General features: G+C 43.0%; 2 protein-coding genes across 5 annotated transcripts; one reads left to right on the top strand and one right to left on the bottom strand.

The window, feature by feature from the left end:
• The first annotated feature begins 62,196 nt into the window (after positions 1–62,196).
• Positions 62,197–67,784, top strand: LOC147426993 (uncharacterized). 2 transcript variants are annotated; one of them, XM_086498456.1, is made up of 3 exons: positions 62,197–62,552; positions 63,410–66,937; positions 67,072–67,784. In XM_086498456.1, exons 2-3 carry the CDS (start codon positions 63,431–63,433, stop codon positions 67,606–67,608), a joined length of 4,044 nt encoding a protein of 1,347 aa, XP_086354582.1. In that variant the 5' UTR covers positions 62,197–62,552; positions 63,410–63,430; the 3' UTR covers positions 67,609–67,784. The 2 variants fall into 2 exon arrangements, with proteins under 2 accessions (XP_086354582.1, XP_086354583.1); XM_086498457.1 differs by lacking the exon at positions 62,197–62,552 and adding an exon at positions 62,581–62,943.
• Positions 67,785–68,866: 1,082 nt separating this feature from the next.
• On the bottom strand, positions 68,867–128,904 carry SDG2 (SET domain protein 2). 3 transcript variants are annotated; one of them, XM_086498750.1, is made up of 21 exons: positions 128,583–128,888; positions 126,053–128,487; positions 125,890–125,952; positions 123,887–125,089; positions 123,460–123,740; positions 122,700–123,326; positions 122,456–122,607; positions 121,601–122,384; positions 121,315–121,521; positions 121,048–121,119; positions 114,924–115,034; positions 114,750–114,850; positions 114,557–114,656; positions 114,378–114,473; positions 113,929–114,096; positions 113,727–113,843; positions 113,590–113,643; positions 113,268–113,515; positions 113,089–113,197; positions 112,713–113,012; positions 68,867–69,286 (listed from the first exon to the last, which is right to left on the bottom strand). In XM_086498750.1, exons 2-21 carry the CDS (start codon positions 128,301–128,303, stop codon positions 69,110–69,112), a joined length of 7,221 nt encoding a protein of 2,406 aa, XP_086354876.1. In that variant the 5' UTR covers positions 128,304–128,487; positions 128,583–128,888; the 3' UTR covers positions 68,867–69,109. The 3 variants fall into 3 exon arrangements, 2 of the variants coding, with proteins under 2 accessions (XP_086354876.1, XP_086354877.1); XM_086498751.1 differs by having other exon boundaries at positions 128,618–128,888; XR_015186248.1 differs by lacking the exons at positions 68,867–69,286; positions 112,713–113,012; positions 113,089–113,197; ... (2 more) ...; positions 113,727–113,843; positions 113,929–114,096 and having other exon boundaries at positions 114,437–114,473; positions 114,750–114,837; positions 128,583–128,904.
• Positions 128,905–139,385: the final 10,481 nt, after the last annotated feature.

Genomic DNA, 139,385 nt, shown 5'->3' with positions numbered 1-139,385 from the left:
TGCTAACATCCATGCCATGCTTGCTAACCCCCTTAAACTTACAACTGGTATTAGAGCCCTAAGTGTTCTTATTACCTTGAAATCACCAGTAGATACTTAATTGTCACATTAGTCCTTGTGTTTACATTCTCTCTCTTCAATAACCACTTAAGTATTGCTCAGTTACTCTGAGTTGTGGGTTATTCTTTGTGCCACTACCCTTGCTCAAGTTAGTTGACAATTAATTATGTTTGATTTGTGTAATTAGCATTTCAATAGGCTTATTATTTGAGCATGTCCTAATATCTTTGATTAATATGCAAGTGTATTGTGTTTTGCATGTTGCATTTTGGTTAGTCCCTTTCTTAATTCCCTCATTAGCTCTTGCATAAACTCATGTGTGAATGCACTTAGCAAAGACTTGTTCCAACTATCGGCAACACAATAGCAAAGCAGCTAGAAGCATATGTAGTCATGCAGATTAGGCAAGCAGTGAAGAGCACACGAATCGTACACTTATTGCGGCCACCAAGTCACCAAAAATTACATCTTACTTATCAATACTTGCCACAACTTCAACACTACTATCATCTTCAACATCTATATGCATCAAGCATAGGTCCTACAACCTGTGGCTTGGAACCTGTCATCCATTTGATCAGGATCTTTAGCATCATTAGAAGCTACGATCATATAAATCATCATAAAACTTTCCACCTCCTTAAAAATCTTGAACTTAATATGCCTATTCACCCAAGCTTGTCTATGCTTCTATAGAACTTTAGCAACTTAAGGACTCTGTAATCTATCTTTCTCTTGCTCAAGCAATTCCTCTTGCCTATGCTTGATGGGTTTCTCAAGAATTGACTTGTGTTGGACTACTACAATCCACAAAGTTAGAATTACCTACTCCTTTGGGACATCCCAATCATCTCTATTTTCTAAGACTATTTTCATGAGAATCCACAATAAGACCTTGTCTGAACTTTTCACTTGCCTATCCGTCTTGCAAATGATAGGGAATAGATTTCCTATGATGTGGTCGTCAGCTATGCTACCACTAGATTAAGGAAGTGTGATCAGAGACCAACTTTCAAACATCTCTAGTCAAGATATTAGAATATAAGAACTTGGCTACACTTTCTACTTTTTTATCTTTTAGGGAAACTTCTTCTACCCATTTTGTGGCCACCCCTAGGGGTTTCACCTCTAAATATGTAATCATGTGAGTTCATAAGGAGTTTTTTTTAATAATTTTTTTTTTAGAGAGTTACAAAATTATGTGTACAAGAGGGGCTAAAAAAAGTAATTTTAAAAAAAAAGATATAGGTTTCTGAAAGAGAAGACGTTTTTTACTTCATGACAAAGTGTGTTTCTGGCAAGTTGAAGAAAGCTCACAACCTATGTCCATCCTGCATGAGTTCAAGCTATATCAAAGCTTATTGTTACATGCTTAAAACAACACACAAAAGACCTTGACAAGGAGACAAAGGAATCCATCATCAAGGATGTATTGAATGGTATGTGATGCATGGGTTCAACATTGAGAAATGGGATGATGCAGTGCTGGTGGGCTTGAGGGACACTCTTACCACCATCAAGAAACCCCAAAACAAGAAGGAATTTTTTTTGAAAAGGGAATCTATCTTGATGGCCATGAGAGTCCTCAACCAAACCTTTATACTGCTTTGAAATTTTTTGGGATGCATTGAGAAATTTTTTATGTAGCTAGACTGAAATTGAGAAAATATTCCTTACCATTGGATTTATGGGAGTGACAAACTTGCACAAACGATGCAATCACTTATGAGATCAAGAAATTGATGATCTCCTTCTAGAGAGACAATACACGTGTGTCACCAAATTACAAGGATGTATACCCTTTTCCATAGCACTACAACTATCACTTGGGTAGCTAGCCTTTTGGATGATTTCTTACTTGCTTGTATGGTATGTAACCCTTTTCTGGCTTCTTTATATGGTAGCTACCCCTGGGGTCGAACTTGTAATTGGTCCTGGTCTAAAGTGAGGCAGCTAGCTTTTTGGCTAGTTTCTTCCGTGCTTGTTATGTAACCAATCCCTTGGTAGCTTCCTTATATGGTAGCTACCTATTCAGTGTCTACCTCAATTTAAATTACAATCACTTGCTAGCTTTCTTGTATGGTAGCTTCCTCTATGGATCAACTTGTAAGCGAGTGTAATTTGAAGTGATGTAGCCAATAGATAGGTAGCTACCTCACTAAGAAATAAAATCACTTACAAGTGGACCCCTAGGAGGTGGCTACCATATAATGAATCCCTAAATAATCAACAACCCTTGAATGCCAATACTACTAGGTAGCTACTAGATAGGTAACTGCCGGATAGGTACCTACAGATAGGTCTCCCGTGTAAGTAGCTACTGGATAGGTAACTAATAGAAATATAGCAACCAGAAAGGTAGCTACCACATAGGTTAGTACCAGATCTATAACATAGATAGGTCTCCCATGTAGGTAGTTATCAGATAGGCTCATAAAAAAAGGGTAGCTACTAGATGGGTAGTTACCACTTTACTTGCATTGAGTCGGGTGACACATGGTGTTAGGTACCAAACATCGATACTTTCTCTAATCCTTCACCTAGCCACCTCATAGGGAAGCAACTTGAAGAAGAGCTTTAAGTCAGCCTAGTTTGAAGAAGGGTAGCTATCTATCAAGTAGTTGCTCATGATTTGTATGAGGTGCATGCAAACTCCTAGCTTTGTGTACTTAAGTGATGTTATTTTGAAGTGTGGTGGGTACCAAAAGTATTATACATACATGTAGATGAAGGTTAATTCAAGTGCATGACAGAAATTGGGTGTGTCATTTTTATTTTTTGGTTATGTTGTGCTCAGATGGATGGGTTATATGGGAATCTATTGTGTGTCCGAGGCTTGAAGGTGCCAACTATCACAAATTTATATGTTTAATGGGAGATTACTCTAATTGTGGAATCTAGTAGCATGAGTGGTTTGGTCTCAAGATTCATCACTTTTCCACTCTATGTCATTATATTAAGAAGATCTGGGTGTCAAAGATACCAACATGCATGAGGGACAAATCAACGATGGAATGTGTCATGATAGTCAAGCTATTTAAGGACATTGAGGTTGGGCACACAAATGCAGGTAAAAAGAAGAAGAGGAAAGTCTTTTCTTTGAAGAATATAAACAACAAAGAGGATTGTGGTTTTCTTTAGAGTCACTTGAAGAAATATATCCACCATATTTTTTTGTACAGATGGCAGGCTAAGCAATTTAAAGAGAGCCTTTGAATTTTTTAGAAACTATGGTATTATTGCTAGTGGACTTTGTAGAAAATTACATGTTCAAAGAGTAGAATGAGATTCAAAAAATTCATTGGTACTCTAACCAAATTACAATATTTGCCCAAATTACGTATGTTTGTGCTGCAAAGGTGGTCTAAAATACTATCACTTTTATATATCAGATGACAAGACTCATGATACCCTTTTGTTCAGCATTATTTCATGCTACATTATGAATGGTGTGACGAGATGGTGCGGCTTTCCAATTCAAAGCTAGGAGACCATTTTACTTTGTTTCTAGGTATGGTACATTGATCGGTATCAAAATAAATTGGAATTTTTAAGGGTTAGGTCATGGAAAAGGTGAGCACGATGGAGCAGGGGCTATCATCAAACATCATCTCACTCATGAGCCACTAAAGCCAAATGGATTTGAACTCCGACGTGCAGGCAAAGTCATGGCATTCTTGAGGGAGACGATGTCCACAGGCGTTGAAGCATCATATCCATCAAAGGTCACGCTAGTTTCATGAGTTTTTTGGGAGATAAAAAGAGATGATATTGATCAAAGCAAGTGGTAGGATTTTAAGGCTATCCCTATTCATGGAGCGTCCATTGCACGTCACGCTATTTGTTAACAAATGGGAGAGATCTAAAATGCAAGACACTATCATGCTTGTGCAGTGCATGCATGCAAGGATTGTGGAGGAGGTGCTCCAATTCAGCGCATGTGGCATCTTGGGAGTACATAACCCTCAAGCCTACGAATGAATTCGATGAGGAAGAAAAAGAAAATTCAACTTATGAACCTAACAAATGTACTACATATTGAGGACAATTTAGCTATTGTGGCACCTCTTGACAATAAAGAGCTTGTGTAATTCTATTTGTTGGGGTTCATAGGAAAGAAAACCCGTGTGGAGACTCCCATAGATGATAACAAGGTCCAATCAATGCAGGCAAGGGACTTATGTGGTGAAGGGAGTTTGGTATGAGCTACACACATGAAATCCTCATGGATACAAGCTCTTATGCAAAAAGAGTGATGTCTACTTGTTATCCCACCTTGGGAAAGCTATCAAGTTTCCCATGGAGAAAATTAATCGTGAATGGTTTAGGATGTCCCCTGATGTATATGAGGTTGTTTACAGCAACACTCCCTTTGATATGTAGAGTTTCTTGACCTACTATATGTGATGAATGAAGTATCCTATTTTTGCACCAGCTATAAAGTGTTCAAGTGAATTTCTCTATTGGTCTTGTGCTCCAATTGAAAGCAGGGTGTAGCTATATTTCGTTGGACTTTGAGCCTAGGGATTTATTCATTCAGACGATGTTTATGAGAAAGGCCAACTCACCAGTGAGGGCTTGTGCCGATTGCTTCACTTTAGCTTTTGCTCGTTGATCTTACTGCATTTTTCCTTTCTAGCAATTCCTTGTTCATAGATTCATATATTTTTTCTCCTAAGGTGGGCAGCCATAGATTTAGCTTCATGTTGGAATACATTTTATAGTTAGCAGGGCTTCTATGGAGAATTTCTTATGCTGCTATTGAATTGTATGCAAATCCATGTTTGAAGTGTACACTGTGGAACAACTACCTTCATCTAGTAGCTACCACTTAGCAAGGCCTAGCTGCTAGCTAGCTACTAAGAACTTGTGGGTATGGAAGTGTCTGCTATGGCTGTGTTATATAGTAGTAGCTATGTATAATTGCTTCTTCATAGATGGTCTCACTTGCTATCACACGATGGGTGGTAGCTACCATATGGTGGGGTCTTATAGCTAGCTTTCACATAGTTGGTAGCTAGGTGAAAGTTACTTCCTTATAGTTCATATAGTAGCTAATGGTTGGTACCTATATGGAACTGCTGAAGCGACTCATCTCCAAAGCCTGCACATCCAACTCAAATTCTAGTTTTAGCATCTTGTATTGATAGACAATCAATCTTCTTATGAAAAGCTACAATTTTTTTTAATCTTTGCAGAAATCGATCTCACAACTAGGGATATTTAGGGAATTTTGGAAAATTTGATGGTCATTTTGGGAATTTATGACAAAATGTCTCACAACCAGGGGTATTTTGAAAATTTTGGAAAATTTTAAAGACATTTTGGGAATTTATGACAAAACGTTTGGGGTAATTTGGGAATTTTTGCAACTTATTAGAGTGAATCTCAGAAGTTACTCATTTTGGGATTTAATAGCAAAAATGGATATGTTGCCAGATGGTGGACATGGCGGGGCAAGTGGCATGCATGAGCAATATAGTGCATGAGGCCCGGAGGGGAGGTAGGTGTGGACACACGGTATCGAGGGTGGCTGAGCAATCGAGTGACGTGTCTGGTTTTTTTTTTAATTGAAGAGGTTACAGTGCTAACAACATGCTCGTGGCTCTGGGATGGTTAGCGCAGTGATAGGCTTCTACTCGCACGGTTGCGAGTTTATATCTCATTTCTTAGCAATGCAAAAGATCACGAGGGAATTTGCTGTGATTCTACCCAATGAAATGTGAAATCAAGTTAGAATGGTTAGGATTTTGACTTTTGGAGAAAGGCAAAGGCATGTGTGTGTGTGTGTGTGTGTGTGTGTTCGTATCGAGGATGATAGGGTGATGGGAAATGGTTTTCCCATGCATGCACGCTTAACCTACATATACACACACACACACTCACACACACTCACAAACAAAGAAAGCTAGTTGCATGTGACACCCATCCCTCCCCCAAAAAGAAAAGCTTAAAAAGGTATTCTGAAACTTTGAAAGTTACTTTAGCCTTGAAATGCATCAAAAGAGCATACCTTTCCATCTTTTGAGACAAGCCCGTTTCCTTCCACCTAAGGTACTTGTGGCACATTTGGGATTGTGCTATAAATTCTTTAGGAGAATATTCCCCACGAATCTATGTGCCCTCGTTCTTTTTTCGCCAACAGGTATTCTAAAGCCTAGAGATAAAGATTCCAATGTATACCATGAATTTTCTAAGAAAGAAGTTTCCCTTGCCACCCAACGCACAAAACTACAAAGAGTTCTTTGCTTTTTCTTTTGCTTTAATGCATGGGGACACATTGATTGAGAGGAGGGTCCAAGAGGGGATATAGATGCAAGGACTGGAGTCTAGAATAATGTTGGGGGCCATGTACTAGCCTCATCAAGAAAGCGCGGCCAATGATACTTGTGGTAAAACCATCTCTTCTACTGATGAGCATCGATAGATTAGTAGCTAAACAGATGGAGAAGTTTGTGCCTTGATGTGTAAGAGATGTCGGGTTTACTACGAAAATGTGTAGCGTTCTCCTAGCAGTCTAAAACAAAGCGCATTTCTTCCATGAATGTTTACTACAATATTAGTAATGTACTTGTGACCAGTGTTAAAATAATCCTAGGTCTAATGTAATCCCATCTTCAAATTAAGAGGTGCAAAAAACTACAATAATTAGAGAAAATATTTTATATTCCTCATATATAGGCAATCTACTCTAAATGTTTTAATATAGTGGATTTGTTGGGATTAAAGCCCAAGTGGCTTATACGGATATGTCCGACCGCCCGCCTAACTCACTTATCACTAACTCTTTGTATATACTCACTTATACTTTTGTGGATAATAAAGGTTTTGGGAGATAACCCTTCAAACGATTCTCTGTGTACTGTGTGAGTCGATCCACGCTCCGCTCCGCAACTTCAATTGGTATCAGAGCCCAAGTGGCCTCTTATACGCATATGGTCACTTGAGATTTAATCCCAAGTGGTCTCTTATACGAATATGGTCGGCCACTCGCCTAGCTCACTTATCACTAACTCTTTGTATATACTCACTTATACTTTTATGGATAATAAAGGTTTTGGGAGATAACTCTTCAAATGATTCTCTGTGTACTGTGTAAGCTCTCTGTGTATCTGTGTGTGTGTGTGTGAGTCGATCCACGCTCCGCTCCGCGACTTCAGGATTGCTAAGTTTTATAACAAATGCTCTATATGGTGGTTTTCTAAAATTCTCTATATAGTGGTTTTCAAAGGTTTTAGAACAAACATCTCTTGAGCATAGCTTGTAACACTATATATGAAGAATTTAGATGTGGGTGATTGCTCTTGATCTCTAGCTTTTTGCACTCTTGTTTTTGTGAAATCAGTGTGCTCCTCTTACCATGCACCTCATTGGAGGATTGAGAAGTGGACATTGTAGCTGTCGAAAAGAGGAGTACAACATGCTTGTATTGCGATAGGATGACTATCTCAAGAGAGAGAGAGAGTGTGTGTGTGTGTGTGTGTGTGTGTGTGTGTGTGTGTGTGTGTATGCCTTTGGAGGCAATGAAAGCTCCATTTGGTAAGCCAAGCACAAATGGACATTGACAGGTTGGACTTTGACATTGGTATGAGTTGGCCATAGTGCCTTTTTAGTGCCCCACATTGTGCCCATTTAAAAAAGGATATGTGTCCAAATAGAAAGTGCATAACTTTTGTTTGAGTGTGAGCTAGTTCTGATCAATGATCGCGAGTTTTCTAATGCTTTTCACCGTGGTATAGTCATTTGAGTTGCAATAAAAAAGGTATTGATTCTTGGCCCTAGGGAGCTCTCATGGCTCGATACGAGCAGGCCAGGAACTTGTAATTGTTTTGCTATATTAATATAATCTACTCACAATTGTGAGTTTTGCCACCAAAAAAAATAAAGGAGAAGCCCGGCACCAAAAAATCAAAAAATAAGGAAAATTGTCAACCATTATTTTTGAGGGCGAGCTCATCCAATAACCTGGATTACACAAAAAACTAAGTTAGCTATCAAGACTATAATTACAGTGCCCTAATTTTGACCTTGAGAACTAAATGGCAATGGTAACTGTAATCAAAATTTGTCATTTTTAACCGGGAAACTTACATATAGGGATTTGTGAGTATTGCTACGATGGTAGAAGAAAAACTGTGCGATTAAGAAATTTTTGGCATTGAAAGAGAGCTAAATTGATTACTATCCTCAACCCCGAGCGTTCGAGCACCATTGCAGCTATCTAGATTTGATGCCAACTTGAAAGGAAGTATAGCATGTGTGAGTGGTGCCTGTCCTCTTGGGTTGATAACAAATAAGAATGGATTAAAAAGAAAAAGGTTGACATTTTTGATGTGCAGAGTGAACTTTTCAAAGGGAAGCAAGGAGAAGAGGATAATAAAATGATAATTACTGGGAATAATCAAGCTTCTTGCTTAGCTTTATCTTGATCATGTTTGCTACACTGGTATATGTGTAATTTTAAGCATTCCTTGCATCTCTCTAGAGAGTGTTGTCATATTTAAAGATTCAAAACAACATTTGTCCCTTGCTATGTGGTCTTGTGCTAAGTGTTCTATCTATTTTATTATTTTCTTGCAATGTTCCATACTTTTGCACCAAGATTTATGTAAGTCCTTATCAAATCATGAGCTCAATGCATTGCCTTGAGGCCACCTTTCACACAAACAATGAAAGTTCAGGTTGACCAATGGTGATGAGCTTCTCTCTCTATCTCTCTCTCTCTCTAATTATGCATATATGAGTCCATATGTATGTACGTATGTATATGTGTGTCTCTATATCATTTGCTAGCAAGCATTTATTTATGTACTAGCCACCAACATATATATTGCCAAGTGTATGTGTGCATCTGCACATGCCTATGTGTACATAATTGCATCTGCTTGCACACAATCCTAGAAGTTTCCATGCAGGCCCTTCAACATGCAAGGATGAAAATTGCAACCCTTGCCACCCTTCCTTTCATGTTTCCTTGTAGATGCATGGCAAAAATTTTGTAGCTCTAGGCAAGTTACACGATAGGCCCTTCTTTACTGAATGGTGTTTAGAAAGACTCGATGTTGCACAAGGAAGGATGCTTTTGCTAGGCAGGCATGTGTAAAGGTGTATATTTGAAATAAATTTATGTACTTGCTAAGTACCACAGGTTCATGTAAAACATACATTACAATCCAATATTCAACCACCCATCGCTATGCAAACCAAAGAATGGCAGCATGCCTTAAGATGTATCACCTCCTGAGGTCTTGGCCCATAGGGAATATTACGGCACTAGAGGCTATGGCACAAGCAGTAGGCTAAGGAAAATTCAAGGTTTCCTACAATATTATTCGACCCCTTACTGGAAAACTTGTCACTTCAAGGCTCGTGTTGTGCTTGAGGTTCTTTGTACATTCTTTGTGCTGTTAATATAACATCTCTACTCACAATTGTGAGTATGGCCAAAATTAAAAAGAGCTGCTTCAAAATAATAGTATGCTAATATGGTTGTGGCAATGGCGGAAGTTTGGAGCAAGCAAACTCCACACATTCCAGTGCAAGTAAGCATGATGGTGTGAACACACTTCATGTATTCCATTCATTGTGAGCAAAAGAATAAAGGTAGAGGACACACAAAAATTGTCCACATACAAGATAGCATGTGCACAATTTTAGCATACACTTACCCAAATTTGGTTAGTTATTATGGTTACTATGCATGAGATGAATCATAACTCTATGCATTTTCTATTTTCAAAAACTCTTAGGCGTGAGTTTATGAAAACAACTCATCCAAATATGCATTTGGTGTGAATCAACACAAAAGGTGAATTGTAATTGACCTATAAAAATAGCCTAGTAGGAAGCGTGGCCAAAAGTAGCCAACTAGTATGTGATGTAGGATGCCAAGTCTATTGAGTTCTCTGCACTGTGGAGCTCTGAGTTACCAAAAATGAAAGCGTTAAAATTTTCTCTTGTGCTACAGATTTGGATGTTGAACTTCTCAGTCACCTAGTTTCCAAGGGGCAACCTAATAGTGCTCAGGAGTTGGCAGCTTCAATATTGGTCTATTGTTCTGGCAATGAGCTTGCTAGAAACAACAACCACCAACATCTTTTGCATTTCTGTGTAACAAAAACAGGTACCTCATGTGGAACAAGCTCTAAGGGGGGAGGGGGCGTGGGTATTTAGAGAAAATTTGGCCAGCAAGACTTGAACATTCCATCAGCTGTGCTGCTGGTAGGATTTCACCTCATCCCTTGTAAATCAAGCTACCAGCACGTGCTCTTGTGCTAAAATTGGAGCTATATACATTTTCAAGGTAGGACGGGCCCTAAAGAGGGACCCGTCTTTTCATTGCTACACTTACCCTATGTAGCCAAATAATTGCCACTCATTGTGGTTGAGGTTGGCTATCTACCGATGAAGGAGATGAAATTGTTAAAGAAGGATTTGTCACAAACTTGACAAACCTTTCTAGCTACCATCTTTCATCATCATGGAGCATCAATCATCATCTCCAATGATGATGATAAAATGGAATGACTTATAACGTAGAGAAGAGAATTTGTGAAGATGATGCTTAAATAGAGGATTAGTACTAATGATGAGGCCAACTAGATAATAATAATCCTAATAAGTCATAAACAATCTGCAACGCTCTCATACCATGTTAGAGAGAGAGAGAGAGAGAGAGAGAGAGAGAGAGAGAGTTTTGGTGTTTGCAAAAATTCAATTTCTAAACCATATACAATTTCTATTTATGTTTTTTCCAAAAGAAAATATAAATACTTGTTCTACTTTTTATTATTTTTACACTATTTATCCCAAATTCTAGGCATATTTTTTGTTTTTTACTTGTTGTTAATGGTCATTTGTATCTTAAAGAGGCATGATCATAATCTCATACACATTGTTTACGAGCATTGAAGGAGTTCATCAACTCCCCATATCAAGAGGACATTTCCCTAAACCCATTCTCCACGAGCCGTTTCTAGTCTTGGGTGCAATAGACTCCTCCAATGCGGACTTTGTCTTCCTTTCAGAGGGCAAAAAGCATGGTACTGACCACTGTTCCTATGCAAGAACCCATGAACAACCCGGCCCCGCTGGGTGAGTGAACATTAGTAGAAGAGCTTTTGCATGGTCTTAATGTGTTCAATCAAAACAAAGGTGGTGATGGCGCCTCGATTTAAATAGACTTTAATTCTGACGATGCTCTACAAAGCTTGAAGGCATGCTGTGCAAAATCTATCGTGACCTATTTCATGGGCAAAAAATTGACAACCCAAGGTCTTTGGGATTGGGCAGCTATATTGTACAATAGGGATGAGGTGCAACACTTTACAATGTTAGGCAAGGGGTTCTATGTTGCTTCCTGTCTCTGGGAGCAAGTGGTTCAAGATATGGTCATAAGATGAGGAGATTGGGACGCCTCATCATTCGCATATGTCATGTTGTGGACCTTGGAGTTTTTCCCCGATGAAGAGATTATGCGCTCATGTCTAGTGTGGGCCACTTTCATTAGTCTCCCCCTCTGGCTGCATGATAGGATTCAATATATTGCCGCCAACTTGGGCCAGCTGCTCTATATGCTCAGGCTACAGCAAATGAGATCAAGTTTGGACATTAAGCTGTGCATTTTTTGGGGCATGGACAGACCTCCCTTGTTTTTCCTCACTTCAATGGAATGGATTTGGATGACATGTTAGAGTGTGTTCCACCACCCAAAGGAAAATTTTCTAACATATTGATTGCTCAAAAAGAAGATCCTAGATGCCCTCCCACCACAGAGCAAGAGTTAGAGATGTGCAAGCATATGCTCAATTGGGCACCTTTTTTTATGGATGCTCTGGTGAAGACCATGGCACATGCACACAACAAAGGAATTATACACTAACTTTCACCCATGGAACATCATAACTGACTTCACTAAGGAAGGTGTGCCACGTGTGGGTGTCATTGATTGGGGGTTGGCATTGAGAAGCGGGCAACCGACATCAAAGACCCCACAAAGCATGCCCTACGTCCTTGGAGGGCCCACGAGCTTTGCAACCCAAAAGCTACTTGTCCGTATTCAAAAGCCACAAACATTTATGCAGTTGCTTTCTGCATTGAGCAACTATGTGGTTGGTGCAAAGATTTTTTAGAGCATTACAATGTGCCATGGCAAAAGAAAAAGCAAATTGATTGCGGCATGATTGCCTCTATAATGTGGGAAAACTACTTACAACAACCACCTAGGCAGAGAAAGACGTTGTAGAATATAAGTGAGCATTTAGATATGTTAGACCTCAACTTGGAGATGTGTTTGCATCCGCTTAGTGAGATGATGCCTAGATTTTAGTTTACTCCGATCACCTTTGTAAACAGTGGTCTCTTTTGGATTATCTGACATATGTAAATGGAGCTTTTTGTATATTCATGGACCATTGAGTTAAATTGTACCATTTTATAATGATGTAGTCATGGGGCAAAGCGATTAATACACAATGTGGTGATATTTTCTGTTGAATTTGTGAATCTGTATTCAAAAGTAAAGTCTTTTTGTAATGATGGAGCAAAGTGATTAATACATAATGTGGTGTATTGTAATATTTTCTATTGCAATCTGGCAATCTATTAGCAAGTAAATTCTTCTTATAATAATGGCATCATGGTGCAAAGCGATCGATGGAGAATGTGGTGTGTTGTTATAGTTTTAGTTGAAATCTGGACACTGTATTCGCAAATAAAGTCATGGTGCAAAGTGACTAATACAGAATGTGGTGTGCTGTGATAACTTAAACCAAGGTGTACTAGTGGATTTGCAATTGTATCTTTGATGCAAACTTAAGTTCTATTGCACATTGAGATAGTGTAAATGTGTTTGTGACAAGTATTTGCTGATGCAACTGGCCCAAATGACCAATCGAGAGTTACCGCAAGGACGAGTGAGTGGGCGCTGGCGAATGGCAAACAATCGAAAGACATCAACAAAGACGTCACCACAGAGATGGTCAAGGAAGCATGGCCAAATGTGTCTGACTTCTCTATCCACAAAGGAAGATGGAATTGGATAAGTGTGTTGTGCCAGCCATATGCACACATGCCGAAGCTATATACCTTGCATGCACAGGGAGTACACTAAACCACATAGATTGTCCCTTGTGGTTTGCAAAGATGTTGTACGTCCAATTTGTTCAGAATGAGCCAGTAGATTTCAGCAGCAGAGCCCCCAATAGAGCATAGTGGATATTCGAAGTAGTGAGACAGTCACAATATCACGAGAGGAGCTAAGATATGCATTGGTTGGCTCTGCTATGCAAACACATGATGCTGTGGAGGAATTGCAAACACAGCTTCGTGCCTCTACACAGATGACGGGGGAAGGGGACTCAAGCAATAAAAAAGAGTTACAGAGAGATATCAAGCTGCTCAGGCATGAACTCCATGAAATGGAGGAACGGATTCAATAGAAATCGATCATGACAATGATTGAGCATCCTAACACATTGCGGCTACTTCCAGCTCACACTGAGGATGCAGTTGGCCCTTGCTCACTTTATGGACACTTTTTCCATAGTTGGAGTGGACACTACAGAATAGCTTGTGGCCACATGTATCATTTGCCATGTCTCATGCAGAACATTTTGAAGAGACAACGTGTGCTAGACATGTACCGACAACGTATGTCCACAATATTGAAGTTTCCATATGAAACCAGATTTTGCACTTTCTACACTATGGAGAGTCTTTTGCAAAATAAAAATGTTGTTTTGGAGACATTTGTTTGTGCAGGCTTCTATGAGTGGGAAGCAAAGCAACCAGTACGAGTAAAAACAAAGGTTTGATCCGTGAAAGTACTTATTGATGATAAACACTTTTGGTCTGATGTTGGGGACACATACTTGGTGATGAGGCCTTTGACGATATCTTTGCATCAGTTTGATCTAAAGTTACCCAATATAGGGAAGGTGTACATGGGCTGATATAATGTTAAGGAGAGCTTGAACTCTCCTTCAAAGCCAAAAAATTGTTTGATCAAGCCCTAGAGAGCACCTTTTAATAAGGCTAAAAGAGATATCTTAAATAAGTATGTACATGCTCAATGGGTTAGTGCACATAACCCACTACATAGTGTTGCTTTTCTGCTTGATCCAGAGTACTGGAACATGGATTGTGATAATTTAGATGAGGAGGTGATTGAAGACTTATATGATGTGGTAAGTAATTTCTACAGCAATCCAGATGATCAAGCCCAAGCAGTCACCAACCCGACAAAGTACACGGTAAAGGATGGCCTTTTCAATTTGGAGGTTGTGCAATACCTTGCATCGAAACAACCAACATGGAGATGGTGGCTCATGAATGGTGCTTCGGCACCTACATTTTGTCAATTGGCCGTTAGGGTTCTTTCACAATGTGCTGCCAATTCAAGTTCCGAGAGAAACTGAAGTATGTACAGTTATGTACACTCGACTATTCGTAATCGGATTCTCAGTGACCGGGCCAAGAAATTGGTTTACCTATATTGAAATCACAAGCTACTTAGCAATATTCAATCAAAAAGGTATGCAGAAGATAGACCACGTTGGACTGTGGATATGAATGAAGATGACCAGGAGCAAGGGGAAGAGGTGACATTCGAAGAACTTGAGTTCTGTGATCTTGGTTGATGTTCTTTGCTTGAATTGAATGCGAACCTTGAGGTGGATGATTTTCCTCGTACTCGGGCAACGAAGGGTATTGCGGAGCAATGATATAAACACAGATAGCATTGTAGGTTAACACTTCATTGAGGTGCAGAGCAATTGAATGTAATGCAAACCCTTTTTTTGTGGCTTGTGGCCCGTGGACCAAGTGATTTACCACAACTTTTATATTATTTCCATTTAAGATGGTAGTCTGAGCATTGTCATTTACGAATTAAAAAAGTATCATAAATTTTGTTTGCAATTCCAATGGAAAACTTTATGCACTTTGAATTTATAACATTACTTTATGCACCAAGGAAGACTATGAGACCTTCAGGGACCAATTTACCAACATTCCAAAAGTCACAACAAGTTTTACAAGGCTTCAATGTTCATTGCAAGGGAGATTTATACAAGGATCATAAGAGTCATTGCAACCCACTTCAAGCTAAGATGTTTACAATTTACAAAGATAAATTCAAGCTATCCAAAATAGAGTCTCTCTCCCTTGCAATTGCCGCCAATAAGCAAACTTCGCCACCTTCCTTGCATTATCTATAATGATTTTGAACCAATCAATGTCCTCTTTCTTATACCAATCCTGCAACGCAAGATTCAAGCTATGTGCATTGCAACCAAATGTGTACAAGCTAGGAAAGCGCTCCTCCAAGAGACAAACTGCTGCTCTACAATTTTTGGCATTGTCCATTATTACCTATACTACATTTTGGACACCAACTTTATGAATTGTTTCTGTGATTATATCGGCTATATAGCTCCCTGACTTTATCTCACCCAAGCTATCAACTGATCTAATAAAGCACTCCCCTTGAGGACTGAATATCATCACAATAATCAGCGGCCTGTGTTGGACATTTGAACATCCATCACTGACTATAGTGCATCCTGTTTGATCAACTGATTCAAGATCAATCTATCAACTTCTTTTTAGGTGTCGCCAAGAATTTATCCAAGAATGTTGTCCGCATTTGATGATATGATGGAGGGGAAAAACCAGCCCCATACTCACCAATCTTCTTCCATGCATGCTTCCATGACTCTCGTGCGACCATCAACATAGAACCGCCCTGTAAAATAGATAGCTTGTGCAAGAGCAGATTGTGCCTCTTCAAGAGCAGGTGATCAAAAGATTTTCTCTAGACTTACTTGCCTCATTCTATGCATTTCAAACCGGTACTCGAGCGATCCATCTTAAGTGCTAACTCTTTGTGTGTGTGTGTGTGTGTGTGTGTGTGTGTGTGTGTGTGTGTTGGTCGACATGGAGGGTGCACCACTATTTTGTCCGCCTTGTGTTGAGGCAGCACTGCCTTGGTGCTTTGAAGCATAATGACTTGGAGTCGTTACTCTAGGTCGCCTTGCATTGGATACACCTCCTAACAACTCTCTCAAACGTTTTGTGGCGCTCTCATGACCTACACCATTACATATGTCTCCATTAGACCTATTAGTTGTTCCATTCCTTGATCCAAGGAAGTGTTCCTTAATACGAGGTGCACCTCCTGATTTTTCCTTGCCACATAATTCGCAACGCCAATCTATAAATGATCTTACATTCTTAGAAAATTGCCACTCAGGCCCTGGCACCTTACCACCGATGGCTTTGCGCTTCCCTTTATTGGAAGCTCCATTGTTTGATACTTCACCACCAGTCGATGGGCAACTAGAAGTAGCTGCATTGATGTTTTGAGAGCAAGCATTGGCATCCATGACAAGTTCACAAGCCATCTATACATTCATACAATCGTAAAAATATTTTGAGAAATAATATTTAATTAAACAATTGTATAATAAAGTAAAATAATATACATATAAACATAAAGCCAAAAATGAGCCCCAAGAACTTGCAACCACTTATACCCTCCGCAAGGATGCTCCCTACCCAAACCTGTTTCCAGGTGGATAGACACACAAGGGAGGTAACTACACGTAACAAACAATACGTAGGTGTAGTGATAAGGAGCGCTCCATTCCACCATAGAAATGAGTCCCAAGCACTTGCATCACCTATACCCTCCGCAAGGATGCTCCCTACCCAAACCTGTTTCGAGGCGGATAGACACCCAAGCGAAAGTTAGTTGTAACTATTTGTGTTGTTAAAAAATATAGGAAAGCTACTTGAATGAAAACCAAGACCTCAAATAAGCCAATAAGTGTGCCAAAATAGACGGATGCAAGGATGAGACATCGTTTATATAGCCACCTCCAGAAATGGGGGCAAGAGGAGGATATAGCCGAGCCCGCGCCGGCGAGCTTAACAACTTGCATGTCGGGTTAACCTAAAAGATCGCCTGGCTAACAGGAAGGGCCGGTTTTAGGAGGTGCTTGTGAATTTGATGTTATTAACACTCTCATGGAGTGTTAATAATATGAGTTATTACCACTTTGCACTTCACATGAAGACGTGAATGAAATCCCTGATAGGGGCTTCCATAATGTGAGTGATGTGTTGTTGAGCAAGAGGTGGAAAACAAAGGTGATGACTGTGATAGTGCGCAATGGAGTTATGGTAGCGCAGTGGTGGCAGGGCCATTTTGGCTGTGATACCATGTGAAGTTTAGAGAGAGGTCCATGGTGCTCACACACACACACACACACACACATGATTGTGTAGAGAGAGAGAGAGAGAGAGAGAGAGAGAGAGAGAGAGAGAGAGAGAGAGAGAAGACATTGAGATACATAATGTAATTAATTACAAGCGATTGATTATCATTGCATGGTTATTTTAAAGTCCCAAGTGCCTAAGTTGTGAAGAGGTGCAGATAAGCGATTGTGGCTCTTTGAAGCTCTTATTGCTCACGTGGAGTTGACGAGGCAATAAGTTTGAATTACAACAGCAGGACCATCAAATGACAGTGGAGGGATGTTCAGCAAGCTCCAATGCTGCAAGTTGTGGTCCTTTATGAAAGGAACGTGTTGCATGTGAGGGCATTAACATCGTCAAGGAAAGTCGTTTAATAGTGGGCTAGATCAACAACAATTGCAAGCGGCAACACGTACGAAGAGAAACCTATAACAACAGACATCGGTAGTTCAATTGATAGAGTGTGAAAGCCCCTAAGGGCTCTTGAATTTTGATGTTGCTTGACAGGCCGATTTGTGCTATGAGTAGTGGGAAGACCCTTGTTTTTCAAGGAGCTTCCCAAAAATTGCATGTGCACTTGCAACTGAAGGGCGCCCGATTGGTAGTCCGACAAGTCTGTTGCTCAAAGTGAGTGTGCCAAGCGCCATGTTGGAAACCCCCTTGGCAATGTTGGAAGAGGAAGAGAGAGCCCTTTCATCTAAACTAACATAATATGGCGGAAGGGGGAGCCGTTTACACGTGTCAAATCTTCGACATGAAGGCTAAACTCCAAAACTGAGAGAAGCCCATGTGCACGCGATAAAGAGGAAGAGAGAAAAAAAGAGAGAGGCCACTGAAGGCGGCCGGCCGTACTAGTATATAATTAGATTTCTTCCATCGGTGATGAATTAAAAAAACCCACTTACTTTTAGCTCGTCTTGAAGAGACCCCACAAGTTTTACCATATTATAGTAAAAAATTCAAAAAATCTCTAAGAAACCAAGTGGGTTTATGCTGACAAATTCTTTGGCGGTGACTACTTAGAGAGGTGCGTTCGAAAACAGAGCACGAGACCTACACATAGCAAAAATTTCAATGTTGATAGAGAAACATAGACATAGAATGGCTTCAAAACGTGAACTGCTTCTATCAAAAATTGAGGTGGAAAGCGAACCACAAAGGAGCAAAAAGACGACCATTGCGCCGTGGAGGTTTGAACCCTTCATTTGACGGCCAAAATGTATTGTAAACCACCCAACCACTCGAGCTTTTTTGTCCTTTTCTAGGTACATGTGTACTTATGCACGGGCAAGTTGTGTCCTCCTTTCGAGGGACTGCTTTCTATTGGGCCCTTTACCCTAGTCATAGTTGAATTGATGCTTGGTGTTAAGGCATCTTGTCTTTTTTTTTTGGCAATTCCAACGTTATGTGGGATGATTGTATTAAGGAAAACAAGAAAGATCAAGTAAGCATGAGAGTAGATGGACAACCATTTTCTAGCTTTTACAAGCTTTAAGAGGGAGCCTTCAACCCTTACATCAACCCAAATCAACATAATTGAACAGAGGTATAAATTCTACTTCCTTTTTCACCTTCTTATTGATCTGACTAGTGCTTGTGGACAATTAAGGAGTATTGATGAGGTCTTGTAAGAGGTTGAGTTATAAATTCTACTACTTTTTTCACCTTCTTATTGAGATGACTAGTGCTTTTTGACAATTTAGCAATATTGATGAGGTGTTGTAAGAGATTGGCTCTTGGTGTGTTTGTGCAATGCGTCTAACGATGCCCCTCTAGAACAATTGCATGCATGTCTCTAGAGCGAAAGATTGGCGGCTCTCTGCAGCATTTCCTTTGAAGTCTTTGACCATATACTGCACTTCTAGTGGCAACCAAGTGACTCCGTCGATTGTGCACTTTGACACAACTCCATAGCATCCTTTCCCAAGCTTTTGACCACGTTTGATAGCTTCGGGTGTGAGGTAAACACCAATGGCACACTAAGACATAAAGCGGGTGCATAATAAATGGTCCGTCCTAGTTTCTGAATCTGATCTTGCACCTATTGTATCTTGAGAGGATGCTGTTGAATAAAAAATGGTTTTAGCTTTGTGGCTATGCACATCTTGAGCATCAATATTGCATGCTCTTTCGATTTTGACCCCTCTACATGCCATATATTAGTCCAATGTTGTAGCTTGGCTAGATCTGCATCCGCTAGTGCATCAACACCCAAGTCTCTTAAGCATTGTGCCATATTGCCCACAATACTATCTATTAGCCTACGGATAGCCTTTGCTTCTACAGCTGAGAAGTGTGCCTGAACAGCTTCAATTATCATATCAAAGAAACGATCTCTATGTGTCTCACTCTCCAATAAAAAGGTGATCTCCTCCATGGTCAGTGTACATATACACGTGACCAACAGAGATCTGATCTTGGTTTTTAACTCCTTCATTTCCACAGGATCCATGTCTGCTAAATCAACACATATTTTATAATTTTTAAAGACAACATAACTTTAGGTTTTATAACAAATATATGCATCATGCATTGAAATTGACGACCAACACTAGCTTAAAGAGTAGGCAATCATTCAATGAGAGTGACGACACCTCCAACCCAGTATTAGGGTTGATGCTGAGACCAACACTAAACTAACCCAACAAGAAAGGGCATCATTCAATGCAACTAACACCTCCAACCCAATAGTAGGGTTGATGCTGATAGCAACACCGAACTAAGCCTAAAAAAAGCAGGGCATCGTTTGATGAAACTAACGACACCTCTAGCCCAATGGTAGAGTTGATGCCAAAAGAAACACTAAACTAGCCTAAAAGCAAGGGCATCATTCAATGCAACTAACAACACCTTTAACCCAATGATAGGGTTGATGCCGATAGCAACACTGCAATCAGTCTAAAAAGCAATGCATCATTCGATGAATCTAACGATACCTCCAGTCCAATGGTAGAGCTGATGCCAAAAGAAACACCAAACTATCCTAAAAAGCAAGGGCATCATTCGATGAATCTAACGACACCTCCAGTCCAGTAGTAGGATTGATACCGAAAGAAACATTGAAGTAGCCTATTAGCACGTACATCACTCATAAAACACAGAAAAAAGTCTATTAGCTTGTACAACAACACTCCCAGTCCAATAATAGAATTGATGCCGAAAACAAGGTTAATAGAACTACCTATAAATTGAACATAACCAACTATGTTCAAAAACGACACTTCCGATCCAAAATAGAATCGATGCCAAAGTGAACACAATCGACATGTTATAAAACAGTGCTGGCTGGTCTAGCGTTTCACAACGACACTTCTAGTCCAATATTAGGACCGATGCCGACGTGAAAAGCAAGATCAGTCTACTTTTAAAACTACAAAAAACAATATTAAAAAAAGGTGTACCAACTTAAAACAAAATGTAAAAGAGCTTATGAAATTAAGCTAAACTTTAAGCCGTAGCTTTCTTTGTTCCTTGTGAGGACTCTTTGGTTGGATACCTGTGCAAGTCAGAACTCAGAAGATAGAATTGCGAACAAAATGGGGTCCCTACGGGCCCTATATATAGGTACTTGGGAGCTCGCCAAGCAACGAAGCGGGACTGCCAGGGCCGCTACCCTCCAGGTTTCTTATGTATCCCTCCAGGTCCCAACGGACAACAAACGTATTTCGACGAGCAAATCTCACCGAGCCTCCCGGTCTTCTTCAAGTCACCCTCCTAGTTTTTGTGAATGTGACGACTTGTGAATTGAGAATTTTGTTAATTAATAGTGTGATCACAAAAAAAAACACATGATCGCGTGAATTTGAAATTTTTGGCCCCTATTCCCACACCAAATCTATCACAATATCACAAATTTGTTAGCAAATGGTGGAGTCAATTCTTTGATGACAATCATAGCATGGAAGGCATGGCACAAAAGTCTGGGGAGAGTGGTGACGATCATAAAAGTGCAAGAAAGGATGTCAAGTCCATGAAGATGTGATTGTCATCGTTGCACGTGAAGAAAAGGCATGCTAAACAAAGAGCCACAATGAATATGAAAGAGTAAAAGTTTAAGATTGATTCAAGATAACTAGCTTATGCATAACATGGCTGCAAACACCCCACACACAACGCGCCCCCCCCCCCCCCCCCCCCCCCCCCCCCCCAAAACCACCAAAACAAAAAAAAAAAAAAACGTGTGTTAGCCTAATCACATTGGTTCAATAAAATCCACATGCTCCTCTCTCTGCAAGTGTCTTTGAGGGGATGTGTTGTAATTCAGACTCATTGCCTTGTGAACTCCACATTAGCACTAGCTTTGAAGAGGCACGATCACTCATCTACACCTCTTCACATCTCAGTTGTTTGGGCCTTTATAGCCATGCCATGATAATGAATTGCCTACTATCAATTGTGTTTTGTATCTTAACTCTCTCTCTCTCTCTCTCTCTCTCTCTCTCTCTCTCTATATATATATATATATATATATATATATATATATATATATATATATATATATATATATATATATATATATATATATATGCAATCATGTGTGTGTCTCTATGTGTGTGTTTATGTGAGCACTATGGCCCTCTCTCTAAACTTCAACACATGCCATCCATTGTGAATCTCTCCCAGTGGATAGGACGCATAAAGTTTTCCTCATAGCTCCGGGTCTGCTTACGTGCGAGTCTGACACATGATTGATAGAGTGCATGGTGTAAAGCAGATAGCACGGATAGCCACTAATCACACTAGGGGTGTTGGATCTCTCTCTCTCTCTCTCTCTCTCTCTCTCTCTCTCTCTCTCTCTCACACACACACACACACACACACACACACACACACACACAAATGTCAAGACATCAAAGCTTCTCTCCTTTTCCTCTCCTATGTTGTGACAACCTTTCAGTGTAGCCCTTGCGCGCTCTAGTGCTCTTGCACACACCAACAATATTGGGAGAGAATTTGAGGTAGCCATGGAAATGGGCACCATCATTAGCAACACATCGTGAGTAGGCTTTTCCATGATGTGCATGAAGTGGGTGAGCTTGAGGAAGTTGGCCATTAGGAGCAAATAAATGGTCAAAAGCCGACACACTTGCATTAGCCTATGTACGTTGTGCCATGTTTTGACGTTTAAATGTGTTGCAATGACAAAAGCAATCTCAAGTACAACGTTCGAGATAATTTTATCGATAAAAGTAACCCAATATTACTTCTAAGAAAAAGATCCATGGTGGATGATTGATATTGGCACCCAAGATTGACGAGTGCCCTTGATACCCTCTCATGCGTGTGTGACTTAGTGTTGCATGCATTGAGGTATTGGTGCTTCCTGTTGTGCCACATTTACATATAGTTAGATTAGCAATTACTAGTTAGTAGCGAGAGAGAGAGAGAGAGAGAGAGAGAGAGAGAGAGAGAGTATTTGATGTCGAAGGAACTCAAGGAATATATTTGATGTCACATGAACTCAAGCCCTCTTATGCCAAGTTTTGCCAACATGATATATAGCTAGCACTTGTACTCTACTCCTTCAGTTTGTACTTCCTCTAGGAGATGGGCCCATTGAGCACCACCTGAGGTCTTTTGTACATAGTATATAGCTCCCATTTTAGAGAGAGAGAGAGAGAGAGAGAGAGAGAAAGAGAGAGATGGCTAGATTTGATGGTGGTGATTGAGAGTTCAAAAAGAGGCTAAGAGAGAAAGGTCTCTAGGTGGTAGTACCAGCTAAAAGAGTGAGGGAAACAAGCTTAAAGTGTTTTCTTGGGAAACAAGCTTAAAGTGTTCTCTTCTTCTAGTCCCTTGGGGCTTGTCATTTGCACTTGTCTAATGAGGGTGGCTCCCTTGTCAAATGAGGGTGGCTCCCTTGTCAACCAGTCATGATGTAAACTCAATAATTCTTTTTTGACCTGCTAAAGGCTTTAATAGCCATACGAGTGAAGGTCGTTCAATTCCAGTTTTTCAAAGTGTCCCTCAAGAAAACCTTAAAAGTCTTAAGAAAAAAAAAACATATCTTTTCAAATGATATTTTTAGTCATGATGTAAACTCAATAATTCTTTTGTGGCCTGCTAAAGACCTTGGTATCCATATAGGTGAAGGTACTTCAATTCTAGTTTTTTAAAGTATGTTCCTCAAGAAAGTCTCGAAAGTCTTAAGGAGAAAAAAAACATGTCATTTCAAATGATATTTCTAAAAGCTGCTAAAGCTGCTGTACATTTTCTTTTTGGCATGCTAAAAAAGCTTTAGAGAACAAAAGTTTGAAAATTATTCATCTGAATTTGATTCATGATGTGAAGTATAGATTCAATATTTTTTTAATATTTTGACTTGTAAAGAGTACTTTCATTTAAAGATTTTACAAGGATTTATTTTATTAAATTATTTTATTATTTTCTATATTTATTAAATTTAAATTTTTAATGCATTAATATATTTTTTTGTTTTAATTTTTAATTTTATTTTTTTTATTTTATTTTTTTATTTTGTTTTGGTTTCAAATGATAATGTGCAATGTGTATCTTTCACCTTATTATTTAAATAGAGTTTTTGCTAATATATAAACCGTTTGTGATTATGTATAACAGATAATAATGTTTTTTTTTTCTCTCTTTTCATGTTGTTTTGTTTTCAAATGATACGGTGCAATGTGCAATGGTTTTTTTTTTCAAACGATAATGTACACCTTTTACCTTATTATTTAAGTGAGGCCTTTTATACTATGTAAACTATTTTTTATTATGTATGTATAATAGATAATATAATTTTAAATTAAAACACAATAAAAATTCCATTTGATTGTATGCACTCGTTTAAACTACTCTCCATAAATCTCATCCTCCCCTTATTTTAGGAGGCGTTCGTGTCTCCTCACCCTATTATTCTCTTGCACGATTTTTGTGAGGAGCTTATTTTGTAATGTTTGGTTATACTGTTATATTCTCTCGAGTCACATTTGTCTGTATTTGCCCCCCCCGCCCAACCCCCCCCCCCCCAAAAAAAAAAAGTTGGCATGGCTGAATAAATTAATGATGAGATTTGTTCAAGAATCCCACTCATTAAACTAGATAACACTAAACCTTTATTTATTTATTTTGCAAAACTCACAATCATGAGTGCTTATATTAGAATGCCGGAGAAAAATTACAAACCACCCTCAAGCTCATGTCGAGCCTTGAGGAATTGAACTTACATAACAAGTCTAAACGGCACGGGTTGCCTTGAGCCAGACATCCGAGTTGTATCTTTTACCTATCACATATATAAGCTCTGCACTTTCTTGTAGAATCGCTGAGAAATTAACCGCAGACAGGTCGTTATCAAAAAAGCGGCAGTTCCTGACCTTCTTGATATTTTTAAAAAAGAAAAATCTAACAATTTGGGTACAAACAAGAAGGCAAGACTTTGGAAGTGTTTCCCCCCTAGCCACAGATCGGTCTTGCAGAACCCTTTGTATCCACTTGCACACCTTCCCCGCCATTCCTCTAATAGTCGGACACTCCATGAAAAGGTGTGCTTGGTCTTCGCTAGCCCCTCAACACCTTGAGCACCTTCTTCGCTATCAGATCCAATGTCCCCTTCTTCAATCTTGACGCCCATCGGCAGGGCTCCCCATAGCACCTTCCACATAAACACCTCCATATATTGTGAACCCCAGATGATCATCGTGACCAAAGCCCATCGGGCTTCCGACCATTGGTTTTTCCACTATTTGTTCAAGGAGGTGAACCAATCATCCTTGTGCATGAGCTCTTGATAGATGTTCTTGGTCTGAAGTTGGAAAAAGGGGCTACTCTTGGGCCACTTCCAAGCTTTCCACTCAAAAGTGGATTCCCGAATCGACATAAGACTGTTGTCCAGGTCTTCAACCGCTCTGCATACAAGTATCTTTTCCAATCCCTTCAGTTGAAGCTGGTCAGCTATAGAGTCAGAATATTTCCAGCGCTTGTTGTTAACATCATAAAAATGGATCGGTCATTGGAGTCCTTTATTGTTCAGCCTTCAAGCAATTTCTCTCCAATAAGAGTTTAGGCTAACTCCAACAGCTTTTGTTAGCCAAAGGGACCAATGCCAGGTGGAGTTTTGAAAGTACTTGATTAATTCCCCATTCCAGAACTCGTGTTGCTCGGTTGCACTTCGCACCAGCTCCCCTGTTATGCCACCCATTTTCAGACTAGACCATCCTAGGGCTAATAATTTGTCGTGAACCTCAATCCTTTTCCATTGACCACCTTCATAGTAGAGCTTTGACTTGTTAATCATGTCCTTGGTCATGATAGCCCAGGGCTGTTCTTGTTTTTCTATAGAGACCAAAAACTTGGCACAGAGAGCCTCAACATGGATAGCAGGGTTGAGGATTACGAGGCCACCTTGGGTAACTAGACGAGCTATATTTTCCCACTTTGCCCACTGCCATAGCGTCGAGGCTTTAGTGACGTTCTTCCATAAAAATCTTTTCACAGCTTTCAAAAACTCCTTCCAATTACACTTGCAAATTTTAAGGAGAGGGCTAGTGAAGGCAATGTAAGGGAGCATAAATGAGTTGATCACTTTTATCTGACTCGGGAAGGGAAGCAACACAAACTCCCACTTCCTCATTCTCTTATGTATCATCTCCAGAACCCACTGAAATCTTTGCTTGTGAGGGACGTCCACCTCAAAGGGTGCGCCCAGATGTTGAAAGATCTTAGATTGCCCACCTGCGCCTAGAGTGTGAACGAGGCGACAAAGTCGAGGCCCAAAGCTTAGAGCTTTCATGACATCTTCAATGAAGGACCACATAACCCTATCATATGTCTTGTACAGATCAAGTTGGAGCAAGATGCACTCCTGCTTCATGAAGGCCGCATACTCAATGCCAACCATTGTTGCCAATATATTATCATATATTGACCTCCCTTTGATGAGCTCGTGTTGATGGGGAGAAATTATCATGACTAGAAGGGGAGAAATTCTAAGAGGAATTGCTTTGGCATTGACTTTATATGCCACAGACATCATAGTTATAGGGCGCAAATGCTTAAGATGCGAGAAACACACCTGCTTGGGGATAGGCTTAATGAACCCTCTTTTCACAGAAGGATCCAACCACCCCTTGATAAAGGCTTGATTATCCATATATGTGATCGGGTCCTTGAGGTCATCCTAGAATTCCTTAAGAATTCAGTGGTCAGACCATAAAAACATCGTGAGTAGGCTTTGTCATGATGTGCATGAAGTGGGTGAGCTTGAGGAAGTTGGCCATTAAGAGCAAATAAATGGTCAAAAGCTAGTGCATCCGGGGTTTGACATTAATTCACACAGACATGGTAGGGTTGGATCAATGATGAACTCAAAGGCTATGATGGTAGAGCTCAAAGTAAACTCACATTCGAGAGATTACAAAAGGTATTCGATATTTTGGGCACCCTTTTGCACCTTTCATGATTAAACTCACCACATAGGATTTGAAAGGTTCGTGCCTTGACCACATAGCCTAAGCACTTGCATTAGCCTATGTACATTGTGCCATGTTTTGACGTTTAAATGTGTTGCATAGACAAAAGCAATCTCAAGTACAATGTTCGAGAAAATTTTATCGATAAAATTAACCCAATATTACTTCTAAGAAAAAGATCCATGGTGGATGATTGATATTTGCACCCGACATTGACGAGTGCCCTTGGTACCCTCTCATGCATGTGTGACTTAGTGTTGCATGCATTGAGGTATTGGTGCTTCTTGTTGAGAGAGAGAGAGAGAGAGAGAGAGGGGGGGGGGGGGGGGGGGGAGATATTTGATGTCAAAGGAACGTATTTGATGTCACATGAACTCAAGCCCTCTTATGCCAAGTTTTGCCAACATGATATATAGCTAGCACTTGTACTCTACTCCTTCAGTTTGTACTTCCTCTAGGAGATGGGCCCATTCAGCACCACCAGACGTCTTTTTGCATAGTATATAGCTCCCATTTTCGAGAGAGAGAGATGGCTAGATTTGAGGGTGGTGATTGAGAGTTCAAAAAGAGGTTAATTAGGGTGGCTCCCTTGTCAACCAGTCATGATGTAAACTCAATAATTCTTTTTTGGCCTGCTAAAGGCCTCATTATCCATATGGGTGAAGGTCGTTCAATTCTAGTTTTTTTAAGTGTGTCCTTCAAAAAAGCCTTAAAAGTCTTAAGGAGAAAAAAAACATGTCTTTTCAAACGATATTTTTAGTCATACTATAAACTCGATAATTCTTTATTGGCCTGCTAAATGTATTGGCCTGCTAAATGTCATAGTATCCATATGGGTGAAGGTCGTTCAATTCTAGTTTTTTAAAGTATGCCCCTCAAGAAGCCTTGAAAGTCTTAAGGAGAAAAAAAAACATGTCTTTTCAAATGATATTTCTAAAAGCTGTATACAATTTTTGTTGGCATGCTAAAAAAAGCTTTAGAGAACATTTCTAAAAGCTGCACACAAATTTTTTTGGCTTGCTAAAAAAGCTTTCGAGAACAAAAGTTTCAAAATTATTCATAGGAATTTGATTCATGATGTGAAGTATAGATTCAATATTTTTTTTTTTTTTTTGACTTGTAAAGAGTGCTTTCATTTAAAGATTTCACAAGGATTTATTTTATTAATTTTTTTATTTTTTATGTTTATTAAATCTAATTTTTTAATGCATTAAAATATCTTTTTGTTTTAGTTTTTATTTTAATTTTTATTTTGTTTTGGTTTCAAATGATAATGTGCAATGTGTATCTTTCACCTTATTATTTAAATAGAACTTTTGCTTATTATTTAAATAGAACTTTTGCTAATATATAAACCGTTCGTGATTATGTATAATAGATAATAATGTATAATTTTATTTTTTTCTCTTTTCATTGTGTTTTGTTTTCAAATGATACAGTGCATTGTGCAATGGTTTTTTTTTTCAAACGGTAATGTACACCTTTCACTTTATTATTTAAGTGAGGCCTTTTATACTATGTAAATTATTTTTTACTACGTATGTATAATAGATAATATGATTTTATATTAAAACACAACAAAAATTCCATTTGATTGTATGCACTCATTTCAACTACTCTCCATAAATCTCATCCTCCCCTTATTTTAGGAGACGTTCGTGCCTCCTCACCCTATTATTCTCTTGACGATTTTTGTGAGGAGCTTATTTTGTAATGTTTGGTTATGCTGATATATTCTCTCGAGTCACATTTGTGTGTATTGCACAACCCTCCCCCCCCCCCCCCCCCCCCTCCCCAAAAAAAAAAAAAAAAAGTTGGCATGGGTGAATAAATTAATAATGAGATTTGTTTGAGAATCCCACTCATTAAACTAGATAACACTAAACCTTTCCTTTTTTATTTTGCAAAACTCACAATCATGAGTGCTTATATTACAATGCCGGAGAAAAATTACAAACCACCCTCAAGCTCATGTCGAGCCTTGAGGAATTGAACTTACATAACAAGTTTGAACGGCACGGGTTGCCTTGAGCCAGTCATCCGAGTTGTTTCTTTTACCTATCACATATATAAGCTCCTCACTTTCTTGTAGAATCGCTGAGAAATTAGCCGCAGATAGGTCATTATCAAAGACGCAATACTTCCTGACCTTACATATATTTTGAAAGAAGAAAAATCTAACAATTTGGGTACAAACAAGAAGGGCAAGACTTTGGAACTGTTTCCCCCCTAGCCACAGATCATTCTTGAAGAACCCTATCTTCCATGTTCTTTGTATCCACTTGCACACCTTCATCGCCATTCCTCTAATACTCGGACACTCCATGAAAAGCTATGCTAGGTCTTCGCTAACCCCACAACACCCTAAGCACCTATCGGATCCAATGCCCCCTTCTTGAATCTTGACGCCATTGTCAAGGCTCCCCATAGCACCTTCCACATAAACACCTCCATATATTGGGACCATTGTGGCCCCCATATGTTCATCGTGACCAAAGCCCATCGGGCTTCCGACCATTGGTTTTTCCACTATTTGTTCAAGGAGGCAAACCAATCATCCTGGTGCATGAGCTCTTGATAGATGTTCTTGGTGTGAGGTTGGAAAAAGGGGCTACTCTTGGGCCATTTCCAAGCTCTCCACTCAAAAGTGTATTGCCGAATCTGCATAAGACTATTATCCAGGTCTTCAACCCCTCTGCATATAAGTATCTTTTCCAATCCCTTCAGTTGAAGCTGGTCAGCTATAGAGTTAGAATATTTTCAGCGCTTGTTATCATCATAAAAATGGATCGGTCGTTGGAGTCCTTTATTGTTCAGCCTTCAAGCAATTTCTCTCCAGTGCGAGTTTAGGCTAACTCCAATAGCTTTTGTTAGCCAAAGGGACCAATGCCAGGTGGAGTTTTGAAAGTACCTGATTAATTCCCCATTCCAGAACCCGTGTTGCTCGGTTTCACTTTCGCACCAGCTCCCCTGTTGTGCCACCCATTTTCAGACTAGACCATCCTGGGACTAATAATTTATCGTGAACCTCAATCCTTTTCCATTGAACCTTCATAGTAGAGCTTTGACTTGTTAATCATGTCCTTGGTCATGATAGCTGAGGGCTGTTCTTGTTTGGCTATAGAGACCAAAAACTTGGCGCAGCGAGCCTCAACATGCATAGCAGGGTTGAGGATTCCGAGGCCACCTTGGGTAACTGGACGAGCTATATTTTCCCACTTTGCCCACTGCCATAGCGTCGAGGCTTTAGTGATGTTCTTCCATAAAAATCTTTTTACAGGTTTCAAAAACTCCTTCCAATTACACTTGCAAATTTTAAGGAGAGGGCTAGTTGAAGGCAATGTAAGAAAGCATAAATGAGTTGATCACGTTTATTTGACTCGAGAATGGAAGCAATACAAACTCCCACTTCCTCATTTTCTTATGTATCTTTTCTAGAACCCACTGAAATCTTTGCTTGTGAGTGACGTCCACCTCAAAGGGTGCGCCCAGATGTTGAAAGATCCTCCCTTTAGATATAATCTCCCCCGACCAGTCTGATGGGTCAAATGAGTCGTTTTTTGTAAGAGAGATTAGTCTCGACTTCTCGATACTGCATTTTGATCCCAAAGCCATGGCGAATGTTTGTACTATCTCTAGCGTTGTCCTAAGAAAGTGAGGACAGGCTTTTAAGAAGAGGAGGGAATCATCTGCGAACATCTTGACAAGGAGTTGATCGTTGCTAGGTAGAGTTAATCCTTGAATTTCTCCCCGCATAGCAGTAACTTCAAGCATCGTAATTAGGGGGTGCAATCCAATGGCAAACATAAGAGGGGCTAGTGGGTACCCTTGCTTGATCGATCTCTTAACTTCAAAGAAGCCCACAATTTTTTCATTGAATAAGAGCTCATATTTCCCGCCTGCGCCTAGAGAGTGAACGAGGTGACAAAGTCGAGGCCCAAAGCCTAGAGTTTTCATGACATCTTCAATGAAGGACCACATAACCCTATCATATGCCTTGTCTAGATAAACTGGAGCAAGATGCATTCCTGCTTCGTGAAGGCCGCATACTCAATGCCAACCATTGTTGCCAATACATTATCATATATTGACCTCCCTTTGATGAGCTCCTGTTGATGGGGAGAAATTATCATGACTAGAAGGGGAGAAATTCTAAGAGCAACTGCTTTGGCAATGACTTTATATGCCACAGACATCATAGTTATAGGGCGCCAATGGTTAAGATGCGAGAAACACACCTGCTTGGGAATAGGATTAATGAGCCCTCTTTTCACAAAAGGATCCAACCACCCCTTGATAAAGGCTTGATTATCCATATATGTGATCGGGTCCTTGAGCTCATCCCAAAATTCCTTTAAAAATTCAGTGGTCAGACCATCCCAACTAGGGGATTTCTCCTTGCCAAGAGCATGCAACACAAGAGTGCACTCATCTTCCGAGAAGGCCAGCTCAAGACAACTGGCTTATGGTTGGTGTATTTTTCGATTGATACTAGCAAGCTCACTCTAGCCTCTTCCACTTCTAGAGAGCGGGCCTCAGGCTGGCCAATGATCTGAATTAAATGCTCCAACATCATTCTAGCCTTTCATCCTGATCTTGCGTAGCATCCCCTTTCTCATCTATGAGTGAGTGGATATAGCCCCGTATTTTCTTGATTTTCAAGGCCCTAAAGAAATGTGCTTGGTTAGCAGCCTCGGGCTGAAGAAAGGTCTCCCAAGTTACCAATCTGGCCTTCCTGACCTGGCTTTGGTTTCTAGCCATCTTTTGTGATCATCATCAGAGGCAAGCTTAAAGGCTTTTTTTGAAGTGAGATGATCCACCTCCTCTTCAAGCTGCTTGATATGCTCTTCTCGGGCCTTTTTCACCGGAGGGTCCGAGCTTTTGATCGCTTTCTGGACACTCCGAGAAAAGAGGTCCCAAGCTTTAGGTTTTTCTAGTCGAATATCTTTAGTAAGTTTACCCAAAGATTTCTGCGAGAGACTTCTAAACAAAGGCTCTTTGAATAAGTGTGCCCCTGTAACTAGCAGCTTCTTACTCCCACTACGGGTCTTCCCATCCTCCTTGGCTTTTCTAAGTTCCAAGTGTAAGGGAAGATGGTATGCGAGGCTCTTCGTTGTCAATACCTTCATCTCAAGAAGCGAAGGTATCCGGTCTGCTTGGTGAGAGTAGTTGCATCTGTCGAGGCGGGACATCATGCCAACATACTGGAGACTTGTGTATGTGAAGCATGGCGTATTGTTCCAAGGACCAATCCTCCCTTAGTTCCATCAAAGCCCATTTCTCGCAGAGACCGAGCCATTTATTTTTTTCAAAACCTGCCAACAACTTAGCAAAGCATGTTCTATCCTTGCTCTTCTCCACCATGTTAAAGTCTCTTATCAGAAGCCACTCACCTTCAATAGGGGAGTCCCTAAGATGCATCCACAATTTGGCCCTATCCTTAGCATTGCATGGACCATAGATGTTCACAATGGTGATCGGTTGATCATCCCAGATAACTCTCACTCGTAAAACTCTCCCAGAGGGGTGATTGAGGACCACTTTGGGCTCCAGGTCCTTGTCAACAATAGAAAGGATGCCATTGAATCCGTCTACTCCTCTCTGTAAAATGCTAACTTCGTCCCCATAGCCTGTTTTATTTTGCTATGGACATCCAAATGGTGCTCTTGGATGGCCCATCATTTAACATCCTTGTCCTTCCTAACTTCTTCCCAGAAAAGTTTATGCTTCTTCTAGGTCTTTAGTCCTTTCACATTCCATGATTGCAAAGTCAAAACTTCCATCATTGTGAAAGAAGGACAAATTCCTCCACATGTGATAGCCCCGTTACTCTGTCTTTGACTCTAGCATAGTCAGGGGGCTCTCCTGCAAAAGATAACACTAAACCTAATAGCCAACAGTTTACACGATCTAATATTTGAGACTGAATGTTTCAACCTAAAATTACCAAAGGGTTGGCCTCCTTTCTAAGTGGCACGGGCATGGCAGGAGGGATCAACAACAAGCATGCTTTTGGTAGCAGCAGGCAAGATCACTATTGTAGATTTGTCACCTTGAATTTACAAAATGCCGCCCCAAATTTACATCGGTCTATATTTACAAGATCAAGCCCACTTCCATATATATCAAAAAGTATACATGGGTGAAGTAGTCAGAGCATGGGACTATCGAGGATAATGTCTTTGCTTCCGGTGTCAAGGGGTGGGGAGGTGGGGTGTAGACCCAAATTTACATTTTAATCAGAGTTTACAAGTTTAATTTGAATTTACAAAAAGTGGATTGGACGGCTTTCAGGCTCTCAACCATTGATCCCCTCCCCCACCCTTAGCTTTAAGTACCACGGGGTCCCAACCATGGGATCAAGGGCCCTTGTGCAAAATCAAGGGCGTTCACAGATCTTGACCGTTGGCACGTAAAAACTAAACTCGAGATCCCAAGTTTAGTTTTCATGGTGGGATCCCGACTTTAGTTTTTATGTCGAGATCCCAAGTTTACCTTCAAGTTGATGTAAAATCACATCTATTTTAACGAGACGCACGCGGACATGTTGGTCAAGGCGCGTGCTCCTTAAGCTAATGGTGAGGGTTCAAAACCCGACTGGGGAAGCAAGTGCATCTCAAGATTAGATCCCTCAGAGGTCCACGTGGCTAACCTCTCGAGATTAGTTTTGTGAAATCTAAACTCGGGATCCCAAGTTTAGATTTAACCAATCAATGCTCCTAATCTATCTTCATCTCGCCTTTGTATTGGGACCATTGATCCCATGGTTTGGGACCCCATGACACTTAAAGGGGAGGCTCCCCCATGCCTTTGTAAGATAGTGCTATGGTGGGGTTGGAATCTAGATTGCCATTGGAATACCCTAAAGAAAAGTGTCTAGTTATAAGTGAGTCAACAATATTCTTGGTCTGAAGAAAGAGAATGGCCCTTGACCCTAGAGAGAGAAAGGTATGCCTACTCATTGTCTTGCCTATAAATGTTACAAATTACAATGAGTGTCACTATAAATGTGTGTGAGAGAGAGAGAGAGAGAGAGAGAGAGAGAGAGAGTTTATGTGTGTGTTTGTCTACAGAGCTTGCCAAATACATGCTAAAACTTATAAAATTTTACCAATTTTCTTCAAGGCAAGCTCTGAATCTGGCCAAGATTTTGCAATTTCAACCTATTCAAATACACAAAATCCCGGTTTTATATATATATATATATAGAGAGAGAGAGAGAGAGAGAGAGAGAGAGAGAGAGAGAGAGAGTGTTTGAAAAGACAATGTATCAAGTTGCCTAGAGAGAGAGACAATTAGACAGTTGTGTAGAATTGTTGAAATTTCAATATATACGCCCATGTGTATCCAAATTTGAAATGTTGAAAGCCAAGGTAGAGGCCTAGGGCTGCACATGTGCATTTGCATGTTTTTTCCTCGCTTTATAGGCTAAGGGAAGTAAAACAAGGAATGCTGAGGTTTCCACATGGGATTGGACAGCAGGCGTGGACTCTGGAGCCATGCATTATCCATTCCTCGTTTCTTTGACATATATTTTTTGTCCCCTTAAAGTTGTTAATTTTGGGCTTTCGCTTCTCTTCTCTAAGTTCTCCTAAGTTTGTTACCTCTCTCTTTTGGCATCTTTTAGCTTCCATACTTTACAACTCTCTAAAGTTTGTTTCCCACATTTGCCAAAACAAAATCATCTATTATTGTTTGCTCGTGGATCCATTCAAAATTTCATGTGTCAACCAATTTCTTGTGATATTACAATGTGGCAAACGTGTGGATCCTTTCAAAAATTTCATGTGTTGGCCAATTGTTTGTGCTGTAATCATTGAGGGTGGCTACTTGGTTGCGTGCACACATGTGCATGCATGTGTGTGTGTGTGTGTGTGTGTGTGAGAGAGAGAGAGAGAGAGAGAGAATCATAAGGTGTAAGGTTCAAACCCCCATCCAATGGCCTATGGCATCTAAGAGCACACCATAAAAAAAAAGTACTTGTCGATGTAGGCTAAAGGACCTAACAAGGAGATGATACCATCAACAACCATGTCTGTGCCCTCCATCACCTCCTCCAATCTACCTTGATGTGTCCATGTGGATCGAAAGTTTGTGTACTTTTTTTGTGGGCAAGGGGAGGGGGGAGTATATTTTATCATGCATTTCTAGCTAGTAACGGGATAAAACACCAATGCATAGTGATGCATATCGATAAGCTGAGGAAAGGTAGGTCATTTACAGACATGGCACAATATATGGTTGAAAGCGCAATGTGTTTCGGCTTAAAGTTGTGTGTATTATGCATGTTCTTCATAGTTGTCTTACTACAACCTTGCAGTCTTAACACTTTCTAGAATTTTGACATAGTAAGAAACCTTAAATTGGTCACTTGCAGCACTTTGTAGAATTTTGGCATAGTAAGAAACCTTAAATTGGTCACTTGCGTGTCTTGGGGGTGTCTTGGTTGTTAGACCTATGCTTTAGTGCTCAATCCAAAACACATAAAGTTAACACCTACTTGATAAGATTGTCCAAAGGAGCTAGCTTGGTTGGTTGAGTCTTTATTCTTCTGTGACCCGGGTCATGGGTTCAAAGACGACCAAACGATCCTATGCGTTCATAAGAACATTCATAACGATTCGCACAAGATGTGTGTGATTTGCTATATTAAGAAAAAAGATTGTGAAATGTATTTTTGTTGACTACAGTGTTAGAAGCAAAGGCCTATAGATTATATGATTCACAATCAAAGCTATCTTCATTGAATTTTTTGTGGAATATTTTGAGCAGTAATTATTATAATGTACCAAAGAGACAAATGCTCGCTCCCTAGACATGTATGAGACACCTCTTTTATTAGTGGTGGGTAATCACATGTAGAGCTTTATGAGACGCAAAATCAGCCTATGTAGGTTCCAAGTGATGTCACAAAGCAGCATATTGCCTTATGCACATATAACAAAATGGTTGATGATATAAGGGCTCAAAATGAGCACGATAGAAGTATGCTAGACTGGCGAGTGCACACTTTACACAACAACAAACTGGACATGCATCCCACTATGACCACTTCTACTTTGAAGCTGATACACACACACACACACACACACACACACACATATCTTCTGATTGATTTGGGCATTGCACTCTACTGCCACTATCTTCAATGGCAATCATAGCAAATTGCAAGGAGCCCAGACTTTCTTGCTCGCACCAAGTACACTAAGCTGCATTCTCATTATGTCATTACAGAGCGAATCTCTACAAGAGAGATCGATCTAACTTAAGTGCATATGTAGCATAGCCTTGCAGGTTTGTGCACAAAGACTTTTCCTTTTGAGAATTTAAAGCCCTTGGCAAAGCTTTTATGTTTGCTTATGCCCCTTTGTAGATTAATCACATTTCATATAGCCAAGGACTTTCCCTATACATGTGGGTTAGCTCATGTTCACTACATCACTTTGAGAGATGTTTGCGAGGAAAATTTTACTAGCAGGAAACCCAATTTGTCACTCCTTGATGTATTGAAAATGTGCAAACACTACCAAAGTGGGCTCAACACATCTTTGATGGCACCACAATCCTTGTGTACATATTATAGAGGTAGCAATAGGTTTGCAAACGTCAAGGAGAATAGAGGAGTAAAGAAGGTCCTCTTAGCAGAGAATTAGCATGTCTATAATGGCTAAGATCATGGGCTTTGTAAAGGAGCCAACATATTTATGGAGGAGGCCAAGGCTATCCAAAGTGGGAAGAAGCAATGTAGTATGAGTATAAGCGCAATGCTTTAGTGGGTTGTTGGACTAGAATGACATTTGATACACAATTGATCCATATTCAAGGCCAACCAAGCATTTAGGATGGGCTAATGGACTTGAGTCAACCCAAAATACACTGTTTGTTTGACTAAGGTAAGAGCTTGTTCTTTACTTTTAATTCTATCATTCAAAACCCCAACGATTTTTATGCAAAACAAGTACAGCCGGCGGGCGTTTCTTTGCGTCATTGTGCTCCCGGAGCTGCAGGCCACACCCACCGCTTGAAGGAGGTTCTGACACATGGCAGGGGGGGAACCGGAATTCCCTCCCCCTTTATCCTCAGTATAGATAAAAAAATTAGCATGTATGGACCCAAGTTCCAACAAAGCTAGCTCAAGGAAAGACATTTTTTGAGTTTCTTCTCTATCATAGTCATATCTTTTTTTTTCCTTTGCGATACTCACAGTTGTGAGTTTCTTCTCTATCATAGTCATATCTTCCTTTCTTTCTTTTTAGCAAACTGATGAGGAGGGCAGGACTTCCCAAATTCTTACCTCCAAGGAATTAATCAGTCTTGAAAAAACCAATTTTCCATGTCCTTTGGACCCATTTGCATATTTTTCCCAGCGAGGTCTCTGATAGTTGGGCATTCCATGAATAGGTGGGCCAAATCTTTGCTAGCCAACCTGCACCCCAAGCATCGATCCGTCCCAATCCCTCTCTCCGGAATCTTCACCCCCGTCGGTAGAGCACTCCAAATTACCTTCCACCAAAATACCTTCATGTGCTACGGAACCTTTGGCTTCCAGATGTTCTCCCACCTTTCCTTCGGCCATTGTTCTTTCCATATCTTGTTAAGGGGGCCATACCAGTTTTTCTTGTGCATCATTGTATGATATATGCCTTTAGAATGGGGTTTCCATAAGAGATTGCTTCTGGGCCATTTTCGGGCATTCCCGTCAAACTCCGATTCACAGATTGGCATCACTACATTGTCAAGCTCTGCCATCACTTTGTTGACTAGCAAAACCTCCAATCCATTATGTTGGTACTGGGTTACCAGAAGGCCAATAGTTTTTCAGCTCTTGCTGTCACTATCCTAGAAGTGCCCAAGTCGATTGAGACCCTTATTATTCAGTTTCCTGACTGTTTCTATCCAATAGGGATTTTGTGGCGGATCTACAACTTTGGAAAGCCAGGGGGACATTGCAAAATGTTCTTGAAGTATCTGGTTTCTTCCCCCCACTTTAGGACTTATGCTGCTCTGTTGCATTTCCTTACCAATTTCTTTGAGCTACCCCCCAGACTTAGGGTAGACCACGTCGGGGCTAATAGTTTGTCATGAACCTCTACCCCTCTCCACTTTCCACCTTTCGAGCCAAGTTTACTTGCTTCTATCATATATCTGATCATGATAGCCCAAGCTTGATCCTATTTAGCCAAGGAGACTACAAATTTGGCGTAGCATGCTTCTGCATGGGCCACAGGGTTGAGAATTTCTAAGCCTCCTTGATCCACTGGCCGAGCATCTGACTCACAACAAGCCCATTGCCATGGCCTGGAGGATTTTGTGTTTTTTTTCCATAAAAATATTTTTACTAGTTTTAAGAACTCTTTCCTGTGCGACGGCATCCTTGTTTAATAGGCCGTAGTAAGGGGGCTAGTATGAGGGCTACCACCTTGGTAATAATTTTGTAGGCCACCAACATCATTGTTACAGGGCGCCAATGTTTCAGTTGAGAACAACATACCTGTTTGGGGATGGGTTTGATAAGCCCTCTCTTTACAGTTAACTCCACCGATCCTTCGGCAATGGCTTTGTTGACCAAACTTGTGACTGGGACCTTGAGATCATCCCAAAATTCTGTAAAGAATTTCGTCGGCATCCCATCCCAACTAGGGGAATTTTCCTTGCCAAGGGCTTGCAATGCTAGCGAACATTCGTCTTTGGCAAATGCCCCTTCCATGCTATTAGCTTCCGAATGGGGAATCTTCTTCTTGACACTCTTAAGAAGGGTCCCTCTGGCTTCATCCACTTCTCGTGACTGGTTCTTTGTCCGTCCAATGATTTGGCTAAGATAGTTCAACATCATACCAACCATCTCATCTTGGTTATGAACTGATATCGCTTTCTCATCATAGAGCGAGTAAACGTGGCCCCGGCTCTTCTCGATTTTTAAAGCCCTGAAGAATTGAGCTTGATTAGAGGCTTCTGGTTGTAGGAAAGTCTCCCTGGAAAGAAGCCTTGCCTTTCTGATCTTCCAGCTGCTCATTAGCAAGGTTAGATTTGTCTTCGAGCCATCGCTTGTGCCCATCCTCAATAGCAAGCCCATTGGCTTTTATGGAGGTCAACAGTTGTACCTCATCTTTATGATGTAGGAGGTGCGTCTCCCTAGCTTTTTTGATCCGAGGGCCCAAGGTTTTGATTGCTTTCTGAATGCTCCGAGCAAATAGGTCCCACGCATTGTGTTTGTTGAGATCCACATCTTTTATGAGCTTACCGGGTGCTTTCTTGGTTAGATTTCTAAAAAGAGGGTCTGTGAATATGTGAGCCCCTGTTACTAGCAGTTTTTTCCCACCTCTTAGGGTCTGCTCCTCCCCTTTATTCTTCTCGAGCTATATGTGTAGGTGTATGTGATCCGAAAAGCTTTTTGTTGGGACCTCCAGCAACGACGGCATCCAATTAGCTTGGTGTGAGCAATACCATCCGTCCAGTCTAGAGGCAGTGCAGGCATACTAGAGACTTGTGTAGGTGAAACCAGGCGTGTTGTTCCATGGGCCGACTTCAAGAGCATCATAGTCATATCTTTCTATCAAAATTCTATGTTTGTAAAGGCTTAAGACACTACCACAACATTTTTATTTTTATTTTTGGTAAAACCACTCTAAAAGCCTCTCTATATCAGGTTATTGGGTAAACCTAAACCCAAGGTTAGCTAGAGTAAACCAAAAACTTAGAGTTTTAAGAGTGAACCAAAAATTGTGAATTTGGCGGCTACCTCTTAATATACCTTAGTTTTTTTTAAAAGAAAAACTAACTATGGTGAGTGAATTATATTAGCATAACCAAACAATTACAAGTTCTAATCATGCTAGTATTGAGCCATGACGTCTCACAATAATCATAGATACATTGGGTGATTGGGGAGCCACCCCACGACACTGAAAAGAACATGAGAGGGAAACTTGGTTGAACATGGAGAAAGCTTGACCTTGACCCAAGCAAAAACCCAGATACTAACCACTCATTCTGACACCAATTGCCATGTTCCACTCATCAGAGTTCATCCGTTTCCTGATGGTGACAATCACTTCCCTGCTTTCTTGTATAATCTCTGTGAACCTAGCTCTTTTCACGGTGTCCTTGAAGACCTGGCAGTTCTTGGCCTTTCACATGTGTTTAAAGTAGCAAAAGCTAACAATTTGCATGCCGTTAAGTAGCACTTAGCTCTTAAACAACTTCCCACACAGGAATAGATTGTTCTTGATGAACCCTATCTTCCAAGTCTTTTGAATCCATTTGCAAATCTTCCCTGCTAGGCCATCATCAGGCGCTCCTTGAATAAGTGAGGGAGGTCCTCACTAGCCGTTCTGCATTGCGAGCTTCTATCTGGACCAATATCTTTGGTTAGAACCTTCACACCAGTAGGTAAGGCTCCCCATAGAACCTTCCATAGAAAGACCTTCATCCTAAGTGGCCATTGTGGGTACCGGATGTTCTTCATGATTCGCACCCATCTTGATTCCGGCCATTGCTTGCCCCATTGATTGTTTAGGAGAAAAAAACCAATTCGTTGAGACCATCAGGGTGTTGTACACATCCTTGGTAGATTTGTCTGTTCGTGGGCCATTGTCATGCTTTGCAATCGAACCTAGACTAGGTAGCCAACAACTATCTAGCCATTCAAAAGTTCTATTGGCCAGTAGTCGTTCAGTCCCACTTGTTGGGTTTCAAGGCCACTACTTGTGGAAACGCTCTCTTGGAGCATGCAGATATACTCCACTTCTTTTAGAAAGTTTGCATGCAATCAAGTGGTCACTCTTATATATGTAAAGTTTTTTTAATAGAACATAGTGATATCATTTTGAGCATTGCTTTTTGTGTCGAATTCTTCTCTCTCTCTCTCTCTCTCTCTCTCTCTCTCTCTCTCTCTCTCTCTCTCTCTCTCTCTCTCTCTCTCTCTCTCTCTCTCTCTCTCTCTCTCTCTCTCTCTCTCTCTCTCTCTCTCTCTCATTTCCTATATGTGATGCATGCTCTCAAGGTCACCATGGCTCCAGGCCACCACCCTCCCTAGTTGAAGCTCCCACCCAGGCGCTCCAGGCAGGTAGTGTTGCGTGTATATCAAAAGGCACGCTTAGGTGGGCACATGTGCAAGCTTAGGAGGTGACATTGAGCAAGCCGTTTGGTTCGCATTGGTGAAAGTGACCATCTCAAGATGCTTTCCAATTTTGGTGGCCACTTGGTGCAATCAAAGCATCAGGTTCTCTAAGGCGCTATATATAGCGTTTTGATACCCTGCAGCAAGTCAAGTTGAAAGTTGGCCTGGCACCCTAGGCGTCTCAAAATGTTGCAGGCTGCAAGGGGTGAAGCAGTGTTCTCACTAGCATTCCAAAACGTTGCTACAAGGCTATCGTAGGCAAGAGAGTATCTCAAAAATATCGCTGCAATAAAGCTCCCTACCAGCAAAGCACTCCTTTTGTGAAACACTATGAGTTTTGTTTTTTGGCCAAAGTCTTAAAGTATTTCAAAACCCTCATCTGAGATACATCTACTACATGAAGACGATCAAGCTCTTCAAAAAGGCCTCGTTGACTTCAAAAAAATTATGTTTCGTTGATTTCCATATACATCACAAAGTTCAATATAGCATCAAAAGTCGACAAATTCAACAAATCTAGCTTTCACACTTGGCAAATAAAGGTAAAGGGTTATCTGATGTGCAAAGATATCTGGAATGTTGTAAAGCCCCTATCAACAAACGAAGCAGGTACATTGGCTACAATCATGAGAGCCTTATCTGCCAAGCAACAACAAAAGGACGAGCAAGCATTGGGTATTATTCTAACTTGGATGGAAATCCATATGCTAGTGCTGCCTAGATAGAGCTAGAGACTCTTTTCGGTGCTGAAGCCAAATATTCCATGATGAGCCTCAAAACGGAATTATGTTCTCTTGCTATGTGTGTTGATGAAAACATAGCTACATCAGCCAATAGATTAAAGAGCTTAAGAACGCGACTAGTTTAGTGCTAGATCAAGATCTTATAGCTGTTTTGCTAAATAGCTTGCCTGATGAATTTCATCAAATTTCCACTGTATTAAAAGAAAAAGATCCACTGCCCTCTTTCGAGAGTATTATCAATTCCTTGTAGGAAGAAGAAAAAAGAGTATCACGTGCCAAATTTTCCATTATTCCCAGTGCATATGTAGTCAGTAATTGTGCTTCTACCTCAGCTTCGACCAGGCCATCCGTTGGTACTAGATCTTGTGCCATTTGTGGGTGCAAGAATCATCAGATGAAGGATTGTTGTTGAAAAAATCCTTGTACTCACTTTGGCAAGACGAATCACCCCTCCAATAAGTGCTTCAAAGAGAATAAAAATCAAATCCATATGGTTGATGGTGATACAGATCCCAAATACTTTCAACCAACAGTGATGTTCTTTAGGTCAAGTTTTTTTTTACGTTATTCATAATCAAATAAATTTGTACGGGTTATAAACACTGCCACATATACGTGGTAAGACCTCCCCAAATCTGTTCAGTTCTCAGCCCATTTGTAAACCACTTCTTATGATTTTATTTGATAAACCTAAACCTAAGCTTTGGAAGTAAACCAAAAACTCCATTTAATGGTAGCTATTTTTGACCTACACCCTATCTGTGTTTCAGGGGGGTTCATTATCATAGCACCAGGTTATGGGTATACCAAAACCCTTGGTTGTTGTGAGAGAACCTAAAACTCGCGGTTGAACAAAACTCTTATGTCATGCGAATGATCAGTCTAGTTTGGGCTTGAGGGGGAATTTGTTGGGTTTCAAGCCGATTACCCGTGGTAACACTCTCTTGGAGCATACGGATACACTCCACTTCTTTTAGAAGCTTGCATGCAATCAACTGGTCACTCTTCTATACATACAGTTTTTTAAATAGAACATGATGATATATTTTTTAGCATTGCTTGTTGTGTCGAGGTCTTCTTTCTCACTCTCTCTCCCTCGTTTCCTCTGTGTGTTGCACGCTCTCAAGGTCGCCATGGCTCAACACCATCACCCTCCCTAGCCCAAGTTTTCAACACCACTGAGGTGAAACTGAGATGCCAGTTGGTTTGTTTCTTTCTAGCTATTGTTGTTGCTATCCCAAACCTGGGGGCCAATCATCATACCCCTTTCTTTTTTATCTTGTCTTGCAACTCCAGAATGGGTTCAAAAGGACGCTTCTTGCCTTAGATTTCCAAGGCAACCAATGAGTTATAGAGTTTTGAAAGTGTCTTATTGTCTCTCCCTAATCCATACCCTATGTTGCTCTATTGCATTTTCAAACTAGCTCACCGGTTCTACCGCTGAGTTTCAGATTAGACCACTGAGGGACAAGTAACTTGTCATGCATCTGAAGCCCTTTTCATTGGCCACCCTTCGAGCACATCTTGTCATTGTACATCATGCCCATGCATGGTCTTGCTTCGTGATTTCTACCACAAACTTGGCACACTGGGTCTTGGCGTGAGTACTAGGGTTAAGGATCCCAATACTGCCTTACTCTGTAGATATCACACAACGGATTCCCATCTTGCCCAATGCCAAGTTTATGGTTTAAGGGTGGCGAGTCTTTAGTATACCTTTGTTTAAGGGGAGGCTACACCATGTTATGGAAAAACTTAAAACCCTTGGTTGTGGCATAATCCTAAAACCCAAAGTTTATGAGTATACCAAAAACTCATGGTTAAGAGAACCAAAAGCACTATGATAGGATAGGAAGAAGAAAAATATATTTAGTGGTAGTCTTTGTAATAGTGCGACTCATCTGTTCAAGATTGATATATTCCTTGGTGGCAAGAAGTTGGGTAGTCCTGCTCTTCTTATCTGCACTCAAATGGGCAGGTACTTCTTCTTCCACAATATATGGTGGGCGAGGAACTGACGTGTGTTGAAGGAGATCTTGATGTGGCAAGCTTCTCAGAGATTATACAAGAAAGCGGAGTGATGATCTATACGCTCGTAAGCAAGCAAGACTCGGAGACTGGTCTAGGGCTACCCATGTCGTGTTGTCAACCTGCGATAAGTAAAAGCCTAGAACTATATTTCACCTACTTTGTTAATCCGGTTATGATTAGCCTCGGTGAGAGGCATTAGACATCCAAATTGTATCTTCAGCTCTCAAGGCTCCGCTAACCTTAAGTACTCAACAATCACCACAAGGATGAGCCAAACAAAGACAACCCTGAAATTTAGACTCCATAGTGTCCACACAACAAAAGAACAAATTCTTAAATTAAGCTAAAGACTAAAATGAGGAACTACTAATGATGAGAAACTACTACAAACTACTATGTACCAAATTATCACCTATGTGTGTAATCAAATCCACAAATGTCAAGGGCTAGCAAGCTAATATCTTCTTTTTTCAAAACTCGTAATGGTGAGTGGATTATATTGGTATATCCAAAAGATTACATATTCCTGCCATGCTCATGACAAGCCATAGCCACTTCAATTGATCATAGATACATCGACTGATGGGGGAGCCACCCCACAACCATGGATGAACCCATACTTTCACCTCTGCATGTCCGTTATTGTGGCGCCCAGGGTCCTGTTTCACTCCTCTGAGTTCCTTTGCTTTCCAATGGCGACGATCGTTGCCTTGCTTTCTTGGACTATCTCTGTGAACTTAGCTACTTTCAAGGAGCTCTCAAAGATCCGACAGTTCCTTGTCTTCCAAATGTGTTTAAAGTAGTAATACCTCATGATTTTGTAGCAATGAGTAGTGCCTGCATCTTAAACGTCTTCCCTCCCAAGAAGAGATCGTTCTTAAAGAATCCTATTTTCCACATTTTTTGGACAAATTTGCAGGTCTTGCCTGCCAAAACATGGATCGTCGGACACTCCTTGAATAGGTGAGAGAGGTCTTCACAAGCCGTTCTAAATTGCGAGCATCTGTCTAGACCAATTCCCCTGGCAAGGACCTTCACTCCAGTTGGCATGGCTCCCCATAGCACCTTCCATAAGCAAACCTTCATCCCATGCGGCCATTGAGGGCACCATATGTTCTTCGCGATCGCTTTTCATCTTGACCCTAGCCAATTTTTTCCCCACTGCTTATTGAGCGAGGATAACCAATCCTATGATGCCATAAGGGTAAGATACACATCTTTGGTTTGCAGTTTCAAGAAATGTATGTTCACAGTCTAGGGCCAGGCTTTGCACTCAAGCTTGGATTCACAGTCCGACAGATACCACCTATTGAGTCGTTCTAAATAATCAAAAATCTTCCTAACCCACTAAGGCTAAGTTCGAAGGCTAGTTGGTATGTTCCTTTCCATCAGCCTCTACTGTAGTCCCACAATTGTCCTACTTTGTTATTAACCTTTCTGGCAACTTCCCTCCATCAAGGAGCCAGAAGAATGCCTCTAGCCTTAGAGAGCCAAGGGGACCATTGAGATAGAGAGTTGTGGAAGTACCTGTAAGCTCTCACACACTGCGTGAGTGATGATACATTAAAAAAGCCACGAAGGATGACAAGAGAGCCCTCCTCACATGAAGCCAGGGCATCATGAGTGAGCATATATTAGTTCATAGAGGCGAGCTTTTTGCAGGGAAGCTCAGAAACCCAATACATTAACCACATATGTTCGAAATGGTCAGACAAAGTGTCACCACCACTCGCCCCCTTACATAGGGAAAGTGGTGAAGGAGTACGAGCGGAAGTGCGACGCGAGAGAGAGTGCGAGAAGAAGAGCACGACGATATGGTGAACTCGCTCTACTATAATGTGTAGAGCATAGTGAGTTCTTATTAGGTTTTTACAAAAGAATATGTGTACATACCCGGCGGCCCGCCCACTTACCTGGGCGACCACATTGGGCTTTATACCCCAACAACCTCCCACTTAAAGTCCAATGTGGTACTTTAAGTGTGAGAGAAGCTACTATACAAGCTAATATACAAGAGATGTAGAGAAGTGATGTACTACCCTACACCTAACTGCTTGCGAAAATGCGCAAAGCTCTCTGAGGGAAGTCCTTTTGTAAGTAGATCAGCAGGATTTTCTGTGGTGTGAACTTTGACAAGCTGAAGTTGCTTATCCTCGAGCATTTCCCTGATGAAATGATACTTCACATCCACATGCTTTGTCTTTGAGTGATAAACTGGATTGCGAGCCAATTGTATAGCACTTTGACTATCACAATATAACACAGGCATCTCTTCTTTGATTCCCAAGTCTGTTACTAGTCGATTAAGCCAAATTGATTCTTTGCATGCCTCTGATGCTGCAACATATTCAGCCTCTGTAGTAGACTGAGTAACACAATCTTGTAATCTAGAACGCCATGATACTGCTCCACCAGCCAATGTAAAGACATACCTTGACGTAGACCTTCGGTTGTCTAAGTCACCTGCATAATTTGAGTCTGTAAAACCCTTTACACTTAGCTCCTGACTCCCATAGCATATACACATACTCTTTGTAGCTTTCACGTATCTCAATATTCCTTTCACTGCCTCCCAATGTTTCTTGCCTGGGTTTGACATGTATTGACTTACTACTCCCACTGCAAATGCAATGTCTGGGCGAGTAGCAATCATTGCATACATCAAACTACCCACTGCAAACGCATATGGAATCTTATCCATTTCAGCCTGTTCTTCCTCAGACACAGGACAATCTTGTTTGCTAAGTTTCACATATGGTGGCAATGGAACACTCAATGCCTTTCCCTTCTCCATATTGAAACGTTGCAAAACCTTTTCAATATACTCTGTTTGAGATAACCAAATCAACTTCTTTGATCTGTCTCTGTCAATGCGCACACCAAGTATATGACTTGCCTCACCCATGTCTTTCATGTCAAACGATTTTTCCATCTTTGACTTCAAAGCTGAAATTTCTTCCAAGTGCTTGCCAGCAATCAACATGTCATCCACATACAAAATAAGGATCAGCCAACTACCATCCTTAGCCTTCTTTGTATATAGACAGTGATCGAACTCACTACGTTTGTAGCCTTGAGAAAGCATAAACTTGTGGAATTTATGGTACCATGCCCTCAGTGATTGTTTTAAGCCATAAAGACTCTTTAACAATTGGCATACCCAATCTTCCTTGCCTTTCTCAAAAAACCCTTCTGGCTGCTGCATGTAAATTTCCACATCTAAATCACCATGCAAGAACGCTGTCTTGACATCCATTTGGTGCAACACCAAATCTAATATGGCAACCAATGCAAGAAAGCATCTCAATGTAGTCATCTTGACCACCGGAGAGAAGACTTCATCAAAGTCAATGCCTTGTTCTTGCTTAAAGCCCTTGGCAACAAGCCTTGCTTTGTACTTTGGCTGACTATCATGAGCGGTGATCTTATACCTGTAAACCCATTTACAGGGAAGAGCCTTTTTGCTCCGTGGTAATTTAACTAGCTTCCATGTCTGGTTTTTATGCAAAGCTGTCATCTCTGACTGCATGGCCAATTGCCAATTCCCGGAGTCCTTCATTTGCACTGCTTCCTTGTAACATGAAGGCTCATTGCAATCAGTCAACATCACATAGTTCATAGATGGAACAAACCTATCAGGAGGTCGCGTGACACGTCCAGATCTACGCACAATAGGTGGCTCAGGCTCAGCCACAACCTGTGGTTCCACTCTATCCTGTCCTTGCTCCTCTTGAGCCCTGACATTTTGTCTTGCACGTGCAAGTCCATCTTCTTGGAAGACAACTCTTCTAATCTCCTCAACCCTCTCTAGTTTAGAATGATATTTGGATTCATTAAAGTGAACATCATTGCTGCGGACAACCTTTCTGGATTCGGGATCCCAAAGTCTGTACCCCATCTCACCAGAATTACCATAGCCTAGAAAGATGCACTTTCTACTCTTTGGCTCAAGTTTGTTCCTAAATTCCTTTGGAACGTGAGTATATGCCTCACAGCCAAAGACTCTGAGATGCTTGTATGAGGGAATTTTGCCTGACCATACCATCTCTGGCACTGAATCCTTCTGCAAAACCTTGCTAGGAGATCTATTTACAAGATGAACAGCTGTTGATATAGCTTCAGCCCAAAACCCATTTGGCAGCTGTGCATTAGACAACATACTTCTGACCTTCTCTTGTATGGTCCTATTCATCCTCTCAGCAACACCATTTTGAGGAGGATTGTAAGGAGCAGTAAGTTCACGTTTTATACCTTTTGACTCACAAAAGTCCTGAAAGGCCTTTGAAACATACTCTCCACCATTGTCAGTGCGTAAGCATTTAAGCTTCTTGCCACTCTGATTCTCCACAAGTGTCACAAACGTTTTGAAAACACTAAACGCTTCATCCTTGTGCTTGAGAAAGTAAACCCATACTTTCCTCGAGTAATCATCTATAAATGTCATAAAGTAAGAAGCTCCCCCTAGAGATAGGTTAGGCATAGGTCCACACAAATCACTATGAACAAGTGCCAACTGTGTATCTCTTCTACTGCTTCTATGCTTATGTGGCTGATGTGTTTGCTTACCATACAGACAATGTTCACAGAATTCAAAATCATTAAATGAAAAGCCAGGCAAATAACCAGAACGAGACAAGATTTCCATTCCCTTCTTGGACATATGTCCTAACCAGCTATGCCACAAAGAAACGTTCGGCTGCTCGGTTACATTGATTACATTTTTAGAGACATTTGATACATAAATCATGTAAAGTCCTCCAGACTTTACTCCATGTGCTACTGTCATAGAACCCTTGGATATCTTCCACATGTTCTGTCCAGAAGTGGTGACGTAGCCAGCATCATCAAGTAAACCTGTGCTGATCAAGCTCTTTGTAATTGCGGGAACATGTCTCACATTCTTCAGCGTGAAAGAAGAGCCATTCTGAAACTTCAATTGAACATCTCCAACACCTAAGATCTCACATGTATGCCCATTGCCTAGCCGAACATGATCTTTAGTGGTCACATAAGAGGTAAACCACTCGTTGCTTGGAGACACATGAAGTGATGCCCCTGAGTCTATAATCCAGTCACTCAGTGCATTTCCATCAGATGCTGTAAGAAGAGATGAGTCCATTGTATTCTTCAAGAAGTAGATGTCTCCTGACACTAGACTGTCATCCTCTGCAACAGTGTTTGTCACATTTATTTCTTGAATCTTCACTGAGGACTTGTTCTTCTCACCATGGTCTTCAGCTTTCTCTTTGCCTTTTTCTGCTTTCCATTCTCTGCAGTCTCTTTTCATGTGACCCTTCTTGCCACAATGGTAGCATTCTATGTCACTCTTGCCTTTAGCATTGCGCGACTTGCTACGAGACTGATTCCTCTTTCCACCTTTGTACTTTTCTTTGGTCCTTCCCCTGACAACTAAGGCTGTTCCTTTGCCTTTGTCCATTGTCTTTCTATTGGTTTCTTCAGTAAGCAGACTTCTTTCTACACCTGCTATGTTCAAACCATCTGGAGGTGCAGAATTACTCAAAGCTGTGCGAAAAGTGTCCCAACTTTCCGGCAATGTGATCAACAAGAACATAGCTCTAACAAGTTCATCAAACTTGACACCTTGAGCTGACAACTGACTATAGATTGTGTTGAATTCATTCAGATGATTGGACATAGGTGTCCCTTCTTTCATCTTCAAGTCAACAAGCTTCTTAAGCCAGTATACCTATGAAGCTGCACTCTGCTTCTCATAAAGATCACTCAGCTTTAACCATGCTTGATAAGCCGACATCTCGTCTGCTACATTCAAGTAAACGCTTTCTGCCAAAGTCAGCATAATGGTAGAAAGTGCCAATTCATCCATTTCGCTCCATTCATCTTCGTCCATATCTTCTAGTTTTATCCCCTTGAGCTTTATAGGTTTTATCTGCTTCTTTTGTACCAACACGTGCCAAATCTGCTTCTTCCACAATGGGAAATTGGTTCCATCCAGCTTCTTGATATTGTAAAGAGCAGTGTCCTGTGATCCAGCCATAGCTACGCTTCACAGCAGTTTACTTTCCTGGGGAGAATTCGGCAGAGTTTCCCCTGTAAACTGACCTCTGAACCAATATCAACCTGTCAAATGAACCAAGAAAGCTTCAGATTCTGCTGAAATTTTGGCAGAGTCTCCTTTGTGAAATGGCTCTGGTGTACTAAAAACAGACCAAAAACAACTCAAAAAACCACTGTCTCTCTAACACTGTAAGCTGTGGGTAAACCTGTCCTGCACCTGTACTGTCTCTGACTGTCCTGTCACTGTCCTGTAAGCATAGACTGTGACAATGCCTCAACGGCAGTAAAGCAAAGATGCAATCCCAACTGTCTAACTCACAGTCAATACATCCTAGCTGCCTATCTAAGGGTGCTCGAGGGATCGCTCCAAGACCTGTATCACCGAAAGGATCTCAACATTCGAGAATCCCCCAGCTCAATAAAACCTCACTCGACCCTCAACAAAGGTTGCAGTAAATCTGATAGTACATAGACTTCCCACAAAGTCATACATCCACAAATTTCCCACTATATGTTGTAACCGCTGCGGCGGTTGTTTGCTGTGTGACTCACAGCCAGCAAACCCTCAACAGACATACATCATCTCTGACAATACATCCCATGTGGAAGTACCTGCAATGTTAGGATGAAATCTGGAATATCAAGCAGCAAACACAGGCTACCTGATGAACTAGTGGATGTCGCCTACAGTCTGTGTGTAGATGCGTCCATGTCGTATGTGACACGCCTCCAAGAACTGTGAGAAGTCCTTCAATGTGTAGACAGCCACAAATCAACACTCTGGGAGTGTCGATATCCTCAGCACCTGTAGTCGTAGGCCGAAAACCCCAAATTTGCAGAGTCGGATCTGCACCCGTCAAGACCACGTAGTCGAAAATGGCCTGCGCAGACCTTTGTCAAAGCCGAACGGTGGCCGAGATGACCTCAGAATGAAATTCTGACAACACCGACCCCTTTGGGCATCTCCCACGAGATTTGGGGCCGTGTCTTCACCTGTCGAATTTCACTCCAATTTGAGTTGGTGACTCTAGCCTCCTGCAGTGCTGCCCCGAGCCTGGTGAACTCGCTCTACTATAATGTGTAGAGCATAGTGAGTTCTTATTAGGTTTTTACAAAAGAATATGTGTACATACCTGGCGGCCCGCCCACTTACCTGGGCGACCACATCGGGCTTTATACCCCAACAAGTGGTGCCCAATGCAGCCAGCAAATTCAAAAAAGCTACTTATATAAACAAGAACCTCCAACTCAAAAACCATATGGACCCATCAAATAAAAAAAGAGTAGCAATTAGCAGTAGTACCCTCACCATTCAACAAAATCAAAGGACACCAACCAATCCAGGCTTTCACAGGAGCCATGTGACCATGTCCGCCCGTGCACGCAATGTTTCCACTAGAGAGAGCATCTCCTGCCACAAGTGCCCCTTGGATGAAATGGTATGGCTTCCTTTTTCCTCTCTTGGAAGAGATAAAGAGGGGTGGCTCCTCCCATGGCTCCAAAAACAAGGTTTCGACAAGGGAGAAGTGCCCAATAGGGGCAGGGTGCTCCCTCTCAAATCACCTATGTACCACATATGCACCAGCCAGATCCTATGGCTCGTCTTTCTTCCCCACGTCTTGCCGTAACACCCCCTTTGAGCCCCCCTCCTACTCTGAAGCCTCATAGGCTACGCAAGGCAAGAGCAGGCACACTCCATAAGTCTTTAACAATCCAATGTCTTCTCTTAAAGATATGGTTGTATTTTTTTCCTATTTAAAGGCATTATGAGTAATGAAAACCTCTCACGCTTCCTGCTATCTATGTTCGAGAAACAATAGCTTTCTTCGAAGCTACAACTCAGACAAGTTCAATCTCTGAGCCATAAAAAGTGCCAAGATGAATCGTTGAACGAGTGGGCAAGTTAAACCTTTGAGCCAAAAAGGGGGCCAAGTTGAACCTTTAAGCCTGTGGACAACTTCAACCTCGAAGCCCGCGATAAAGTCCCGATAAAGTGGACCAAACCTTTGAACAAAAAAGGGGGCCAAGTTGAACCTTTGAGCCCGTGGACAACTTCAACCTCGAAGCCCCCAATAAAGTGGACCAAATTGGCATCAAAGGAGGAGACAAAAAAACTAAAAAGTAGAAGTCCCAACTTTAGCTTAAGGGGTGGTTCTTGGGGCAAGCCCAACTTGTGAACCTATACGTGGTGGCTAACTGTAAGGCTTGCATAAATTGGCTCCTCAAGGGTGTGCGCGTTTGTCGGACGTGTCAATGCAAGGGACTTGCCGATACACTGTGTGCAAGTCATAAATAGCTGCAAGCACACAACCAGACTAATCGAGCAAGCTCAAGAGAGCAAGGGTGTGTCACTCACCGCCCTATGCTCGCCTTCGTGGAGGATTCCTCATCGCGAAGAAGAAGGAGCTACCGTCGTGTCGTACTCAACCACCTCGCCGCCGCCGTGCCGTCGTCGCAATGCTCTCTCTCTCTCTCTCTCTCTCTCTCTCTCTCTCTATCTATCTATCTATCTCTCTCTCTCTCTCTCTCTCTCTCTCTCTCTCTCTCTCTCTCTCTCTCTCTCTCTCAGCATACACACACACACACATACACACACACACACAAGGAGATGAAGAAGAAGAAGATGGAGATGGAGCAAGAGCACTCTTCAATTGCACAAATGAGAGAACGAGTGATTTTTAGGTTTAGGTGACTTTTATATGAGCTCTCCCATTCACACTTGGACGCCCATGCAAAGCCAACTAACCCTTGAATGTTCCAGTTAGAGTGCGTCTCTCATCGGCGATCACTCTTACCCTTTTCCTATTGGACCAACAAGGCCGATACCTAACTCTACCAAATAAATACGACGTTTGTCGTAGGTGACAAGAATGTGTGTGAGGGTCAACATGCCCCCCTTTCTGATGTAGATTCTGTCCTCAGAAGCTATTGAGTTGAAGCTCATTCGTTGAGGTGGAAGAGCATTTGAGATGATGGTCCTTAGCCTTGTTCAGTCACTGCAAAATCAAACAACATTGGCACAGTAATTGCATTCTCATATACAATTAAAAAGCATATACAGTTGTAGTTAGACAAATTGATTGGTAACAGAATTTTAAACCATTTATCAGCAATAAACATTAAATTGTAATATAGTCAAACGCATAAACAGTTGTAAAGGTAAAAAACTAAACAAGTTCGGGGTCGCTAATTTAATGATTGAAAGGCACTAAAGATCGACTATTAAAACCATGGGTAAGCTTCTCAATTTTCTCTGGTCAATTAAGTTGTTTAATCGCGAGAGCCAAGGATTTCATGTCCGAGGGTTGACTAGAGGCTATACCTAGAAGACCTCGTAGTTAAGCTACGATAAAAGGAATTCTCATGAAATCATCGCCTGACTTCTGTACTTTTCTTTGACCCCCCAAAGGCTTTTCACATTAATTCAATATTGATGTGTGTGCTTATTTTGTATGCCTTGGGTTTTTTGCTTTTCAAGGAAAAGTGTCCACACTGGGAACCTCTAGGGCTCTAGTACCATAGGCGATACATGTGAGTGAAGTACCAAATCAAGCTGAGATTTCTCTTCCCACTTAAGATTTTACATTGTGGCACTTTGATATTTTTGTTTGTTCGTTTTCAGCATTTTAATTTTGTAACTTTGGGGGGTCATATAACACTGTTACCCTCCCCAGGCTCATCACATTAGTAAACCCCTTTATAATACTTAAGCTACAAATCAATAGGGACTAAGCCCACTAGAAAGCCCTAGTACATCGCACACAATGCTGCCTAAATCGGATTAAGAACCTAAGTAACCATTGATTATTAGGAAGACATTCCCCATGGTATTAAGAGAAGATCTCTAATGCCTAGCTTGGTTAAACTAGCTTAGTCGAACTACTTAATTTTTAAACCTAGACAAGTGATTATGACAAAAATTACATTGAATTTAATGTTTGATACTAAGCGAATGCGCAGAATATATTATGCTACCAATCACAATTAAAGCAAAAAAACATGGATGCAAAAAAGATAAGGGGCAATGCTAATGGATTAGAAACACCTGTTGTGTTGATGATCGCGCTTGACTTGAAGAGTGAGTCAAGATAAAGATTCTATTAAGGTTCAAATCCTAACAATAGCAACACATTCTTGTACACACTATAAAACACAAAGAATACCTCTAGGAGGCACGTCAGTGGGAAGAAAGAACTTTGCTAATCACTAAATTCTAAAACAAGAACACTCCTATTGTACTAATCCTACCTACCCTCCATCACTCGAGTGATGAGGATCAAAGGTGTTTGTGACATAGGTTTCTGTTTCAGTGTACCGGATGTGAATGTGTAGGTCTGGGTCAATGTTTTGACTTTTACTGTGCACACTCGTTTGCTAATTGCTCTTGCTCTTTACTATTTTTTTATTTTTGTGAGTATAAGGCTTTATATATACATTCCCTAAGATCGGAAATCTCAAGGGTCACGGAAAGAAGGGTAAGAGGAAAATAAATTAATAGGCTGACGTGAATGAAGACTCCCCCCTTCCTTGGGTAGACCATACTTTAAAAGGATCTCATCACCTTTTTGAACCAGTTATTCCAATTGGTAATAGGTGAGGATTTTCGCCAATAGTTCTCTATTACCTTGGGTGCCTCATCGAGTTGCAAGGGTGGTAAGGTACTCTCTCATGAACGAACTTAAAGTAGTGCATCACGTAATAATTGAACAATGGGAGGTGTCAAATCTTTTGTAACTTCATGGAGGCTGCCTATGGTAGGTGGAGGTTGTGTAGAATCTTTTACCTCTATGGATGCATTACATGAGGAGCTAGAAGCTTTATTCGTTTTTTTCTATGGTTGAGTTGAGCAAAACAAGCCTTTCTCGCAAGGGAACCCATACTAGCTCCGTATTCGGTGTATAGTATTCTGTGATTTTTGCTTTTCCACGATCTTTCATCGGCTTTGTTGTCACAGGGTTTGACTCACATGGGTCAGGTGACAGGTAAAAACACAATCTACGTTTTGGCACCCAGATTTGATCATTTCCCTGATAGTAGCCTTGGGCTTCCAATAGTCGTTTAGGAATCCAATGCCACGTTTCCTTACATTTCTTGGAGCGAGTGGGACGTTTCTTACAAGGCTTCTGTTTTTTAGCATCAACCATTGTCGCTAAAGAAGATTTAGGGACCCACTTGTATGTTTTCTTTGTTATATGAGGATGAGTCTTGTCAGAAGCTATATGCATTGCTTCTAGCATATTTAAGGCTACGAGTAGTGGCATTTCATCCCCCTCAAGTGTTACCCAAGTCGTCCCCCTGTTTCCCCAAGTATTTATGGTTGCCGCTAGGTGGACCCAATCCACATTGTCCGACTCAGTCATCCCAGGTAGTACTTCCATATAAGGAGACTCTTCCCCAACATCAGTGTCCGCTTTACACGTGTAACAATACTGCAATGGGGCCGAGTGAACTGTGGTGTCAGATCTATGATCAATTATAAACCTGTTTCCTAGAGGTTATTCTCGATTAGTTACAAGATCCACTCGAATGACAGAATCTTGGAACTGCAAGTAGACATGGTTTTTAGACCACTCATGCACCATTTTTGCTTCCCTCATGAAAGGACGTCCTAAGATCATCTCAGATGCCATAGTGTGCTTGGAGGAATCCATAACAATGAAGGTAATTCGTATTTTATGTCCAAAGACCTTGATCTTGAGATCTTCTAGCATCCCAATAGGTTTAACAATAGACCCATTGGCCATCTTTACTACTATGGTTGTGGTCCCAAGGTGAGGTCTTCCCATAATTTCCCAACAATTTTTAGTCATAATGCTAACCCCAGCGCCACCATCAAGGATTTCATTTAGAGTTAATCCCTTAGTAGTGATTGGTATGGTCGCATTGGATCATCCCCCTCACAGTATTGTCCCAACTTGTTAACAGATATTTCTACAACAAGGTTCTCATCTAAGTTCGGTTGTGGATCTAACTGTTCCTCCTCTATTGGCATCTCCCAAGCTCCATCCATCTGTGAAAGTTGTGGTAGCCCAACCTTCAGTTCTACAGTGAGGAAAGCTCGAAGAGCTGAAACTAGCTCAGGATCTTTATATAGTTTGGACATGATGGTGGTTCTAACTTCTGAAGACATGAAATCCATCAATTTGGCAATGTTTAACGACATCTTTTGGGCTTCGGTCCATTGACGGTGGGATCTCCATTTCTAGGATAGGATCAGGTAGTCCCTTTGTAAACATTCTTTCCATCCAGAAGTGAGTATGCCCACTTTCCCATGACTTTAAGTCACTTTCTTCTTGGATGACACTAGGTATGGCTAAGGGTCTATGGACTTTGTGAGGTTGTTGGTTTGTAGAGAACATTGTGTCTGTAATCTGGATCTGCCTAGGTGCTGGTTCTAGATCCCTTTGCGTATCTTCTACCAAACTCCTTAATTGCTTGACTCGCCCGATCTCCTCTGTAGGGTTTGGATAAGTTCCTATCTTCTTCTTGGATCCTAGCCATTGTGGCTCATGAAGATCTTCCTTGTTGGTTTCTATCTTAGTGGTCGTTTTGGTCTCCATGGTTTCACCTGAATCAGAATCCTCTTCAGCGTCGTTCATATATATGGGGTCGTCACCAGTCCCTATGTTGGTCTTTGAACTGGGGTCTGACTTCGCTGCTTTTTGCGATCTCTTCCTTCATGTTTTCTTCTTTTTCTGAGACTGGGCAATTCATGGTGTGTCTCTTTCCTCAAGAATATAATTTTGTTTTTGGAGCATCGATCGTGTGAGTACGTTTACTGGTACCACATGTATACTTTGTAATGGCTCCTCGCTAACCTCAATCAAGTTTAGTGGTGTGATCTTCGACGCATTTGCATTATCTGAACATTGGACAATCAAATGATTTATGCCACATCGATTACACATGAGTATCAACATTGTAGATGTGCTCGCTTGATTGGTTTGCATTAGTGTGGCGTTCTTTTCTAGCCTAATAGGACACTCGGCCACACGATGTGGACCTCCTCACTCATAGCATTGAAGAGGTGGTCTCTTAGCAGTGTACTTAATGTTTTGGCCTCCTTGCAGCAAGAACAGCTACTTGATAGACAGGTTTGACTTGTCCCCAATAGTTCTCCATGTAGTATTGTGGACTTTTTTCAAGCGCATCCATCCCATAGGCAATATTAGGGTCTATATCTTCCTCACAGCCTTCCAAACAAGTAATAGATGACTCACAACCCACTTGATTCGCAGAAGTGATTCTCGAATGTGGTGGTTGCGGTCCTAGCACTCGAGGTGGTAAGGGTGTTGTTTGAACAACATTTTGGGTCCTAGGAACCATGTGTTGTGACGTTTTTTCAAGAGGTGGGACCAACATTAATGCAGGCGCTTGAGGTGTGTCTATCCATGCTAAGGTTGGTCTATTGACTATATCGCGCTTAAATACTATGCAATCCTTAGCTTGATGACCATACCTCCCATAGGCATTGCAGTTCCCATTGAATTTTACTATTAAAGTAGGGCATTCACTGGTACTATGTGGTCCATAGCATACTGAGCACCATTGTTGCTCCATTCTTGAATACATATGATTGTTTTGCGGAGCACGATTGTCTCTAAGACTCTCTTGAATGGCCTTGGTGAGATCTGCTAAAGTCATCTCAGATATCTTTGGCCCCTTAGCAATAGGCTTTAGGGTCATTGGTTGATGCCCCGATGCTTGCGAGCTAATAGATTTATGCTCAATAGACACTCTTTCTCCTTGAATCATTAAATTATCCTCCAATTGGATCGCATTGGTGGTGACTGCTTCCCAAGTAGTGATATCTCTAATGACTAGGCCATTGTAGATATCCTCATATTGTAATCCCCCAATGAATCTATCAAGCAATTGGATTATTATTGAAGCGCTCATTTGGATTACAACGAGAATCCAAATGCTTCAAGCGACTAATAAAGTCTCTCACCGACTCTCCTTCCTCTCGTTGGGCTTTCTGGAGCTGAAAGGATACACCCCAAAGCACTCCCTCTCGTATGTATTCTTTCAAGGACAGTCTCCTAAGAGTAGGGTAAATCGTTTTTCTTCCACCCTTAGGATTCTATACCAATCCCTTGCCTTCCCACTTAAGGTTAGGCTTAAAGCATTACTCTTATGCAGGTCATTGTGTTCTCCTAGAGAATCGCATATTTGTTCAAACACTTGAATATGCTTGGCTATTTGTATTGCCTTACTTCTAGGTTCTCTATCAGGCGTGTTACGCATATTCTCAGCAATAGATCGATCGATAGCTTGAGCAAATGTTGCCAAGTCACCTAAGTGAGCAGGCATCGTGGGTGAAGGCGCTCCAGAGACTACATGTGGAGTAGGTATTGGCATTGGACTTGGCGCGTAGGAAGCCCTTGGGTTCCACGTTTGGTACGGTGTTGTGCAATGTGGCAGCCCAAAGTTCATATGTGTGGCCCTAGGCATAGCAGACGTCGGATGTGACATGCTAATGCTAGCTAGTATGGTCCCATGGAAATAAGAACTTGGGCGTTGTGGTTGTGAAGCATAGGTTGTTGAAACAATGGGAGGGGTAGGGACTACATGAGTACGAGGACCCATAGGTGTATACGATTGGTACACACTTGTAGGAATTGTTGCAGGCATTGAGCTACCATGTAGTGGTGCTTTACTAACAAATGAGGTCCATGGCATGTTTCTTGACATGCCCATCATTGGGGTAGGCATGGTAGCCATGGTGTCATCAAGGGAAAGATGAGCTAGACTTGGAAAAGTAAATCTATCACTTGTGGGCTCAAATTGCACTGAGACCCCTGGAGAAACAACGTATGGAGGATCCATCGGACTTATCGAGGGAGTCTCCATTTGCGATAAGGTTAGTTGTTTAGCCTTCCCTGTATCTAAGAATCTCATGAGACCCGTTAAAGGCATGTGGATCCCCTTGTTCTGTCTCTCTAGCTCACTAACCCTATGGATGACCTCACAAACTCTTTGTTGTTGATCCTCCATACTAGTAGCACCCGTTGTGGATTGTAGGACATCTAACCAACCCACATGATAGGTGTGACATGTGTATAGGTCGGTTAGAGTTTCCAATTGTAGTTCGTACTCCCAGTTCTCATTTAAGAATGTTCCATCTAAGATTGAGGTGCTAGGGGTGTCTTTTGAACTAGATGCAATGTGGCTCTCTATGGGTTGACCCTCAGTGGTCGCTAATTCAGGAGCACTCAATTGCTCTCCTAGTAAGGATATTGACATAGGAGCTTTCGCTTTTAACTCTCTTTGTTGCTCCGCCTTGCGTAAGCTCTCAATTTCCTTTTCCCTAACCGCGATGATATACCGCTCAACTTCTCTTACTTCGGCAAGGCTTCTACCATCAGGTAATATAACCTCGGAGGGGAATAGCTCTAAAGAGTCAGGGGGTGCAGTGAATGGAGTGTTCACGTGCACACTCTCTACGAGCATAGAGTCTACGTTGGTCATGAATGGAGAATTTACTTCCCCACTCCCCTCATTTACATCGTTAGCTCCATGTTCGGAGCGAGTGGTTCTACTAAATGTTTCCTTCAAGCGGCTAAGCATGCTCGCGCCCGGACCGTGGGCCCATGGTATGCATGTCTTTGCTTGAGCTATCCGGATTAGGCATTGGTAACCCTCCATGACATCGTAGTCAGAGGAAGAGTCACTAGACGCTATATGCGGGTCCTAAGTGGTACTACCTTGGGTTCCCGACGAGGGCCTAGAACTTAAAGTAGGTAGATATTGAAAACTCGCGTAAGTCGAAATGCTCGCTAGTCGCTCAATCTCTAACACACGACCAGAACGCAGATGCATGTGCCTTCGGCACCCTATAAGCTTTGACATAACCTTAACCACTTAATTTTTTAGGCATTTTGTATCCCGTTTTCACTCGTTTTTTGATAATTTTTTAATATTTTTTAATGATCGGTTTTTGGATTAAAGCGTATGATAGCTCGAAACGAGCGTATCGCTCATGGGATCATGGTGTGCTTTACAGCTTAGCATTCGGTTATTCGAAACTCCGTTGGTCCTCAAAAAGTCAATTTTTACTTAAGTGTGAGGCTAAAATAAGTAATTCTAAAGGGTGACTGAGGCCTGAGCTTGGGCTTGGGTATGGGGAATGTTCCCAACCTCTGTCCTACTTATATTTTTATTTTATATTTTTTTTTAACTTTTTTTTTTGGGGATAAGGTCGCCGCGACCGCACTGTGCGTGCGAGCACATACACACCTAACCTACCTACTTACAACTAATAGAGCTACTGTTACACACTAACACACTACTAGAGCAACTCATTAGCTAACAGATTTACTTACTATACTTTATACAGAACTAACATTATGGATCTACTACCTTAATTCTAATACCTTATCACAGAGAAAATACAGTACCTTTCAACACCTTATTAACAAAACAATACACTGCAGAAAACCAATCTCTTCTCAACACACACACCTTCCTTCTTTACCTTTCCTACATTTCATAATGCACCACAAAGCAGCATAGAGTGATATTCGAGCTTAATGTAGGGCATTTCCCCGACAACGGTGCCAAAACTGTGCGCGTCTATCGCACGTGTCAATGCAAGGGACTTGCCGATACACTGTGTGCGAGCCACAAATAGATGCAAGCACACAACCAAACTAATCTAGCAAGCTAAAGAGAGCAAGGGTGTGTCACTCACCGCCCTATGCTCGCCTTCGTGGAAAATTCCTCGCCGCGAAGAAGAAAGAGCTACCGTTGTGCCACGCTCAACCGCCTCGTCACCGCCGTGCCGTCGTCACAATGCTCGATTGCACTCTCTCTCTCTCTCTCTCTCTCTCTCTCTCTCTCTCTCTCTCTCTCTCTCTCTCTCTCTCGCATAACACACACACAAGGAGATAAAGAAGAAGAAGATGGAGATGGAGCAAGAGCACTCTTCAATGGCACAAATGAGAGAATGAGTGATTTTTAGGTTTAGGTGACTTTTATATGAGCTCGCCCATTCACACTTGGACGCTCATGCAAAGCCAACTAACCCTTGAATATTCCAGTTAGAGTGCACCTCTCATCGGCGATCACTCTTACCGTTTTCCTATTGGACCGACAAGCCCGGTACCTGACTCTACCAAATAAATAATACGGCATCTGTCGTAGGTGACAGGAATGTGCGTAAGGGTTAACGAAGGGGTTTTTTGGATAGAGTGGAATCGATTTTTTGAAAAAAAAAAGATTACGAAAGATGGCAACCCTTTGGGCCAAACTCTGCATATTGGGGACAAGTACGAGGCATATCCTAGCCATAGGAAAACAGAAAGTAGAAAAGACCAGATACAACCATCTTAGGAAGGGCTAAGAGCATATTTTATACATGAAGTTTCTAAGAGAGATGTAGTGTACTCTCCCTAGATACTCTGTTGAATAAAATCAATAGCCGATAAGACCTGTATCTCAGGCTCATCATAACACTCATAAGTACAACAGTAAATCGACTTACAACTATGCCCAAAATTTAGACATGAGTACAATTGTGATGTGGACTTTCAATCCAAGAGTAATACCAATTCACCATAAAATTTGTTGCAAATCATTGTGAAATAGCTGGCCTTAAGGTTTTGGGGTCTAGATGGCTAGACAGTTTTGTGGTTAAGCTGCATGTGTAGGAACATAAATGGCATGGGTAACCTCTCACGAAGTTGTGCCTCCCTTGCCATATCAAAGGAGAGTTATCAAAGCCTGTTAAGAGGGCGTTCATACTACCCAAAGAAAACATTCAGCATAGGCATGCTACCCCCGTGGCTTGCATAGATTGGCAAAAAGAAAAAGTAGCCATTGCTTTTCAGACCCACCAGAAGCATTGGGTGACACCTCCTCCTTGGACACAAGGGAGTTCCACCCCCGTTTTTTAGTAGAAATGCGAACACAATGCCTCAACATGGGCCCCACAACACGACACAAATTGACTAGCCAAAAGACCTAACACGGTTGGTTGTGGCTCAACTCATCAATTGATGATTTTGCCAATCGTGTACAATGTGAACGATAGAAGGATTTCAACCTCAATGCTTATACATACCTAGCGAACAGTCTGAATGCGACCTAAGCCTCTACAACGGGTGTCTTAGTCCTGCTCTGCAACTTCTAACATAGTAGAAATGGAGGTCTGTTTCCCTCGCATATGCGCATTTCTATGAGTCTAGAGAGGGTGTTCATAGCATCGGCTACTTGAACAACTTCCTTGGATGTCCCCTTCCCTTCTAAGTTCTCTCTCTCTCTCTCTCTCTCCCCCCCCCCAAAAAAAAAAAAAAAAAAAAAACACACGTCACACACACAATGTACTGAATGAGGATATCATGGTCATGTATTATTACTGGAGCTCTACTAAAGTCTTAGTTAAAGTTTCACCTAAAGTGAGCAATTACTTGATTTCTATTCAGAAGGGCACGCTCGTGAGTGAAGCTGCCCCTCAAATCAATCAAAAGCTCATTTCTCTTCATTTCTCTTCTCTCTAAAGGCTAAAAGCCTATGGGCGAGGGAGTATAAAAACAGCCTGCAGAGATGACAGTTTTGGAGTATGTTGGGCGATGATGGATGTTTGTACTCCCTCGCTCTCTCTCTCTTCGCGCATCCGCCAAAAGGATCTTTTACCTTCTTCATCTACGCAAAGCTTGGCTGCGCTTCATAATTGGCCATCGCCATCTCACTCTCTCTGCTGTTGAAGCTACAACACATAGAGATTGCTCTCTCTCTCTCTCTCTCTCTCTCTCATACACACGCAGGAGACTCTTCACCTTCACTCTGAGAAGCTTTTCCACAGTAATGTGAGCTGAGACAAGCGAAGAGGGGCTGGAGCTCCACGTTACAGCAGCATGAGCAGCAGAGTTATCCTTGGTACACCTTGACCCCGCCAGTCTATTCACGTTGCTGCCTTTGACGTTTTGGAACCCATGTGCGTGCATACATCTCGTGTGTGTGTGTGTGTGTGTGTGTGTGTGTGTGTGTGTGTTTGTGTGTGATGGTGGGGGGGAGAGAGAGAGAGAGACTTATTTCACTGCCTTTCTCGAGGTTAACACACACTAAGTCGCTCCTGGCACAAGGGTTTGGGTGCAAGCTAATTTGTTACCCGTGGGAGAACACAGCGCACAATTTGGCAATGCACCTACAAAGAGCTTCAATTGCGCACTTGAAAGGCACTTGCAGCTACTTCAATCACTTGTCAGGAATATATTATAGCCGTGATGATCGGAGCAGTATTGAGGCGCGCAAGCACACTGAAAATGGGGTAAGTTCTAGGACATCAGCAATGCTAGAAGTAGTAGAGGCATTGGGTTGCTTGCTTTGTATTCTCCAAACACTGGGAAGCATCACATGCATCACTCTGTGGTTTCTCATGTAGTGGGACAACACCGCATTGTCATGCTAGGAATGGCCGGAGCTTCACATTTCTTCTAAAATTGCGACAAGTGTAATGCTCAAGAATGGCGCATGGTTGAAAGACAAACTGCACTAGTTTGCGTGACATTGCTTTCTTCCAGCATCAGCGACAAAACTTACTTATGCTCAAGCGGAAAAGAATTGAGCTGTATGTTAGCTAAACTTGTAGACCACAGTAAAATATTACAATGCTTCGCCAGTGCAGTGTCCGACGCATCAGACTTGCAAGGTCCCTTTGCACGCAGCAGAGTGATGTTGAACCGTTGCATGATCCACTCGTTGCTTTTGCTGACAGTGCTAACTATTCTCTGCAGGTTGAGATGGCAACATGAGCAATGGGCTACCCGGTCGCAAGGAGTCAAAACCAGGACGCAATGTCCTACCCAAGAGCTGTGACACCTTCCAGAAATACCTCTGAAGATGGATGCAAGGTCTTGCACATTGCAACATCAGGAACCCATGTAGCTGTCGCCGAGGCAGAGAGGGGCTCTGCTATAGTACCTTTCACTTTGCACCACATCTCAAGAAAGAAGGCTTATGCCGATGCACAATGCCAGCATCCAGGGAAACTGAGTGCCGTGAGCATTCCATCTTCTCAAAGACTTGACCCAGGGTCCCCTACTGAGAGCAATTCTTCATCAAAGATCTCTAATCTTGGATCTTCCTCTTCATCCTCACCATCTTCTACATCGTCCTTGAATGAAACAGCAAGCTTTGCAGTCGGAGAGCTCTCCCCAATCTGTGTTACTGGCTTAGAAGGACAACAAGATTGGTACTCTCCAACTAGAGAAAGATATCAGAGATGTGCCACACCCTCCAAGACATGGGATGATTCCGAGATGCAGCTTAAGAGCAGCTTGTGTAAGCCTAATGATACCTATTTGCTGGCAGCGGACATTTCTGATATTGTAGTTCTTGACCAAGCTTCTGAAGCAATAAGCAGCAAAACTACCAGACAGCATCCCTGCGTCGACATTGCTAAGCACTTGGAGTTTGACATGGAACTTGCTGATGCCATGATTATTCATTGTAATAAAGGTTACATTCCGCATGTTCCAGTCAGGCATCTCGCAGAGGTATGTTCAGCAATTTCTTCCCGCTCATCATATGCTCACAACCTCAATCCTTCGCAAGCCCCAGGGAAAGATAAGTCTGATGGGAAGCAGGAAAGCGGATCATTTAAGCCTTCCCTTTGCCCAGCATTACATGGTGCAGCACCATCCAAGCGCAATTGTGAAAGCACCCGCACCTATTCTGTCAGTAACTCTACTTCAACAAGGGCTAGCAAAGGATACATACATCCTTTGTCCAAAGAGAGTAACTTCAAACATAAGAGTGACTCTGGCAAAGATGTTGGAAACGAAATTCATGGATATGGCCTTTTGGATGAATGCTATGCTCCTTCAAAGATGCAAAGAGGTGGTTTTAGTCCTTGTGAGATGAAGGGCTTGAATCAAATGCAAGGTTCTGCATTCAAAAGCTCCACACTCCCAAGCTCTGATGCGCAAGCACTTCCAATATGTGCTCCAGGGTGCAGCTTAGCGCCATATGAGGCCGATATTGGCGTTGATACACACTCTCTTCAGGTACGGACCAAATTATGCAGTCCTGTTACGAAAGCAAAGCCTTCCAGAAGCTCCTCATCACATCAGCCTTCACATGCACCTGAGGAAGTTCCTCATTTTCAAACTCCTACTACCCCAGAAGCCAACCTGGATGTAAAGCATTCAGCTGACTGTGTAAACACGAAATTTACTACTGAAAAGTATGCCTCCAAAGCTTTGGTGCTCGGAAAACAGAAGGAAAGCCCAAATGTTCTTTCAGACCAAGGATTTTCAGATAAGCCAGGTGCCAACAGGCATGGGACCAGTTTACATTCTTATAGTGGCACCCATAAGAATGGCAAGTCAAATCTTGCTCCAGTGTTGAAGACAAGGGTCCGTGACAGACAATCTTGGATGTTGGTTACTGATGGAAAATACACAGAAAAGGCTGATGCATTTACTCCACATGCACCTCTTCTACATAAGGGGCCAATATACAGGGAGGGACCTAAACCAAACCCATCTCTTACATTACGTTCCAAGAGCCAGTGGGATTGGAGAAGCAAGAGCTTAGGGGCAAAGGCAAGCATCAAATCTGCAGTGAGAAGCTTGGAAGCAACCTTTACTGCATCGAGGTCTCTCTCACTTCCCAAAACACGTTCGGATCTGCATAAGGAGCCCAAATTTGAGAATTCAAAGCTGTTAGACAGGGTTTTCATCAGCCCCATGAGGGCTCGTAGCAAGCAGGTTGGCATTTTGCCCATAGATAGACCTGGTATAAAGAGAATTGAGATCAAAGATAATGGTACACTTTGGAGAAGAGATGCCAGGGCCATAACATCAAATCTCCCATCCAAGTATGGTGCACCAAGGCCCTTGCTGCCCATTGGTTTTAACAATGGAGAGATAGCATGCAAGCCTTTCCTTCCTGCCTCCACAAGTGTTCGCCGTCTGCCAGCATCTGGAGGCACACGTAGTGTAGAAAGAACAGATTCTTCTGCCAGAAAATGGAGTGGGTTTCTTTCACACCCATCGGGTTCATTGTCTCCATGCATATCGCACGCTCAGCTACATCGCACTTTCAGTGATGGCGTCCCTTGCTACACCATGACAATCGAAGGTTCTGAAGAAGTGATGTTAGCAAAGGCTTGCTGGCTAGAGAGCCACTCAAGTAGAGAAGATTGTAATTGGCAGTACTCATTCTACTCAGGCCAAGGCAGGTCTAGGGGAATTGGAGCAACTGGATGGCGGAATTGGATCAAGAAAGACAGCAAAACAACCTCAGATCTCAGTGGGGTCATGAAGATTTTCGTGGCGAGTGAATGCGAGTCTCAGAAGGTGCTAGAGTTTGTTCTTTATGATGGGAGGGGTGCAGAAGTGTCCCACAGCCAGAGCTTCAGGTTTTGTCCCTCAGACAAGCCATACATTTGGTCAAAAGGTAGTAACCCATCATTATCACATTCATGTTCTGAGGATATCCAACCCTTAAGCCCTATTCTCCCGGACACAACCATTGACAGGCAACATGGAGAGAGTCTTGCTGATTCGTGTGCCAACTCGGAGAAAGGCACCACTGCAAAACGTGCCTCTACTAGTCATGCAAACACTGGGTGCCATAGGTCAAGCCTTTCTCTTGATGCTTGGAGTGATTCAGAGGTGGCAGATTCAGCTCAATCTTCCTCTTCCTTTTCATCTTCACAAGTTGAGCTTGCTGCCATGGTCATACAATTGTCTACTGAAGGAGATTCGAATGTATCTGACAGCAACCACGTCGGTCAAACGTTGCAAGGATGGGGTGCGAAATTCCTGAATAATATCTCGGAAAGGGAAGCCTCGCATACCCTCTCCAATGAAACTGCTCAAGCCGAAAAGTTGATGGCGTTGGAAAGAAAAGCATTGGATCAAAACTGGTTTAGCTCAGTTTGGCCGTACGCAGATCCAAAGCTCATTTCCTCGGGCAACTACAACCGTGCAGGATGCAGGGTGAACCAGATGGATAGTTCTGTTACTGCAAAGGAGAAGTTTCCAACTTCACGATCTATAGCCAATGTTGAAAGCCAGGCTTTCTCTGGGAGTCTCACTCTGCTGCTGCCAAGAGGGGAGCATAGCCTCCCAATCAGTGGTTCAACGGGGCCATCCTCGTTGATTGAGAGATGGCGCTCAGGCGGATCATGTGAATGTGGGGGATGGGATCTTGGGTGTGGTATCAATGTCATCACCAGTGAATGCTCTAAGGCAAACAACAGAAAACCGAAAAGATCAGCTGCGTACGACCAGCAGGTCAATCTCTTTTCACAGGTACTCTTCATAACCTAACTTTGGTCTTTGTAAGTTGTACATGTCAACAATGTCTAACATTAGCCCATACCTCAGTCCAACAAATCTTATGTAAAATACTGCTAAAACTGCCCTGATGATGATGCGTTCCGCAGGGAAGCATGCCAGAGCTGATGCTAGGCTTATGTCCAGTAAAGCAAGGAGAGTTCAAGCTTAGCTTTCAAATACAATTATCTCCTCTTAAAGTATTTGCAGCAGCTGTGGCAATATTGCACAGCCACCAGTCATCATTTTTGGACTTGTCACAGGCACTAGCATCATCAATGTCAAAGAAGCTGTTGCGGCCATGGCCAACAACCACAAATGCACCCTCTATGACATCATTATTACAATCATTCCCCACATCATCAGCATCGTTACAATCATCAAGCCCATCAACAACAGCGAAGCTGCCACTGCCATCGCCAACATCCTCAAATGCGCTCTCTATGGCATCGTTGCAATCATCCTCGCTAGTGTTATCATCGGCACTGATGTCCCCTTCACCTCTAGGCCACCGCATGATGCCCCCCAACTTTAAAGATAGGCCACCTCGCCCACCTCAGAATTACTTCGTAGGCCCTGGAAGATTAGACCCAAGCTCTAAAGACAAGATATCTCCATTGCCTGCACACATACTCCAATTGAACTAACCACTTCTAATTCTGCCCTTCCTGCTGTGTATAACAGATCCTGTTAACCACCTAACCCACTCCTTTTTTGTACAATTGATTGCTAAGCATTGCTGCTATATCCTCATCACTATCATATAGCTCTGTGATTTCAATTCTTGCCATATAGCTATGATCAACTTGAGGCGGTTCTTTTCTGCAGGCAGTAATACTGTTTTTTAGCTATTAGATAGCATTGTAAACTGAAAGACACAGCATTTTAAGTTATTTATGGTTATTGATAAGCTTTGTAATAAGTTGGGCATTTGTCACCGTGGTCAGAGACACATCGCTGAAAGGCTAAATCTAGAGCAAAAAGAGTAGAAAGAGGCTACAGATTTAGCCTTGGTTGCTTAATTAATAATCAGCCCCGAAGGTCTTTTCTTACATTTGACTTTCTTACTTCTATGCCGGTTTATGCCCAATTAACCACTCGAAAAAGAACAACATGACTGCATTCAGGGGCTCCTCAGGTAGTGACAGGGAAGAACACATGCTTCCGATTAAATGTGAGGGCCAACTGATCATAGAAGTGTTAAAACATCCAGCTACTTGGCTTCCAAATCGTCCAGGTCACAAAGATGTTGGAAGTGTTTTGGGTCTATCTATTTGATATGTTCAAGCAGGTATACACTTGTCCAGGTAGGCTTCATCTTCAGTTTTGATCAAAATTATAAAGGTGATTATGCATGCACATGATTACGCGGTAAGCTGCTCATGATATCAGTTTTCTCGGTTTTCATTGCTTGGCTCCTTTTGTCAGTTTGGCTTTATTGTAAGCTTAGCAGGCATGGAGGAGGCTTGCTATCGCTTTCCCTGATGCAATGTGCCACTCCTATCACGAACTTTCAGCTCACTTCTCTTGCACCTCTAATTTATTAATTCATGGGATTCATCCCTCCACATTGAACACAAAGGTATGATCTTTGAAAAAGTCAGGTCACAAGTGAACCTTCCAGAAGATGAAGAGGACGATGCTGACACACTGTCCCTCGCAAGTAAATATAGAAGTGGCCAAATTTTACCAAGCTAGTTCATACATCATCAAAGTTTAATCTGATGGAGGGAGGTTTGTTAAGAGACCAAATATGGAATTCCCCTTAGGATTTTCAGAAGACAAGTAAATCGATTTACTAGTACTTCAAAGATATTGCAATACAAAACCAAAGAGCCTTCCAAGCAGCCAGAAAAAAGTTCATGCCTAAGAGTGAAAGAAGTCACAACCAACAGCTTGGTCATCTTGACATGGAATGGCAATGCTCATTATATTGCAAAGAATTATGTTACAATGTCCCTTGAAGGCGATTAAAATTACACCCGACCAACAAAAGACTGCACATCAGAAAGAATACTACCAGATTACAAATGTACAAAGAGACCATACATAATGCCTTGCTGCATTATGCTGTTCCCTGATTGCTAGCCCTGTGTCAGGTCAAATCGGAGCAGGTAGCTTATAACCATCTTTACAATTCTATCTCTTTTACCACAAGCCTTCAATTGACCTCGTCCGTTTCTTTAGCCAATCCATCATTTCCCTATTTACAACAGAACCTTGGTGTATGGAGTCCATCATGGGACTCCCGAGAAGTTGCATATTATTTCTAAACTCCCAAAACAGCTGGCCCTTCCAACTCCATGGTCTCGATGGCTTATGTTCCTGCATACAACATTGAGCTCTCTTTAAGTCCCTTTCATACAAGTAAAAAACCTGAAAGGCAATTACAAGAAAAAACCGGACCCTCTCTCTCTCTCTCTCTCTCTCTCAGAAGGCTGTAATCTGCGTACAAAAGAGACCTCGGGAGATGGCTATCATCCAAAGCAAGTACAAAAGCGGGATAACAATGTGAGGGCTGTCATAAACTGCTGACGTGTCAAGCCTATGAAGAACGGAGCCAACCTGCAGATCCCGGCCGAGGGGCCTAAACCCTAAGAAGAAGCAACAAAAGAAGAAGAAGTCCTACCAACTTATGGGACCCCGTTCGATGGGGCTCAGAGGACCTAAAGGCATTAAAATTAAAGCGGGGCCAACACACACACGCACACAAAGCGTAGAAGATTGATGACGTGGCATGACTATACAGCCATCCCACAATTTCCGCTTATTGATGACGTGGCATGACTGTACGGACGCCCCGCAAAACGCACTAACATGCTAGCGTGGCACTTGTATGGATTTTCACAAAATGCGCTGGTAGCTTTTGAAGACTAGATGCTTTTGAGTTTGAGGCCCTTCATGTAAACTGCTTTTCATAGCCACGGGCCTTTAAATAGGTGCACAGAGCTCGGTCTCTGGCACTCTTCCGGGTGAAGGTGCACAGCGCAAGTACCGGCATTGTATTGAGTTCAAGCAATATAAAGAAACATCGAAAGGGGCGCCAACATTTGGGGCAAGTGCTCTCTTGGGGTGGAACTCCGCTGCTTCCCGTCTCGTGTCGTGCATCTCTTTCAATTCAGTTGTTATTTGAAGTGCTTAAAGTTGTTCAATCTGTTCTTTTCCGTTGGCACGTGGTGCCCGTCCCCATGATAAGGGCTATGTGAACATCAAGACGTGTCATGGCGACTGGACGTACTGCAGACAGAGGGAAGTCCAACCTCTAGTGAAGGATGCAGATAAAGCCTTACCAACTTACAAAGCCTACCCAAGAGGCCTAAATTAAAGAACTTGGAAGCTCAAAGTTGTACCAACTTATGGTACCCCGGTCGAGGGGCCTAAAACCCTAAAGACCAAAAGCTTGCACTCTGAAAGAGGGTTCCTTCCGTAAATCGCGTTGACATGCTGACGTGGCAAATCGTACAGATGCTGACGTGGCAGGCTGTACGGATTTTCGCGACACGCTCGTAGCTTTTGGGAGCATACGCTTTTGGGTTTGCATTGCTTTCGATACAATGCTTTGGGGCTCTGCTTTTGAGCATCTCTTGTAAGAATAAAAGAGTCCCTATGGCCTCATTCTACAGAGCATCTGGATGCAGAGTCTGAGAGCAAAGGTCCCTTGGGAGTTGTACTTTGCAATGACTAATGATGAAGAAATATCGAAAGGGGCGCCATTCTTTGGGGCCAATACTTCTAGGCGCGGAACTCCGCTGTGCCGTGCCGACTCTCTCTCTCTTGCCGCCTCCCCTCGCGCTGCCTGCTGTGCTCGCTGCCCTGCCCCCCCCCCCCCCCCCCCCCCCCCCCCCCCTCATTGCTCCTGCTCGTTGCCCGGCTCCTCCCGCCCCTGCTCGCTGAGCTGCCCTCCCACTCCCGCTCTCTCTACCCGTGCGCTGCCGCCTCCCCTCGCGCAGCCTCTGCAACCCCGCCCCCCCTCGCTCCCCCTGCAGCCCCGCCACGCGTCGCTCCCCGCGTAAGGTGTCCCCCCCCCCCCTCTTCTACGCGTAGGATGTCCCCCCCCTTCTTCTACGCGTAGGAAGTCAAAATTTATTTATTTATTATTTAATTTTTATTTTTGGGACACGGTATTAGATTCACCATGTTGTATTAGCTTGGTCTCATAGGTCAATTTGGCCTTTTGAAGACGTTAATATATCATTTTATTTATGTTCCATTACCCCCCCCCCCCCCCCCCTTCTTCCCCCCCCCCTCTCTCTATCTCTCGTCTGCACTCTATTGCTCCCCCTCCCTTGCCATACCGCCCCACGCTCCCCCACTCGCCCAGCTACCGCGCCCGTTGCTAGTGTGGGTGCACACGTACGTTTAGTAACTCCTTGGCAGACGGCGATCAAGAATGAGGAAGCTGAACGATAAAGCCGACCCCCTAGAGGATGCCATTCAAAAGTGCAAAGAGGAAATGACGGAGATCATTACCAAGATGAACCGCAATCTCTTGGGCACAATAAACATGCTCGAAGGACGCATGCTGATCCAAGAGAGCAAGATAAGTACGCTGGAAGACCGAGTGACGACTCAAGAGGAAGAGATTGCGTCGCTCAAGAAAGATCTCGCCGAAGCACAATCAAGAAACACACTGGAAGAGGGCGAACTGCAACCCTCAGTAATCGAAGAAATCAACACAATCAAGGAGCAAGTACGGGCCATCAAAGAGGGAGAAGAGCAACACAAAGAAATGACGACTTCTTGGGTGGATGTTCTTACCAAAACTCAATAGAAGGCGGACGAAGCCGAGAAATGGATCCAAGGTGGCCAAGAAAGGAAAAGGCAAGGAGATAACGCCCACATCCACACCCACTATCATTAATCTGACACTAGAGGAGGAGCAAAGGAGACGGGTGCGCGCTTTACATGTGAGAATTTGCGGTCTTAAAGACAAAGGCAATGTGGACGAAGAAGTAAAAGAACTCACAGCCTTGATGGGGGTTCATGAGCTGACGCACACAAGGGCATGGAGAGTGGGCAACATAAAGAAAAATGGAAGCAGTGGAGAAACCTCAAAAGAAAGAGCACTCATCCTCCGTTTTCCCTCCATGGAAGCGAAGAAGTCCTTCTTGAAGAAAAGACCAACTCTTAAAGAGACTTGCATCTTTCTCGGGGATGATCTCACCCTCTCGTAGATCGCTCATATGCAGGAAGTAATGCCGGAGATTAGAGCGGCAAGGGGAAAAGGCAAGATTGCCTTTTACCGAGATGGAAAAGTGGTAATACTAGAGCGACGCTCCACATGACGGTGCAAGACTTATGGGACCACACTCAAAGTGGCTGCCTGGAACTGTGATGGATCTATGCGTCTTGATGTAGGTGCTTTTGAGAATAGCTTTACTGGAAGAGACATCATCTTTTCTTCTGAGACACACCAGGCCCCTGGGCAATCCATGCCTCACATCAGTGGATACACGCTTACAGACCGGAGACACGCTCAAAACACAAAGGGCGGGGCTCGGGGGGAGTGGCAATGTTATTTAGAGAGGATCTGCAGCCACTGATACATATAGCCCGCAGGGATGAGCAGACTAGGTACATGTGGGTGAGATTGAAAGCAAAGACAGGCAGATATCTCTACCTAGCTATTTGCTACTTTCCCTCGAGTACATAAGTTTATGCAACACCCAGAGGACAGTCCCCTTTCTCTATTTTGGATGATGACATATGGAAGTTCTCTAGGGATGGTGATATTATCATCCTAGGGGACGACTTCAATGCTAGGACTGCCCATCACCAGGCAGTGTTTTATGATACTTCAGAGGAGATGCTAAGAGAGCTAGATGTTGTGGAGACGGGCCTGTCCAGACTATCACACGATGTGGAATATACTGAGTATGGGCGACACCTGATAGGCATGGGCACTGCACATGGATTGGCCATCTTGAACAGCCTACAAAGATTTCCTGCTGCGGGAGGTTTTACATGCTTCCCACACAGGCATGGAGCCAGCACAGTGGACTATGTCATGGCACAGCCGAATCTCATCTCTAGTATCCACGATCTCATAGTTGGGCCCAGGTCGGTCGGGGTAGCAGTAGATCATGCTCTGGTGTCGATGACCATCTCTTTCAAGTTCAGTGTAGCACACAAGCCACGGGTAGCAGCCCCTACTCGCTACACATTCACACGGGAGACGGATTCTGTATGCATGGACGGGATCTACAGACGCCTATGCACTGAGGACCCGGGGCGACCTCTGGAGGAGCTAACTACTATACTGACACAGACATTACATGAGGCAGCAGCAAAAGCATACCCACACACCCAGCCTGAGCAGAGCCGCCGATCAGGGAGCATGCCTCAGAACAGCTGGTACGATGAGGAGTGCCGCCAGACTAGAGCAAGACTTCAGAGGGAGGTGCTTTTGGGGGACGTCACTCACAGACAGCCACAGATTGACTTCTAACGCCTGGTACGGCAGAAGAAGAGGGCTTTTTTGGCTCCACTCAAGCAGGATCTATATCAGCTATTCTTGAGTCAGGACTCGAGTGAGGCGTGGCGGCTCTTTCATGAGCAGTCCCCCCCCCCCCCCCCCTCTGCTATTTCCTCCACAGAGTCCTAGGGTCAGTACGCATCATCTTTGTACACAGTGCCTGGACAGCCGCCCCTCCCCAACCCCCCCGACCCATGCCCACACACATGTGCTTTTTTCACCGCTGAGATGGTGAAGAAAGCTATTGACAGGATGAGGACTGGGAGAGCATATGATCATGATGGCTTAGTCGTTGAGCATTTCATGCATGCCAAAGACCTACTTGCAGAGCTCCTAGCAGTTATGTTTAACTGTGCCATGTGTGAGGGCCTACCGGACACTTGGAGCCTATCTACGATCGTACCTATCTTCAAATCAGGAGACCCCATGGAGCCTGGGAATTATCGCACTATTATGATTGGGCACACACTGGCACGGTTGTATGCACCCATTCTTGAGCAACAGCTAAGTAGATGGGCAGAGAGGAAAGGAATGCGTGCAACTGGGCAGGCAGGGTTCAGGAGAGGCTTCTCTACTCTTGACCATATCTTGACACTCAGAGCCATCATCGAGGAAGGCAGATCTCATGGGTGACGGATCTATTGTAGCTTTGTGGACTTCCGCAAAGCTTTTGACACAGTACCCAAATTGATGCGCAGATTACAGGAAATGGGAGTACCCACAGAGCTCATTTGGGGGATCATGGCATTGTACAGATCAGTAGTAGGGCATGTATGCACCCGGGAGGGACTCTACACACCGGTTCACTCCACTATTGGGGTGAAGCAGGGCTGCCCGCTCTCTCCTACTCTCTTCGGTATGTATGTGGATGAGGTTTCTGACTACATTGACAGCGATGGGGATAAAGGTGCACAGCTGGCAGGGACATGGATTCCACTTTTGTTATATGTTGATGATATTGTGTTGATCTCCGAATCCCCAGAGGGAATGCAACGACAATTGGATTGTTTGCATACGTTTGCCCACGAAAGTGGTTTGTCTGTCAACCTTGGTAAAACCAAGGTTATGGTGTTTAATACCACCCCACAGTGGATCGGGAGGTCAGCACCTACATTCACATACGGCCAGGAGACTGTGGAGTACATAGACGCTTACACCGACCTTGGAGTGGTTTTTATCGGACCTACATTCTCACTCAGAAGAGCAACAGAGACCAGACTGACTAGAGCCCACGCAGCATTGGGTAGATTGGAGAGGATGTGTTCGCAGGTTCAGTTTCAGGAGCCTCAGACGAAGCTCTGGCTCTTTGACACCTTGGTGGCTTCAGCATTGCTCTATGGGGCTGAGATATGGGGACCTTCATTGGATCACCACGGGAGGCCGGGTCGCACAGACGGATGGGGGAACATGGAGAAACCTCTCGTCTCTATGATCTCGTGGCTCATTAGAGCCAAGGCGTTAGTACCACGGGCCATTATCCGAGCAGAGCTAGTGGAGGCGCTCACCAGATCAGTCTCCTTCATAACCGCACATGGGAACTTCCCAGAGACAGATATGCTCGCATAACACTTGAGTCCTCTGACAGTTAGCCATACAAGGAGATACAACATGCTGGTATGGGGAGATGACATCATGGTTTCAGGCACATGGGTTTAGCATAGACAGGCTGCCACCATTCCAGTACTCATTGGATGCACCATCTCTCATTCTTACACAGTCGGAGATTAACCAAACTCATCCGCCAAGACCTGACCCAACTAGACACCAGGAGGACATGGATACAACCAGCACAAGAATTGGGCACGAAGTTGGCTTTCTACAGAGCCCACCTTCTCCAGCTTACGGAAGATGGTTTTGTGACGAGACCCAGATACATGGATACCCACTTGTCTCATGGGATACGATGTACTATTGGCCAGTTACGCACATCGTCTCACCAGCTACGGATTGAAACTGGGAGATACAACGGAGTACCAGCAGAGGCCAGGACATGCCCCTTGTGTGACATGGAACCTAAGACAGAGCTCCATTATACATGCCGCTGCCCCGTCTACTACGAAATACAAGGCCGCTTCCATTGCTTGTTCAGAGAGGGTTTTGGACCACTCTCAAGAGTAATGGGATACGAAGATCAAAGATGCATGGGTTTGTTCTTGCTCGAGCTGCGCAGACACAGAGAGAGCCTGATGAGAATGGCAAAGCTAGCCAATCTCAAAGACGGATCACAGACTTCTTCAGAGCAGACACGGGACAGCCGCAAGAGCCACTCCCACAACAGAGCTCCCCCTCGTCTCACACCAGAGGCACACTGATCGACTGAGCGATTGAACTGGGGAAATCCAAGCACCCACGACTGCGAAGGACTACATACGGAGGCTACGTCAAAAGATTCGGAGCACGCTGGCCAGGCATGCACGACGCCCGGTCAGACTACTAACCATGGAGGAAATTGATGAGATTCACCAACGACCGATGCTAGATCTTTTGTGATTCAGCTATCCCAACAAGCCGCCAATTTTTGCTTAGTTTTTTGCTTAGCTCACATCGACCAATCTAGGATCCCATAGTATATATCTTTGTTTTGTACTGTTGTTAGGTTATTTTGTTACTCTGACTTTGTATCAGATCCACCACCTTGTAACTTTCTCGTCTCATAGGTCACTATGGCCTTTTGAAGACGTTAATATAACATTTCATTTCATTTCATCTCTCTCTCTCTCTCTCTCTCTCTCTCTCTCTCTCTCTCTCTCTCTCTCTCTCTCTCTCTCTGTGTGAAAGTTTCTGTTCGTGTGTGTTGCTATTGATTTCTCGCTTGGAGTGTCCAAGCATGTTAAAGAGGTGCATAATGCCATGTGATGTGACCATGGTCCTGACTGAAAAGAACAAAAGATCTCGCCCATGTGTGAAGAAACTAGCGTCTACGCTGCTACGCTGCCCTGGAGGAGCCTGCTGAAGTATCCCACTCACTGCGAAGAGTATGCTGCAGCTCAGTCTAGAAAGACTATAAGCCCCAGATGTGAGCACCCACATGATCCAATTTTCTCTCTCTCAAACCACAAGATACATCAAGGTATAAAGATACTCTAATCAGAATGTGATAACGAAGCTCTTTGGTTGTGATAAGCCTATACCAATCTTCCAAAATCTATGTCCACCTCAGGCAACGTAGCAACAACCACAATGCACAGCGCTAGGTATACGACTGATATAAAATATCCGCTGTTAGAAAACTCCTACAGCAGCTCACAACAAAAGCCAAGAGAAGGTACCAAGATGCAATCTCTCTCATTAGACCAACTTACCAAAGGCCTCACTAAACCGAATCTCAAACAACTCTGCCAATTGTCTGATATCCATGAAGTAGTTGCCCTCAGCCATCGTCTGCTCCTATATGGTATCATAAACAGCCCCCTTATCCAAAAGAAACCCTCGTGTAAAACATGCACTTTGAATCTGATCTTGGGAAAATCTGACATCCTCCGAACGACTGCAGGAACAAAGATACGTCTGGAAATCTCCATAGACCAACCGCGAAGAGCTTGACGGGAAAAATCTCAGATACTGGGACATTTGCTGGTGATGTAAAACCTGTTGACTGGTCAAACTCCTCTACAAACTGAGGAGACTCACTCCCCTGCACACCCCACTAGTGCTTACTGTAAGGGGCACCTGCGACTGGATATCCAAAGAATCCAAAACCGGCCTATCCTAGGGCACCTCAAGCTGATCCTAAGGACCTGAGCTGCCTTTGACTGCTCTTTCTCTCTCTCTCTCTCTCTCTCTCTCTCTCTTTTTTGTGGAAAAAGTCAGGGCTGTATATTACTGAGTACAATATAATCCCCAACGGATGCCAAAATAGCCTATCACGCGAGGGTGTACAAGCTGAATGTAAGGGTGAGAGCCACTATAGTGACAACTCGACTAGAACAATCTCATGGCGGTCTGTGTGATGAGTGGAGGAGAAACCACCGAGGGGGAGCATAATGCCATGTAATCTGGCTACCTGTAAGTGTGAAGAAGAGTGGGGATCGGGCCCAACGCCGAAGGAAGGCAAAGCGACGAGCCTCGGCTGCTCGAGATGTACCTCAGGAAGAATCCCACTGCCAAATCAGGGTGTGAATGATGTCCAGCCAGATGGTAGTGAGGGTATCCTGAAGGAGCTGTGGAGCCGCACTGGGAATGTGAAGACAATGAGCTTGCCAAACATTCCATAGTGTAATGCTAGTGATGACTGAAAATACTTCATCACGTGTCTGAGGATCCCCCTGCCAAGCAATCTGTGGTAACATAGCCAAAGTCCCTCGCCGATAACCAGTCGAGGTAAGCATAAGAGCTGGATCTGTGTCGGTGCCCTCGTAGAAAAGATGCGGTCCGGGCATCGACATCAACCATGAGACAGATCCCCAAGTGAGAAATCCATGCTGAACACCCACTCTGCTGAGTAAAAAGCAAACTGCTAGCCACACTACATGAGAAGTTCAGCATGACCAAAGACAGTGTGCAGGTGACTCAAGTAGTCGCAAAGGACAGCGAGTACATAACGGATCATGACCCATAGTAGCTAGCCAAGTCCCAACTGGAAGTCCTGCATGTGCAATCATCCACATGAAAAAAGAAATACGACGAGCTGCATGTAAATCCCAGATGGTTGACCAAAACTGTTGTAGATAGGCATGGAAGAGACCTGAATGTAACCAGAAACGCATATGAGTGGGCTGCTCTGGGTGCTCTCTCTCTATAGGGACCTGAACTGCCTTTGACTGCTCAAGAATCCAAAACCAGCCTATCCTAGGGCACCGCAAGCCGATCCTAAGGACATGAACTGCCTTTGACTGCTCTATCAAAGAGAGTGCACTAATTTTGCGCTTCCCCTCAATGGAAGCAAAGGAGGAGTTCTTGAAAAGGAGGCCAACTTTAAAGAAGATAGGTATCTTGTCACAAGACGGGCACCACGTGCCAATAGAAAAGAACAGACTGAACAGACTTTTAGCACTTCAATAACAACTGAACTGAAAGAGAGAGAGACAACACGCGACACAGAGTGGCGAAATTCCACCCCAGAGAGTATTGGCCCCAAACCTCGGCGCCCCTTTCGGTATTTCTTTATATTGCATCAACACAGTACAAGCCGGAACTCCACGCTCTGCACCTTCTCCAGGAAGCATGCCATAGAATGAGCCCTTAGCACATATTTAAAGGCCCTTGGCCTATGAAAAGCAGTTTACATGAAACGCCTTCAAACTCAAAGCTTCTGGTCCAAAAGCAATGCCATAAAGCTACCAACGTAAATCACGGAATTCCGTACAACTACCACGTCAACAATCAACGGAAAACGCGGAAATCTGCCACGTCATCAGTTGTTTGTGGGTCCTGCTTTATTTTAATCCTTTATGTCACTTGGGGCCACATCGGACGGGGTCCCCATAAGTTGGTAGGACTTCTTCTTCTTAGGGTTTAGGCCCCTCGACCGGCATCTGTAAGTTGGCTCCATTCTTCAAGGCTTTGACTCGTCAGCAATTTGTGACATTTCCCCTTCTTGAAAGAGAGTAATCGTCTGCGATTACAGCATATCTGCAAAACAACTCAAGTTAGCTTAAAATTTCCGAGGGACATTTCGAGGGACAATCAGTTTGCTCTTTTTGTTAAAGAGTTAGCTTCTCCTTTCGGCTCTTTTGATCAAGGAGTTGGCTTCTCCTTTCCCCTCTTTTGATCAAGGAGTTGGCTTCTCCTTTTGTCTAGATCGAAACTCTTGATATTTCGGCGTAGTAACATTAGCCATCACACCTTAACCGCACTGATCTTCCACAGGTGTCTTGATGCACTAAAATTACATACCCAGGCAATCTCATCCAATTAGGAATATTCAGTGGTTGGCACATCACAATGCAACACAAATGCTCACATATGCATGTTACAAGACATAGAAACATAAAGTCACCGATGAACACTCCTCCCGCATAACCTAAAAAGGTCCGGGCCGGGAGATATAGAGGCCTTTTACAACAAAACGCCCCCCAGACCGCAGCCTGCGACGTTTGGAGGTGCTAAGAGTAACCACTGCTCAGACTTCTTAATACTCCTCCCGCATAACCATCCAGGTCTGGGCCGGGAGTCACAACAACAATTATTTTACAAGCATACAACCAAACGCTCCCCAAGCATCGGCTTGCGTCGTTCGGAGATTTTCTAGCATACAACGGAACGCTCCCCAAACATTGACTTGCATAGTTCCGAGGTTTTCAAACATACAATGAAACGCTCCCCAGGCTTCGGCCTGCATCGTTCCGAAGTTCAAACAATACCAAAACGGTATTTCTCACTTCTCCACCCGGGAGTAAAATCACCAATCAATGAAACCAGTATTAAAACCAGAGTCAAACATTTCAAATCAGCACCAAAACAGGTTCAAAACAGATACCATCCATTTCAAACAAATTCCAAACAAGATCACCAAACAAGTTCTCAAACAAATTTCAAACTTAAAAAGCAATCTCGACATCCTGCAACCTGCACCAAACATTAGGGTTAGGTTCATTCCATAAGGTCGTAGCCGAGCACAGCATGGTCCATCAGCTCTTGGACAGACAGTGTTTTCTTTGGCGGCGATGGTAGTCCCAAGATAGCAATCGCACTGGACCTCCAAGGTCATCTGCTCGTGAAGAGACATCTACTGACAGATGTCGAGAAATTTCAAGTTATAATCTGCTAGGGTTTCCATAGCAAGCATTTCAAGATACCCCACTCAGCCAAAAGTTACGCTCCGAAGGAAGATGTTAGAAACCATATAAATTCGGGCAAAAATTTTCTTGAAAGCTTGCCATGTCCTTGGAGAGTGTTGCTTGGTAGCTATAGACATCAACATCTACATGGCACTGCTTTTCTCAAAAGCAGTGACTCGAAACAAAGCTTGGATCCTTCTCTTGCAAGTAATCTTTATGGCTTATGCCCTGTAAGACATGAGCGGTGAAGACGGGAGCCCACCCGATGCGCGATGAAGTAAGGGTGGGAGTGGCTAGTAAGTCCGGGGTCGAAGCACGAAGCTAAAATTTCCCATGAACTTTGGAAGTGCGATCTTGCTCTGTCTGCTCTTTGGTGGGACCGGTATGCTTTCACAAAAGCACACGCCTGATGCTCCGATACCACTGTCACAAGACGGGCACCACGTGACAATAGAAAAGAACAGATTAAACAGACTTTTAGCACTTCAATAATAACTGAACTGAAAGAGAGAGACGACACGCGACACGAAGTGGCAGAATTACACCCCAGAGAGTATTGGCCCCGAACCTTGGCGCCCCTTTCGGTATTTCTTTATATTGCATCAACACAGTACAAGCCGGAACTCCACGCTCTGCACCTTCTCCAAGAAGCATGCCAAAGAATGAGCCCTTAGCACATATTTAAAGGCCCTTGGCCTATGAAAAGCAGTTTACATGAAAAGCCTTCAAACTCAAAAGCTTCTGGTCCAAAAGCAATGCCAAAAAGTTGTCAACGTAAATCACAAAATTCTGTACAACTGCCACGTCATCAGTTTTTTTTGGCGCAAGTCTTTCTTTGTGGGTCCTGCTTTATTTTAATCCTTTATGTCACTTGGGGCCCCATCGAATGGGGTCCCCATAAGTTGGTAGGACTTCTTCTTCTGTTACTTGTTCTTCTTAGGGTTTAGGCCCTTCGGCCGACATCTGTAAGTTGGCTCCATTCTTCAGGGCTTTGACACGTCAACAGTTTGTGACATGTCTTCTTAGGAGATGATCACAACTACCACACATGGAGGTCATGCCAAAGATCGAGGTGGCAAGGGAGAAGGGAAAGGTTGGTTTTGGAGCGGCCACATTGTGATTATGGAGAGGCGTACCACATGACAATGCGTGGCCTATGGGACCAAACTCGATATCGTTCCTTGGAACTGTAATGGTTTCTAAGATTGAATGTAAGAGCTTTTGAGGAAGTTTCATTGGGAGTGACATTGTCTTTTACTCAAAGACGCATCAAGCACCTGGATAGAGTTTACTAACTGTTAGTGGATATAGATGGGAGTCTACCAATAGACAACAAACAAGATCACAGCTCACAGGACGAGGGGGTTTGGCAGAGTGGTGCTCGCGTTGAAATCTCCCAAAATCACTATATCACCATCTTTGGAAAACTTCCACATATCCTCATCCAAACTACTAATGGTGTTTGCCCTCTGGGCGCCGCATAAGCTGACGCACTAGGCACAAAATAACATGTAGCAATATATGAGTATATGCAAGTCTTTGGCCTTAGTCTAACCCACATATACCTTGCACGATCATCTCTGCGAGCAATGTGTATCATCGGTTGTAACTCCTTGTAAACTATAGCCAATCAATCTTCTATGACACCTGGCCGAGAACTTGATACCACTGACATGGGTTTGTGGCTAGTCTCACATGATAGAGAGCACACGGAGTATGGCAAATTTCTTACTAAGATGGGTACTACACATGGGTTAGCCATCCTAAATGGTATCGATGTTAGAGTTTAGGCATCTCACGTGAACTACCCAATGTGATCCCAATATTTATTTTGGCTTTAGGTATTTATTTTACTTATTTGCCAAACTCAATTTGCTAAGGTGACTATATAAGTACACCTAGCCTCCATTGTAATATCATCCATTCATTACCAAGCCTGGTTGATTCATCTCTCTCTCTCTCTCTCTCTCTCTCTCTCTCTCTCTCTCTCTCTCTCTCTCTCTCTCTCTCTCTCTCTCTCTCTCTCTCTCTCTCTCTCTACGATCGTACGGTACGGAAAGGATCCATATGTACGTTTTGAAACAAACTTGGTCAACTTTGACATGGTATCAGAACCTTAGTGGAGCAAGGCAACAAGTTGAAAAGAGAAGTTTCCCCCCTTCTGCAGGCGACCTCCACCCTCCCATTTGCAACATTTAAAAATGTTGCCGACAGCGCTTGGCAAGCTATGCGACTCTGCCCGTCGGCGTTTTAAAACGTTGTTGTAGAAGCATCCCCCCCCCCCCCCCCCCTGCCATAGCGTTTTAAAACGCTATTAGCTCAAGCTTGTGGGCACCTTAGGGCATTGCAGTGGACCACCCGTTACACAATCTTGAGGAGCGGCTTGGAAGGAGAGGATTTCAAAGCTCAAAAGTTTTGGTGAGCAGTGTGGAACAGCTTGGGAGTTTTGTGTGGCCAACTCTTGGAGTAGTACGAGGAGGAGGCAAACCTTTCAGATCTTGTGCGTGCGTTATGGCCCCCCATTGCTCGAGCGCCAGCGACAGTGATGACCAACACCAACTATCGGCTATGGAAAGCGGATCGAACTATTCCGAGTTAGCCGCCTATGCATGGACAAAGTTCTCAACGAAGCCGTTCGTTTGTTTGGCTCGAGATTATGAAGCCAAAAGCAAATACATGAGTTCGTTAGAGGACAAGGGCAAAGGCAAGTTTGACAAGGATTGCAAAACCAATGCTCGTTTAGCTGCCTCGGTACCCATGAGGACCAAGACACGTTGTTATCATTGCGAGAAGACGCTTTGTTTGGCTCAAGAATGCAAAGCCAAAGGAAAAAGCACGAACTCGCAAGAGGACAAAGGCAAAGGCAAGCTCGACAAAAATAACCGTGATAAAGATCTGACAGAGGAGATCGGCATGGCATACGTGGTGGCGGCCACAGTGGCCACAACGCCAGATTTCTAGTCATTTGGGGGTTGCTGCAACTAGCTTCAACTAGAGAGAGGCTTGTGAGCAACAAAGAGGGGTAAAATAAAGCTCCCACAAATGATTTGACCCATGTGTTGGAGTTCAAGTTCTTGGTGTTTGAACTCCAACACATGCATCTTGCAAGGAACCAATCGAACATATCTAAAACAATATGGATGAGTGCACCAATTCATTGTTGTTGGTCGGACTATGGACAGGATGTGTTTCAAAGTGTCTCAGAAAGTCTGGAGGTGATTTGTTCACAGTTCACAAATGGGGATTCGTGGACATAGTGTGGTCTACAGTTCAATTTTCTAAGAGGCGGACTGTGCTCAAGATGGCATTCTTCTAAGGTAAAAATTTGGAGGTTGCATAACCGAGGTGTATCCAATAGTCGGCCGCTTTTGGGGTGTCCATGGTAGCTTCTTCATCCACTTGGTCCATTATGAGCTGCAAAGAGGGTGTTTTAGGCATCTTGAGTAAACTGCCCAATGTGATATTTAATTTGGCTTTAGGTATTTATTTTACATATTTGTCAAACTATGGGGAGGGTAATTTGCTAAGGTGACTATGTAAGTACACCTAGCACCCATTGTTTTATCATCAAGTCATTGCCAAAGTTGATTGGCTCAGCAATCAATCTCTCTCTCTCTCTCTCTCTCTCTCTCTCTCTCTCTCTCTCTCTCTCTCTCTCTCTAACTGCTGACATGAGCCACTAAAGAACGGAGCCAACCTCGAGATCCCAACCCTAAAAGGAAGCCGTAGAAGAAGCAAGAGCAGCAGAAGAAGTTTTACCAACTTGCAAAGTCTTGCCGAGCGACATACTTTTAAAGAGGAGTTCCCACCAACTTATGGGACCCCGTCTGATGGAGCCCAAGGAACCTAAAGGCATTAAAATAAAGGAAGACCACACACACAATCTCTTGTGCAAAAGATGATGATGTGGCAATTGTACGGAGGCCCGTACGTTGCGCTCACTTACTGACGTGGCAACCTGTACGGAAATCCACGTTTCACGTTGACTGTGCTGACAGGGCAGCCAGTATGGATTTCCGTGATCTCCGTTGGGCAGCTTTTAGTGCCAACTTTTGAGGTCAGATGCTTTTGATTTGAAGCTTTTCATGTAACTGCTTTTCATAGGCCAAGGACCTTTAAATATGTGCCATGTGCTCATTCTTTGACACGCTTTCGGGTGAAGGTGAAGAGCATGGAGTACCGGCTTGTATTGAGTTGAAGCAATATAAAGAAATATCGAAAGGGGCACCGAGTTTTGAGGCCAGTGCTCTCTTGGGGTGAAACTCCGCCACTCCTCGTCTCATCTGTCGTGCATCTTTTTCAGTTCAATTGTATTTTGAAGTGCTTAAAGTTGTTCAGTCTGTAATTTTCTGTTGGCATGTGGTGCCCGTCCCCGTGACAGTGGCATGAGAGCTTCATGAGTGTGCTTTTCTGAAAGCATACTGGTCCCACCACAGAGCAAACAGGGCAAGGTGGCGCTTTCAAAAGTTTACACCAAATCTTATTAAAGAATCTTCATGCCCGACCCTGGACCTATCAATCACCCCCACCCTTACTTCATCGCGCATCGGGCGCGCTCCCGTATCATCATCGCTCTCTTACAGGATATAAGCCATAAGGAACCCAAGATATGGCGTTCATGGATTCGGCAGAATACTTGCAGTTTCTCCTTGACAAGCTTCACATTCTTTCGCGGCATCCTCAACAAAATCTCCCGATGCCGCAAACTTTTCAACAGTTTCTAAATTACAAGTTACTCTCTCCGATGCCCTAAGTGGTACCTCCTCCTCCGGCACCAGAAAGTACGAGAGCTTCCAACCGGCAACCTTCCCAACCGTCTGTTCCGATCAAGGGAGTCTTAGGGAATAGGGTGCAGCCATTTGACCCTGATCTAGTGCAACCGTCTTTGCCACCGCCATTGCCCCCACCGCCACCAGGCTACAATGGTTTGAAGCCATATGGATACCCTTATTATCCGTACCAGGGATACGCGCCTAAACGATCGAAAGTTTTCAAGGACGGCGGCACGACAATCAAAATTTTCACCTTTTCCGGGGTGAAAGATCGAAAGAAAGCATTGCAATTCCTACAACAATTCGACTAAATCTATGCTTTGGAAAAAATATACAGAAGAATCCAAGATTTCTCGAGCAACGCGATTTCTTGTAAATGATGTTATGCAATGGTGGAGTTCAATTGCGACGCGACCACATGCTCCAAGGACCTAGTAAGCTTTCAAGACAATATTTGCACGCAGTTACATGACTTCTTTCTTTGAAGTTCGGATCTTGACAGAATGGGGCAACTTGAAAATTCTTGCCACAGAGACCATGGACGACTATAACCAAAGGTTTTTTTACGTCTATCTCTCGATGTCCTTCTTTAAGTTCATTCTGTCAAAAACCACTAACGTGTCAAGCCACTGAAGAACGGAGGCAACCTGCACATCTCGACCAAGGGGCCTAAACCCTAGAAGAAGCAGTAGCAGAAGAAATTTTACCAACCTACAAAGTCTTGCAGAGTGGCCTATTTTTAAAGAAGAGTTCTCGCCAACTTATGGGACCCCGTTCGATGGGGCCCAAGTGACTAAAGACAGTAAAATAATGCGGAACCCCACACACATTAAATCTCTTGACAAATTGGTGATGATGTGGCATTGTACGGACGCATCGGAAAACGTGTTGACATGCTGACGTGGTACTATACGAACTGCCGTAATTTGCGCTAGCTACTGACGTGCAAGATTGTACCGGTTTTCAGGCTTTTCGTTGGCAGCTTTTGGACCAAATGCTTTTGAGTTTGAAGCTTTTCATGTAGCTGCTTTTCAAGGCCAAGGGCCATTAAATATGTGCAGAGGGCTCATTCTCTGGTACTCCTCCGGGTGAAGGTGCAGAGCGTGATTACCGGCATTGTACTGAGTTCCAGTAATATAAAGAAATACCGACAGGGGCGCCAAGGTTTGGAGCTAGTGCTCTCTCGGGGTGGAACTCTGCCACTCCTCATCTCGTGTCATGCATCTCTTTCTGTACGATTGTTATTGAAGTGCTTAAGGTTGTTCAGTCTGTTCTTTTCCGTTGGCACATGGTGCCCGTCCCCGTGACAATTCCCTTAGAGGACCAGTGCGAGCGATACACCATTGGACTACCATCACCATTGCAAGAACATTGTATGTCCAAGCAAGTCTCAACCATGTAAGAGCTTATGGACCATGCCGCAGTCGGCTACAAATTGATGAAGGGAAAGCTGGAGTTTACCACCGAAGAACCTCTGGTCACTAAAATGAACTCTCGGCAACAACGAACAAATTCTTGAGAGTCTTGTGAAAGTCAACCGCAAAGGCCTCATTTGACGCCTCTACAACGAGACACCTTATCACAAGAAGGCCGATGCTTTGGATGCTTTCAAACAAGGCATAACCATTCTGATTGTTCCATAGACCAACAAAGCCAACGCTCGCGCCGACGGACTAGAACCCCAGGACCCTCTCCAACAGAACGAGCTAAACGGGCTGTTGGATTTGTACCTGACATCTATGGCATACGCCTTGAAAGTACAAATGATTTGTGTCGAGCATATGGGAAAGTCAACAGTTTCAAAGTCCTAATTTTCTTTGACCAAGGAGCTACCGAAAACTTCATCCATCTAGAATTCCTGAAGCAGATGGACTTTGATTGTGATCCGCAAGGTGGTAAAATCAAAACCGAGTTAGCCACCGTTCACACCTAGAAGGTGGTACCTCTCATTGGTGCTCTTCCAGTGACCATCCAAGGCGATTTTCACATCATGAAATTGGGCAACACTGATATTCTCTGAGGCATGCCTTGGCATGACAAGAATGACGCGACGCTTGAAATCCGTACAGTGCCACGTCAGCATGTTAACACAAAAGACGGGCGGCCGTACAGTGCCACGCAGCAAGTCTGTATGTTGCCACGTCAACAGTCAACGCGTTCTGCAGTGTTCGTACAGTTGTTGTGTATGTCCGTACAATCACCGCCACATCATCAATTTGTGAAAGCGCGAAGCAAAGGCTACCGGGAGATGCGCGCGGTGAAGGAGGCACAGATGTAGGAGAGCACTAACGCTAGGGATCGAAATCAAAGAGAGAGAGAGAGAGAGAGAGAGATCACACAGAGAGAGAGAGAGAGAGAGAGAGAGAGAGAGATCACACAGAGAGAGAGAGAGAGAGAGAGAGAGAGAGAGAGAGAGCTCGCACGTTTTTTAGGAACGCTCAATAAGTGAGTTTTGGGCTTTCCTACTTTTATTATAAGTGACTTTTAAAAAAATGTGTCCAGGTTCAAAGTATAAAAATGTACAAAAAGGGTTATTTAGGCCTTTAACCCAACAACCTCCCACTTAAAGGGATAAATGACACCTTTAAGTTAACCAACTCCCACCAGTTGTATGCAATGCTCATGTTGAGCCTTAGCAAGACTCTTGGTAAGAACATCTGCAGGGTTCTCCTCTGTATTGATCTTAGTCAAGGTGACTAGACCATCCTCCAATACCTGACGTATGAAGTAGTACCGCACATCAAAGTGTTTGGTACGCGCATGAAACATGGCATTTTTGGCTAAATAGACAGCACTCTAGCTATCACAACCCAACACTGGAGTAGAGCAAGCATGCCAAGTTCTTTTGCAAGTCTGCTTAACCAAAGGCCCTCCTTTGAAGCCTCTGTGGCTAAAAATGTATTCAGCCTCGCTAGTACTCAGTGCCACGATTTTCTGCAACCTAGACCACCAAGAGACTGCACCACCATATACATATCCATTGGTAGATTTCTTGGTATCCATGTCACCTGCCATATCTGCATCACAATATCCCTGCAACTTTAAGTCACTTTTGCCATAACAAATACACTTTGATTGTGTACCTTTCAAATATCTCAGAATGCATTTGACAGCTTCCCAATGTGCTTTGCCGGGATTCGACATGTATTGACTTACAACTCCCATTGCATAAGCAATGTCAGGACGAGTGGCAACCATAGCATACATTAGAGAACCACAAGCGGATGCATAAGGGATTCCCTTCATTGCTTTCAATGCCACCTCATCCTTGGGGCAATCTACTTTGCTAAGCTTAGTGTATGGAGATAAAGGTACTCCAAGAGGCTTAGCATCAGCCATATTAAACCTGTCAAGTACTTTTGCAATGTACTTTCTTGAGATAAAAACAGTAATTTCATCTTTTTCTCTCTTTTAATACGCATGCCCAAAATATGCTCTGCATCACCCAAATCCTTCATAGCAAATGTTGACTTTAGCTTACGCTTTAGAGTATCGAGACTAGTCTTATGTTTGTTGGCAAGCAGCATGTCATCAACATAGAGAACAAGTATGATGCGACTACCATCTTCATCCCTTTTCGTATACAAACAATGATCTACATGGCTGCATTTAAAGCCTTGAGACAGTATAAAAGTGTCAAAACTTCTTATACCACTGTCGTGATGATTGTCTCAAACCATACAGTGCCCTTTTCAGTTTGCATACTAGTTCCTCCCGTGTAGGAACTACAAAACCCTCAGGTTGTTTCATGTATATGTCCTCCTCAATGTCACCATGCAAAAACGTTGTCTTTACATCCATTTGATTCAATTCCAAATCAAGCACCGCAACAAGAGCAAAAAGGACACGTAACGTTGTAAGCTTTACAACAGGGGAAAAGATTTCTTGAAAATCAATTCCTTTTTTCTTTGCATATCCTTTTGCAACCAATCTTGCCTTTTACTTGGGTATTTCATCCACAATCTTAATCTTGTACACCCATTTGTTAGGAAGAGCCTTTCTCCCTTTAGGCAATGGCACAAGATCCCAAGTATCATTTGCATACAAGGATTTCATTCCTCTTGCATAGCAAGCTCCCACTTATTGCTTGACTCACATGACTTATCCTCTTTATAAGTAAGAGGTTCACCCTCATCTGTCAACATAACATGATGCAAAGAGGGATTAAATCTCTGCGGTTGCCTTCTTAAACGAGTTGACCTGCATACCCAATGATCTACATTCTCAGGCAACGGTTCTACATCATAAGGCAACTCATTTTCAGCTCTATCATGCTGCTGAAAATCATTTTCAGCCCATTCAGGTTGTTGTTCATCCTCATTAGCGCATCAATATCATGTTCTACCTCTTCTGACTCAAGGTTAACCGGCTGATTATCAATTTCAGCTTGCGGTAATGCATCATGAGGCTCTTTTTCAACATCAATGGGTGGCACAAAAGGCTGAAATCTGACTGTTTTCTTGTCAGCACCAGATTTTGTAGCATCCTTAAGCAATTTTGCCTCATTAAACACTACATCTTGGCTACGAATTACCTTTCTAAATTGTGGTAACCACACTCTATAGCCCATTTCACCTTCTTACCCATGACCTAGGAAGACTCCTTTAATGGACTTTCTATCAAGCTTTGTTCTCAAGTCATTGCGTACATGAACACAAGCTTCGCAACCAAATACTCTCAAATGATCATAAGCGGTAGGTTTGCCAAACTAAACCTCCTATGGAATGTCATTTTTCAGCGTACTATTTGGAGAGCGATTGCAAATATGAACTGCAGTTTTTAATGCCTCCCCAAAACTCTTGCGAAAGATTAGCAGTGGACAACATGCAACGCACTCTCTCACATAAAGTACGGTTGTACCTCTCAGCCACACCATTTGAAGACGGATTATAAGGGACTGTCAACTCCCTTTTAATCCCATTATCATCACAAAAACGCTGAATTCAGCAGATACATATTCTCCTCCATTGTCCGACCTGAGACATTTAACCTTAGCACTCTTTTCAGTAGTGACAAAAGCATGAAACTTCTTAAAAGCATTAAAAGTCTCACTCTTACTTTTCAACAAATGCAACCATCCTTTCCTAGTACAGTCATCAATAAATGTAACAAAATACAATGCACCACCAAAAGACTTAACAGACATAGTGCATAGATCAAGAGGATTAGCTTTGCGAGAGACACCAGAGTATTAAGAAGATTTCTTTTGCTTTCCATAAAAGCAATTGTTACAAAAATCCAAGTTTTTGTCTTTTACATCAACCCTCTTAAGAGAGGAAAGCACATCAATACCCTTTTGGCTCATATGGCCATGTCTCTTATGCCACAACTCTGTATGTGAAGCAACTTCAGCAACAGCAAGAAACTTGCCAGGCAAAGCTTTGCATCGAAGATAGTACAAAGTACCTCTTTTAGACCCTTTTGCAACAAGCATAGAGCCCTTAAGCAACTTCCATGAACCCCTAGCAAAAATGGTAGTAAAACCATGTGCATCTAACTGGCCAACAGATAGCAAACTTTTCTTAATGCCTGGTACAAACCTGACATCATTCAATACAAGCTCTTGACCATTGTTAAGAGCCAAACGCATGGTATCCATTCCCTCAATATTGTAAGCAAAATTATCACCAAGGTCCACCTTGCCATAGCTGCCTGCAGAAAACACTCCAAAGATGGAGTCACATGGAAAGACGCACTAGAATCTACTATCCAAGACTTGGCTAGGCCATCATTAGCACTAAGCAATGCATCAATGACATCTTTCTTCGAGATAAGCATGTCTTCTGCATTAGCTATCACCAAATCTGAGTGGCATGAAGCCGCAACCAGAATTTCCTCAACGTCTGACAAACTCCTCAATGACCACACTAGAGGATAGATTTGCATTTTCAGCATCCTTGGAAGAATCACCTGCTGATTTTTCCCCTTTCTTCTCATCTTCCTTCTTCTTCTCTTGCGCTTCCTTCTTCCTATCCTGCTCTTTCTTGAAATACCTGCAATCGGGTTTCTTGTGACCCTTTTTGTCACATTGATAGCAAGTGACATCCTTATCCTTTGTCTTGCTCTTACTTTTATTTTCAGTCCTGTTGCCCACATCACACGTTTGGTTTCTACCTCTTGCATTGTAGGCAGAACTGTCACCTTCCCCACTAGACTTACGTCTAATCTCTTCATTGAGAATAGACCCTCTCACACCGTCATACGTGAGGGTGGGACTGTTACTCAAGGAGACAACCAATGTTTCCCAAGTATCTGGCAATGTCATATGCAAGAAAATAGCTTTCAACTTATCATCAAATTGATGAAGCCCACTGTCCTGCAACTAACTCAATACACCTGTAAAAGCACTCAAATGCTCAGAAGCTGACTTCGAGTCATCAAGCTGCATACTCACCAACTTTCGCATCAAATGCAACTGGTTCACAAGCGTGGTGTTCTCATAATTTGACTTTAGCTTTTGCCATATTGCATAAGCAGAGTCCAAACGCTTGATGTCCGTCAAAATGTCATCATTAATAGCCATTTTTATGTAGGCCCATAGCCTTCTTATTCAACCTGGCCCACTCTTCATCAGACGAACCTTGCGGCTTATTCTCTTCCAATGCATTTCACAATCCTTTAAGAAAAGGATACCTTGCATGCGTTCTTACCAGAGGTCAAAGCCTTGACCATTGAACCGTTTGATTTCCATCAAACTTTTAGTATCAGATGCAGAAGAGGTAGAAGCCATCTTAACTCAACCAGAAGTGTGTATACCAAAGAGATGCAATAGGCTGAAAATTTCAGCAAATAGGAACAACCACAAGACTTTGTGTCCGATAGTCCACAATTTCTTTACATGAAACTTTCCAAATTTGAATTTTCAGCTGAATATGCGATTTAAATCACCTGTACTCAGCTTTTCACTCAAATCCTCGGACAAAACATCAATACATGTGATCCCACAAATTTGGTACACCCGCGTATTGCTGTTTTAACCTGTAATACCCTGTATAACACCTATTTTGACCTAAAAACAATTTGTTTTGGGCTGTTTTGGCAATTTTGATAACCTTCTTGATCTCGGAAGCGAGGGACTTCGCGATGGAAGTGAAAATTGTCACGGGAGAGCAAATTTAGCTTGCTGTTCAGCGGCCCGGGTAGGTCCTATTTTGAACCCTAGAGCTCTGATACCAATTGAAAGCGCGAAGCAGAGGCTACCGGGAGATGCGCGCGGCCGGGTAGAGCCAGGCACAGATGCAGGAGAGCACTAGCGCTAGGGATCGAAATCACACAAAGAGAGACAGAGAGAGAGAGAGAGAGAGAGAGAGAGAGAGAGAGAGAGAGAGAGAGAGAGACACTTTTGGGAAAAACTCAATAATTGAGTTTTGGGCTTCCCCACTTTTATTATAAGTGACTTTAAAAAAAATGTGTCCAGGTTCACATTTTGGACAAAGTATAAAAATGTAAAAAAGGGATTATTTAGGCCTTTAACCCAACAGTATACCCCCCTCTTGAAAGAATTGTAATTGCCCTCGATTACGCCTGCAAAACAGACGGAGGCCATAAACTGTCTTAGTAGACACTAACTGTTAGTACTGACGCACTAGACAAGACACGCTAGCACTTGCACAAAACGACAGTCACATCACATGACAAATCACAAAAAAAATCATTCCAATTCTCAAACCATGACCATCAGCAACGTATTTAGTAATCGCATCTAGACCCATTCCAGACCTCACTGATACCCGATTAACTAATCCTTATTGCAATCATGTCTATAGAGATTTATGAGACCGAAATGTTGCAGTCATTTCATCTTTCAGTTCCTGCAATGAAACAAGTCAAATGAGAGAGTACAAATCAATCATATTCATTTTCGGGAATTCCGTGTCATAAAGTCATACAACAGAATATTGGTCAGCCCATTAGTATCCCTCAAACCCAAAGGGGACATTAGTGCCTTATTCAAAAATCAAGATAATCTGTTGACAAAGGAGAACAGTAACTCCCCTCTTGTGCAAACCCGCTGCACTAGATTCATTCTATCGGAGTAGACTATGATAGACCGAATGCTTCAAGGTAAAGTTCCACAATTTGAGGAGTATCTGCTAGGTCCTCCTCCTCCATCCACTTCGCATCCAATGCAGGACAGTTCTTGAATTTAACCAAGAATCACCTAATCACTTTACCTTTAATCTTTCTGTCCTTGTGTGCCAAGATCTATTCTAGAACAAGTATCTCCTCGCTTTCCTTCACTTCGGGTTGCTCATCAGGCTCCCCATCAACTGGCACATCACCTTTAAAAGGCTTCAATAGACTCACATGGAATACATTGTGAATCCTCCAAGTATCGGGCAGCTTGAGTCGAAAGGAGACATCATTTATCTTTTCTTTTATTTGGAAAGGGCCATAATATCTCATGCTAAGCTTTGGAAAAAGCCGCTCCTTTCCCTTTCGTTTTCTTAGGTGTGCCTTCTCAAAACGTAAGAGCACCCAATCGTCTTCCTTTAATTTCAAATTTCTTTGATGTCGATCTACTGCCTTCTTATGTGGTTCTTGAGATTTCGCTAAAGCCTCCCGGACCTTGGCAAAAAGCAGTGTCTAAGTCCCTTGCGTACTGGTCGGCTTAAAAAATCTTATCTTTAGTGCTAAGGAAGGGTGGAACCTTCGGAGCACCTTCAATGATCTCAAATGGCGCCTTCCCCATCAAAGAGTGAACCGTGTTGTTGTAGGCAAATTCCACCAAAGGCAAATATTTTTCCCATTGAGTCTTCTAATGAGAGATGTAAGACTTCAATAAATCCAGAACAATTGAATTAGCAATCTCAAATTGTCCATCTGTCTGCGGGTGGAATGATGACGAGAACTGTAACCGTGTGTCAATGTTCTCTCAAATAGCCCTCCAAAACAAACTCGTGAATCAAGAATCCTAACCCTAAACCCTAACCCCAACATATGATTTTTCCGTGAAATGCGCTGGCATGATGACGTAGCATCGTACGGAAATCTCCGGATTTTGCGGCACTGAAGAACTGCAACTTTTGCTTTTATTTTTCTCCGCAAATTGAGTTGAAGAGACAGAGAGAATTGGATTGCTTTATTGAAAGCTCAAGAGAGCTTGTGTGAGATAGAGAGAGAATACTTTGCTTTTGATCTGCAGCTTTTGGGGCTCTGCTTTTGGCATCCCTTGTAAAACTTTAAATAAGCAGTTTTGGGCTCACTCTGCAGGCATCTGGACGCAGAGTCTAAGAGTGAAACCCTAACCGCTCTCTTGTACTTTGAGCATTGATTAATACATAAAGAAATACCGAAAGAGGCGCCAGTCTTTGGGGCCAATATCTTTGCGCACGGAACTCCGCCGGGCCAGTGCAAATCTATTGTGATCTATGAATTGTTTTGAAGCGGTTATTTGGTGCTGTTGTGATTGATTCTGACTTGGAGTGTCCAAGTCTGTTACAGTGGTATCAGAGCACGGCCGATTTCTCTTCTACGGGAAATCCGATCCCCATTTTTTTTTTCCGCGGCACCTATGGCTTCACACAAGGATCAGTCAACTCCCTCTGCATCCGAAGATGCGAGCAGGGATCACAACGAAGATTCCAGTAGAGAGTATGGCCCGCCTCGGCCTACTCAAGCGGAGCAAAGAGAGATGAAGCGTCGTCAATTGATCGGCGATGCAACAAAGATGATGCTCAGTTTTGTGAAGGATCCGAAATTGGCAAAATATATGAGCGAGACTTCTTTTCAGGAAGTGCATGCGCAGTGGCAGAAAACCACATCACCACCCCCGAAACCAGCTCTTAAGAAACCTTCTCATCACAAGAAATATTCAGAGAAGGAATTAGAAGAGGTGGTTGATGCACGGATTGCTCAGCTTTTTGACACGCAGAAGAAAGCCAAAAAGCACGGCAAAAAGCAGAACAAAGGCACTGACTTCCCGGGTTATTTGGGTCGTCAGTCGACATTTGACAAAGCAAGGAAACAAAACAAGTGTGTTCGCTTTGAAGGAGTACCCAGTTCTTCTTCTTCTTCTTCTTCTGACAGTTCTTCTAGCTCTTCAGATTCGAGCAAAGAAGACAGAAAAGGCAAAAAGCGAAGCAAGAAACAACGCTTCGAAAAGGGCAAGAAAAAGGCAAAGAAGTCTAAATCTTGCCCAGTGACTGACAGTTCTACAGAGGACTCGTCTACAAATAGTTCAGACTCCGATGACGGAAAATTTTATGCGAACAAGAGGAAGTTTTATAAAGCCAACCAGTATGACTTTCTGGAAGATAAAAGCAAGAAAGTCAGAGAGTTTAACGAAGGTGGACAGTCAATCCAATTTGACACTTTTTTAGGATATAAAGATGCTTCGAAGGCTTTGTCTTTTATACAACAGTTTGACATCGCTTTCGCAGGAGGATCTACTCAGAGCACTCCAAGATTCGAAGAGCTGCCTCTTACTTTAAGGGGAATACTCGAACTTGGTGGTCCATGCTTCTTTTAAACAAGACTGCACCAGTTAAATGGCTGAAATTTAATAAGCTTTTTATTTCTTCTTGGTTGACGCAAGAGTATGAACGCGATATACGAGCTGCTTGGAACCATCTTCGGATGACCAAGAGAGAGACAGTGAATGCTTACTGTGAGAGATTCTGGAACTCTTTTCTACCCGCCTCTTCATTCAAGAAGATATCGTTCAGAGAACAGATTGAGCGGTTCACCTTGGGTTTACCTACAGAGATCCGAGATCACTGCTTGGAACAGAAGTCAGCTTCTATTCAGGAGTTGATGAGTCATGCGAAGCGGGGCTTTGCCATTCACTCCGGCAGTCTGAACTACACCATCGATGAGGCCATGACACAACGAGCCGAACAGACTTCTGGGAATGAGAGTAGAAAGAGAAAGAGCAACCCAGAGAAGAAGGATGCACGACCCAAGCTTACTCCTCAGGAGCGAGCTCGCTTCATCAGGGAGGGGAAGTGCTTTGGATGCGGGGAACATGGACATATCTCCGCGAAGTGCCCTAAAAAGGCACAAAAAGAACAGAATGATAAGGACGACGACATGCCTGAGGGTTCGAGAGCAGCTGAAGAACGTGGAAGAAAAGGCAAGATGAAAACAGGACTAGTTCCAGATTGTGTGGGTACCGATCCCAACACCATGGACGAGAGTACAGAACTTTGCTGAGCTTGGGGCAAAGTGAAAGACCAAGAGGCCCTGATCTTCTTTGATGGAGGAGCCAAGGCCAACTTCATTTCACCGGAACTGGCTGCGCGGCTCGAGATCACTCCCGATCGGATGGGACCACTTGCGAAGGCAGTTCTAGTGGCACCCGGCAGGGACGTAGCCATTATACCTGTCATTGGCAAACTTCGGTTGCATTGTCAGCGGTATTTGGGGCATAAGGACTTTTTCATAATGCCTTTGGAGGGTTGTGATGTTCTCTTAGGGATTCCCTGGTACCACAAGAACAACGCCGTGGTCGATTATCGGGCAAGGAAAGCGACATTGACTATAGAGAAGGGCAGAACCATTGTACTTGATATTAAACTAAAGGGCGAGTCTGTCCCTATTGTATCGGCTTCGGCCATTTCTAAATTAATGAAGTCCAATCTGTTTGTTTACTCGATCTTTATGAAAGAATTGAGCGATAAGGATAGAACAAATATGTCTAAACTTGATAAAGAAAGCCAAGATTCTCTCCACTCTCACGCCGATTGCTTCTCAGAAGGCATGCCAGGCTAGTTACCACCTGCTCGTCCTGAAGATCATACCATTGATCTGATACCTAGAAGCACACCACCGAACCGGCCACCTTACCGTGTGAGCCGAGCACAGAATGAAGAGATTATGAACCAAGTGAAAGAGATTATGAACCAAGTGAAAGACCTCTTGGAAAAGGGTCTTGTCTAGCCTAGTACTTCACCGTATTGCTCTCCAGTGTTGTTGGTTTTGAAGAAAGACGGATCTTGGAGAATGTGCATCGATTATAGAGCTCTCAACAAAATCACCATCAAGAACAGATTTCCGATTCCCAGGATCGATGATATACTCGACAAATTACAGGGATCCTCGTGCTTTAGCAGGATTGATCTGAAGAGTGGATATCATCAAATTAGGATCGCGCCGCGAGGCGTCTACAAGTCAGCTTTTCGGACGACTTTTGGGTTATTTGAGTTTTGGTGATGCCTTTTTGCTTAACCAATGGTCCTGCGACATTTAACCGGATGATGGACAGGATTTTTCAAGAGTACAGGCTATTTGCTGACACTTTCTTTGACGACATCATTGTTTTCTCCAAGAATGAGGCAAAACACAGGGATCATCTGCTTCAAGTCTTTCAGACATTACGAGATCACAAGTTAGTGATTAATGCAAAGAAAAGTGAATTTTTCCTACTAGAGATACACTTTTTGGGACACATTGTCTCAGCAGCAGGAGTGCAAATGGATCCGGCCAAGATAGCGACTATACGTGATTGGCCCGATTTGAAGAATGTCCATAAAGTTAGAAGCTTCTTGGGACTGTGTTCGTACTACACGCGGTTCATTCGAAAGTTTGCAGAGGTTGCTTCCACTTTGCATATCTTGACACAGAAAAGAGTTCCTTTCTCGTGGGGATCCACAGAAGTGACTCCCTTTCAGACATTGAAACAGAAATTGACTACGGGACCAGTTTTGACTTTGCCGGACTTGCAAAAGTCATTTGAAGTATAATGTGATGCTTGTGGTCGTAGTCTCGGTGCGGTCTTAATGCAAGAAGGCCATGTCATTGCTTACGAGAGCCGATTGTTCTCAAGGCCAGAGATGAGAGCACAGATTTATGAGAAAGAGCTTTTGGTCGTTATCCATGCTCTTACTCAGTGACGGCATTACTACTCGGAGCGGATTTTACTGTCTTTACAGACCATCAGAGTTTGCGCTACTTCTTGTCACAGAAGCAGCTTTCGGAAAAGCAGATGCGATGGGCGAACATCTTGTCACAGTTTCACTTCCAGATTGTCCATGTGCAGGGACAAAAGAATGTGGTGGCAGATGCTTCGTCTCGGAAGCCGTTGGTTCTGGCTATTTCCGCGATACATCATAGGAGCTTCGGGGATATGGTCGACCAGTATGCCACAGATACAGATTTTGCTGATGTTTTCACACGGATATGGGATGGGGAGACAGTAGCGGGATACTCCATTTAGGAAGACTACTTGATGAGAAAAACCATGTTGTGCGTTACACAACCGTTGAGGGAAAAGGTTATGACTGAATGCCACTGTCCACCTTTTACGGGTCACCGCGGCATTGCTACCACCATGAAAGGGGTAGAGAGATACTTCTTTTGGCCGAGACTCAAAAAGGATGTGGAAGAGTTTGTGCGCAGTTGCTTAGTATGCCAGAAGGTCAAGTTTGACAGGCATAAAGCACAGGGATTGTTACAGCCTTTACCCATACCCACCTGCCCCTGGGAAAGTATTGCAATGGATTTCATTTTTGATCTCCCGAGAACACAGAGTGGTCATGATGGTATCTGGACTCTTATTGACAGATTTAGCAAACAAGCTCATTTCATTCCAGTGAAGAAAACAGTCAAGCCGGATAACTTAGCGAGATTGTTTGTGGCCCAGATCTTCAGATTACATGGCATGCCTAAGACGATTGTCTCCGACAGAGACCCCAAATTAACGAGTTTGTTTTGGAAGGCAATTTGGGAGAACATTGACAGGCGCTTGCAGTTCTCGTCATCGTTCCACCCGCAGACCGATGGGCAATCTGAGATTGCAAATTCAGTGGTTCTAGATTTATTGAAGTCTTATATCTCAAATTAGAAGACTCAATGGGAAAAGTACCTACCTTTGGTGGAATTTGCCTATAATAACACGATACACTCTTCGACGGGGAAGGCGCCATTTGAGATTGTTGAAGGTGTTGCGAAGGTTCCACCCTTCCTAAGTACGAAAGATAAGATTTTTGAAGCGGATGAATATACGCGAGACTTGGATATTGCTTTTGCCAAGGTTCGCGAGACTTTGCAGAAGTCTCAAGAATGACAGAAAAAGGCAACGGATCGCCATCGTCGCGACTTGAAATTGAAGGAGGATGATTGGGTGCTCTTACGTTTTGAGAAGGCACGCCTAAGAAAGAAAAAGGGAAAGGAGAGGCTCTTTCCAAAGCTTAGTATGCGATACTACGGACCTTTCCAGATCACTGAAAAGATGAATGATGTCTCCTTTTGATTGAAATTGCCAGATACTTGGAGGATTCACGATGCATTTCATGTGGGTCTCTTGAAACCTTTTAAAGGTGATGTGCCTGATGATGGGGAGCCTGATGAGCAACCTGAAGTGGAAGAAAACGAGGAGATCCTTGTTCTTGAACAGATTTTGGCACATAAGGATACGAAGAATAAAGGTAAAGTTTGAAGGCGGTTCTTGGTTAAGTTCAAGAAATATCCTGCATTGGATGCGAAGTGGATGGAGGAGGAGGATCTAGCAGATACTCCTCAGATCGTGAAACTTTACCTCGATGCTTTTGGTTTAGCATAGTCTACTCCAAATGGAACCCAGAATTGAGCTTGGCCGGAGATCTGGTGCAGTGGGATGCACAAGAGGGAAGTCACTCCGCTTCGTTGTCAACAGATGCCTTGATTCAGATACTAGAGTCACTGATGTCTCTTTGGGCTTCAGAGATACTGAAAGCTGACAGTATTCTGCTGTATGACTTTATAAAATGGAATTCCTGATTATGATACTGATTTGTTCTTGACTTCTTTTAAGTGCAGGAACTGATAGACGAAATGACTGCAGCATTTTGGTCTACTTGATCTCGAATAGACATGGTTGCAATAGGGGTTAGTCAATCGGGCATCGATGAGGTCTCGACTGGATCTAGATGCGATTGCTAGCTACATTGCCGATAAATCATAGTCTACGATCCAAATGAATGTTGAATGTCATGTGATGTCTTGTGATGTCCTGTGATGTGATTGTCGATTGGTACATGTGCTAGATGTGTGTTCCTAGTACGTAGGTACTAACAGTCAGTGTCTGCTAAGACGGTTTATGGCTTCTGTTTGTTTTGCAGGCGTAATCGAGGGCGATTACAATGCTTTCAAGAGGGAGGTATGTCACAAAGTGATGACGTGTCTACCCGAGAGTATGTAGGAAACCCTAGCCCTGACTGCTGTTGAAAACCCTAATTCTGCAAACCCTAACCCTAAAACCTGCAAACCCTAAAATCTGCCAAACCCCCCTCCCCCTCCCCTAAAACATGTCCTAAACCCTAACCCTAACCCTAGCAACAGATGATTTTTCCGTGAAATGTGATGGCATGATGACGTGGCATCGTACGGAAATCTCCGGATTTTGCGGCGCTGAAAAACTACAGCTTTTGCTTTTATTTTTCTACGCAAATTGAGTTGAAGAGATAGAGAGAATTGGATTGCTTTATTGAAAGCTCAAGAGAGCTTGTGTGACATAGAGAGAGAATACTTTGCTTTTGATATACAGCTTTTGGGGCTCTGCTTTTGGCATCCCTTGTAAAACTTTAAATAAGCAGTTTTGGGCTCACTCTGCAGAGCATTTGGACGCAGAGTCTGAGAGTGAAACCCTAACCGCTCTCTTGTACTTTGAGCATTGATTAATACATAAAGAAATACCGAAAGGGGCGCCAGTCTTTGGTGCCAATATCTCTAGGCACGGAACTCCGTCAGGCCAGAGCAAATCTATTGTGATCTGTGAATTGTTTTGAAGTGGTTATTTAGTGCTGCTGTGATTGATTCTTGACTTGGAGTGTCCAAGTCTGTTACACAATGCATCTGCCACCAAATTTTTATGTCCTTGAACATGGACAATCTGGAAGTGAAACTGTGACAAGATGTTAGCCCACCGCATATGCTTTTCCGAAAGCTGCTTCTATGACAAGTAGTAGTGTAAACTCTGATGATCAGTAAAGACCGTGAAATCGGCTCCGAGTAGGTAATGTCGCCACTGAGTAAGAGCATGGATCACTGCCAATCGCTCTCTCATAAATCTGAGCTCTCAATTCTGGCCTTCAAAACAATCAGCTTTCATAGGCAATCACATGGTCTTCTTGCATTAAGACCGCTCCCAAACTACGACCACAAGCATCACAATATACTTCAAATGACTTTTGAAAGTCCGGCAAAGTCAACACTGGTCCAGTAGTCAGTTTCTCTTTCAGTGTCTGAAAGGAAGTCACCTCTATCGATCCCCATGAGAAAGGGAATCCTTTCTGAATCAATATGTGCAAAGGGGAAGCTGACTCTGCAAACTTCCGAATGAACCGCCGGTAGTAAGAACACAAGCCAAAAAAGCGTTTAACTTCATGAACATACTTTAAATCTGGCCTGCCGCGTATATTGTCAATCTTGGCCGGGTCCATCTGTACTCCTGCCCCGTTGAGACGATGTGTCCCAAAAAGTGCATCTCCGGCAAGAAAAATTCTCTCTTTTTGGCATTGATAACTAATTTGTGATCACGCAATGCCTCAAAGACCAGTAGCAGATAATGTCGATGTTTTGCTTCATCCTTGGAGAAAACTATTATATCATCAAAGAAAGTGCCCACAAAAGATCGATGCTCTCAGAAAAACCTATCCATCATTCGGTTGAAAGTCCCTTGAGCATTGGTAAGGCCAAATGGCATCACCAAAAATTCATACAAATAGAAACTTTCCAAAAGGCTATCTTGTAGACATCTCTCGGAGCGATTCTGATCTGATGATATCCGCTTTTCAAATCAATCTTGCTGAAACAAGAGGATCCCTGAAGTCGGTCAAGAATACCATCGATCCTTGGAATCAAAAATCTGTTTTTGATAGTGATTTTATTGAGAGCTCTATAATCAATGCACATTCTCCAAGATCCGTCTTTCTTTAATTATACCAACAAAACCGGAGAGCAATAGGGTGAAATACTTGGCTGGATAAGCCCCTTTTCAAGAAGATCTTTCACTTGGTTCATGATCTCTTCATTCTAGGCTCGGCTAACTCACTAAGGTGGCCGGTTTGATGGGGTGCTTCTAGGAATCAGATAAATAGTGTGATCCTCAGGACGAGATGGGGGCAACTCGCCTGGCAAGCCTTCAAAGAAATAATCAGCATGTGTGTGGAGAAAATCTTAGCGTTCTTTGTCAAGTTTAGACATGTTCGTTCTGTGTTCATCATTCAACTCTTTCAAATAGTCTTTTCATTTGTCAAGGTTGCTTTCTTGGCACGACAGTCGACCACGGTGTTGTTCTTATGGTACCACGGGACTCCTAGGAGGACGTCATACCCTTCCAAAGGCATGATGTAAAAGTCCTCGTGCCCTAAATACCCTTGACAATGCAAACAAAGTTTGCCAATGACAAGCATAATGGCTATGTCCCATCCGACGGCGCTAGAACTGCCTCTGCTCGTGGTCCCATCCTTTCGGATGTAATCTCGAGTCGTGCCGCCAATTCAGATGAAATGAAGTTGGCCTTAGCTCCTCCATCGGAAAAGACAAGGACTTCTTGATCTTTCACTTTGCCGCAAGTTCGGCAAAGTTCTGTACTTTCATCTATCTGGCTTGGGTCAGTACCCATGCAATGTGATAACCAGTCCTGCCTGCCACGTTCCTCTGCTGCTCTAGAACTCTCTGGCATGTCTTTAGTCTGTGCTTGCTGTGCCTTTTTGGGGCACTCTGTCACCAGCCAGTGGCAATTCCATTTTTGTTTATTTCTCTTTCCTTGGGGAATTTCGTTTGTTTTACCTTTTGGAAACACCCCTCTGGAAATCTAACTGCCCTGCATTGCATAGCCAGTGTGGAACTGTTCAGAGAGAGTCCAGGCCTGAGGGCTAAAGAGCACTAAGGTTGGACAAGGACTATGGTTAGCCAAAGTGGGGTCATTGGCCAGCGTAAGCGGAATCCTTTGCTACATAGGCTACATTTCAGTTCTGGGTGTGGCTGCAATGTACAAAGAGGGTCAGATGACCTAGAAGAATGTAATGGCAAAAACTCCTAAATTTTAGGGACTGCTATTTTTGGACGGCAAAATGTCTTCACGTCATTACGTGCAGTTTGACACGGGGATCATTTTGTTACTTTGTGGCCAAGTCAACAGAGGTTGCAGGTGAGATATTTTAGAACCGAGGGTCTAAAGCGGGAAAATGCACAAATGAGTGACACTCGGCACTCTGAGGCCAGTTTACTACTTAAAAAGAAGGCAAAAACGTGATTTTCAGTTGTGAGCTCGTATTTGAGTGCTGTCACCAGTGGGAGAGCTTCAATGGAATGCTGGCTTACCCTCTATGTACAGTGAGGTGCAGGATGTCATGACCTGCACACCTCTCACTACTCTCTCTCTCTCTCCCCTATTCTTTATGATTATGCCCCTCTAGTGGGATTTTCAATTGACCAATGTATAGTTGTGTGGGTTCATGCGCGATTGCCGAGGCAAGAGCCTCTTGCACAGGTACTAGATTAGCTAGCGGCTAGCCCCCGCAGGTACAGGTGATTCGGAGACGTTTCACGTGCGAAATCTCGTCCGATTCAAAGGGCAAGTAGCCCTACAAGTGTGGGAGCTCAAGGACTTGCTACGGATGCGACCGGCACGCGAAACGGAGCCCGAAACAGTGAATTACAGCCTGCTGTGTATTTTTGCAGGTTTAGGGTTTCGGCCCTAAACGGACCCTAATACCCCCAGGAGGTTCGGGGACGCGAGGGGACCGCTGTACAAGTGATCTGGCGCATTTTCGGGGCAGAAAGCAGAGAATTCAGCGTGCTGCAGATGCTCGCCAGGTTTTGCAAAGTGTCCGTATGCGTCGGGAAAGTCATCTAATGCGTGGGGATACTGACTGTGAAGGGTCCTAGTACAGTTATGCTGCCGAAATCGGGCCAGAACAGAAGAAATTCAGCCCAGATTTTGCGAGGCAGCTTGTAGGGAACCACAGCTTTAATTCCCTCTTTTAAAGAATAAAGAAATACCGAAAGGGGCGCCTATTTAGAGGCCAATATGGTGTCTGACTCGCAGACAGATGCATTCTAGCAGCTGTATCCCATTCCCCTCTCTTGTGTCATTATAGCACAGGTAGAATAGACGACTAATAATGGGTGAAAGCTAAATCAAGGTTTGAAGTAAAGTCTACCGCCCTTTTTGGATTGAACAGGCCGGTTACATGGTTCCATCGACGGGATTAAATCACTTTTTCCTCAAAAAGTGAGCCTTGGTCAGTTTGGGTTAAAGACACACAGAGAGTTTGGGATGACCTTGAAAACACAAAGAGTTTGAAAGTAGATCGAGTGGATTTACAGGTAAGAAAGGCTACGAGAGTCTTTCTTTGGATACAGGTGAGAAAGGCTACGAGTCTTTCTTTGGATTTACAGGTGAGAAAGGCTACGAGAGTCTTTCTTTGGATACAAGTGAGAAAGGCTACGAGTCTTTCTTTGGATACACGATGGATGGCAACAAGGAAGAGGGTTCCTCTTCAGAGGATAGACAGCCTATTCCAACTGCACATGAAATTGGCGAGAGTTCAAGCCAAGAAGAGAAAGCTTTGCAGGTTGTTACTGCTGTGACCATGTTCAAGCAATTGATGGAGAATCCAAGATTTGTGGAGTTCATACAATCTTCATCAATAGCACATCAAGTTCAAGGCAATTTTGGCATGCCAGGAACAGTGTTTAGGGGTATACAAGGCTGCTGCCCAACCCCATGTATGCAAACATTGGTTTGCACCCAGGATTTCAGGGCACACAAGGTCAGTTTGGGGTGTCACAAGGCAACTTGGGTATGGCTGGTTTTTCAATCCCATCAGTGAATATGACACCTGGACATCAACATGTTACTGGCCAGGGAGTACAGATGGCTCCCACAGGTGTACCCATTATGCAAATTGTCTCTTTTGACAATTTGGAGTCAATGGATAAGCTAAAGCCATACAAAGAAGATGATCAGTGAGTCCATTGACACATTCAATGGCTTTGATGAGAGGACAAAGGTTTTCTCTTTCCTCGAACAGTATGACAAAGCATTTGTTGGAAGGAGCATTTAAAGTCACGAAAGCTGCCACTTCTGGGAAAAAAAAAATGCAAGTCAGTGGTGGAATACACTGTTGTTACAAGGACAGACTCCTTCCACTTGGAATGATTTCATACAGGTACCGAATTAGCTAAAGGCTAATTCAAAACAGGTACAGGATGATTTAACAAGATTTCTTGCGAGAAATCTCGTGTAAATCGAGGGGCAAGTAGTCCTATTGATGCAGAAGATCAAAGGCTACGAATTGGTGCGATTGGCACGCAAAACTGAGCCCGAAAGAAGAAAATACAGCTTGCTGTATTTTTCAGCAGATTTAGGGTTTTGACCCTATTTGAAGTCTTTTTGTCCCAAGAGCTTCGGGGAAGCTAGAGGACAGTAATACAAGTGATCTGGAGCATTTTAGGAGCTAAAAACAGAGAATTCAGCTTGCTGAATTTCCAGGACAGGTTTGCAAAAGTGCTCTATTATGCATGGATAATCACTTGGATATGTGGATTTTTGGTTGTGAAGGTTTCTACTACAGTTATGCTGTCAAAATTGGATCAAAAAGAGAATTCTCAGCCCAATAAAAGTGACAGCATAAGGGTAGATCACAAGTTAATCTCCAAAGATCAAGATGAAGAGCAGAGAAAGATTGTTTTCGATGCTCAGTATGCAAATCAGTGATATTGCATTAAGGCTGAAATTGCCTGAGAGTTGGAAGATTCACAATGCGTTTCATGTGAGTCTTCTCAGACCCTATGTGGGTGATGTGCCAAAAGATATGCCAACTGAAGATCAACCGGAAGTCAAGGAACTAGACGAGATCTTGGTCCCGGAACAGATTTTGGCACATAAAGAAAGAAAAGAAAAGGCAAGGTTGCAAGGTGCTGTTTGGTAAAGTTCAAAAGCTATTCACCTCTGGATGTCAAGTGGATGGAAAAAAGTGAACTTGCAGAGTCACTAAAAGTATGGGAACTTAAAACCTTGGTTTGCAACCTACCTTGACCCCTTGAGATTCAGAGCTACATAGATTGTCAGTGTGACAATGGCTTCTGAAAGAAATGATGTATATGTTACTTACAGTGAGCTCAAATGAAGTGCATGTTACATGAATGTTAGAGCTGTACAGATTGTCAGTTTGGCAATTGCTCTTATGGAATGTCCAAAAGTTTGTTTAGTGCTATAGAAGTGAGTATTTCTTGTCAGTTTGTCAAGGGTACAACAATTATTTCTATTGAAGAGTACATGTGTAACTGCATTCTTAAACTGTCGGTTTGGGTATGCTCGAAAGGTTACTGGATCCAACGTGTACTAAAAGACAGTGACAAAATGTGACGCTTCCATTTTGTTATTGGAAAGTTATGGACTCAAAGCAATGGCAGAGTGTGACGCTTCCACTATGTCATTGGGACAAGGTTCACACGCAGGCAATACATGTGTCGACGAGGTGTTGAATACACCAGGGTTGACAATGAGCATGTATGTGTCGTGCATGTGTCGACAGGTGTTGAATACACCCGAGTGTTGATTGTAAGCATGTACGACATAGATGCAAACGAGGACGTTTGAGATTTCAAGAGGGGGGTATGTCACCAGCCAGTGGCAATTCCATTTTTGTTTATTTCTCTTTCTCTGGGAAATTTCGTTTGTTTTACCTTTTGGAAACACCCCTCTGGAAATCTAACTGCCCTACATTGCATAGCCAGTGTGGAACTGTTCAGAGAGAGTCCAGGCCTGAGGGCTAAAGAGCACTAAGGTTGGACAAGGACTATGGTTAGCCAAAGTGGGGTCATTGGCCAGCCAAAGCGAAATCCTTTGCTACATAGGCTACATTTCAGTTCTGGGTGTGGCTGCAGTGTACAAAGAGGGTCAGATGACTTAGAAGAATGTAATGGCAAAAACTCCTAAATTTTAGGGACTGCTATTTTCGGACGGCAAAATGTCTTCGCGTCATTACGTGCAGTTTGACATGGGGATCATTTTGTTACTCTGTGGCCAAGTCGACAGAGGCTGCAGGTGAGATATTTTAGACCCGAGGGTCTAAAGCGGGAAAATGCACAAATGAGTGACACTTGGCACTCTTAGGCCAGTTTACTACTTAAAGAGAAGGCAAAAACGTGATTTTCAGCTGTGAGCTCGTATTTGAGTGTTGTCACCGGTGGGAGAGCTTCAATGGAGTGTTGGCTTACCCTCTATGTACAGTGAGGTGCAGGATGTCATGACCTGCACACCTCTCACTACTCTCTCTCTCTCGCCCCTATTCTTTATGATTATGCCCCTCTAGTTGGCTTTTCAATTGACCAATGTACAGTTGTGTGGGTTCATGCGCGATTGCCGAGGCAAGAGCCTCTTGCACAGGTACTAGATTAGCTAGCAGCTAATCCCACGCAGGTACAGGTGATTTGGAGACGTTTCACGTGTGAAATCTCGTCCGATTCAAAGGGCAAGTAGCCCTACAAGTGCGGGAGCTCGAGGACTTGCTACGGATGCGACCGGCACGCAAAACGGAGCCCGAAACAGTGAATTACAGCCTGCTGTGTATTTTTGCAGGTTTAGGGTTTCGGCCCTAAACGGACCCTAATACCCCCAGGAGGTTCGGGGACGCGAGGGGACCGTTGTACAAGTGATCTGGCGCATTTTCGAGGCAGAAAGCATAGAATTCAGCGTGCTGCAGATTCTCGCCAGGTTTTGCAAAGTGTCCGTATGCGTCGGAAAAGTCATCTAATGCGTGGGGAAACTGACTGTGAAGGGTCCTAGTACAGTTATGCTGCCGAAATCAGGCCAGAACAGAAGAAATTCAGCCCAGATTGTGCGGGGCAGCTTGTAGGGAACCACAGCTTTTATTCCCTCTTTTAAAGAATAAAGAAATACCGAAAGGGGCGCCTATTTAGAGGCCAATATGGTGTCTGACTCGCATACATATGCATTCTAGCAGCTGTATCCCATTCCCCTCTCTTGTGTCATTATAGCAAAGGTAGAATAGACGACTAATAATGGGTGAAAGCTAAATCAAGGTTTGAAGTAAAGTCTACCGCCCTTTTTGGATTTAACATGCCGGTTTCACACTCTGCGGAGATGTGCCCTTGTTCCCTGCAACCAAAACAATTCCCCTCTTTGAGATAGTTAACCCTTTCTCGAAGAGTCAGTCGGGGTCATGTATCCTTCTTTTCTTGGGAACTCTTTTTCTTTCTACTTTCATTGTTGGATGTCTATCTGGTCCTCTGGGTCAACATCTCATCAGTGGGGTAAGTCAAATTCCCCGAATGTATCGAGGAGCCCCATTTCGCATGACCCATTAATTCTTGAATAGAATTCGACTTTTGTTCAGGGCAATAATCTCGAATCTCTGTAGGGAGTCCGCAGCAAAACAGCTCAATCTGTTCCTTAAAGGTGACCTTCTTAAATGAAGAGATTGGTAGAAAAGAGTCCCAAAACCTCTCTCAATAAGCGTCCAAAGAATCTCCCTTGGCCATCCGAAGATGGTTCCAAGCGGTTCGTACTCTTGGTCAGCCAAGAGAAAATAAAAAGCCGTTTGAATTTCAACCACTTGGCTTGAGCTTCTTTCCTCAAAAGAAGAGTGGACCACCATGTTCGAGCATTTCCTTTGAGAAAAGATGAATCTTGGAGTGCTCTGAGTAGTGCACTCCAGAGAAGGCTATGTCAAACTGCTGGATGAAGGCCAAAGCCCTCGGGCATCTCGGAATCCAAAAAAGGATTCAAATTTTATCGATTGTCTACCTTCTTTAAATTCCTTTGTTTTCTTGCTCTTGTCTTCGAGGAAGTCATATTGGTTGGCTTTGTAGAAGTGCTTCTTCTTCGCATTAAACATGTGGTCATCGGAGTCCGAACTATCAGAGAATGACTCCTCCGTAGAGCTATCAGAAACTGGTCGAAATCTGAGTTTCTTTGCCTTTTTCTTGCTCTTTCCAAAGCTTTGTTTTTTGCTTCGCTTTTTGCCCTTTCTATCCTCCTCGCTCGAGTCGGAAGAGCTAGAAGAAGAGGAATAAGAAGAATATACCTTCATAAGTTCAGAATAGTTTGGACTCACGAATTATAAGAGGGAATAAAGCACTCATAAAACTATAAAAGCACGGGACACAAGAAAAGAAAAGAAAAACAAAAACAAACAAACAAACTAACTAAATCACTTAGTTTGCTACGAAACAAAGTAGATAAAACAAAACATTAAAATGTTTTTAGAAAAGGCATGTGTAAAATAAGTTGACGCAACTTACTTGGCTTAAAACAAGTACTCGACTTTAAGCAAAAAAGGATAAGACATCTTAAAAACTCAATCCTAAAAATCAAACTTCACACAACAACTTCTAAAGGAACACATTCTTAAGTCCTCAAGTAAGCTAAATACATAATCAAAAATGAATACTACTACAAACCTACGAAGAGCAAAGAACCAAACTTAACAATATGTGATCTCAACTTCGTTGCTTGTCCAAACAAGAAGAATAAGATTATCACCTTTATCATGCATAGCTTGGACAACAGCTATGGCATCCCTACTCACGTCGTCAGTGCCCAAGAGTCGGTGCAGGTTTATATAGAGGTCATTCATGCTTTGAACGTACTCTACAAAACCAACGAGCTGAGTTTCTATCACCCTCCGGAGGGGATGGGCATACTCAGCCATGATAAAGGCTAGCATTTGTCAAGCTATAGTGAAAATACTAAAAGCGCTAAAGATCAAAACAACAACATAAGGTGTTATTATGTCAAACAATAAGTGGGCCTTTTAGCTACCCACTTCTATTGAATTTACTATTGATTATCTTGAACATTCCAAAGGAAGAAACGTTAAAAATAAACTTACTACGATGCAAAAATGAACGAACGTTTTTCATAATTCTTTTGAATGAGTATCCTTTTTCAACTAGTAAAGAAATAAGATGGCAAGATTGAACAACAAAAGCAGATTTACTAGAACAAAGACGAGAAAATCTAAAATAGTTGAGAGCAAATGACACCGTACTTAGCTAAAAGAGAAATGTTCGAAGAAATGTGAGGCATACGGATGATATTTAGATTGGCATATTCTGGTTTAAGGCGCTTATCATAGATATCTACTTCTAATCCCAAGTTAAGTTCACAAAACTCCTTGGAATAAATTCCTCCGCCTACAGAACTCGAATTCAAGTACATAAAATCTTGAAAAGAAGAAGAACTAGGTAGTCCTTCAAAACACACGCTTCTTCTGCTCTCTTGCAAATGCAAAAGAAGATTGACGGCCCAAGTAACCAGAGTAGTAAGTGCCCTTCTTGGTTTTCTTCAATTGCTTTTTTTATTTATTTTTATGTCCAAAGCTGACTAATCTGAGTCTGTGAACCACCTCTTGGAGTTCTTATTCTGTGAACATCCTCGGAGAAGGAGGTTTCTTGATTGCCGGTTTCATCGGTGGTTCGATGGCTTTCTGCCACTTAGTGTGCACTTCACCGATGGATTGCTTAGACAAAAATTATGCAAAATGAGGATCTTTCGCAAACTGAATCATCTACTTTGTGCCCTCGTCAACCTGCTGTCGACATTGCATCTCTTGAAGTTCATACTATGTAGGCCGGCGTGGCCCGTACTCATCTTCTGTTAATTCAATTAAATCTTCTGCGTGGGCTCCTCTTGCCTCAACGGTTGCAGAAGAAGTCGGCTGATTCTTTTCGGATCAATAAGTGTCGCAAGAAAAGGGATCGGATTTTCCAATAGAAGAGAAATCGATCGTGCTTTGATACCACTAAACAAACTTGGACACCCCAAGTCAAGATTCTACCGCGACACAGCAAAGATTCACTTCAAAATAATTCACAGATCAAAAGAGAGTCGACACAGCCCGGCGTAGTTCCGTGCCAAGAGATACTTGCGCCTCTTTCGGTATTTCTTTTATATTAATCTACGATTGCCTCGTGGGTGCTCGCTCTCAGACTCTACGTCCAGATGCTCTGCAGAGTGAGCCCCTAGGGTCACTTATAAAGATTTACAAGGGATGCCCCAAAAGCATTAAAATCAAAAGCAACTTGGCCCAAAAGCCTTATGGGCTAAAATCAGCCAACAAAAAGCAGTTAGCGCCAATGGCGGAAATCCGTGCAGTGCCATGTCAGCATGCCAGCGCAAAAGGTGGGCATTCGTACAGTGCCACGGCAGCAGTCCCCGTACGTTGCCACGTCAACAGTCAATGCGATCTGCAACGTCCGTATAGCTATTGTGTCAACATGTCCGTACAGTCACCGCCACATCATCAGGCTGCCACGTCATCAATTTGTGACATCACTAGTTTGTTTTTTAGGGCAATCTGGGAGAACATTGGCACGCGGTTGCAGTTCTCGTCCTTATTTCACCCACAGACGAGCAATCTGAGATAGCAAATTCGGCGGTTTTAGATTTATTGAAGTCTTACATTTTGGATTAGTAGACTCAATGGAAAAGGTATTTGCCCTTGGTGAAGTTTGCCTTCAACAACACAGTTCATTCATCTACAAGGAAGGCACCGTTTAAGGTAATCGAGGGTGCTAACCATTTCTAAGCACCAAGGATAAGATTTTTGAAGTAGATCAGTACACTCGAGATCTGGAACTGCTTTTGCAAAGGTGCGCGAGGGTCTTGAGAAGTCTCAAGCACGGCATAAGAAAGCAGCAGACAAGCATCGACGCGACTTACAGCTGAAGGAACATGATTGGGTGCTTTTAGGGTTTGAGAAGGCACGCCTAAGGAAACGAAAGGGTAAGGAGCGGAATTTCCAAAGCTGAGAATGCGATACTATGGTCCTTTCCAGATTCAAGAGAAGATCAATGATGTATCCATCCTTCATATTGAAGTTGCCAGATAATTGGAAGATTCACAATGCTTTTCAAGTGAATCTCTTGAAACCTTTCAAAGGCGAGGTGCCAGTAGACAAGGAGCCTGAGGAGCAACCTAAAGTGGAAGAGAGCAAGGAGATTCTCGTTCCAAAATAGATACTGGCTCACAAGGAAAGGAAAGTGAAAAGTAAAGTGATATGGCCGTTCTTAGTTAAATTCAAGAACTATCCGGCATTGGATGCAAAGTGGATGAAGGAGGAAGACCTAGCAGATACTCCTGAGATATTGGAACTTTACCTTGAGGTTTTCGGTCTAGCTTCAACTATTCCGAGAGATCCCTGAGATCAGCGGGTTGAATATGGTGCAGACGGGACTACACAAGAGGGGAGCTACTCCGCTTCTTTGTCACAGATTACCTAGATGGAATAAAGTCACTGACTTCCTTTGGATTTCAGGGATACTGATGGAGCTGACAAAATTCTTATGTATGACTTAAAGAAAGAAGTACATCATCGAGGAGGTGGTAATGCCAAGTGATATGACCCTGGTCCAGGCTGAAATCCTGAAGTGCAAGACCACCATCTGAGGAATGAGTGGCAAGCGCAGACTTGGAGGAGCCTCACAACCCTAATGGTGGATTGGTGCATTCTCTTGTCTTTCTTTTTTGTGTGTGGAGGTGTGTGAGTTTTCTTTCTCCCCCCGGGAAAAGCCGCGCGGGGGGGGGGGGGGGGGCCTCGAGCCATCGTCTAACCCCCATTACATCATTTACTACAAAAGCATCCTCATACAAATAGTTCTTTAATTTTTGTATTCTACGAAATATCAAGGACATACAAAACTGTTCATGATTGTCTCAAAGGCCAGTTTTACTTTCGCCCCAATGAGAAATTATTATAATTTTATATTGCTGTGCGTGCTAAGCGTGCGTCTATGTCCTATCAATTGGTTGCATCGGTTGGCTGTGAAAACAAAAATATTTGGAGGCTAAAATATAATAAATGTGCAAAAAACATTGATAAGCAACATACCATTCTCCTTAACATTCTTAGTCGATCCATGCTGCCATACACAAGACGCTGTTGGCTAGACTTTGCATAGCAAGATATTGGATCGGGAAGAGAGAGACAACCCTTCGAGGCTTTTGCCAAGCTAGCCCCAGGCTCAGCAACATTGGGTTCATACCAAAAAATGAGCTGCCCTAATACATAATCTTTGCTGTAAGTTTTTGTCCACTCCATCGAGGATGCTGCACCTAATTTATGAGCATGTTTTGGACCCAAATCTAAAGGGCTTATTGTTAAAGGAGGAGACTCAAAAGTTGGGTAGTCCTGCACAACTTAAATATAATTAGAAACCCAGGCTCCAGCACAGCCTTCTTTATGGAAAGAAAAAGACATCATGTACCTGACACGTAAAAAACAATTTTGTATAGGCATACATATGGATGAGATCAGCAGCTCCATCATGGCGACTTGCACATGTTATAGGTGCTTTGCAGAGCTCATCCCTTAGCCTGAGTCAAAAATTAGGCTAAGTCTAATGCAAACGTAAGTATTGGCAAATTGCATCGTAGAGAACCTCACCAAATAAGGGACTGCTGTAAATTCTTTTCTATATTTCCTATTTGTGATGGTTCATGTTCGCGTACTCTACGTTTGAAGTCTAGCAAATCCTCCTTTGAGATGTGCTGGGACATTCCATGAAGAAGGTCTGCTACAACTGAATTCTCATGCTTCCATATTAAGGAGACCACCTCCATAGGCTTCAGCATCTTCAGAGGAGGAGGAGCAAGAGCTGGGTTGCCGTATAATCTCTTGAATACATACCTAACCTGCAATTATCAAAGGGAATTGCCTAGTGTAAGCGTAAGTTCTCTTTTGCCATACCTAACCAAAAGCAACCAACCTTGTCAAGTGTGATGGCTAAATTTTGAAGCCGTGTGTTGAAAACACCATCTGCCTGCTCAGCCAACAAATATCAGTTTTTTTTACAGCAAACAAACATACCCAATGTACATTATATAATGCAAAGACATAATTTACTTGAATCTCTGCCTCAAAAGCCTCTGATTCGCCGGCTCTTTCCAGTTTTCTTTCACCGAGAATATTTTTCAAAATTTCTCTCGGTAGGAACTTTTTTTCTTCGTTCACAAACCTAACCTACAATTATAACCAGCAATGAGCTTTGGAAATTCAGCTTAATGTAACTTTTACAATGAGATTCATAGAGGTCAAGACTATTTACCACTCCTGCAGCATACTTTATGGTCCATCCAGGCAAACCATCCAGCAGGCAGGAACCCAATCCTGCTTGCTTCAAAATATCCCAATCCTCTGGTGTTGCAGAACCATTTATACAAGCATGTAGCAACAGATCATGGCGATGAAGTAGACTGTGGTCTTCTTTCATTATCTGAAATAAAAACAAACATGGTACTCAGTGGATTGCTGTTCATAGCAGCAAAGATCTGTAAAGCAACCTTGCCAGAAACAGTTAGGCTCTGAAAACGTGGAAACGACTTCAACAAAACCACCAACCAAAAAAAAAAATCTTGTTCTTGCGAAAATTGAACTTAGAAGATGAGAAATAATTATGTGAATGCATGGAAGCTTGAAAACAGTGACAAGTTTCCAAGGCCTCGAGAGGAAATTTTTGAGGGATTTTGCTTTTCAGACTGAAAGAGACAGTCTTACCTCTTGAAAAGTCTCCGCACCAGCAAGATTTAAATAGCTTCCTCGACATACATGGCTACCGCATAGGCAAACTGACTTTTCATGCTCCTCCTTACTCTGAAAAGGAAAGACAGTCCTAGCCTGAGATCCCACCCTAGCTCATTAATTACAACAGTAAGCATAGGAACTGCAAGAAAAACCTCTGTTATTGAGTTATAATCAAAAGTCAGCTCTTCCCCAAATTCAACAGGCCGTAGTGTGTAAACACCAATTTGGTAGCGCCCATTTACTGCAGTCACCCTGTTCTAGCACAAAAATGTTGCTGAGTAAACTAAATCTAGAGACACTGTATCCTGCAAAAAGAAGCACATTAAAGACAAACCGAAACAGTACCTAGCCTCACAATTTGGCCGACAAGAGTGGCATATCCTGCTTGCGTAGTTAGCTTTGTGCATAGCATCAACCACCACCAGATCATAGCCTGAAGCGTCCCCCTGCAAACTTCGGCTAAGTAAACGCCACATGACCATGAGAACACTATGAACAAACAGACAATTGGATTGTAACCTTTGGTCTTTCCAAAAAAATGTTATAGAACTCCGGGGCCGGATCCTTGTCCTTCTTTTGAAAGAACCTGATCGCATCTTGCTTTTCAAACCACCGCCAAGCTGGGTATACCTGTAGCAGCCGTAAAAGCTCTCTCACATTCAAAGCAAAAGACACAACCTCATTATAAACTTCAAAAGTTCACAGAGATCTGATTTACAAACCATCCAAAAGACTACAACTGTACAAGACACACAATCAAGAGAGACAGATAAAAACATAAAAGAAAAATTGTTGATGAGAGCACTCAAAAACACAACAAACTTCTTCAGAATGAAATACGCAGAAGAAACAGGATGAACGTACAGACTAAAAGAGAGGCTAAAATACTTGCACAAAAAAAAATCAAGACGCGCATAGAAAAAAGAAAATGAAACAAGAATAATTCAATAATCATCTTAATTGTTTGCAGCCAAAATAATAGGAGAAAACAAAACAACAGTTCCTCAAAAAAGACTTGCAAAATGAATACTTGCATTCTTCAACGCCAAATACCCCGTACCTCTTGGGTAAAAATATTTCTACCATCTACAAATCTAGACTGTCAAGGAAGCAGCAGCAACCGCCTATGCTTGGTGCTGCGAAAAAATTCTGACTAGACTGCTTTCATTCTACATGTCTTTTTGAGTGCCTGGTGAAGATGAAGGAAGGTGAGCCAAGTGTGTAGTAGCCGCATCACCAAACTCCAAATCCAAATTGAACTTCTTCGGGCAATTCCTCCAAATATGCCCTTGTTCTCCACACACCTGTCATTTCACCTCCATCTTAAATCTCTCACCAGATCTAGAAGTATCATCCTTTTGTGTCTTTTGCTTTTGCTTTGCTTCCCAGTTGACTATCCAGTCTGGACCTTCGAGCCCCCTCTAAATCCAGACCACCGTGATTGGTCTTCTTGATCCAACGTTATTGGAACAAGCTCCTTCCATGTCAAATCAGTGGTCTTCCCCAAAGTAATCAAGGCTGAATAGAAAGCACTATACTCCAAAGTGAGATGTGCCATCAAGATGATAATCATATCTTCCAAAGAGATCAACTTTCCTAGCTAAAGAATGCTGCATCCCTTACATCTGATAGTAGTTATCCTTCATGGGATTCAACAGTCGAGGGTGTAAAGTCTGCAACAGTACCTCAAGGTGAGCTTTCTTCATAAGCGTCATTCTATTGTAAGCTTTCTCCTAAGTGGTCAAGATCTCCCGAGCATTGGTTATACTCCAAAAGTGTAGTATCTACCGAGGACAATTGAGGAAGATGAAAGACAGGATGTTACAAGCTTGGACACTCCAAGCGAGAAATCAATAGCACTAAGCTATACTTGAATAGAGAGAGAGAAGGAGAGTCGACATGGCATGGCGGAGTTCCGAGAAAAACCGTACTGGCCCCAAAGACTGGTCCCCCCTTTTGGTATTTCTTTATTATTGCTTCGCAAAGGTACAATTCCCCAAGGATCCAACTCTCTCCGAAACTCATCCAACTCTCTCCGAAACTCTGTGTCCGGATGCTCTCCAAGGAGTGACCCTCTGGGCACTTATAAACTTACAAGGGATGCCCAAAAGCGTTCAAAGAATTGTGATCGACTCTATGTACCCATGCACTAGACTTCCACGAATCCAGCACTTTCACACAGACATAAATCACTCATCCATCACATTTCCGTTGAGGGTCTCAAATACAAATCATGATCATTGTAATCAATCTAGCCATCTCATTCCGTCCAGAACTCTTGATGCACCTAGATCCCTGTGCAACCATCTCATCATTCCGGAACTCTTGATGCACTCACAATAGTATCCAGTCATCTCACCTAGATAGAAAACTCGACGCACTAGTATTCATTTCACATTCACTTAGCCATCACATTCTCTCGACGACTAGTATTCATTTCACATTCTCTAACAGATGTCTAGATGCACTAAGTTCAAATAATTCATCAGACAAAATGTTACATACATTTCATCTTTCTCTACATGTCTCTAGCAATACACACATGAAACTTCAATTCAATGAAGGAAATTCCCAATTCAATGTAAGTCATTCCGCAAAATAATGTCAACCTGTAAGTATTCCTAAAATCTCAAGGAGAAATTAGTGACATTATTCAATCTAAGCAATATGTGACAAAGGAGTGGAGTGGCTCCCCTCTTGTGCAGTCTGCACTGCACTAGATTCAGCCTACTTGTTTGAGAGCCAAAAAGTGCCCTTGACCAAATTATCCGTTGAACCTAGCGGACCTTTCTGTTCTTATCTTGTGCCCTATGATTTGTTGGTAGCCCGCTGGCCTCTCCTCTCCACTGGCATCTCAATCTGAATCGTCAGAATTCTCGATGAACCCGTAGATTCCCTTGCTTCATTGGAACCCTCGGATGCGCTTTCAATTGATTCCCTTACTTCTTCGGAATCCTCTGATGAACTATCATAAGGTTCCTTAGTTCTTTCTCTTCCTTGGAAAACTCTTGCCATGTTGAGGTGGACATAGTTTGGGTCCTCAGAGTACTTGATCAATCTTTTCACACGTGTCAACCTACAATTGGCGTTTGCACTACGCTCTGGCAAAATTCCCGGTCGGAAATTCGCGTAAATCTTTGCTGATTTCTTCAATTTCCGCGCTGGGTTTTCAACTTTTCTTTATTTTCTCGCAGAGGGTGTCTTCTCTCCTAGATTCTCCGCGAGAACCCGTGTGTGCTATAGTAGGGATCAGATCCTCCGTAGACGAATCTTTATGAGCTCTGATACCACTGTTAATGGCTTGAACACTCCAAGCCAGAAATTAATAGCAACACACGAACAGAAACTGCAAAATCATTGAACTTTACTAGAGAGAGAGAGGAAGAGAGTCGACTAAGCACGACGGAGTTTTGAGCCAAGACGCACTGGCCCAAAAGAGTGGTGCCCCTTCCGCTGTTTCTTTATTATTATGCTCGCAAAGTACAACTCATCAGGGTCCAAATCTCTAAGACTCTACGTCCAAATGCTCTCTAGAGAGTGACCCCTACAAGGGATGCCCAAAAACAGAGCCCCGAAAACACTGCACCCAACAACATCTGCTCTCCAAAAGCTTGTGTAAAACCGCCCAATAGCAAGCAACGTAAACCGCAGAAATCCGTACAACCTGCCACGTAAGCATGCTAGCACGATTTACAGGATTCCATTACCCGTACAATCTGCCACATCAACATATCATTGCAATTTACGGGACAGAAGCCTAGAGTTCAACCTATTGACTGTCGACAGAATAGAATTTTTCCAGTCACTTTACATGGAATGGGTATGTTCATGTTTTTGTGTTGGAAGTGGTTTCAGGAATTTTCAGCTTCGGAGATTCTTGAAGAAGGTAGACGCGTGACTCTAGACGAAGTTAAAGCATTGAAGATGACTTTGTGTCGCTTTCGGCGCGGCCCAAAGAAGAAGACTTTGTAGACCTTTATGAAATTCAAGTATCGCACGACCCACACATCAGAGTGGGCCGACGAAGAGTCCTTTCCAGGATTCCGGATGTTATTGGCGATCCCCTCGACGCCATACAGATCGGTACAAGTACCTCATTTTGAAAAGGAGGGGATGTCACGTGACACATCCAACCCTATGTGTCCGTGGACAAGCTACAACATGACCAGGGTTCAGTTCAGTCAAGTCAGTCTAGAATAGGAAGTGATATGGCACTTCTGTGAGTCTTTTCGCCGACCGTGCATGTTTAGACACTTAGATTAGATGCATATCCTCTGGTTGCATACAGCATGATTATTAGATTTCCATCAGAACCCATCAGGAGCATTTTTACAGTGCATAGACCTATTTCCCCTATTTTTGACATTTTTCACTTATTATTTTTAAGTGACTTTTGTTGGGAACTAGGTAGGGCAATTTTGCTAAGATAATACATAAGCAAACTAGAGCTAGCACTTTCTGGCAGAAGAGGAGCAGGAGCATTGCTCAACAGGCACCTTCTCAAGCAAGACTACCCCAAGAACCTGGCGTTTCCACCACGAGAACCCCTAGCGTTTTCAGCCTTGGAGACTTGGCTTTTTTCAGCCCTGCCCCTTGGCGTTTTCAGCAGTGGTTGCAGCTGCGAAACTCAGCTAGCCCAGCGTTCTCAAGACCTGCAAGACCTGCGTTTTTCCAACCATCAACACTAGCGTTTGGCCTGGAAATGACAGCGTTTTCAGCAAAAAGGTAGCATGCACAGCAGGAGATAGCGTCGTCGTCATCTTCGCCAAGCATTCCCAAGCATTCAGTTTTCAGCCATAGTCTTGTCATCGTCGGCATCACCGTCAGCCTCGACATAGCATCACTTAGGTTTGCATCAGCTTATTGTACCAGATTTGTGCAATCAATAGTAGACCACTCTCGCCATCGAGAGTGGGGCCCTTGGAGGAGGGTTTTACAACATCCATGGTGTCGTATTCTCTTCTCTCTCTATCTCTCAGTCTCATGCACCTTCATTCTCAGTGTTCTCCACTTTGTTTGTGTCCATTGCACTCTCTCACTAAAGGAACGGAAGGCTCTCCCTTCCGTAAGTAAAAGGAACCTTGAGCACAGTTCGGAGCACTCACCTTGAGCAAAGTTCAACATTTACTTCCGTTGCACCTTACACTCCTCCCAAACATATGGTCTAAGGCATGAAGCTACTCGACAACTACCTCCTCACTCCCCCCGCAAATAACCTAAAAAGGTCTGGGCCATGAGCTTAGAGATTGATACAACCAAACGCTCCAAGACCGCAGCTTGCGTCGCTTGGAAGTTCCAAGCATCGAACTAAACACTCCCTAGACACCCGATCTGCGTCGTCTAGGGGTTTCCATGACACAACTAAACGCTCCCCAAACACCCAATCTTTTAGGGGTTTCCAGCATACAACTAAACACTCCTCCCAAGAAAGCCCCGAACAAAGATATTCACATATTATCAAGCACCAATTTTCTCTTCAGTACAAAAGCATCAAATCCAAAATCATACAAACTCAAATCGGCACAAAGACCAGTTTAAAACAGATAACACCCATTTCAAACAAATTCCAAACAATTTTTTTCTCAAACGAAGTTAAAAGTAAATACAAAGCAATTAAAAAATTCATTCGGGGTTTTGTTCAAACAATCAAACTTTAAGGACGACTTGCTTGTCCTACTGATTCAAAATGATCATATGATTCCGGATTCCGGATCTAGAGTGTCGCATCATTCTTGTCGTGCCAAGGCATGCCCAAGAGAGCCACGCAATTGCCTAACTTCATGATGTGAAAATCTACATTTCCATGGTACCCTCGGATGGTTACTGAAAGAGCACTCAATGAGAGGTACCACCTTCTCAGTTTGCTCAATGGCTCACTCGGCTTCAATTTCTCCACCTTGTGAATCATAGTCAAAGTCCATCTGCTTGAGAAAGTCGGGATGGATGAAATTCTCAATAGCTCCCGGGTCAAAGAAGATAAGGGCTTTCAAGCCGTTGATTTTTCCATAAGCTCTACACATGCTCGGGCAGGTGCCTGTAGGGTTGTCTGGCGGACCAGTCACACAGGGCAGACGGAGAAGTTTTAATAAATTTTGAAAACAACCTTTCGGTCATTGTGAGCGAATCGCCTGCGCGAAGGCTACTATGGGCAAAGGCACGACGAGGGGAAGGGGTCGCCATCACAAGAGCGCTGCCGGTCATGAAAAAGCAGCCGCACTAGACTGGAAGGCTGTGGCCACTGTTGTGTGTGACAGAGAGTCCATGATGACCTAATCTATTGGACAGGCTCATTCTCAGCCTGTCCATCCAGATCTGTCCGACATGGGCATAAGATGTACAATGAAAAGACATCCTACAACATATGAACCTAGAGTAAAGAATTACGACACTTGTGATTCTCACACCTATCAACATTATAAACACATAAATGCACATACATGTGCATGTACACACAGGCACATTTATATACTATCTATACATGTGCACACACACATATACACAATGCGTGTGTATGCGTAAAAATCCGTGTGTGTGTGTGAGAGAGAGAGAGAGATTGGCCATGCTTCAAGTCTACAAGCAGGTGATTGTAGCTTTGCCGTGAGCATTAACCAAATACGTTTGGTAGCAAAGTAGAAAGCTGTACCTCACCAAAAAATTCCACTATGAATTCGTCTTTGTCAAAACCAGAATCATGATTGCATACCACACCAAGCCCCTGCAATCACAATTCACAAAAATGTGACTTTCAAGACAAAGTTCCAAACCCCCATCTCATTCAGACAAATTACAGCAATGTAAGATGATAAATGTGAACAGAGTATTGGTTTTGCTTGGCCAAGCATCCTTTGCTACACACCCATCCATAAACGTAAGCTTTCCAAGTTCACCAGGATAAGCTGGCAACACGTACCTTCCTGTAGGCTAAATATGTATCTTTCATGTAACTATCCTTTCTGCTCCTCATGTTCTTGGCCAAAGCAGCAATGAAACTCTTCTTTGAAGGATCCCTGCATTCCTCAAGCGCTCTATTTACTGCAGATTCCAGAGGATATTTTGTAGGTGCCTTTCCAGTTCCGGTAAATTGTCTAACTTCATGATTCAAAGATTTAAGAATGTCCTGTGAAATAAGTTTTGGTGTCAAATGAGAGACATAGAGCTAATAGCAGCAAAGATTAGTTCCCATTATATCTTCATACCTCCTCAATAACCTGATGCCTTCTAACATCTGGGAAATCTGGCCTGCTTGTAGGCATGGAATCAATCAACAAATTATGGGTATAAGGATCAATTCCATAAACTTCCTGCTCCAATACTTCCTCATATACATGTTTCCGAGGTTTAAACTCTCGAAGTTCTGGCATTTCAAGATGGGAATATTCAATCCCTCTATCCTCCTGCGCTTGCATCATCTTGTCATAATCCTCTGGTAAATTCACACCCATGCGCTTTTCCACTTCATCTGCATCTGCCACAATCACATACTCTTCAATTAGCTCGTACTTACGGGTTTCTGGAGGAACCATTGAAGCCTTGGTCATTCTGGCCCCCCAAATTCTACTATCTGTCTCATCTTCAGAAAGTGGCTCCTTTTCCCCAACCACTTTACCCTCTCCTTCTGACTCAGTCTCAACTTCAGAATCAGATTCCGCCGAAACTTCATCCTTCTCATCTTGAGAAAGTAAATCATCCTCTTCATCAGTTCCAGATGCCTCAGATTTGGAAGCATAATTGTATTCACTTTCATCCTCCTCGCTGCTCTCATCATGGCTTTTCCTCCTCTTTCCAATAACCTGTTCCCTTATGGCATTTCCAATCCCCCTCTTTCTACTCGACAAAGAAGAGCTGGACTTGAGCTGTTCGAATTTTCTCTTGAAGGGTTTGGAATCTGATGTATCCCTGCCCTTCCATTCATGAAGAAGTTGCTTGGTCAAACGAAAAGTGATAGTAAATATATCATTACCGGCATCAAACTCCTTCAGTCTGCCATGAGAAGCCAAGAATCAGGTCCACTGTCAACATTAGGAGCATGAAAACAAAGTCAAGCATTTTACCGGAATAGTTTCCTGGCAACATCAAACAGGTCCGACTTAAATGCACGCAATCCAATACTAGTTTCTGCATAAGAGCCACGCCGTAACTTATCCTCTACTTTGGCAAGTTCAACCCGACAACGTACTGATGCCACTTCTTTATTAAATGGTATCTGAACAACACCCCATACCATTAAAACACACCCACACAGAAATAATGAGAATAATCACAGTTCATTGAAATGGGATATCGGAGGGCCTTTACCTTGAGATCCTTGACACATTGAAGAACTAGACTCATGTCCTTTTCAAACGACTCTCCTTCGAATGAGATGTGCGCGATAGCTTCACTTACACGTGATGAAAATATAGAGCTCTGTTTGTGTTTCCGGTCAAAATGCTCCTTATCCCTTCCATCATGATAACTAGACTTTGAATAGTAGCTATCAGCTCCGACCTTGATAAGATTTCCCGTACTGAATAACTTTTGCCGCTTATAATCAGTGGGTGCAACTCCATGACTGGACTCCACGTTCAGCTGAAGGTAAGGTGGGATATCGCAGTCCATAGGTTCTGTCACACCATCAACATGGTCATTGGAAAAGTTCAATTTCTTGCCTTTCCAGTCATCTAGAAAGAGGGAATGCCTCCCCAGGGATGTGCCTTTCCTGTCCCCTACAGATTTCAGGTCTTTTAACTTGTAATACGACTCGGAGCCACCTGGCTGAGGTCTAGAAAGGCTGAACTGATGGATAAGCTCCTTTAACTGCTCACATCCTTTCGCATCAACAGACTCAACCGAACGACAACCCTGTAAGAAAGCTTTTACAGCTGATGGAGTCAACATTGTGCAGCCTCTTAAACTGACAGTCGAAACGTTTTGAGCATGCTCCTGAAACAAAACATTAATTACAGGGTATTGTAATAAAAGCACTAAAGAGAAGAGAGAGAGAGAGAGAGAGAGAGAGAGAGAGAGAGAGAGAGAGACCTCACAACACAAACAAAAGCACAAGATGGGAACTCACTGTGAAGGATCGAAAAATGTCATCAGAACAAAGGCTCCCCAGAGAAGAGAAATCAAAGTGAGTAGTCTCTCTTTTATAATGTGACAACACAGCCCTCCAAGATTTGCATGTCAGTGAAGCAAGAACAAGTGATTTTAAATCTCTCTCCAAATATCTGAAAATCTTCATCAAGATCCGACGATCTATCATGTTCCAGCCTTCACTCTCCACTCCGAAGGCTGTCCTGCCATCTTCAACCTCCAGCAAGCTTCGCATCCTCCCCGTAGCACCATCTTTTTGTTCTATAGCACATGGAGAAGGAACCAAAGCTGATTAAAAACAACACCCCAAACTTGAACAAGAGCATAGCAAATGCAACTCACAGATTACACAAAGCGCACACAACATAAATCAGAAACATAGCGGATGGAACACCTAAACCTCAAACCTGAGCTTGAAAGTGATAATCTCTTGTCGCCAAAGCAACTTTTTGAGCCCTCATCCACCATAGCAGCAAAATCACGGGTTCTATAGGACTTCATAACATGCTCATGAAGTCTTCCACACATGAAACCAATAAACTGGGGATACAGCTGATGAAAATCCAAAATGACCCGCTGTTCTTTCCTGACCAATGCTTGCTTACCGTCTTCCTCAAAGGTGTGCCCTGCTAAATTAAAGCTCAATCTCTCCTTAGATTTGTTGGCAAACAGTGGAACCCATGTCTCATCATCTTTTCTGTAGACTGAACTACCCTCATAGAGCAAGCCATCCCGAACCCTTGTTTGCAGCTGTAAGAATGTATACGGACCAACCTCCTGCCCATTGCCATCTTGGTAAAACCATTCCCCCGTCTCCAGCATCAGGTCACTTCTTTGAGGCACCTGTCGCACAGACTTAACACTTTTTTCGGTTACTTTATCTGGAGCTACCAGCTCAGCTTCCTGTCTTTCCAGCTGAATATTTGAGCATTCCAAATCCTGACTACCCAAGCTTGAGCGACGAGCCTCCTCTTTCTGACAAGACTCTACTGCCACAAATGGCACCTGGCATTGTGTCGAAGCAACCTCGCACAAACTTATAGTACTGCTTTCATCCAGCTTCTGATCGGACAGAGAGGTGACTTTATCAAGCTTAGGCTTCTTTGAAGCCTCAGTGAATGAGAAATCTTTGGGTGTTGCAACCTGAGACCTAGGGGTGCTCAAAAAGGTTGCAGGGACAGCATTCAAGCTCTTTTCAGCTGTTGAACTGCAATATTCTCCCATAACCTCCCAATAGCGATAAGCCCAGGATGGCAACTCCAGCCTTCTTGAGTTTGTAACTCCATAAAGTACAGATCCTCTTCGAGGATCTGGTAACCTGCCACATTGCCTTGTACACAAAGGTTTACCACGATTCAACACAAGTTTTTCAGGTCTTCCTGAACCTGGTATTGCTTTAGCCGAAGCATCAATCTCAAACATCAACTTCCAGTCGCCTCCTCTGCACGTCCACATCCGGGAACTCTGAAAGGAACTCTGTGAAACAGAGTCATCAAGACTTCCACTCATGCTTGTCACAACTTCATTTGAATTAGAAGCTTCTGTATAATAATCTCTCTCACAGACACCATCAAATGAATGCACTTGATGATACGTTGATTTTAACATGTCTGCACAAAAGATATAACAATGCATTAGAACTAACTTCGTGGACGGTGGCTTAGCAAGACAAAAATTGTTTTCTGTTTCCATAACATGGAAGATACCCAATGCTTTCATGCAATAAGCTACGTAATTACCCATTTAATTAGAAATTTAACGTTGTAAACAGGTTTTAGTATGCTGTAGTGAAGTCAGGAGTAGCAAAGCCCTTTCTACCTTGGAAAAGTTTTGAAAAAGTACCATGACACCTCTTAGAAGGTAAGTTTTTCTCCACTACATCCAATTTTCCTGCCCACCGTTATAGTTACATATACAGATATGTAGATGAACCGAGAAAGATCCCAGATTCAACTTTAAAGGATACAGCTGAAAATGCAAGTTAAAAACTTTATGACAATGTCCACAAGACACTATAACCATAGCTCCGGCATGCTCTAATACATCCCCAATAGTGTCATTAGTGGGTTTAGAACTAGGTATCAATATGTGCTAAACAAGGAAGACACAAACCTTACTAAAAACATATCAGACGTAATGGAAGCAAACAGCAGCCAAAAGTAGTTACTCATTTAGATTAGAAATGAGTCCAGATATGCAAGGTGGACTCAGCCATAATGATGCCAAGTACTAAACAGAAATTAAAATGACAGAAGATGCAGTAGATAGGGCTACTAAAAATAACATAATTCTCTCTCTTACCGAAGAGGTGATAGCTAGAGGCTCAAGTGATAAAAATATAGAAAATTAAAAGAGAAGCCTAGTCGCAATAAAGAAAACTGGGTAGAAACTGAAAGAAACATTAAATAACCTTCATCCTCAAGCTCCAGTTCATCCCCCGGGCGGTTCTGTCTCAATGCCTGGTTCAAAGCTTCTGCAACCAACCAACTGTACTTTGTCAGAATAGACAAAGTGAGTGTGCCTCACAAGGCCTGCATCTTACCTATCAACGACATGACGTTAAGAGCACTCACCCACGATCACTTCATCCTCTTTCCCTGGAAGCAGGGTAAACCCCTGCATAAGTCTGTCCACACGATTATCAATGTTAAGGTCTTCTGAGAACTCACAGACAGAGCTAAGGAATACTGGCACTGTGTTATCTCCGGCCAAATGAGTGGAGCATAGGTGTGAAGCACCCTGGACTATAACACTTGATGAAGTTTGGAGCATAAAAGTTTCCCCCAAGCTGTCTTGTGTTAATCCAGCATGTTCAAGTGTCAACCACATGTTAGTGCCATCAAGCTGTACCATGTGATCGGGCTGCAGCCTTCCCGCCCTCATGAAACTCTTAAGAATGAACAAACTTGAAGGGCCTTGGGTAACACCTTCAGTGTCAAGGTATATCCAGCCTCTGCCATCAGGATCTTCATGAAACGAATTATCAGCAGCGACAAAATGCTCAATAAAGCCTGGATCAATGGTCTCGACACTCGTGACGTGAGAGCTGGATGCATTGTCCTCTGCAGGAGCTGGCGAAAGGTCCATTGGAACATCCAGCTCTTCCTGCCAAAGCTCCTCCTCACTTGCAAAGGCGAATTGGGCTTGACAGTGACCGGGATGCTCCTCAGGATTAGGTACGCTGTCTTTCGCATCCACGCTAGACTCCTCTAACTGCTGCTTGACGTCTGCAGCTCCAAACTCACCACAGCTGTTTTCAGTGGCAGTAGGATAATCCCCTGTTCCACTAACAGCATCCTTACCAAGACTGCCGAGCCTGCTCTTTTCAGAGAGCAAGCTTCTAAATGTGCTGCCATCTGAATCCATTGTTCTCTGAAAAGAGAGCTCCTCCTGCTTGGAAGCGCGCCTAGTCTCAGCAGGACTTGCTTCCCTTCTATGATTGCCACTGCTATGAGAGTCCCTTTCTGTTTGACAATGATTATCGATACAATCATTCCTTCTATACTCACGGAACTTCTCCTGATTATTGACATGATCATGTCTTCGATAATCACCGGACTTCTCCTGCCTGGAGCTAACCCTGTTCTCACTAGGACTTCTTTCCCTTCTGTGATGCCCACCACTCCCTCTCTCCTTATCACGATCACCATATTTTTCCTGCCTGGAGCTAAGCCTACTTTCACAAGGACTTTTTTCTTTTCTATGATGCCCAGTACTCCCTTTCTCCTTGTGACCAAGGGTCGGTTCATCCCTGCTGATGTAGGAGTCTGATGAAGAAACGCCTAACCGGGAACCTTCTACAGTAGTGCAAGGATCCACTACTCTGCTCCCAGCCTTTGAAACAGAAGGCGTTGATTCATTCTCACTCTGCCTGCTTTTCTTTTCTTTTTTTGAGCGACGATTATAATGTAATACCCCGGTCTGCAGATTCCTACTCCTTCCTCCTTGCCTTGGATCATCAAGACTGTACTCAGAGAAGTATTCATAACTTTGCAGCTTACTTTCAATACTACTGTAAGGAGGATTAGTCCCTCTTCTTGACTCAGTTGGCGAGTTTAATGAAGCTCTGTCTTCTGACTGACACAGTGTATCACACTTAACAATGCTATCGGTTTTTCTTGCTGATGAGCCATCGTTTCCACTAGTAAAGCTCTTAGTGATTGTCTCCTGGCTTGAGAGAGAGACGCATTCTGCATTTCCACTCCTACTCGAATCAATGCAAGTAACCTCAGTGATCATCGAAGAATGCTCGTGCCGATAATGCCGGTTCTTTGAACAACTTTTCTGTTGTTCACAATCGTCGTCCGCCACCCTGGCCTTTTTTGAGACCGACTCATTCGCACAATCGTCATTCACCACCCTGACCTTTTTTGAGCCCGACTCATTCGCGTGCTCCTTTGAGAGAACTTCAGTTACTGTGCCAACCTGTTCTTGCAAACTGCCGGCAACCTCACTATCGATAGTCTTAGGCTCGCAAGCAGCTCCTCCATGCAGGCTACTGTATTTGTCTGCCATGCCATCTGCACGTACGTCCCATCTAGAATGTTGTCTCCTACCTTGCTTGTCATTTTGTTCTGCTGCTATGTCCCCAACTTGGAGAAAACTACCAAGCTCCATGTCATTCACGAGCACAGGAGGCCATGAGGAGCTCCTATGATCATGTGGTGATGCATTCTCTGAGTGTTCCTTGACCCTAGCTAATACCAATTCAGCTTCCCAGTTCCGGTGTTTGCGTTTGAGTGGTCCTCTTCGGCGTGGTTCAGAATTGCAAAATTCAGCTAAGGGATGCCGCGAAGACAGGACGGCGCATCCTCCATCACCCATGGAGCTCTAAAAGCAGCACAGCAATGATGAGCTGGTCCGGTGATAGAATTTGTCACGAAGGCACTCATGCGGAAAAGCTGGCAAGCTCCAAAAGCTCATAGGCTTACGATGACAGGGGGAGATAGTAACAAGAGCAATGCCAGCAAAGTGCCTGCGCATGATAAGGAAAGTCGGGGAAGGTAACCTGCACATAGAGCAAACAAAAGAACATTAGTGAGGACGAGAGAGGAAGGGAGGATTAGGGTTTAAAGGGTGGCAATTCGAATAGGATAATCTCACAGGGAAGGTGCGGAGTGCGTGCGTTGTGTCCGTACGTGTGTGTGTAAGCGTGTGCGCGGGAAGGCTCGATCTAGGGTAAGCAGACGCGAAGGGGAGACGTCGCCGGTTCCAGGGGCCGGGAAGAGGAGGTCCTGTGCGTCGCCATAGCTACCTGCAGAAGAAGAGGGAGGGGAGAGGAGCAAAAGGGAGGGGAAGGGCGGGGCGGGGCGGGGCGGGCCAAGCAGCAGCGAGGGGGAGGAGGAGGGAGACGAAAGACGAAGATCCGAAAATACAAGTGAGGGAAAATTTGACAGAATGGAAAAAGCTTCGGAAGGTCGTCACAATTGTGTGTGTGTGTGTTGGGGTGCATGCGCGCACCCGCGCGTGTATGTATAGGCCTATGTATGTGCTACCCATTCCATGCATACCCTGCCGTCATGTCTGCCGGCGTCCGCAGTCATCTTTCCAACGTGGCCTCCAAGTCAGCTCTCTGCTACCACCTCTCCTTAATTTGCAGTTCCATCTTCCACATGTATTGTGCTGCCCCGACCCTAAGCCTGGATTAATAGAGCCAGAAGCAATTTGAGTGGATTGGGCATGGAGCGTAGGTAGTTGGCATTGGTATGGATCCATTCGAGCATGAAATCTTCTAGATCCATCAGAAAAGTTCAAGTTTAATGTTGTTGATCCCAATGCTCGACCTTCATCACGTGCTCGAGTGTTGCGGTTGCCATTGTGTAACCCCGACCTCAATCACAGGAATTAATACCTAGCCAATACCATAAAGGCCTCAAAGTTGTCACATAAATGGCAAAAACACGAAGCGATTGTCGAAGGAATTACAAGTTCAGATTTTTTAAGAATCTTAGGGCACACATGGGAATGGTAGAAACTAAAAGGAGGATGTTCTAGAAATGGCATCAAGACAATTTGACCATCCCAAACAAGTTCCAACTTTGAGCAATCTATGGGCCTCATGTTACTAAATCTTCAACTCACAAGTTTTGAAATGAAAAACACTTAAGCTCCCTAGAGATATTGATATGTAATATCTAAGGTGAGAGAGAGAGAGAGAGAATGCTAGCTCAAAGTTGTCATGTAACATTTAATGGCCTAACTTGTGTGTAGCGGAAATTATAGCATGAACAATACTTTCAAAAGAGAGAGAAATTAAGCTATTGACAACAGTTGAGGACCGGATTTACATGGAGCCGGTCCCCCCTCCAAAAGGCTTTGTATTATGGTTTCTCCCATCAAGAGAGGCATTGTACAATACAATTCTTTGTGTTCCTTCAAGACTAGCTAGTGCAATGAAGATGAAAGCTTCATGCACTAAGCGAAACACTTAGCAAACACAACATCAATTATCCCCGGTCTCAGACCCAAGACCTCACACACCTTCGAAGATGGTGAGAGCTAGCAGGGTATGAGAGTAGATTGAGAGGAAGTAGGAGTATTCTTACGAGAAAGATGTACATCTCTTCACATAATCACTCATATTAGCATAGCTTAACTTAGTAATTAGCATGGTAGAGCATGCATTGAAGCTTGGCTCTTGGTTGGATTTGCATCACAAAGCCAAGAGTTGTTGGTGTAGGCCTCCCTTCTCACAAGCTTGGAGTAGGTGGTAAGCTTTCCATTAAAGCTTGAGAAGGAGAGAGAGTCTTCTTTACTTCACACATGAGATTGTGTGAGTGTGTGTGTGTGATAATGCCTTGCAAAAATCAACCCCCTCTCTCTCTTGGGCGAGCCCTCTTGCTATTTGCTCGTGCTATTTGCTCTTGTTGTCCTCTCATTGGACCTCCCTACTGCTAGCCAATGACAATTAAGCAGCATAAGTGATAGCCTTCTGACATGTATCCCCCTTTCCCCTTTTGTGAGAGCTTTAGGTAATTTAATATTTCAACTAAACTCTCATTGGACCCCTTTGCCTCCTGGCCACCAATAGGAATCAGGCAAGCCATTGGGCTGTTGAATGCTCATTGGACCCCTTGGGAGACTGTCCAATAGTCTTCTAGAGGACTTAATTCTCATTGGTTCTTTTATTAAGTGTTTTAAAATTAATTAAACTAGATTTACTCTAGCCTAATTCTCATTGGTCCACCTCCAAGGCCATCCAATAGAAATTGGGTACACCTTGTGGGCATCTGGGCTAGGGAGCTGACATGTGTCCCTCATTCTGTGTGTGTAAAGGGAGCTTGTGTGTGTGTGTGTGTGTGTGTGTGGCTTTCTCTCTCATCCCCTACATGCAAGGCTCGCCCCCTCCTAAGTAGGGATTTTAAAGACTTTTTTTTACACACACAATCATCCAATTCCCCTATGGTTGACCTTTGGACACAACCTTTGAATTTTGGAACCTTAGCATTTTGGAAGTCTTAATGGGCTGAACCTTAGGGTCTTTTTAGCCCATTGTTGTACATGGCTCTTTTGCAGACGGCCCCCCCTTTGAATCCCTATTTTCCCTCCTTTGGATCCCTATTGTGGCCGGTCTGCTAGCTTAACCAATATTCTAGCTTTTTCTCCCCTGGCACTTCCCCATATTAAATGATCAGCTTAACATGAGAAAATCATTTAGGAGAATTAGATATTGATTATTATGACATGTGAAGCAGAGAGTTGATAGAGTTTGTGTCACCTGGATTTTCAAGCTTGAAAGAGAAATATTTAATTTATGCATCTCAAGTGAATGCCCAAATCTATGCTCATGTTTTGAATAAGAACTTCAGGTAATTATTGCTACAGTCAGAAGCCTGGCTGCCCTGCAAAATATTCGAAAATAGCACATAGCGAGTCATAAACGACTAAATCGCATACCTCGAATCACACGACGCCTAATCCACGTTGTACGCGAGCAGAGAGAGAAAGAGAGCGTGATAGAACGAGAGAGCACGTGCAGGCGCACCTCCTAGAGCGGAGTGCTACGCTGGCACGGCGAGAGAGAAGAGGGGAGAGGGGAGAAGAAGTACACAGACACTGGGTGCAATCTCCCCCCGTGCAAGAGTGACCATTTCCCTCTTGCACGTATTTGTTATATAGATTTCTTGAATGGTCAAATTGGTTACAAACTGGCCGGCCGGTCATAAATGGCCAAAGCTCATAAAAGAGCACTTGAATAATAAAATGTACAATGTATAAACTTTCATTCGCATAGGCCTAGCTCGGTCCCAATCTTTTCTACCTGTCAGCTGCAACAAATAATAAAATATCAATTCCATAACATACCTCTCCGTTGGAAAGCAACTGTCCTCAGTTGCGAAGATAAAAATCTGCAAACAATACTTGTAAAAAAGAGTGATTAGTATGTTGTGTCAAAAACATCACATAATAAAAGAAACATTTATGAAACTAAACAACATTAGCTTATGCCTGTCGTCATCCACATACTACCTATTCTAGTGTCCCATACCACTAGAATAAGCAGTATATGTCATACCCTGCTGAATCAGGATATCATTGGTCACACTCATCATTAATATCATAATGTCAAGTCTCGTCACAGAAACACTGCCATAATAATCACCAGATACCAAATCCCAATCCAATTCCAATTCCACAATATAAGTCCAAATCCAAATCACTGTTTATTATGTACCCGGGTAACAAAATCATACCAGTTGCAGTGGTGGCCAGCCACTACAGCATGATTTTGTGATCGGTGTTGCCTCAACCGGCGAATCTACACCAATAAGAAGTGCTGCCTAAATCGGCGAATCTGCATTTGGTATAAGTTTAAAAAAAACATGAATCTGCAATTTATCAATGTGCTGCCTAAATCGGCGGATCTGCACCAAGATGAGTATCTACACACTGCCTAAATCGGCGAATCTATGTGCATGTGACCAATGGACTAGACAAGACATAAAGGAGAAAATATATTGACTACGTTGGCGACATTATAGTGCCATATATCAAGCGCTTATAAATGGTTGTGCACTATCCCAGAGCACCTTAGCTCGCAAGAGTAGCTGCATAGCTTACTGCCAAAGCATCTCAACAAAATTATGTCACAAAAAGTTCTTTGAATTCAATTAGAGGGCATAATCTTCGCAGTGTTTGAGTATGTAGCTTAAATACAATGCAGAGAAAAGAGGAGTGACATATGCGAGGTACATACCAGCAGGATCCAGAGTAGCTACTTGATTTTGCGTGTTGAGAGAGTTGTGTTGTCTCTTGGAATGATATCATTAAACATAACTAGGAGCTTGGCACAATCTTGTGTGACAAAGGCAGTCTAGTCAACCACCAAGGAATAAGGTTTAGATGAGTATAGATATTTGGTTGATAACAAGGGGGGTATTATAAAAGTGGATAAAATATGACTAGCAGATTAGTACAGAAGCTGTAAAAATATGGTTGCAAAATAAAGTAAAGAGATGACTTATCTGACGTCCTCGCATTATGGTATGTATAAGTTTCTGTGAATCTTATTAAATGAGTTAGAGAAATGTAACAAAAACAAATGAAGAACATGATAAAAATCATTTGATTAAGATCAAGTAAGTCAGATACTTTAATTTCCTTAAAATTATGGTAAACCAAATAAAAGTAATGGTGTTGAGCAGTGTTAATGTACATCAACTAGTAAGAATATAACAATGTGCCATTCGAAGAGGAGGAAACCTAGACAATCTTCAAAATTTTAAAAGTGCAACCAATTGTAAGTCACCAATTAAGAATGCATGACATTTGATAACGTTGATCGATACAAGGAATTGCAGAAAGAGCATGCAATATAGCCTAGCTGGAATTAGATGAAGTTGCAAAAGTGGTCATCGACCAAGCTGGAGTATGAGCATATAACTTGTACTAGCTTGTACTAATTAAAAACAATAACCAACGGAAATAAAATGCTAACAACATTGCTAGGTATCGCAAAGGATTTAAAATATTGTGCTACGTACATAAAAAAAGATCATGCAAATCATGCCATAAAAATCCACAGAAGATATGAGAGTTATATAAACCTAAGTCTTATGATCACTTTATGAAGCTTGATTGTGGTCGTCTCCAGCATATTATTTCGTAGTTGTGTTTCAAATACTTTCTGCCTTAACTAGTGTTGTTATCCACCGTAAATTTGTACCATTCGTCAATATCTAGTCACATTGGAATCGTCGATGGGGCATATCGTCAATGTAATTCTCAGGGGGGGGAAAATACGAGTAGAGAGGCTAGGGTATGGAGACAAAGATAAAGCTACATCACATATGTCATCGTCCAGTATACTATGAGATATGAAGGCACTTGCATTGTCTATTTAGTGATTGAGACCACGGATTAGAGTTATGAGAGTCCTCAGGTTGTTTATGCTAGAGTGGGGTAATGCGAGGAGAGACATTCATAGAGTGAGATGTTTGACTGTGTGAGCGTAGAGACTATACATTTAGAATAATGAGATCAAATGGACAGAATCCGGATGGATCTAATCCAATATATGGATGCAAAACTAAAATGAAGTAAAGCGAAAGATGTAAAAACTAAAAACATAAGACTAATAGGGTCATCATCATGGTCAATGCCTGAGAATGCTCGACAATGGCCATTGTCGTAGGAAGTAGTACATCAGTCACTGAAGAGCTTCATCAAGGTCTGCCTCTGCAAGAGCTTCATCAAGGTTCGTCGGCCGCTGCAGAGCTTTGTCAATGTCCGCTGCTTCACCTAGTGATATTGGGGAGAGATCAAAGTTTTGGGTGGTGCGTGCAGGTGTGGTGGGTATGCATAGCCCTACCGTTGTGATTTTGGTGGCTGCTCCATATGACTACATGTACATCGGCCTTGCATGGAGGGTGGTTGTGGCTGACTTGCATGCGTAGGTCAATGAAGATCATCATGGGCGAGGGATGGCAAGTAGTAATCTTGGCAGAAGCTCTTCTATTCCAAAGCATGTCGGATTTTGCTCTTCAGACACTTAAGCACCCACCAGAAGTCACTCTTGTCCTATCCTCTGCACCCAAGAAGAAGGTTGTTTGAAAGAGCCCGATCTTTTTCTCTACCTCCGATTGTCTGCTACAACTTCTAGAGCTTCTGAAAATTTCTCCGCGAGGCTCAAACTGAGTTCGATATTGGTCTTGGCTTATAGTCACTTTGTTGCAGTGTGGTTCATGTGCTCGAGTTGCATACTCCTACTCTCAATCATGCAAGGATCGACAATGAGAAGCTACAGGCTAAACTCAGCAGTGTAGTTGATCATGTGTATGTTATGAAAATGTCGTCATGCCAGCTCAATGGCGGATTTGGAGGGGTCCAGTTGTCTGGCATCAGCTCCTCTTGAAGTTGAGGCTAAGATGTCTGCGAGATAGGCAGCTAGTGGCCGGCTCTAGCGCAGGTAGCTAGACTGGTAAAGGAGAAGAGAGAGAGAGGAGGTGATGCAACACACACAAACCGTGATGTGTGGGAATCTACAAGCTTTCCAAACTGAATAACGTGACAACTACACAGATGGTCAGCACGGTAGGAGCGACAGAATTGCAGCTCGTCTCCGATATGAGGTGGCGGGGGTGTGGGACTGGAGGGCAAGCTGAGGAGAGAATTGCATAGTGGGGTGCAGCTATGGCGAGTACAAAGTGGATGGGGTTTGCATGGCTTGTGTGAGCCGAAGGGAGGGGTTGATTAATGGGTACTGCAGCGGCCAGTGGACAACGAGAGCGAGTGAGTGGCTGCATGGAGAGAGAGAAATAGAGCGGTTGCATGGAGTTGGAGGAGTCAGGGTGGCCGAGTGGTTTAAGGCGCCAAACTCCAGTTCTGGTTCTCGTGATCAGAGAGCGAGAGTGGTTGAGGTTGGTCCGAGTGAGCATCAATAGAGACATAGGGACAACTAGCGGGCTGCACGGTGCGGTATGTAATGGGTGGTAGGGAGAGAGTGAGAGAAAGAGAACTCGACTGCACCTGTACTGTGTGGCTGTGAGGTTATGAGAAAGAGGGAGGGTTGCTGCTCGTTAACGCACCACAGCCGCATGCTGTATGGCAACTAGCTGCCAAGGGGGGAGAGAGAGAGAGAGAGAGAGAGAGAGAGAGAGAGAGAGAGAGAGAGAGAGAGAGAGAGAGAGAGAGAGAGAGAGAGAGAGAGAGAGTGGACGACTGGCAGCTGCCTGCATGGTGGTTGGGTAGGGTGGTAGTTTGGAGGTGGTCCCCATGCAAAGCCACATGGCTTGAGTGGCGTTGATTTGCAAATGACGTGAAGAACGTCTTCAGATGGCATGGCGGAACTTGCGGTCATAGCTGCCGTGGTTGGGAAAAAAATCATGGCTCTGGCATAACCGTACCGAGTGAGCAGGGCGCAAAAGTCTATGAGAGAGTGAGAATGAGAGGGAGCAAGTGTGTGTGTGATTAGAAGGGGCGGAGAGACTGAGAGTTGGCGACTCTGCATGGCACAATAATTGGCTGGTTGTCATCAAAAGGAGGGGGCAGCGTATATACGGCACGCTAGGTAGTGGAAAGTAGGGGGTTAGAGTTATCAGAACAGGGCTGGTTAATGTCTGTTGCATGCGAAGGCGATGGTGGGCGCTGCAGTTGGAGCAGTAGTTTCAACTAGATGGTATCATGACAGCAGCATGGCCACCGCCTGCATGCTAGTAACGCAAAAAAAAGAAAAAAAAACACAGGCACTGGCCCTGTTTGGACCAGTTTTAGAGATCATGGAGTACACGGACTCGCCGTGGGCTGCTAGAGAGAGATGGAGAAATCTGGTTGTAAAATCTTGTAAGTCTGTTTTGCGGAAATCCTCAGATTTTCCCTTTCAAAAGCCTCGCCATAACTACATGGAAGCTCCACAGACAGGCAAATTTTAACCTAGTCTCATGCACGCAGCAAAAATGCTTTTTTTTTTTTCTTAATTTCTAGCTTTGATCTGCCGCACGCAGTCTTGAGCTGTCTAATTTTGCTGCTTCTTTTTATTTTTTTCTCATTCTCGGTGATTGTGTGTAGAGGGTCTCTTGCTGCATTCACTAAAGCGCAATGGCAGCAAGAGATGACCAACATCACGTGGTTGATTTCTTTTCAGCCGATAGCAACAGTAGGGGAGAGGTGTTGGAGAGAATATTGTGATTTGTTCTCTATTAAAAATATAGATATATTGTGATTTGTACTCTATTAAAAATCTCTTATACTAATCACAAATTAATGAAAAAGAATATTGAGGTCTCAACAAAGAGTTCTAGAAAGAGAGAGAGAAAACAAAGAAAGAAAGAAAAAAAAGCCGATAAAATTATATGAACTAGAAAAGAATTGTGTAGTTGCACTTATCTTAGTACAGAATCGCACAAGTTTAATTTTTGCTCCGATGCCAAGTTGTAAACCTCTATGATTATTTGTTACCAAGAGCGTAGCCTTGTGCTCTGATACCACTGCTACAGTCGGAAGCCTGGCTGCCCTGCAAAATATTCAAAAATAGCACATAGCGAGTCATAAACGACTAAATCGCATACCTCGAATCACACGACGCCTAATCCACGTTGTACGCGAGCAGAGAGAGAAAGAGAGCGTGATAGAACGAGAGAGCACGTGCAGGCGCACCTCCTAGAGCGGAGTGCTACGCTGGCACGGCGAGAGAGAAGAGGGGAGAGGGGAGAAGAAGTACACAGACACTGGGTGCAATCTCCCCCCGTGCAAGAGTGACCATTTCCCTCTTGCACGTATTTGTTATATAGATTTCTTGAATGGTCAAATTGGTTACAAACTGGCCGGCCGGTCATAAATGGCCAAAGCTCATAAAAGAGCACTTGAATAATAAAATGTACAATGTATAAACTTTCATTCGCATAGGCCTAGCTCGGTCCCAATCTTTTCTACCTGTCAGCTGCAACAAATAATAAAATATCAATTCCATAACAATTATCGACCTATTTGACATGTTGAATTGGGGTAATATATTCATTGTAGAAAAATTGTTTACTTATTTGACATATTAAATTGGGAATTTACTTAAGGAATATCTAAGAAGCCCTCCATTATGAACTCATTGATTCATCTCTCTCTCTCTCTCTCTCTCTCTCTCTCTCCTTAAGAAAAAACCATAGCTGACATGCTATTACTTGCCCCCCCCCCCCCCAGAGCGCCCAAAATGGTGCCAACCACAAGGGGAAGTAAAAATTGTAACAAAACGCGCGTTGGCAATTACAAGGGGCAATTGCCAAACTATTAAAAAAAATGCCAAGGGAAAAACCCTCCTAATGAGGGTAAAAAGTGCCTTGGCAACTACTAACAGAGAGAGAGAGAGGGTATCCACCAAAACCTTTGAAAGATAGGCACCATCAAACTATGATGGAGAGGAAAACCACCCACGGAAGTATTGGGTGTAACTAAGGAGGCCCATGACAGCATCAACCGATAGAGGGAACTAGGATGACCAATCTACCACGTTTACACAATAAAATATTCCAATTTCTTTTAGTATTCACCCACCATTGGGGGTACCACTACATCTTACACGGCTATCGATTGGAGTTCTTCTAATTGCCCATATAGCTTCATTGACCTTTCGTTTCTAAACACAAACCTTTGCCTTGTCTTTAAAATTATCACTCCCATCTGTTGCTTCTGAATCCTCCTTGAAAATTATCTTCATAGGCCTTCCACATGATTTTGTGTTGTACTGTGGTCTATGTGTCGATTCATCCTCAACATCAATCATAATCAATGGCCCTCGCTTTTGTCGAACGGTTTCTTTGTCTCTTTCAAGAGGAGTGCGAGCCTTATACATGGGTGTTCCAGATGTAGCCTTATTTACTACTCTTATCACTTGTGTTGGACTAGAGGAAAGTACTCTCTCTTTGAGTCTCTCTAATGAAGAACCCTTTCCAATATGTTAACCTTGAGAGTAAGAACTATCTTCGTGTTTTATAGTATTGCATTCGCCATATCTGAAGTACATGCATCATACAATGAGATTTTTTTTTAATCCCTCGCCTGCAAGCCAACTCTGATGCTTACTCTCGGTCAAGTTGGTTCTTGGAGTGTTTGTCCCATCACTACTTCTCTCTACTGTTTTCATGATTCTCCCCCAATGTGCAATACGCACCTCCCTCCAACTCAACTAAGAGTCCATTGTGGGGATGTTTTTGTCCATGCAATTTTCATTGTGACACCATTGTCGAAGGAGATGAGACTTTGCTGCAGTTGTCTCTCTATACAGGGCTATACGCCACTTTTTCCAGATATCTTTGTGAGTTCATTGAGATGAAGAAACAATGTACTTTGTTGTGTGCGCCACCATGCTTTGCTTCTAATGAAAAAGGCAAGACCGCTCTCGATGTTCTAAAACATTGTCTTTCCCACCATTGAACACGGTGTAAATTGCATTCTAGTTGGCTTGAGCTTCGTCGGTCATGAATCCATGAAATACGCTCTCTCATGTCCATGCCCCTCCATAACTTTGTTTATTCACTACTATAAAATAATTTGTGCTTCCATGTCCTCCTCTTTCATCGCACAAGTTGCAATAAAGAGGACATCTTGCATGTTATAACGTAAGACATTCATATTAGTATACATATTATTAGTCGTTTCTTAAGATATGTCAAACTTGAGAAATATGTTCCTAAAATAACTAACCTTGGATCATAAACATGGCATGCCATGGTCACCCAATTCTCCACTCAGTGAGTGTGATCAAATTGCACCCAAGTGTGTCGAAGATCATCATTTCCACTTCATCACATCCGATTCACCGAATCCAATCCAGAGGCAAGGCCAACCATAATACATCTTGAACACAAAGCACCGCTCCCCTTCCGCTCCTTCCTCAAGAAACCTGTTGGCATGCCATGGTCACCCAATTCGCCACTCAGTGAGTGTGATCAAATTGCACCCAAGTGTGTCGAAGATCAT

The sequence above is a fragment of the Adiantum capillus-veneris genome, chromosome 24 (assembly GCF_014529385.1).
Source record: "Adiantum capillus-veneris isolate H3 chromosome 24, ASM1452938v2, whole genome shotgun sequence".
NCBI classification, from domain to species: Eukaryota; Viridiplantae; Streptophyta; class Polypodiopsida; order Polypodiales; family Pteridaceae; genus Adiantum; species Adiantum capillus-veneris.
This window is presented reverse-complemented; position numbering and strand designations above follow the sequence as displayed.

Coding starts and splice junctions, on each gene's coding strand:
- SDG2 (XM_086498750.1), bottom strand. CDS start 128,303: ATGGGTGATGGAGGATGCGCCGTCCTGTCTTCGCGGCATCCCTTAGCT. Junction 123,327..123,459: donor ACATTTTTCGATCCTTCACA/GTGAGTTCCCAT, acceptor GTTTTGTTTCAG/GAGCATGCTCAAAACGTTTC. Junction 113,013..113,088: donor AATTGTTTTTTACGTGTCAG/GTACATGATGTC, acceptor TAAGTTGTGCAG/GACTACCCAACTTTTGAGTC.
- LOC147426993 (XM_086498456.1), top strand. CDS start 63,431: ATGGGCTACCCGGTCGCAAGGAGTCAAAACCAGGACGCAATGTCCTAC. Junction 66,938..67,071: donor AGGTCAATCTCTTTTCACAG/GTACTCTTCATA, acceptor TGCGTTCCGCAG/GGAAGCATGCCAGAGCTGAT.